Genomic DNA, 144,179 nt, shown 5'->3' on the forward strand with positions numbered 1-144,179 from the left:
CATTTCTTCAGCGGCATTCATTCGGGGGCTAAATTCCATATTACCTGAGTTCTTAAAACGTCACATCACTTTATATGTGGACGATATTCTAATAGCAGAAGCTTCATGGGAACAACATAACCGCATCCTCAACAGTTTGTTACGTATTTTTGCAGAATCTGGAATTACAGTTAACTTGGAAAAGTCTGAATTCGGTAGGTCAAAGGTGAAGTTTTTGGGACATATCATTTCTTCTGAAGGCATTCAGCCGGATCCTGAAAAGTTAGAAGCAATCAGAGCCATTCCTGTTCCATCCACAAAAAGACAAGTCCGCAGTTTTCTAGGTCTCCTAAATTTTTACCGTCGTTTTCTGAATATGCAAATTCTAGTTACACCAAAACTTTGTTCTCTCACTGGAAAAAATACTATTTGGAACTGGGACGAACAAGCACAGTTGGAATTCAATTCTTTGAAAGAAGCGTTACTTCACGCGCCAATACTAGCTCATCCAGATCTGTCACAAGATTTCTGCCTTAGCACGGATTCTTCTAAAGTCGGTCTTGGTGCCCACTTATTTCAAGAAGCCATAGAAAATGACACTACTGTTCAGAAAACCATTGCTTTTGCTAGCCGAGTGCTAACAAAATCTGAAAAAAATTATTCCGTTACTGAATTAGAAGCTTTAGCTATCGTTTGGGCATTCCGTTTCTTTCTTTCTGGTAAGCACGTAAAAGTATACAGTGATCATCGTGCATTACAATTTCTTATGTCTTCAAAATTAAATCATGATAGGTTAAAACGTTGGGCATTGTTTCTGCAAGAATTCCGCTTCACAATAGTCTACATTCCCGGCAAGGAGAACATTGTTGCGGACGCGCTGTCACGCGCACCGGCTGGGCTTGAGAAAAGTAACACAGAAGGCAACCTCGAGAAAAATTTCAGTATTCTTTACATTCAGAAAGTCGCCTTTGAAAACTTCATCACCACATCTTTAAAGGACATTGCTCATGAACAAGATAAAGATCCGATTTGGAAAGATATCAAAAGTAAATGGCATGAAAAGACACACACTCAGATTCGGCATTATTACCTGGCTAGAAACAACATACTCTTCAAACGCTGCACTGTTGATGACAAGCTATGGGTACTTTGCATTCCAGACGATTTTGTTAATAAGCTCATTTGGTACATTCATTTCAGCTACGCACATTTTGGCCCACGAAAATGTTATCATATTCTTCGAACGACTTGTTATTTTAACAATATGGAAAAGCGAATTCGAAGAGTCTTCTCTATTTGTAAACTTTGTCAAAAGGCGAAACCATCTACTATCTCACATCGTGCTTCGTTGTTTCCTATTATTCCTTCTAAATTAAAAGAATTTGCTGCTGTTGATCTCTTGGGACCCCTTGTCAGAACATCGAATGGATTTTCGTACGTTCTAGTCGCTGTTGAACTTACTTCAAAATTTGTTTCTTTCACTCCGTTACGTAAAGCCACTGGACGGTCTGTATCCAACGCCTTTGTTAAAAATTTCTTACGTGAAGTTGGACACGTTAGTAAAGTCATTTCAGATAACGGACCGCAATTCAGATCTGCTGTTTGGTCACGCATGCTTCGGAACCATAAAATCAAACCTGTTTTTATTTCATTGTATTCACCACATTGTAACCCGTCAGAACGGATTATGAAAGAAATCAATAAGCTTTGCAGACTTTATTGTCACAGAAAGCATCAGCATTGGGACAGATATTTACACTTATTTCAAAATGTGCTGAATGAAATGCCTCATGATTCCACTGCTTTACCACCTACTCTTGTACTGAAGAATGTAGAACCTCCGAACAGAATCAGAGAGCTTGTACCTTTCCCGAATACACGTAAACTTCGACACAAAGACATAATTGATTTGGCTCTTAAAAATATAAAATCTGCAGCAGACAAAAGGAGAAAACTACACGGTAAAGCAAATGCAAAGAAATTATATATTGGTCAGAAAGTTCTCATTAAAGCTCATTCATTGTCACATAAGAAGAAACACTTGAGTCACAAATTCTTTCTAGTTTACAATGGACCTTACAGAATCCGACGTATACCACATGATAATTGCGTTGAAGTTGAAACTCTGCGTACTAGAAAGAGTAAAGGTTTACACCACATTTCTCATGTAAAACCATTTATTGACAGATAATCTGCTTTTTAACTTAGTCTTTGCAATCTTCACTTCACGCTACTTGTACAATTTGTCACACTGAGAAACTGTTAACATGCAACTATGTTTTAAAGCTAACTAACCATCCAGTCAAGAACATAGGTAACTTAGACAAGTAATTGCGAATGCATTGTTATTGCGAACAGACGACACAGTGTTGTTATTTATACATTCCTCCTTGTTAGTTGCATGATTACATAACGAATATACGGCTTACATACTTAGAACATATACCAGCACTGCTAATGAAATTTTTATGCAACATTTTGGTTTGCTTGAGAGTGGATTCAGGATTTGAGGTGCTTTCTGTGAAATGCCAGATGACACAGTGGTTAGTCTATGTGACAGGTACACGATTTTATCACAACGCTGCTAATGCGTGACAATTTACAATATTGCTTTTGCGGTGTATCTGTTTTATATCTGCACAGTTTTTTTCTGAATTCTTCTGGAAAGTAAGACATGTTTTAGTGGTGACTTTTGTGCTATTGCTACAATGAGACAGCCTTTTCTGTAGCACAACAATACGTTACAGCACAGTACTTTCTTCATCACGGCAATAAGCGTAATAAGTATGATATCTATACGCAAAGCATTTCACTTTGTTTATCATGAGGTAAGTACATTGACTTCTGCAGAACTTAGCTTTCGGAGGACAATAACTACGACACTTCCCAGAGATTATCTTACAGCAAGACGCATATTTAGCGCTACAGGACACGTATTTGAGTGATTAATTTTGTACTTAAAACATTTATTTTTAAAGATTTTTGAATTACAAAGAAAATTTTTCGTGATACATTTCATTCCATTGCTGTAATCTGTAACACCTGAGGGTATAATTACAATAATCCTCAGGGGGGTACACGCCTACTTTGTGTATCATGTGTTTGGCAAGCACAAGGAGCCCTAGCTAATATGGTATTTGCTTATACAATTTAACACATCGGTACCATATTTCTCTAACACATAAATTACACAGCTATCTGCTCATTTAACAGAGAAACAAACATCTTTTTACTACGTCAGTGACAGATGTTTACGCGATTACAGAGTTGGATTACTTCACACTTAAGAAATTGTATTTTGTCTGTACTGTGTGAACTCTTCATATTTTTTCGGAACCATTGTGATACTATGAGAGCTTTGAATGATATATTTGGTAAGGGAGCATGATTTTAAAGTACGTTTGAGGCAGATGACACTTTTGACATGAGCAGAGAATTTTGTTAGGTTTTGAAATTATTGCAGAAAGCTACGACGATTTTGAGATTTGACTGAGGTGTTATGATGTTATTTTTACGACGACGACGTGTATTATGCTGCTGAGGTATGTTTATGATTAATAGGCTGATGCTATATGAGTTATTTGATTATGCTACTTATCTGTTATGATGCAATATTGAAGAAGTGTCGACGAATAAGGTAAGGAGTAATGAATAGTGGTTGGGCACGCTGGTTTGTGGAAAAGGATGTTGGAAACCGAGACTTGAAAACATATAATTACTCGCACTTTGTGCTAATTACTGAAATGCTTATGAATTGACAAGAAATATTTTTACATCTGCACACCTGATTATGACAAGTGTCTTTGTACAAGAGTTGAGAGCTACTGACTTATGAAATGTCACATGACTATTGAATGATATTTTTATGCTTTGCTTTTCATAGTTGCTTATTTCATTTAATATCTGGTTTCCAGCTGTGTTGCAGCATTAGTTTTATAAAATAAACTTAGATGCATTTGCTAATGTGAACACTTTCTGTCAACAGATCTATTAAATAATTATTTTATGATCCACATTCTTTAAAAAAGGAGCACTTGGAAAGGAAAGAACAATAAGAAGGAACTAGTAACAGTAAAACAAAATTTTCTTTTCAAGTACATGGTAATATTTTTTTTACAATAAGTTGTTATGGTGCACCACTTTAATTACATAGACATTAAGATGTGAATATGCATTTCCCTTGTCTGCATTGTTGTTTTTACTGTAATATTTTTTCTGCTTGAGCTATGTCATGTTTAGGTATAAGTTGCTGCTGTTTGCCAGGCATAGTGTTACTGAATTGGACTTTGTGTTACTCTTCTAAGCTAGTTTTTCTTGTTTCCTGCACAGTGCCTTATATTAGTTGTAATATTGCACTTGCTTTGCTAATTTATGCTGCTAGCTTTGCCAATTTGCATTTTTTGTCATTTCTGCTTGTGTTGATTTGTTGTGATGCTGCATTGCCTCGTCCCTTGGTATATATATCTGAGCTCAGTAGATTTAAGTTAGCTTAAGAGGGGGTAGCCTATAAGACAATGAGTTATGATGAATTGGAAGAAATATGAATAGAATACAGGAAGGAGGTATAGGTAGGATTTTCTTGGAAATAAATGATGAGGTAAGCAATGTGTGAACATATAAATACAGAAAGCATGCTTAGATAGAATTTTTTTGTGGAAACAAAGGATGAAATACGAGGAAAGATATATGAAATGAAGTTTTGGGGTGGACTGCAGTACCAAATGTTACACTGAAAACAAACCCTGTCCTTTCCTTTTGTGTTATTCCGCTATATGTTTGTGTACCCTTGTGTATTTGTGTTTTTCCTGTCTTTATGTGTTTAGCTGATGAGAGCTATGCTGTAGAATTTTTCTAATACTCTGTTATTTTGTTTGTAAAGATGCTTAGACATTATTTATTCTGTTTTGTTTTAATGCTCATGTGTGAAGTTGACGTTTCAAAAGTGATTCTGATTTTTTATTTTTGTACTCATGTCATCATTCCTGTAACACTGATGTATATGTTTATTTCTATTCTTTTGTAAAGCCCCTATTACTACAAATATTATCTGTATTGTTATGTTTTTAATGATGTATTTTGTATCTTTGTAATTGTATTCTTATGTTATATAATATTGTAATTGACGCCAGTTAATCAAATTAAGTAACTTGTAAGCATTCATTTCACTGCACACATTTCTGTTGGTCATAGTATATGGACAACATGTGAGAAGTAGGGACTGATAGTGTTTGCACGTGTGTTGATAATTCAGTAAGGGACTGGATAACAGCATTGCTGGTTCTAAGGACAATTCAAAAAAAAAAACTTTGTGAGTGCACAAGTGGTGGTTATGGACTTGCTATATTCTCCGCAAGACTCTTCGATGGTGATTGTGCACCTGCACAGTCACAGCAGATGGCTGCTGGCCGTCTCTACAAGGACTACAGTGGGTCTGCATCTCTGGTGGCCCACCAATACCACAATCTCTACCAGGACTACAGTGGGCCTGTCCACACTTTCTACAAGGACTGCAGTGGGTCTGCACCTCTGGTGGCCCACCAATACCACAATCTCTACCAGGACTACAGTAGGTCTACTCTGTGATGACCTATCTACCAATCTTCTTCAAAACGTCGAATGACTCTGCTGTGGGTTTGCTCTGTTGTGGCCCATTACCTGTCAGCATGTCAAGAGTCAGCACTGTCTTTCCGTTGGAAGGACAACACTACTTCTTCAAGACTGCATGGAAATCCACTACTTCTGTATGCAATTTTTTTTTACTAATGAGACTTTGTGAAAAAACAAAAACTGTAATTACTATTATGATGAATGATCAGGACTGTCTTTATGGACTGTGAGAAAATTTTAGCTTTTGACCAACATTGTATCAATAAGTGTGTGCATTTGATATCTTTGTTACTGTAATTGTGAAAAATTTTTTTCAAATCTGTATTGGCCAGTGCCCAACACCATTTGTAAAAATTTTTGTGGGGAGCATGGGGGCTATGTAAGTAGGCTGTTTATGTTTTCTTATTGGCAACGTTACGTAGCGCTCTCTATATGAAAATCACTGGCTGTGCTGTGTGCAGTCTGTGGCTAGTTTGCATTGTTGTCTGCCATTGTAGAGGGGCAGCTGGATGTGAACAGCACGTAGCGTTGCGCAGTTGGAGGTGAGCCGCCAGCAGTGGTGGATGTGGGGAGAGAGATGGCGGAGTTTTGTAATTTGTTATGAACTGATATATATATTATGACTCTTGATGATATTAAGGTAAATACAATGTTTGTTCACTATTAATATCTTTCATTTGCTAACTATCCCTATCAGTAGTTAGTACCTTCAGTAGTTTGAATCTTTTATTTAGCTGGCAGTAGTGGCGCTCGCTGTATTGCAGTAGTTCGAGTAATGAAGATTTTTGTGAGGTAAGTGATTTCTGAAAGGTATAGTTTAATGTTACTCAGGGCCATTCTTTTGCAGGGATCTTTGATAGTCAGATTGCGTTGCGCTAAAAAATATTGTGTGTCAGTTTAAGCACAGTCGTGTATAAATTGTTCTAAGGGGACGTTTCAGTAGCATGCCGCGACAGCGTGGACGTGAACCGTATGTGCAGTTGACGGACTTTGAGCGAGGGCGTATAGTGGGCATGCGGGAGGCCGGGTGGACGTACCGCCGAATTGCTCAACACGTGGGGCGTGAGGTCTCCACAGTACATCGATGTTGTCGCCAGTGGTCGGCGGAAGGTGCACGTGCCCGTCGACCTGGGACCGGACCGCAGCGACGCACGGATGCACGCCAAGACCGTAGGATCCTACACAGTGCCGTAGGGGACCGCACCGCCACTTCCCAGCAAATTAGGGACACTGTTGCTCCTGGGGTATCGGCGAGGACCATTCGCAACCGTCTCCATGAAGCTGGGCTACGGTCCCGCACCCCGATAGGCCGTCTTCCGCTCACGCCCCAACATCGTGCAGCCCGCCTCCAGTGGTGTCGCGACAGGCGTGAATGGAGGGACGAATGGAGACGTGTCGTCTTCAGCGATGAGAGTCGCTTCTGCCTTGGTGCCAATGATGGTCGTATGCGTGTTTGGCGCCGTGCAGGTGAGCGCCACAATCAGGACTGCATACGACCGAGGCACACAGGGCCAACACCCGGCATCATGGTGCGGGGAGCGATCTCCTACACTGGCCGTACACCACTGGTGATCGTCGAGGGGACACTGAATAGTGCACGGTACATCCAAACCGTCATCGAACCCATCGTTCTACCATTCCTAGACCGGCAAGGGAACTTGCTGTTCCAACAGGACAATGCACGTCCGCATGTATCCCGTGCCACCCAACGTGCTCTAGAAGGTGTAAGTCAACTACCCTGGCCAGCAAGATCTCCGGATCTGTCCCCCATTGAGCATGTTTTGGACTGGATGAAGCGTCGTCTCACGCGGTCTGCACGTCCAGCACGAACGCTGGTCCAACTGAGGCGCCAGGTGGAAATGGCATGGCAAGCCGTTCCACAGGACTACATCCAGCATCTCTACGATCGTCTCCATGGGAGAATAGCAGCCTGCATTGCTGCGAAAGGTGGATATACACTGTACTAGTGCCGATATTGTGCATGCTCTGTTGCCTGTGTCTATGTGCCTGTGGTTCTGTCAGTGTGATCATGTGATGTATCTGACCCCAGGAATGTGTCAATAAAGTTTCCCCTTCCTGGGACAATGAATTCACGGTGTTCTTATTTCAATTTCCAGGAGTGAATTTTGCTGATGGCCTGAAAACCTAAGAACTGAGGAGAAATGTAATTACGGTAATGGGTCGACCAAACGTTTAGCTTCCGAGAATGATCGATTATGGGAAATATTATCACTTATATCATTTTTCAATGACGAATACGACACTTACTTTCTGTAGGGATGTACGGTCACTTTGGAGATTCGCTTTCACGACCATAAATCGTTATCACTGCATGTGAAGAAACTGGTGGTCGACCGTCACATGACGTGTCTGAATGCAGACATGATAATTATGAAGCCAGAGGGTGATATTTTGTATATCTCTACCGTTACAATTATTGAACTATTTTCATATGCGGACAGAGGGCAGAAAGGAGCACATGCGAACATGACGCCAGCAGTGGTTAGTGGAAGTCAGTATCGTTTTCAGCGAAGAAAACGATACCTAATTTCGTTTGGGAAGAAAGATAACTTTTGCAAGTTTGTCTATGAAGGCATAACACTAAATGTGGGTTTATGTAGCCTAGTCCCAGTTATGTGCGCCCCATCGACGTAATTTATCATGTACAAGTTTACTCGCTTATTACTGTGCTAAATCCAAAGTCTGGCTGGTGGTTGTGCGTTTATTATCATTTCTTCGTGTTTCCATTTACGTCAGCAGACAGCCATTACTCGCGATAAACTGCCGACATGTTGGAGCGCTGGCACCAACAATGAATCGCTGTACGGACGGAGCTCCGTGGACTGCAGGAGGCGGAAAGATAAAGTCAGATTCTCCATTACTGCCATCTAAAAGGTCCGATTAAACGTTTCAGAATCCATACACCGTCAATATGCGAAACCGAAGATGGTTTTACTATTCCATGCTTGTGGCGGAACACTGGCCGACGACGCGTTTGGCAAGTCGTTAAGCGATGCATGTGTAACGTGTGTCAAAAATAGGAGTAACTTGAGCAGCGCAGATTGAGCAAGGTTTGCCATCGAGTACCGTTACACATGCCGGACACGGCGTCACAGGAGTACTAACCGCATTTTCAGCAGTTCAATACTTAGCATTTGACAAAATGGAATATGCTTCGAAACCGCGAAATGGTGGATTGCTCTGGTATCTACTTTCACTTTCAATATACGGTAGCAAAACCGGCATCTGAAACCGCATTGCGAGAATCGATACGAAAGTGTTCACATAACGAATCGGAAATGGTACTCGGAGACCGGTTAATGAAAACCACATTTGCTAACCATAGGTAGTACTTTTAAAGTACGTTTCATATTCTCGTTGGCGCAATTAAAGTGAATATCCACCTATCGTTCCTTTTCCAGAACGGAAAGACAGACAAAAAAAAATATTTTTACACTCCACATTCCTCCTCCTTTCTACAATTACAGCTGTATTTGAAATGGTATCATAAATCCTATTTCCTGTATTATACTCTATACATTGTCCTTCATGGTTGTGTGACAGAATGGCGCCCGACAGACGTATTAGCCTTTTTTGCACTGTTTATTTCTTTGTAATATCTTCTTATTTATATCACTGTTCAACACTGCAAGTCGCATATTGCCATCTGTCGGGCAGCGGCTACACTGCATCCTCCGCAACTGCTTTCTGCATCGCGGGGCGCCAACAGAATGTGTCCGTATCGGTGGTTCGGCGCAAATCACGTATTTTCGTGAAACAAAACAGAGTATCCGTACGTCGAAATCTGTTGCCTGTTAGCATGAAAGAAGGTAACGTGAAATAACTGTGAGCGGGCAAGACTGCCACGTCAGAGAGACAGCCGGCTGCGGTTTCAAATCCGCCTCCGCGCTGTGCCAGAGGGTACCGTACAGCGCAGAGGGGCGGCGCGGTGTGGACTACAGATTGCCTCCGTTCTCGAGCAAAGCCGTGGGAAGCGCTATGAAATAAGTATGTACTAAAACCATGAAATAAGTTTATGTTTTGTTTTGCTTTTTAAGAGAATCGAAATAAACAAACCCTTCTTTTCGTGTGATTTTCCAACACTACACAGAATATAATTGTTCAAAGAGGAAGGAAAAAAATTATCTGGTATCACGTTGACCGTACTCCCTACAAAGAGTAATTTTCAGCAACTTAAAATAATACGTTGTACTTCTTTTTTTTGTTGGGTACTTCTAAAAACATAGAACCATTCGTGGCATGGGGTAACAAGAAGCATAATCAGTTAGGTGTGACGCTGGAAGAGACGCTATCTTCAGAGAAGGGCGCCGTGAGTCACGTGTTGGGAGCGACCGGCTGTCTGGCGGATCTTGAAACGGAAAATCTGAACAGCAGCGTGAGGCAAAGGCCGGACAGTTTCTGTTACGCAGAAAGAGTATCGAGTAATGAGTGGGCGGCGGTACGGCACTCTCTGGACAGATTAAAATCGGCGTAACTGATCACTGATTGGGACACGGTACTGGGCAAGCACCTCGAAACTGGCAGGGTACGCTAAATTGAGCTGTGGGCAGAGTTTCAGACATCAGTTCGTTGCCCCAAGCAGGGAGAGACCCGAGTGTTTCACTTAAACAGAAACACGCATTGACCTTTGTCTTTTTCTTAGATAAGTTTTGCGTGTATATTACACATAAATTTTATGCACCAATTACTACTGGAGGTTTAGCCTGTAAAAGCTGGCCAAGTTTCAAATGTACACGTATTTTGCTCGAAGCTGAGTGTAGAGTGACGAAATGCGGTAACTAACGAGTAAGTACTTCGTAAAAAGTATAATGTAAGACTGTTAATAATCATAGCGGTTGTAGAGTATTATACAGCGCGTTCAATTTGATTCTGTTGAAGCCAAGAAAAGATACTGATGTTCCAAAGTGAAAAAATAGCGAAATCATCGATAAAGAGAAATCAGTATGTGTGGCGAAACACGTCACGCGTCGTCAACGGAGACAGGGGTTCCATGTGACGTCACACGTCGGTGTGTGCTGCTGCTGTTCGCTTCCTCTGTCTCTAAACGCGCCTCAGTCGCTGTGGTCGCCATTGAGATTTCACGAACGACTCAGCTGTCACTACAGCCCTACGATGGAACACATTTGTAGCTAAGGCTTTGTATTTTGTGGTTGTTTATCGTTTTTGCCGCCAAAATTGCAACATTCATTCACACTATGCAGTACGTAATTCGGTTCTCCCTTTTACTAAATATTCAGTTTATAATGTTACAGATGAATTCCTGGTACAGATAATTACAAAATCTTTTTGTGTCGCAATAGGAAATGCTCTGGCTTGAGGAACTGTTTCCTGGATGATTGCATGGTAGAAGAAAGACGGCTGTCTCGTGTCGGTATTTTGCTCGTACTTTACCTAAGAAAAATACGAGAGTAGTAGTAGTAATAGACAACTTCGTAATGAATTACAGGCTTAGTTAAGTGTAGCTCATAAGAAATAGCTGAGGACAGTTGCGTGCAACATGAGCTGTGGTAAGGACGTTAACTTTAGTGAGTTTGTCTGTGGAGGGCGTAGCTTTGAATGTCGATTTCTGTAATGGCTGTTAACTCATACCCCTACGTACTTTACCGTCTAAAATTGTCATCGCATTAAACTACCCGAAACGTGCAGTTTGACTGCTCCTTGCCGCGCTCGTTACTTCTTTCCGTTTTTATTAATTTCGTAGAATCCTTCGTACTTCGGAGAAAAACCGAATTTAACTGTCATCATTCCGTGGCGCCAACAGCAACAATCGACCGCTGATGCAGCGACGGAGCTGTGTGGTCTGAAGAAGACGGAGAATTAACGGAAAGATAAATTCAGATTCTACATTACTACGGTCTGCGTGTCTGATTTTGCTCACAATCAGTACAGTGTCACTATGCGGATCTGACGATGGTTACGTGATCTTGTGGATCGCGTGCTGGCTTTCCAGTGACGTGGCGGAATATAGGCGGACGACCGGGCTGGAAGTCATTCAGTCAGATATGTGTAACGTACGTAAAAAGGGAATAACATAAAAAGTACAGGTTAAGCGATACAGCACCGTTATACAAGCCGTGGAAAACATACACTCCTGGAAATGGAAAAAAGAACACATTGACACCGGTGTGTCGGACCCACCATACTTGCTCCGGACACTGCGAGAGGGCTGTACAAGCAATGATCACACGCACGGCACAGCGGACACACCAGGAACCGCGGTGTTGGCCGCCGAATGGCGCTAGCTGCGCAGCATTTGTGCACCGCCGCCGTCAGTGTCAGCCAGTTTGCCGTGGTATACGGAGCTCTATCGCAGTCTTTAACACTGGTAGCATGCCGCGACAGCGTGGACGTGAACCGTATGTGCAGTTGACGGACTTTGAGCGAGGGCGTATAGTGGGCATGCGGGAGGTCGGGTGGACGTACCGCCGAATTGCTCAACACGTGGGGCGTGAGGTCTCCACAGTACATCGATGTTGTCGCCAGTGGTCGGCGGAAGGTGCACGTGCCCGTCGACCTGGGACCGGACCGCAGCGACGCACGGATGGACGCCAAGACCGTAGGATCCTACGCAGTGCCGTAGGGGACCGCACCGCCACTTCCCAGCAAATTAGGGACACTGTTGCTCCTGGGGTATCGGCAGGGACCATTCGCAACCGTCTCCATGAAGCTGGGCTACGGTCCCGCACACCGTTAGGCCGTCTTCCGCTCACACCCCAACATCGTGCAGCCCGCCTCCAGTGGTGTCGCGACAGGCGTGAATGGAGGGACGAATGGAGACGTGTCGTCTTCAGTGATGAGAGTCGCTTCTGCCTTGGTGCCAATGATGGTCGTATGCGTGTTTGGCGCCGTGCAGGTGAGCGCCACAATCAGGACTGCATACGACCGAGGCACACAGGGACAACACCCGGGGTTTGTCCGCCGCTCGTGGTCTCGCGGTAGCGTTCTCGCTTCCCGAGCACGGGGTCCCGGGTTCGATTCCCGGCGGGGTCAGGGATTTTCACCTGCCTCGAGATGACTGGGTGTTTGTGTTGTCCTCATCATTTCATCATCATCCAGGACAGTGGCGAAATCGGACTGAGCAAAGATTGGGTAATTGTACGGGCGCTGATAACCACGCTGTTGAGCGCCCCACAAACCAAACATCCTCATCATCATCACAACACCCGGCATCATGGTGTGGGGAGCGATCTGCTACACTGGCCGTACACCACTGGTGATCGTCGAGGGGACACTGAATAGTGCACGGTACATCCAAACCGTCATCGAACCCATCGTTCTACCATTCCTAGACCGGCAAGGGAACTTGCTGTTCCAACAGGACAATGCACGTCCGCATGTATCCCGTGCCACCCAACGTGCTCTAGAAGGTGTAAGTCAACTACCCTGGCCAGCAAGATCTCCGGATCTGTCCCCCATTGAGCATGTTTGGGACTGGATGAAGCGTCGTCTCACGCGGTCTGCACGTCCAGCACGAACACTGGTCCAACTGAGGCGCCAGGTGGAAATGGCATGGCAAGCCGTTCCACAGGACTACATCCAGCATCTCTACGATCGTCTCCATGGGAGAATAGCAGCCTGCATTGCTGCGAAAGGTGGATATACACTGTACTAGTGCCGACATTGTGCATGCTCTGTTGCCTGTGTCTATGTGCCTGTGGTTCTGTCAGTGTGATCATGTGATGTATCTGCACCCAGGAATGTGTCAATAAAGTTTCCCCTTCCTGGGACAATGAATTCACGGTGTTATTATTTCAATTTCCAGGAGTGTATTTGACCAAAAGTGCAGGGGGGAGAGACAGCATGAAACACAGGAATTTGTGTACGGCAACTACGGGACGAAACAGCATATTTTCAGCGCTACAGGAACGTAATTTAAATCTGACATTCAGATGTGTTTACTCAAAGTGATGGGTAACTTGCAGAATATGTATACGTAAACAGAACCAATCGTCACGGTGAGAACTTGATGAATTGAAAGTATCATTTACACGCATATTGGACTTAGTTGACGTACCAGACTGTCCTTTTTCAGAAATGAAGATAATAACGTGTTCATGTTTCATTCTTCAATATTTCTTTAAAGGGCAAAAACGAATGGCAATTGAGCCACCAAATAATTAACAAAATTATTTGTAGTAAATGTTAAAAGTGACCACCATTTTCACCCTGGCGCAGCGCCTTAGATATTCATTTACACCCTCTAGCTTCTATACTCAGTTCCTTCATTCTTTGTGCCCTACACTTTTGGTCAAATTGTGTGTCCGCACCGTGTATATGCGACACGGACAGAATGTTGGTCGAATTCTCAGCGAGTCCAGTACACTTAATCTTTGGTAGAAATATCTAAAAACGGCAAAATGACCGAATGCGTTGGCAGTGATCTGTAACTTTAAAACTGAGTAGACGGTAACTACGCTACGTTTAAACCACGCTAAGAAAACAGATGTAAAATTCTTTTCTTGATTACAGAAAGTCCTCTAGTAATGTAGCAAATGCATAAGTATCGTGACAAGTGTCAGTCATGTTATTATTGGGCAAAACGTGAGACCCTACAGAAACGCTATTATTGAAAGCAAAGACTATGCACCGTTGGTCAATTGCCAAAGCATTAAAAACAAAACAAAATTTTTAACAGCGTTAGTCACATTGCTCCTTTTATATCGTCTCTGATTAGGTAGTAATGACTCAGAAACTGTTAAATACGGTGATATTAGCTTCTATTAGTTGCATGGGGGCTTAATTATAATAATACTGCAGATATTTTTTCAGTAGCTGTGTGTCCGATTACGCAAGTCTCGTAAACGGCTGGCCCTGACTAGTATTATTACGCAATCTGACTGCATGAAACAACAACAAAGAATGAAATGAAAATTTCAGTTAATACAATTAATTAATTAAGTCCCCAGCAACTATGAAACCTACGAAGCCAACAAAGCACAAGTGTAGCTGTTCTGTGTGTGGGAGTGTGACTCAATGCACATCTGGCACGGTTCTTCTTCAACAAGACAAGAATTTTTAAATACCAATTATACTGACGTGATAAAAGAAAATTAGAAATACTATAATTGTGCAAGAAAACCAAATTACACTCTAATACAAGAACACAAGCCAGATGCTTTGTTGACTGAACCTGTAATGACACATTATTCAGGACACTGAAAGAATAAAAGAACATAGTGTTGTATTACCTTCATATATATTGACGAAAAGCACTCAGATCATTACAATATCTCCATTGGAATAACATCTGCTATCTCTCCCATCAAATAACTGCATTAACATGGAACAACACTCTCCACTACCACATCTCACTCCAACTTCACGACAAGCAGTGTCCACCACAACTTCTCGGCAAGAACTGCCTGCCGCTACGTCTCAATAATCACTGCCAGTGGAGGCGGCGGAACAATACTCTCTGGCGCGATCTCTGGCGCTGTGGCTCAGTGTAGCCACCTTTCATATGCCCCTCCTCCACTAGCTAGAATTTGATGGTATTTTTGCCAGCATTGGTGGTGAAAATACCACCAAATTCGTCAAAAAAAAATACAGACAAAAATAAAAGATAATATTAATACGTAAATATCATATAACTAGATAAAATTTTGGCTTTGCACTGACCTTACAATAGCCTAATATATAAAATACAGTAAGGAATACAAATTTTTTCATACATATGACTTTACATAATAGTTTACACAAATATCATGTGGTTAAACAGTTCAATCAATAGCGTCAGCAATGACGAATATGTACAGGTAAGAGTCTCATAACTTTTCGCAAACAGTAATACACAAAAAATCAGTTTATACAAATATTCACATAAATCCTTTCCATAGTTCAAGAAACAAGTAGTTGACAGTTCCAGCAGTAGCACCCAGCAATGTTGAATAGGTGCTACAGCAACAAGTGACATCATCTCAGTAGAAGCAGTCCATCAGTGGCACCCAGCAATGTCGAGTAGGTGCAGACACCATCAGGTGACATCATTTCAGTAGAAGCAGTCCATCAGTGGCACCCAGCAATGTTGAGTAGGTGCAGACACCATCAGGTGACATCATTTCAGTAGAAGCAGTCCATCAGTGGCACCCAGCATTGTGGAACAGGTGCAGACAGCATCAGGTGACATCATTTCAGTAGAAGCAGTCCATCAGTGGCACCCAGCATTGTGGAACAGGTGCAGACAGCATCAGGTGACATCATTTCAGCAGAAGCAGTTCATCAGTGGCACCCAGCAATGTTGAGTAGGTGCAGACACCGACAAATGACATCATTTCCATAGAAGTAGCTCCATCTGTGCACCCAGTATTGTTGAGTAGGTGCAGAGAGCAACAAGTGACATCATTTCAATAAAAGCAGTTCCATCAGTTGCACCCAGCAATGATGAGCAGGTGCAGAGAGCAGTCCATCATATTCACTATCACTGATCACACTGTTCATCACAGTTTATAAGCAGAAATTAAACATGTCCTATTGGCACCAATCATGTAGAAAAAGTGCAAGTAACAATCCATAATATTCACTATCACTGATCACACTGTTCATCACAGTTTATAAGCAGAAAGTAAACATGTCCTATTGGCACCAATCATGTAGAAAAAGTACAAGTAACAGTCCATAATATTCACTATCACTGATCACACTGTTCATCAGCAGAAATTAAACATGTCCTAGTGGCACCAATCATGTAGAAAAGTGCAGGTAACAGTTCATAATATTCACCATCACTACTCAGACAGATCCAGCATGAACAATAGTTTGAATACACGTACAAATGCTTTTACATTAAACATACAAATCATAACAAACACACAAATGATGTCAGATAATTGTCATATTAACTATTACAAGTACACAAACATCAGTAAACCTATAATATTTATGGGTGTCAGTGCAAGCCACTACAAACAAATAAAATAATATTTAGGAGATAGGTGGGTAGGATTAGGAAAGGAAAACACACAAAACACACTCACTCATCTTTCATCCACATTAAGTACTACTGTGTAATTGAATAGTGTTAACTGTGTAATTGCAATTCTGTCAAAATTTGATGTTCATCATGTGTATCAAGTGGTAGTGGCAGCAATGTATAACAGTCAATAATAGTTAAGTCAACGTCATAGTCATCATGTCAAGACCAATGTTTGCCAAGCCAGATCAAAATGTACGGTTGCTGAACAACTGTCAGTGTGCCAAGATATGCAAATACTTCCTCTCTCCAAAAAAAAATATGTACTGCTTAGTGATTTAACAAAGTGTGTGTAGACAATCTTCCTTCCACTTCAGTGTTCTAGTCTGCTATCTTCATCCTCCTTGTTCCATATAGACCAACAAAAAAATATGCACCTCACTTACTTTACCTCCCACCAAAACTCCAACAATCATCAACTTCACACAATCTCAATACCTCAATAATATCTCTTCAATACGTCGATACATATAAACCTTATCGCCAATATCATCTCACTTCCATAACAACTCTTTCCTCTAGTCAGTCTCCTCGAACAAGTACGGATAAAATCCTAATGCAAACCTCAGCATCCCATACAATCCGAAGACACACTGTCAACACACAACCTCTGTGTAATCCATCTGAGCCAAAATCTTCTACTCATTATGAATTATAAACAAAGAAATGCATACATGACCTCTAACAGTCTTAGTTCGAATAACTCTCAGTAATTAAGTACGATTACGGAGTGTGAATGATCATAATATTTCACAGTGTGTGCACCACTTCAAGAATTACGGCAAACAGAAGCAAACATGTGGAGTATTTCTTGTGTCAAGTGTCACTTCCTATTTCAGTTGCTCACAAAAAATGCAGTGTAATAACTGTCAATGGTCTAAACCTAGTTTTGGTATGTCATGTCGTTAGCTTCCTTCCTATTAGCATAAATTTATACAGCTTCCATAAAACCTCCAGCTCATGTGACTTCTATGACGTTTCTTGTACTAAAGTCGCTCGTCGAATTACTGCAGTTCATTTTCTTATGTTAAAATATAAAGCACTGAGCGTAAGCAAAACAAGCAATAGCGAGTAAATATACCAGTAGTGAACAGAATGTCAACAAGTGGATGCAGCACAATTCTTACAACGATGCTCGCCAAGCGAACAATCTATAATTAATACAATAATGTGACCTAAACTCTATGTTCATACACAGTATATCAGCATTTCTATATACCAAATTAAGGTATAGTTATGACAACAGGCAGAAATGTGTAAATATGCAATCCATACGCATAGCAGTAAACATATATCTTACATAATAAACAGGTCATTAGCATCGTATCAGCGTAAGCAAATAAATGTTCATATGTAATCTTAGTAAGTAAACATGAGGGCGCAAGCAGATAAATCACAAAGTATAACTTACATACCTAACCACATCAGCACAATTAATCAGGTGACAATTATAATTTAAATAAATAGGCACAGCAGGCACATAATTAAAAAATATGACATCAGTGAAAAAGCACAGCAGCCAAGCGATGCATAATATACACAAGTTACAACTCATTTCATTAATAATCATTGTCAAAATCAGTTAATGTACGCAAGCACGTCGCTTCACAAGTAAATTCATAGAACATGAAATTAGCACAAAGTATGAATCACGTAATCGCGAGCAGCAAATTACGTCTAAAGTACGTACCTAAGTGGAAATATGTTACCTGAAAATGATCTCAATTAACAGTTACCTTTTTTTTTAGTTTATTAGTTTCTTCTTGGAAATTACATTCTTCCTGAAAATTTCTCGATAGCAAGTCGTCTTAACGTCGGACACGCACAGAATTTACCTGAAGTTCTTAAATACTTTATAGAACCGTATCCTGAAAAATACTGAATGTTAATAATTCATCACGTCACTTTAGTTTTATACTGATTTTATTCGGAGAAAGACTGTGTATTTGTTTACGGCTGTCAGTGCATTCGCACTGAGCGCTCGATCAGCTGTAGGCGCGTGACGTAGGAAGCATTTGTTTGCGGTCAACGACTGCCTTGTGCGGCGCGCAGACTTGACTGTTGCTTTGAGTATATGCCGCCGCCAAAATACAGCGCGGTATCCTTGTATTCTCTGCATGTTTACATCTAGCTGTTAGTTTTTCACAAGTATGTCATTCTACAAAAATTTTTCAAAAGTATATCATTCCACAAAAATGTTGACGTTAGATATATGATGTATTCCCTTAGAGCGTCGTGATTTAAGAGTTTCTACTTCAACAGTGTTATCATGAATAATTTTGCGAATTCTATATGGACCGTTATAAAGCAGAAAAAATTTGCGACACAATCCCTTTCCTTTGTGAGACAGACGGTGAGACTTAATTAACACCTTCTGACCAACTGACAAGATTTTTTAATGACCAGGACGCTTAGCTGATTTCTCTCTTCTAGCAGCCGCAGATGGAATATTTTGCAGAGCCAGGTTGACAATTTCAGAATGCCGCAGTTTCCGTGTAGGCGGAAAAGGAACGATTTCAGAAATGCGATTTGTCGGTGCTTTGTTTTTTAATATCAGTAAAGGCGGTAAAGAAGTTGAATCATTAGGGAGTTCATTCAGAATGTTTTGAAAAATATGAAGATACTGATCCCACGTTCTGTGATTCTGATGACAATAAAGACGACACAATTTATTGATTTCCTTCATCCATCTCTCTGAAGCGTTAGATTGGGGGTGAAAAAGTGAAATGAAAATTGGTTTAATTTTACGACGCCGTAGAGTACGAAGCAAAATTTTAGAGCGAAACTGTGATCCATTATCTGATATAACCTTATCAACATGACCCACTTCTTTAAGAAAATGTTTGATGAAAGCGTTAGATACTGAATGAGCTGTTGCTTTGTGTAAAGGTGTAAAACACACATATTTTGATGTCAATTCCACTGCTACGAAAATGCACGCAAAACCATTAGTAGATCGAACCACTGGGCCGAACAAATCAACTGCACCCATGTCCTTTAATTTCGCTGGAATTATAGGAAACAACGGTGCTCTGTGAGAAATTGTTGGCGGCTTAGCCTTTTGACATAATTTGCATTTGGCCAGAACAGATCTAATACGTTTTTCCATATTATTGAAGTAGCAATTTTCCCGTAATTTATGAAAGCATTTTCTGGGACCAAAGTGTGCATAACTGAAATGCGTATACCAAATCAGCTTATTAACCCACTCATCAGGAATACAAACTAACCAAACAGAGTTGTCGACCGATTTTCGTTTAAAAAGAATGTCATTGCGAACTAAATAATGCTGTCTAATCGCTACGCTTTCCTTTCTCCTCCACTTCTCCTTAATGTCCTTCCAGATTGGATCCTTATTTTGCTCCTTAGCGATGTACTGGAGCGAAGATGAAATAAAGTTATCAAACGCAACACCTTGAATATACATCAAACAATAATTGTTTTCTTTGCAGTCCTCTTCAGCACTTTGTTTCAAACCCATAGGTGCACGTGATAAAGCATCAGCAACAATATTTGAAGAACCCTGTATGTAAACAATACTAAAATCAAATTCCTGTAGGCACAACGCCCATCGTGACAATCTGCCATGAGTTAATTTTGTCGACATAAGAAATTCCAGAGCTCGATGATCGGTGTAAACCTTAGTATGTCTGCCAAACAAAAATGTCCGAAATTTTGTAAAAGCCCAAACAACAGCCAAAGCTTCAAGTTCCGTAATCGAATAATTCTTTTCTGATTTAGAAAGAACACGATTTCCAAATGCAATAGTCTTTTGTACTACAACGCCGTTTTCTTCTATCTCTTGAAATAAGTGTGCACCTAGGCCTTTGTATGATGAGTCCGTCGCCAAACAAAAATCTTTAGATAAATCCGGGTGTGAAAGAAGTGGAGCAGCAACTAAAGCATCACGGAGTTGTTCAAATTCTGACTGAGCTTCCTCATCCCAACACCAATTAGATTTCTTTCCGGATAGTTCACATAAACGAGGTGTGGCCAAATTGTCCAATCTAACAAAGCATCTAAGAAAATTACAGACACCAAGGAAACTACGAACATCACGTTTTGTGGTAGGAACAGCATAATTACGAATAGCGTCTAGTTTTTCTGGATCAGGAAGAATACCTTCTGTAGAAATAATGTGACCGAGAAATTTCACCTGTGAACGACCAAATTCAGATTTTTCTAAGTTCACCGTAATGCCAATTCTCGCAAAAATACGTAATAATGAATCCAACATTTTGTTGTGCTCACTCCAAGAATGTTTAGCAATAAGAATGTCGTCAACATATGAAGTAATATTGTCATGAAGATAAACAGGTAAAATTTCATTTAAGCTACGAATGAATGCTGCTGAAAATATAGTAAGTCCAAACGGTAATTTCCGAAACTGGTAACAGTTACCAAAGGCTAAAAAGGCAGTATATTTTCTACAATCAGGGTTGAGTTCTATTTGCCAAAAACTTGCGCGCATATCAATCGTGGATAAAACTTTAATTCCATGAAAATGTTGAAGAAGTTCATCTAAATTTTGTGGACGGTCAGTTTCAGGAATGATGATATTATTTATCTGTCTGGAATCCGGAACCAAACGAATTGACCCATCCTTTTTAAGAACAACGTGTAATGGGCTAGTATAAGGACTGACTGCAGGCTCAATAATGCCCTGATCTAACATGTACTGAAGTTCATTCTTAACCTTGTCTCTGTAAGCCAAAGGAATAGCGTACGTTTTCCCGCGAAATGGTGTGTGTTCTTTTACTTTAAATAAATATTGTAAGCCTTGTATAGTTCGTGTGTGATGTCTAAATACTGTAGCATGTGAAGTCAAAATGTGGTGCAGCTCTTCTCTTGCAATGTCATCTGGCACTTCAGCTTTCTTAACCTTTTCATTAATTAATTCTTCGCTATTAATTATATCATCCATCGCGTCACTGTATCTATTGTCATTGTCATGAATAAACACACTGTCGTCATAATGCTCAACGAAAACATCAGAAGTAAGAAACCTTAAACATTTTGTATCTGACTCAGATCTTGTTAAACACTCGAAAAATTTCAAACATTTCGGCATTCCGGCAACAGTCAAATTCACACTTCTTTCTTTAAAGTTCAAAATTGTCTTACGTGCGTTAAGAAACTCCATACCTAATATAATTTGTGTACTGAGTAATGGAACAATAATAAAATTAGCAGAAAATTCGTATCCTTGACAAATGAAATTTAAGTTGGTCTGTTGTCTGTTAAAGGACATGGCTGCAGTTGATTTGTTCGGTCCAGTGGTTCGTTCTACTAATGGTTTTGCGTACATTTTCGTAGCAGTGGAGTTGACATCAAAATATGTGTGTTTTACACCGTTACGCAAAGCAACAGCTCGTTCAGTATCTAATGCTTTCATTAACCATTTTCTTAAAGAAGTTGGTCATGTTGATAAGGTTATATCAGATAATGGATCACAGTTTCGTTCAAAAATTTGGCTTCGTACTCTACAGCGTCGTAAAATTAAACCAATTTTCATTTCACTTTTTCACCCTCAATCTTACGCTTCAGAGAGATGGATGAAGGAAATCAATAAATTGTGTCGTCTTTATTGTCATCAGAATCACAGAACGTGGGATCAGTATCTTCATATTTTTCAAAACATTCTGAATGAACTTCCTAATGACTCAACTTCTTTACCACCTATATTGATATTAAAAAGAAAGCACCGACAAATCGCATATCTGAAATCGTTCCTTTTCCGCCTACACGGAAACTGCGGCATTTTGAAGTTGTGAACATGGCTCTGGAAAATATTGCATCTGCAGCTGCTAGAAGAGAGAAATCAGCTAAGCGTCCTGGTCGTTTAAAAACCTTGTTAGTTGGTCAAAAGGTGTTAATTAAGTCTCATCATTTGTCTCACAAAGAAAAAGGCTTGTGTCGGAAATATTTTCTGCTTTATAACGGTCCATATAGAATTCGCAAAATTATTCATGATAACACTGTCGAAGTAGAAACTCTGAAATCACGACGCTCTGAGGGAATACATCATATATCTAACGTTAAAATTTTTGTGGAATAATATACTTTTGAAAAATTTTTGTAGAATGGCATACTTGTGACAAACTAACAGCTACACGTAAACACGCAGAGAATACAAGGGTACCGCGCTGTGTTTTGGCGGCGGCATATACTCAAAGCAACAGTCAAGTCTGCGCGCCGCACAAGGCAGTCGTTGACCGCAAACAATCACTTCCTACGTCGAGCGCTCAGTGCGAATGCACTGACAGCCGTAAACAAATACACAGTCTTTCTCCGAATAAAATCAGTATAAAGCTATAGTGACTTGATGAATTATGTTATTAACATTCAGTATTTTTCAGGATACGGGTCTATAAAATATTTAAGAACTTCAGGTAAATTCTGTGCGTGTCCGACGTTAAGACGACTTGCTATCGAGAAAATTTCAAGAAAAATGTCATTTCGAAGAAGAAAGTAATAAACTAAAAAGGTAATTATTAATTGAGTTTATTTTTCAGGTAACATATTTCCACTTAGGTACGTACGTTAGACGTAATTTGCTGCTCCCGATTATGTGATTCATACTTTGTGCTAAATTTCATGTTCTATGAAATTACTTGTGAAGCGACGTGCTTGCGTACGTTAACTGATTTTGACAATGATTATTAATGAACTGGGTTGTAACTTGTGTATATTATGCGTCGCGTGACTGCACTGCTTTTTCACTGATGTCATATTTTTTTATTATGTGCCTGCTGTGCTTATTTATTTAAATTATAATTGTCACCTGATTAATTGTGCTGATGTGGTTAGGTATGTAAGTTATACTTTGTGATTTATCTGCTTGCGCCTTCATGTTTACTTATTAGGATTACATATTAACATTTATTTGCTTATGCTGATATGATGCTAATGACCTGTTTATTACGTAAGATATATGTTTACTGCTATGCGTATGAATTGCATATTTATACATTTCTGTTTGTCATCACAATTACTCTTTAATTTGGTATATAGCAATGCTGATGTACAGTGTACGAACATGGAGTTTAGGTTACGCTGTGGTATGGGTTACGAATTGTTCGCTTGGCAGAGCCTCGGTGTAAGAATTGTGCTGCATCCACTTGTTGACATTCTGTTCTCTACTGGTATGTTTACTCGCTATTGCATGGTTTGCTTACGCTCAGTGCCATATATTTTTAAGATAGGATAATGAACTGCTATAATTCGACGAACAACATTAGTACAAGAAACTTCATAGAAGTCACATGAGCTGAGGTTTTATGGAATCTGTATAAATTTATGCTAATAGGAAGGAAGCTAACGACATGACATACCAAAACTAGGTTTAGACCATTGACAGTTATTACACTGCATTCTTCGTGAGCAATTGAAATAGGAAGTGACATTTGACACAAGAAATACTCCACATGTTTGCTTCTGTTTGCCATAATTCTTGAAGTGGTGTACACACTGTGAAATATTAGGATCATTCACACTCCGTAATCGTACTTAATTACTGAGAGTTATTTGAACTAAGTCTGTTAGAGGTCATGTATGCATTTCTTTTGTTTATAATTCATAATGAGTGGTAGATTTGAGTCAGATGGATTACACAGAGGTTGTGTGTTGACAGTGTGTCTTCGGATTGTATGGGATGTGGAGGTTTGCATTAGGATTTTATCTGTACTTGTTCGAGGAAACTGACTAGAGGAAAGAGTTGTTATGGAAGTGAAATGATATTGGTGCTAAGGTTTATATGTATCGACGTATTGAAGAGGTATTATTGAGGTATTATTGAGATTATATGAAGTTGATGATTATTGGAGTTTTTGGTGGACAAGAGGTAAGGTAAATGATATTGATGACAAGTTTTATATGTATCGACGTAAGAGGTATTATTGAAGTATTGAGATTATGTGATGCTGACGATTATTGGAGTTTTGGTGGATAAGAGGTGAAGTAAGTGAGGAGTATAGTTTTTTTTGTTGGTTTTTATGGAACAAGGAGGATGAAGATGGCAGACTAGAACACTCAAGTAGAAAGAAGATTGTCTACACACACACTTTGTTAAATCACTAAGCAGTATATATATATATATATATTTATTTTTTTTTTGGAGAGAGGAAGTATTTGCATATCTTGGCATACTGACAGTTGTTCAGCAACAGTACATTTTGATCTGGCTTGGCAAACATTGGTCTTGACATGATGACTATGACGTTGACTTAACTATTATTGACTGTTATACATTGCTGCCACTACCACTTGATACACATGATGAACATCAAATTTTGACAGAATTGCAATTACACAGTTAACACTATTCAATTACACAGTAGTACTTAATGTGGATGAAAGATAAGTGAGTGTGTTTTGTGTGTTTTCCTTTCCTAATCCTACCCACCTATCTCCTAAATATTATTTTATTTGTTTGTAGTGGCTTGCACTGACACCCATAAATATTATAGGTTTACTAATGTTTGTGTACTTGTAATAGTTAATATGACAATTATCTGACATCATTTGTGTGTTTGTTATGATTTGTATGTTTAGTGTAAAAGCATTTGTATGTGTATTCAAACTATTGTTCATGCTTGAACTGTCTGATCAGTGATAGTGAATATTATGGACTGTTACTTGCACTTTTTCTACATGATTGGTGCCACTAGGAAGTGATTAATTTCTGCTGATGAACTGTATGATTAGTGATAGTGAATATTATGGACTGTTACTTGTACCTTTTCTACATGATTGGTGCCAATAGGACTGGTTTACTTTCTGCTTATAAACTCTGATGAACAGTGTGATCAGTGATAGTAAATATTATGGACTGTTACTCGTACTTTTTCTACATGATTGGTGCCAATAGGACATGTTTACTTCCTGCTTATAAACTCTGATGAACAGTGTGATCAGTGATAGTGAATATTATTGACTGCTTTCTGCACCTGCTCAACACTACTGGGTGCCACTGATGAACTGCTTCTACTGAGAAATGTGACCAGTTGCTGTGTGTACCTCTTCAACATTGCTGGGTGCCACAGGTGGAAATGCTTCTACTGAAATGATGTCACCTGATGGTGTCTGCACCTACTCGACATTGCTGGGTGCCACTGATGGACTGCTTCTACTGAAATGATGTCACCTGTTGGTGTCTGCACCTGTTCCACAATGCTGGGTGCTACTGATGGACTGCTTCTACTGTGATGATGTCACTTGTTGCGGTAGCACCTGTTCCACAATGCTGGGTGCCACTGATGAACTGCTTCTGGTGAAATGATGTCACCTGATGCTGTTTGCACCTATTCCACAATGCTGGGTGCCACTGATGGACTGCTTCTACTGAGATGATGTCACTTGTTGCTGTAGCACCTATTCAACATTGCTGGGTGCTACTGCTGGAACTGTCAACTACTTGTTGTGAAAGTATTTTATGTGAATATTTATATAAACTGATTTTTTGTGTATTACTGTTTGTGAAAAGTTATGAGACTCTTACCTGCACATATTCGTCATTGCTGACGCTATCGATTGAATTGTTTAACCACATGATATTTGTGTGAACTATTATGTAAAGTCATATGTATGAAAGAATTTGTATTCCTTACTGTATTTTATATATTAGGCTATTGTAAGGTCAGTGCAAAGCCAAAATTTTATCTAGTTATATGATATTTACGTATTAATATTATCTTTTATTTTTGTCTGTATTTTTTTTTGACGAATTTGGTGGTATTTTCACCACCAATGCTGGCAAAAATACCATCAAATTCTAGCCCGTGGAGGAGGGGCATATGAAAGGTGGCTACACTGAGCCATAGCGCCAGAGATCGCGCCAGAGAGTATTGTTCCGCCGCCTCCACTGGCAGTGATTATTGAGAAGTAGCGGGAGGCAGTTCTTGCCGAGAAGTTGTGGTGGACACTGCTTGTCGTGAAGTCGGAGTGAGATAAGGTAGTGGAGAGTGTTGTTCCATGTTTTATGCAGTGGTTTGATGGGAGAGATAGCAGATGTTGTTCCAATGGAGATATTGTAATGATCTGAGTGCTTTTCGTCAATATATATGAAGGTAACAAAATCCCTGTTTTTTCTTTTTAATATTTCTGTATCTCAAATAATGCATCATTACAGGTTCAGTCAACAAAGCATCTGGCTTGTGTTCTTGTATTAGAGTGTAATTCTGCTTTCCTTACGCAATTATAGTATTTCTAATTTTCTTTTATCACGTCAGTATAATTGGTATTTAAAAATTCTTGTCTTGTTGAAGAAGAACCGTGCCAGATGTGCGTTGAGTCACACTCCCACACACAGAACAGCTACACTTGTGCTTTGTTGGCTTCGTAGATTTTATAGTTGCTGGGGACTTAATTAATTAACTGTGTTAACGAAAATTTTGTTTCATTGTTTGTTGTTATTCTATGCAGTCAGATTGCGTAATAATACTAGTCAGGGCCAGCCGTTTACGAGACATGCATAATCGGACTACAGCTACTAAAAATATTTGCATTTTTATTTAATTAAGCCCCCCATGCACAGTCCATCAGTGGCACCCAGCAATGTTGAGTAGGTGCAGACACCATCAGGTGACATCATTTCAGTAGAAGCAGTCCATCAATGGCACCCAGCATTGTGGAACAGGTGCAGACTCCAACAGGTGACTTCATTTCAGTAGAAGCAGTCCATCAGTGGCACCCAGCAATGTTGAGTAGGTGCAGACACCATCAGGTGACATCATTTCAGTAGAAGCAGCCCATCAATGGCACCCAGCAATGTTCAGTAGGTGCAGACAGCAGTCCATAATATTCACTATCACTGATCACACTGCTCATCAGAGTTTATAAGCAGAAGGTAAACATGTCCTATTGGCACCAATCATGTAGAAAAGGTACAAGTAACAGTCCATAATATTCACTATCAGCGGAAATTAAACATGTCCTAGTGGCACCAATCATGTAGAAAAAGTACAAGTAACAGTCCATAATATTCACTATCACTGATCACACTGTTCATCAGCGGAAATTAAACATTTCTAAGTGTCACACATCATGTTGAAAAGTGCAGGTAACAGTTCATAATATTCACCATCACTACTCAGACAGTTCAAGCATGAACAATAGTTTGAATACACATACAAATGCTTTTACACTAAACATACAAATCATAACAAACACACAAATGATGTCAGATAATTGTCATATTAACTATTACAAGTACACAAACATCAGTAAACCTATAATATTTATGGGTGTCAGTGCAAGCCACTACAAACAAATAAAATAATATTTAGGAGATAGGTGGGTAGGATTAGGAAAGGAAAACACACAAAACACACTCACTCATCTTTCATCCACATTAAGTACTACTGTGTAATTGAATAGTGTTAACTGTGTAATTGCAATTCTGTCAAAATTTGATGTTCATCATGTGTATCAAGTGGTAGTGGCAGCAGTGTATAACAGTCAATAATAGTTAAGTCAACATCATAGTCATCATGTCAAGACCAATGTTTGCTAAGCCAGACTAAAATGTACGGTTGCTGAACAACTGTCAGTGTGCCAAGATATGCAAATACTTCCTCTCTCCAAAAAAAAATATGTACTGCTTAGTGATTTAACAAAGTGTGTGTAGACAATCTTCCTTCCACTTTAGTGTTCTAGTCTGCTATCTTCATCCTCCTTGTTCCATATAGACCAACAAAAAAATATGCACCTCACTTACTTTACCTCTTATCCACCAAAACTCCAATAATCGTCAGCATCACATAATCTCAATACTTCAATAATACCTCTTACGTCGATACATATAAATCTTATCATCAATATCATTTACCTTACCTGTTGTCCACAAAAACTCCAATAATCATCAACTTCATACAATCTCAATACCTCAATAATACCTCTTCATTCATCAATACATATAAACCTTATTACCAATATCATTTCACTTCCATAACAACTCTTTCCTCTAGTCAGTCTCCTCGAACAAGTACAGATAAAATCCTATTGCAAACCTCATCATCCCATACAATCTGAAGACACAATGTCAACACACAACCTCTGTGTAATCCATCTGACCAAAATCTTCTACTCATTATGAATTATAAACAAAAGAAATGCATATATGACCTCTAACAGACTTAGTTCGAATAACTCTCAGTAATTAAGTACGATTACGGAGTGTAAATGATCCTAATTTTTCACAGTGTGTACACCACTTCAAGAATTATGGCAAACAGAAGCAAACATGTGGAGTATTTCTGTGTCAAGTGTCACTTCCTATTTCAATTGCTCACGAAAAATGCAGTGTAATAACTGTCAATGGTCTAAACCTAGTTTTGGTATGTCATGTCGTTAGCTTCCTTCCTATTAGCATAAATTTATACAGCTTCCATAAAACCTCCAGCTCATGTGACTTCCATGACGTTTCTTGTACTAAAGTCGCTCGCCGAATTACTGCAGTTCATTTTCTTATGTTAAAATATAAATCACTGAGCGTAAGCAAAACAAACAACAGCGAGTAAATATACCAGTAGTGAACAGAATGTCAACAAGTGGATGCAGCACAATTTCTACAACGAGGCTTCGCCAAGCGAACAATCCATAACCCATACCACTGCATAACCCAAACTCCATGTCCGTACACTGTACATCAGCATTGCTATATACCAAATTAAAGAGTAGTTGTGACGACAAACAGAAATGTAAAATATGCAATTCATACGCATAGCAGTAAACATATATCTTACGTAATAAACAGGTCATTAGCATCATATCAGCGTAAGCAAATAAATGTTCATATGTCATCTTAATAAGTAAACATGAAGGCGCAAGCAGATAAATCACAAAGTATAACTTACATACCTAACCATATGAGCACAATTAATCAGGTGACAATTATAATTTAAATAAATAAGCACAGCAGGCACATAATTAAAAAAATATGACATCAGTGAAAAAGCAGTGCAGCCAAGCGATGCATAATATACACAAGTTACAATCCAGTTCATTAATAATCATTGTCAAAATCAGTTAACGTACGCAAGCACGTCGCTTCACAAGTAATTTCATAGAACATGAAATTAGCACAAAGTATGAATCACGTAATCGCGAGCAGCAAATTACGTCTAAAGTACGTACCTAAGTGGAAATATATTACCTGAAAATGATCTCAATTAACAGTTACCTTTTTTTTAGTTTATTAGTTTCTTCTTGGAAATTACATTCTTCCTGAAAATTTCTCGATAGCAAGTCGTCTTAACGTCGGACATGCACAGAATTTACCTGAAGTTCTTAAATACTTTATAGAACCGTATCCTGAAAAATACTGAATGTTAATAATTCATAACGTCACTATAGCTTTATACTGATTTTATTCGGAGAAAGACTGTGTATTTGTTTACGGCTGTCAGTGCATTCGCACTGAGCGCTCGATCAGCTGTAGGCGCGTGACGTAGGAAGTGATTGTTTGCGGTCAACGACTGCCCTGTGCGGCGCGCAGACTTGACTGTTGCTTTGAGTATATGCCGCCGCCAAAACACAGGGCGGTATCCTTGTATTCTCTGCATGTTTACATGTAGCTGTTAGTTTCTCACAAGTATGTCATTCCACAAAAATTTTAACGTTTCATATATGATGTATTCCCTTAGAGCGTCGAGATTTAAGAGTTTCTACTTCAATAGTGTTATCATGAATAATTTTGCGAATTCTATATGGGCCGTTATAAAGCAGAAAAAATTTGCGACACAATCCCTTTCCTTTGTGAGACAAACGATGCGACTTAATTAACACCTTTTGACCAACTGACAAGATTTTTAAACGACCAGGATGCTTAGCTGATTTCTCTCTTTTAGCAGCCGCAGAGGCAATATTTTGTAGAGCCAGGTTGACAACTTCAGAATGCCGCAGTTTCCGTGTAGGCGGAAAAGGAACGATTTCAGAAATGTGATTTGTCGGTGCTTTGTTTTTTAATAGCAGCATAGGCGGTAAAGAAGTTGAATCATTAGGGAGTTCATTCAGAATGTTTTGAAAAATATGAAGATACTGATCCCAAGTTCTGTGATTCTGATGACAATAAAGACGACACAATTCATTGATTTCCTTCATCCATCTCTCTGAAGCGTTAGATTGAAGGTGAAAAAGTGAAATGAAGATTGGTTTAATTTTACGACGCCATAGAGTACGAAGCCAAATTTTAGAGCGAAACTGTGATCCATTATCTGATATAACCTTATCAACATGACCAACTTCTTTAAGAAAATGGTTAATGAAAGCATTAGATACTGAACGAGCTGTTGCTTTGCGTAACGGTGTAAAACACACATATTTTGATGTCAATTCCACTGCTACGAAAATGTACGCAAAACCATTAGTAGATCGAACCACTGGACCAAACAAATCAACTGCAGCCATGTCCTTTAATTTCGCTGGAATGATAGGAAACAACGGTGCTCTGTGAGAAATTGTTGGCGGCTTAGCCTTTTGACATAATTTGCATTTGGCCAGAACAGATCTAATACGTTTTTCCATATTACTGACGTAGCAATTTTCCCATAATTTATGAAAGCATTTTCTGGGACCAAAGTGTGCATAACTGAAATGCGTATACCAAATCAGCTTATTAACCCACTCATCAGGAATACAAACTAACCAAACAGAGTTGTCGACCGATTTTCGGTTGAAAAGAATGTCATTGCGAACTAAATAATGCTGTCTAATCGCTACGCTTTCCTTTCTCCTCCACTTCGCCTTAATGTCCTTCCAGATTGGATCCTTATTTTGCTCCTTAGCAATGTCCTGGAGCGAAGACGAAATAAAGTTCTCAAACGCAACACCTTGAATATACATCAAACAATAATTGTTTTCCTTGCAGTCCTCTTCAGCACTTTGTTTGAAACCCATAGGTGCACGTGATAAAGCATCAGCAACAATATTTGAAGAACCCTGTATGTAAACAATACTAAAATCAAATTCCTGTAGGTACAACGCCCATCGTGACAATCTGCCATGAGTTAATTTTGTCGACATAAGAAATTCCAGAGCTCGATGATCGGTATAAACCTTAGCATGTCTGCCAAACAAAAATGTGCGAAATTTTGTGAAAGCTCATACAACAGTTAAAGCTACAACGCCGTTTTCTTCTATCTCTTGAAATAAGTGTGCACCTAGGCCTTTGTATGATGAGTCCGTCGCCAAACAAAAATCTTTAGATAAATCCGGGTGTGAAAGAAGTGGGGCAGCAACTAAAGCATCATGAAGTTGTTCAAATTCTGACTGAGCTTCCTCATCCCAACACCAATTAGATTTCTTTCCGGATAGTTCACATAAACGAGGTGTGGCCAAATTGTCCAATCTAACAAAGCGTCTAAGAAAATTACAGACACCAAGGAAACTACGAACATCACGTTTTGTGGTAGGAACAGCATAATTACGAATAGCGTCTAATTTTTGTGGATCAGGAAGAATACCCTCTGTAGAAATAATGTGACCGAGAAATTTCACCTGAGAACGACCAAATTCAGATTTTCCTAAGTTCACTGTAATGCCAACTCTTGCAAAAATACGTAATAATGAATCCAAAATTTTGTTGTGCTCACTCCAAGAACGTTTAGCAATAAGAATGTCGTCAACATATGAAGTAATATTGTCACGAAGATAAACAGGTAAAATTTTGTTTAAACTACGAATGAATGCTGCTGAAAATATAGTAAGTCCAAACGGTAATTTCCGAAGTCACTTTTGGGTAAAATAGTCATATCCAGTTATTTTTTACACGTTCTCTAGATAGATTAATAGTCGAAGAGTTGTTTCGATGGATGCAAAGAATAGTAAAAGAGTAGGTAGCAGTGCAGAAAACTAAAAGGGAAATAGCACCACTACAGCTCGGGGCCCTATGCTCGCTACGGCACTTCTTCACTTAGAGTAGTGAATCCCCTGAGGACCTTAATAGCCGCACATAAATTCCAGTTTGTGACTTAGTGGCAAATTTGGTGGAACTGCGTATGTAAATTGATCTAACCACGAACATGGCTGTATGTTATTCTTAGAATTGCGGATGATATTAAATTTCCGAACAGTCAAAAAGTGTTTATAGTCGAAGTTTTCGCCTCGTGGCGACAAAGACCTAATGCGTCTGTCCCAGTCCCAATGTCGATTATTGTCAAGTTCGCGCACCTGGCGCTCTCTTGTTCCTTCTCGTAAATGAAATAAATTACTTTCTTCAAAACCCGCTGCTATCGGTGATTCCAAATTTCTTCTACCGTCCTTTCCTACGATTTTGCTTTCAATTTGTTTGACTTGCTTTCCTAATGCCTCGGACTCCCTTTTAACACGTTCATTAAATTTTCCCTGATTTTCAACATGTTTATTTATGCTCTGGTACTCTTCGGTTTCTGAAAATGGCAATGGAGCTGTATCATCTGAATCTCTGTCCCCATTTAAACTAAGACTTGTCAATTTGTCTGAAATCTCCTCAACTCTTTCCGATAAATCACCTATTCGTTCTTTCTGTTTATTTATGTCTTCCGTAAGTGTCGCGACTCGGGTTTCAGTATTAACACATTTAGTAGTTAACTGTTCATACTGTTGTGTTAGGTTATTTAATCTGTCATCTGGTACGGATTCCTCGATTCTCTCAAATATTTCTTCATTATCTTTTGCACATTGTAAATTTAACTCTGAAAATTTCTGTACTATCACGCAATCTCTTTCTTCCTGTTCTCTATCTTGTTCCCTTTGTCTAATCTCTACTGCAACTAATCTATTATTGTGAGCATTCAAAATCGGTTGTACTTCTTCTCTGATTTCTTTCTTTAATTCATCTTTCATATTTTTGAAACATGTCCCTATTCGTGAATCTAACGGTGTTTCCAAAGTTCCCATCTCTGTTTTAATTATTCCTATCTCTGTTTCTAAACGTGTTGCCACTCTTTTTAATTCAGATCCCAAATTTAATATTGCACCCATCAACTGCTCCGTATGAACTAGTTCAAAATTCCTTTCACCCCGAACATTTCCCGCAAAACCAGTTTCCTTCGTCATAGCTGTAAAGCTATCTGTGTTCGATACTATTCCAGAATCCTCTATCGTTAATTCTGTGAATTTTCTGATTGAGAAAAATTTTGAAATGGTTCCGGACTATTTTCCCGACTTATTACATTGTTTTCCACTTCATTATTCATCATACTGTTGTCCTGTGTTGGCGAGTTCGCCATGTCAACAATTTCGTCATTCTCACTATTCATCATTTTCGCCTTTTTCATCGATCGCGTAATCATTTACAAAACATAAAAAATTCGTCACTGTACGAAAATTACACACAATGACTCCTCATCTTCAACAATCCCATTCACACGAAATATTTCCCTCAAACACGATTAATCGAACAATTGAAATAATTGCACCAAATCGTCAAACACGTATACAAGGCAATAAAAATTAAATTTTGAAAAATACCATTAGAAGAATGCCAATTACCAAATCTACACATGCAAAATAGACTACAATTACTAAGCTACAAATTACTACTACAATACCACTGTCTACTATTTTTACAATCCGAAGAATTCCAAGGGACGATCCTGGCAGGGTCGCCACGTGCATGGGGGCTTAATTTAAATAAAAATGCAAATCTTTTTAGTGGCTGTGAGTCCGTTTACGCAAGTCTCGTAAACGGCTGGCCCTGACTAGTTTTTGTACGCAATCTGACTGCATGGAACAACAACAAAGAATGAAATGAAAATTTTCGTTAACACAGTTAATTAATTAAGTCCCCAGCAACTATAAAATCTACGAAGCCAACAAAGCACAAGTGTAGCTGTTTTGTGTGTGGTAGTGTGACTCAATGCACATCTGGCACGGTTCTTCTTCAACAAGACAAGAATTTTTAAATACCAATTATACTGACGTGATAAAAGAAAATTAGAAATACTATAATTGCGTAAGGAAAGCAGAATGACACTCTAATACAAGAACACAAGCCAGATGCTATGTTGACTGATCCTGTAATGGTGCATTATTTGAGATACAGAAATATTAAAAAGAAAAAACAGGGAATTTGTTACCTTCATATATATTGACGAAAAGCACTCAGATCATTACAATATCTCCATTGGAACAACATCTGCTATCTCTCCCATCAAACCACTGCATAAAACATGGAACAACACTCTCCACTACCACATCTCACTCCGACTTCACGACAAGCAGTGTCCACCACAACTTCTCGGCAAGAACTGCCTGCCGCTACTTCTCAATAATCACTGCCAGTGGAGGCGGCGGAACAATACTCTCTGGCGCGATCTCTGGCGCTGTGGCTCAGTGTAGCCACCTTTCAAGTATCCTCTGCGAATTATTTTGGGACTGTGTAGACCTTTTGCATTCACAATCACAGTGTCACAGTCGGAAAAGCTGACTGGGGCTGTGTCGTAATCCTGCACAGTTACTCACACCCCGCTGTGATGTGGAGTCTGTCTGGCCTCGAAGCTGACACTGGCGAGACGTGCGTGCAGTGAGTACGTGTAACGGCGCGCCGCTCAGCTACATCTTCCGTGTCCAGACCAGCAGTCAGATTTTGCAGGGCACCACAGAAGGGTGTCGCGCCTTCTGAGTCTATCGCCCTTAAAATACAATTAAAATGTCCTGCGCTGACGAAGCCGCCTTTTGCCTGTCTCAGAAAATACGGGACTCGATCGCTGAAAAACCTTTCCCCAGCAGTTTGACGCGGAGGGAGTGCAGAGGTTTAGAGAGGTGACCACATTCACAACGCCTGTCACAATACGTCGTCCTGGCTCTTTTTCTACATCCTTTAGTTACTGTGTTCGTGAAGAGTCTCTCTGAAAAAGGCGCAAAATCTGCATTACGAAACTCTGCACTTGGCCTGTGGCCACCCGAGCGAGAAGCAGAACGGGTACTTCTGTGCACGCGTGGGCGTATCGAATCCGTCTGCTGGTTCTGTGATGCTGGTACCCTTTCTGCCTCCAGACGGCTGTCGCGCTGGACCTGCACCGTACGTTTTTGACAGTTCCGTCACTATCTTAATAATAACTGGTTACAGAACAGAGGAGCGTTCCGTTCGGTCAGCTAGGCCAACAAATTTCATTACAATCAATGTTCGTGTCCACTGTAAGGTACAGTGACTGTCACAATGTATCTGTGAAAATATACACTCCTGGAAATGGAAAAAAGAACACATTGACACCGGTGTGTCAGACCCACCATACTTGCTCCGGACACTGCGAGAGGGCTGTACAAGCAATGATCACACGCACGGCACAGCGGACACACCAGGAACCGCGGTGTTGGCCGTCGAATGGCGCTAGCTGCGCAGCATTTGTACACCGCCGCCGTCAGTGTCAGCCAGTTTGCCGTGGCATACGGAGCTACATCGCAGTCTTTAACACTGGTAGCATGCCGCGACAGCGTGGACGTGAACCGTATGTGCAGTTGACGGACTTTGAGCGAGGGCGTATAGTGGGCATGCGGGAGGTCGGGTGGACGTACCGCCGAATTGCTCAACACGTGGGGCGTGAGGTCTCCACAGTATATCGATGTTGTCACCAGTGGTCGGCGGAAGGTGCACGTGCCCGTCGACCTGGGACCGGACCGCAGCGACGCACGGATGCACGCCAAGGCCGTAGGATCCTACGCAGTGCCGTAGGGGACCGCACTGCCACTTCCCAGCAAATTAGAGACACTGTTGATCCTGGGGTATCGGCGAGGACCATTCGGAACCGTCTCCATGAAGCTGGGCTACAGTCCCGCACACCGTTAGGCCGTCTTCCGCTCACGCCCCAACATCGTGCAGCCCGCCTCCAGTGGTGTCGCGACAGGCGTGAATGGAGGGACGAATGGAGACGTGTCGTCTTCAGCGATGAGAGTCGCTTCTGCCTTGGTGCCAATGATGGTCGTATGCGTGTTTGGCGCCGTGCAGGTGAGCGTCACAATCAGGACTGCATACGACCGAGGCACACAGGGCCAACACCCGGCATCATGGTGTGGGGAGCGATCTCCAACACTGGCCGTACACCACTGGTGATCGTCGAGGGGACACTGAATAGTGCACGGTACATCCAAACCGTCATCGAACCCATCGTTCTACCATTCCTAGACCGGCAAGGGAACTTGCTGTTCCAACAGGACAATGCACGTCCGCATGTATCCCGTGCCACCCAACGTGCTCTAGAAGGTGTAAGTCAACTACCCTGGCCAGCAAGATCTCCAGATCTGTCCCCCATTGAGCATGTTTGGTACTGGATGAAGCGTCGTCTCACGCGGTCTGCACGTCCAGCACGAACGCTGGTCCAACTGAGGCGCCAGGTGGAAATGGCATGGCAAGCCATTCCACAGGACTACATCCAGCATCTCTACGATCGTCTCCATGGGAGAATAGCAGCCTGCATTGCTGCGAAAGGTGGATATACACTGTACTAGTGCCGACATTGTGCATGCTCTGTTGCCTGTGTCTATGTGCCTGTGGTTCTGTCAGTGTGATCATGTGATGTATCTGACCCCAGGAATGTGTCAATAAAGTTTCCCCTTCCTGGGACAATGAATTCATGGTGTTCTTATTTCAATTTCGAGGAGTGTATCATTTCAGAGGTTCCAAATACGTAAATGAAATCTAAACATAAATATTAACAATATTCAGGGCCAACATTTTAATCAGCAATTTTGAGACAAATGACATATACAAATTACACTGAAATCGGCCAGCTCTCTCGCAGGCGAATTGTTCAATGTACTGACTAGCCTCTAATTCGCATCGTGTAGCGTGTGCTTCAAATGCACGTATTTGCCAAAAGACGTGGGGGATGCTGATCAAAAAATAGTCCGACCGTGCATGTGTAACGTCAGTCCCACATGGCGCGTAAATATTTAAGCGGAATGTCTCAGCGACAGAACATGCAATTGCACGTCTGCTGGGATAAAGTTGGACGTTTTGAAGTGTAAACCCACCCCTTGAAGGATCCGCCATTGCGCTGTTGATTTCTGGATCGATAGTAATGACAGCTTGAAAGCCAGCGGATGTTCCTATACCTGTCATTGAGACTTGCTGCAAAAATAATACATTACATGTATTAAATCATCCAGAGCACTAATTTTAACAGAGGTTGTTATCGAAATAATGTTTAGTGTTAGTACATAGTGGACTGCCATTAGACAGATGTAGCGTGCTGTGACGTAACTGCGAAATTGCTACGAGAGTGGGAGAAAATATCTTTGTAATACCGGGACATTAAATGGCAGCCGGACGCTGGTGTCTGCGATCATCACCGACTTTGAAACTGTTGATCACAACTGGAGCTCTAATCGCGAAACAGTATTACACATTTTATGTGGGAAGTGATTGTACCTTTTTAGTTTCGGCCCCCCTGTCGTGTGGCTGGTCTTTTCTCCGCCGCCGTGGTCGGACCGCCTGCTCCCGCCCCGCCGCTGCTTCTGCGCGGCCCTCTGCCGGATTCGCTGCCCGCATTCTGCGTCGCGCCCCCACCTGCGAGTTTCCCCTCGGCGACTGCGCCGGCCGTTTGCGCGGGCTGTCTGACGCCACCTGTTGCTGTTTGCATGGGAATAACAGTTTCTGCCTAAGAGACGAGACCGAATGTTTACACAGGCTTTCGTTACGTAGAGAGTAATGCAACATGTTACAATTATGTTGCTCTTCCCGGAAATAACTGTTACTTTGGCGTCATTTTTATCGATGAAATTCGGATCTCGGAAATTTCTTTGTTATCTCGTGATCTGGCGCGCGCAGACGCGCACGTAAATGAAAAAAAGTGCCGTAAACTCATCGCTGTGAAACTGGGCTTGAAACGCATTTGGTAGGTACACACCTGTCTGAAGCGTATTTCACAATGCTCTTCCACTCCTTCCACTGATACCCGCGCTGTTGGTGCTGCAGAGGAAAGGAAAGCTGAAGCCTGTTTCTCGTCGCTCTTGCTAAGCACAATAATATTCCCTACTTATTTTCTATTTCTCTTTACGGTCGTATTCAGTGACACTGTAACGCTCTTGTCATAGCTGATTCCCCGTTCTACCATAACAGATACGAAAAGTTCGGGTCTGTCACTTGCAAGCCTAAGATGCTGTCTTCATGACTCGTTCCTCAGATTAATGGCCCGAGGTAGTTTTTGAGTGAAGCACTTGGATCAGTTTCTCACGATTCCCTGGCCCTGCCAACAGGCTCAGCCACCTATGTCGCCCACTGAAGAGGTGGCAGGTTAAAGGTTCCACCTAAAACTGTAATATGGCGAGGAAATGCACGCCAGATGTTCTCCTGGTTTCTTACTTCCTATTCAGAGCTCTTCATAGACGATATTTCTCGCATCGTCAGTGAGGACTAACCTGAGACGGTCTTTTAGTTAATATTCTACAATCCTCCATTCCGAAATCACTGATATCTGGGAAGCATGTCAATTCGAATGGCAAAATTTCAGCTCGGTTCTTGATTGGTGGCTGAGTTACAGTAAGCCTAGTGTGCGAAAGGACCCTGTCTGCCACTGTTCTGAGGCAGCTCTTAGGAAAAGCAGGACAATGCAATTTCACAATCAGTGTTTGAAAGACGTACTCGGCCCTTCTGCTAGTCTTAACGGGAACCGATAAGTTGATCAAAGACAGATCAAAACTGTTTATTCTTGTCGACGTGAAATTTTTCAGTCGATTGCAAACATTTTTATGAGAGTACAACAGGGACATGAAGAAGACTTGAGCTCTATTTCAGTTTCTCTACACCTGACTCAACCGATATATTTCTACCTGCAACGCGCGTCTCGGTAGAAGGAGCGTGAAAGTAAAAATTAAGGAGGGAACGTGAAAGTAAAAATTAAGGAGAACGGAGGTCACACGGTGGCTTACGAGCAGTGTTCCACACCGCGACTGCAACAGGAAAAGGCCGAAACAGCTGTGCTACTCAAACTATCCTCCGCCACACACCAGAATGTATCTGTGAAATTATCATTTCAGACTTTCCAAATCGGGAAGTTATTTCAGAAAGGCGTTATCTTGTGAACTTTCAAGCAGTTTTGACACAAAGTGGGATGCGTTACATTTTATCTTTGTTTGGACTACAGATACGACAGCAGATCTGGTGTAGTTATTGTTTACAAGTCTGAAGATAAAGATTTACAGTATTCAGGACCAATATTTTAATTTCAGTTATCTGTTTTGCAGACAAATGATATGTATAAATTACATTGAAAACGACCTGCTCTCTCGCAGGCGAATTGTTTGATGTACTGGCTAGCCTGGATTTCGCATCGTGTAGCATGTGCGTCGCATACTTCCATTCAAAATTTAATTTTTACACAGTTCTGTCGCACTGGACTGAGATTTTCGTATTTCGATATCAAAATAAATTTTTGCAATTTCTCAGATACCAACCACACACTTACAAGCACTAGTTTAAATAAATGCGAACACGTTTCAAAATGTATGACGTCCGCTTCGACAGCGGATGTCTGCCATGAGTGCTATTGTGTTTGACGATGCGAGGAACGCAGATGGAGTTCTGGGCTGTTTTCCGTCTGCTGAAGCGTGCCATACCGTTCCAAAGTGCCGTAATAGAGTGCAACAGGTGAATGGCGTTAGGCGCGATCCGAATTTTGGGGAGTCGCCGTTTTTTTAGGACGCTCTAGCGCGGTCACCACTCGCCGTCAGAAAATCACTGCTGATTGCTGCATGTTGTAGAAGAGTTTGTCCAATTTAATTTTGTGTTGGATTTTCAACTTTGTGAAACACGTAGTCTTTGTGAAATAAATGAAAATCTGAGAAAAGTCGGAAAATTGTGAGGCTTTCGTTGTGAAGTCGACATACTACAGGGCAGGAAGCACGAAATTTGGATTTAGGAGCCCAAAACATGTGATTATGGAATCGCTGAGAAAAGATGTACTGCAGTTTGTTACCAATTGGTATTTTTGGTCATTGCACGTAGCGTGGCTCCTGATAGTTACTGCTAGATATTTTACGGTAGGTAACTTACTGTTTCCAGCAATTTGTGATCAGCAGTGTAATTGTACAGTAGTCGATTTCTTTTCCTGTGTATGCACAGTATATTACATTTATTTATGTTGAGGATCAACTGGCAGAGCCTGAAGTATTCATCAATGCCGTGCAGGTCACTCACCAAGTCAATACTGTCTCCTGGCGCCACTGCTTCCTCACAGAGAATGTTGAGGAGCTTCCGTGTGTAACGCCGCCACATGAGGGCCACAGAAGCTCTTGTTCAGAATGCAGTCTGCCACTTTGGTCACACGTGCACGCACGGGTATGCCAAGTCTAATTGTATCACAGCAGACAGGGGAATGAATGTTCGAAGTGTGGTCTGCTTCCAAAGCGTGTACAGAGACGCAAAAGTGTAATTTGGCGAAACTGCCGTATAATTCCAGTGATGGCTGCATGTCTCACGTGATTGAGTATAATTCCCTGAGAGATGGTAGTTTGTTCTGTAAGAGCAGCAAGCGAGATGTGTGGGAGTCTAATGATTTTAGGTGGTTTTTCAATTCTCTATTTGATGGTGAGCTGGCAAGAATCCTGCAGATGGTGTGAGCATGATGTGGTGTGAGCACTGCTACCAATGTGACACTGCACTTAAACACGAAAAGTACTTGTGCAGTGCACGCACAGAAGTGAATTCAGTGTGAGGTCGCAAGTGAAGGTACATTCTAACTGAACAGCTTATATGGCAGTAATATGAGAATGGTGCAGTTCGCAGTGATGTAATGTAGCAACACAGACACTGCTAGCAAATGGTTTGCAGTAATTAGGTAATGTAGCGGAGTGGTGGGAAGAAGTGACGTTATTGCGGCTGGGCGACGTGTTACACAATAACCGGTATTCTCGCATTTGTGGCTTGGAAGAGATTGGGTGTTTACGTTTCGAAATACAGGCAGTTGTGAGAGACGTCGGCTGTATTCTTGTAATCTGTTTGAATATTGTATGTGGGACGAGAAACACAAGACCGAGAGGGAGAGAGAAGTGGAGTTTATTAATCATTGAGTATTTGTCAATTGTTGCTGAACTTTTGCAGAAATTGCTTGTGAAATGTTTTACATAGTGAATTCTCAAAAGGAAGCTTTGTCACGTTGGTTTACAGGTATCTCCTGTTGTTGCAGTACTTGTGGTGTTACTCGCGTAATTGTGTGGACTGCAAAAGATAGAAATGAATATAGAAAGCGTTCTTTTTTTAAATTTTTTATTTTAATATCCTGTACAATGAAGTACATGATGACATTTCCTCTACTGGCACGTATTAACGCTCTGTTAGCATCTCGACGAGCTGCTGATGGTTGCACAGCCTGGCGATGTCCAGGGGGGTGTTCCCCTTATCAGTCCTCACCCCCCTGTCGGCTCCGGCCTGCAGCAACGCAGCCGCCGCTTCTGCGTGGCCATACTGTGCCGCCCAGTGCAGCGGCGTGTGCCCCCACAGAGTCCTGGCGTTGGGGTCGGACGCCGCAGAGAGCAGCAGCCGCACCACAGCCGCGTGGCCGTTCCATGCAGCGCAGTGCAGGGCGGTCCGCCCGCCCCCGCCCCTCGCCCCCACGTCCGCCCCAGCCGCCAGCAACGCCCGCACCACCTCCACCGCCCCCTCCTTAGCCGCCTTTCTCAGCCTCCTGCCTCGCTCCTCCTCAGAAAGGCTCCTGCACAAAACATCGACACACTCTATACTATTGAGACACACACACCAAATGAAAGAAACTGTCACAGCCGCAAAACTGCCAACAATTCGGAATACACTTCTTCTGAGCAACGAGTCACAAATCTAGAAATCTCGCTTCTGCGATATGGGTTAACTAGCGTATTACAGACAGATCCACAGCACTAGCCCATAATCAAAAACTTCAGCCATCTGCCAATAAAAATAGGTCCACTCCATCTCTTAACAAATTCATTTGGCACATTTCCTCATAATTCACTCGACAGATCCGCCTGCTTTCACCTCGGCATGCAGTTGCCGCCCAATCCTTCATCTACATTCAAACACACCCCTAAAACTACCTTCTCTGGGTACCAATTCCTTCTGTCACTTAGGAAGAAAACACTAGAAACTAAATGCATCTGTAAGTACTGAAATACAATTTCCTCACCAGACAGCTAAGTGATTCAGACCAGTAACATGGAAATTTTCTGACATACCGACGAAAAATATAAAAGTCACTGCTTCGTACACAATAAGTCGGTCGACATATTTGAAATACAACAAGGGCACCAGCTCGACTCTCCCTGACACACACACACACACACACACACACACACACACACACACACACACACACACACACAAACTAACCGCTGCATGATAATCGTCACATATGCTCATATAATCATGCATGCAACAAGAGATACATGAACTGGAACATTCATTTCCATCTACTTACAAACTTTGCAACCCACCATATGGTCTGTGGCAGACGGTATCCTGCACAACTACTGTACTCAGTCATGTTAACTTTGTGCCACCACTACAGAAAGCGTAAAACTTTACATTTATATTTAAAAAGGTCTTAGTAAACTCACAATGTACAACAACTACACTGCTTTCGAGTAAAATTTCTGTTTCAGTAGTAGTAGTACAAAGTTACACTGTCACTAACCGTAACAAAAGTGTACAATTTTTCTTATATCTGAAGCTGTGCATAAATTTAGATCATGCCAGAAGGGAATCAGGTGTTTGTAAGAAATAGAAACACACAGTGTTAATCGATTATTGCATATTCACTTACAAATATCAAAATACTTGTATAGATCTGGCATTGCTGAAGTTGAACCAATGTCGCGGGAACCTCTCCCCACAGTTGATGCAAGTTAAAGACTAATCCCAAGCGAGAGAGCCAGTAAGAAGCTCCAAAGACAAATGAAATACCAACTAGAAACTACAGAGGTAATATAACTGCTGCATTCAGTACAAAATAATCAATGTAGGTGGAGCAGCAACCATATGAAACAAAAGTAACAACTGGTACACATGAAAATTTCTCAACCGACTGCAGTCATCTGCTTTTTCCGTTCCGCTCCCAAATACAGCGAGGGAGAAACGACTGCCTGTGTGCCTCTGTACGAGCGACAATGGCTCTCACCCTATCTTCACACGCCTTGTCTCCAGTGTACATTGCGAGAACTAGAACTGTTCTGCAATCAGCCTCAAAAAACAGTTCTCTAAATTTTCTCAACAGAATTCCTCGAAAAGAACGTCGCCTCCCCTCCAGTGATTCCGATTCGAGTTCGTGAAGCTTCTGCACAGTACCTCTGCGCCACTCGAAACTACCGGTAGTAAATCTAGCAGCTCAGCTCTCAGTCCTACAGCTGTCGTCCTTTAATTCTACCTGTTGCCGATACCAAACACTCCAGCAGTACTCGAGAATAGGTCGCACCAGCGGCCTCCATGCAGCCTGATCTACAGGCCAACCACACTTTCCTAAAATTCTCCCAGCAAACTAAAGTCGACCTCCCGCCTTCCCTACCACAGTCCTCTCACGCTCGTTCCATTTCATTTCGTATCACTTTGCGAACTCTCGCTCAGACATTTAAGCGACGCCTCTGTGACTAGCGGAACACCTCTACTGCTGTACCTCAACATTACGTGTCTGTTTATCCTACTCACCTGCATCAACTTACGTTTCTCTACATTTAGAGATGGCTGCCATCCGTCGCACCAACTAGAAATTTTGTCCAACTCGCCTTGTGTCCTCCTACACTCACTCAACGACGACATCTTACTGTACACTAGGGGACAATCAGCAAACAGCTGCAGATACCTGTACACCAGACCATTTATGTATACAGACATTAACAGCGGTCCCACCACCCTTTTCTGGAGCACTCCTGCCTCTGGCGAACACTCGCCACTGAGGAAAACATACTGGGTTCTGTCACATAAGAGCTGAGGTCCACTCACATACATGTGAACCTATTCCATACGTTTCTATCTCCTTCAACAGTCGACAGTGATCCACCGTGTGAAATTCTCTGTGGACGTGTACATATATGTTATTCAGAGGTGATGGATAAGCGCACCACATCACAGGAAAATCTGCACAATGCAAAGAATTCCGATCTTTGGGGTAAAAATGGCTCAGTCACCTCTATTGCAATCACAGATTGTATTAAAGAGTCGGCACAAAGAACTGGGGCTAATGTTGCCCGTCTCAAAAAAAAAGGATTGTAGTTTACACACAAGTCAGCCTTGCCGCTATTGGACACATCAGAAAGGCGACTGAAAATAAATCACACAGTTTACCAGAACCGCCAAGAAAGTGCACTACAAAATTTGGGGAATAAATCCATCATTGCAGGCAGGTAATAGGTAATTTGATCAACCATAGTGACTTTTGTATGGCTAAAAAGTAGTGCTGACATTACACAAATTAGTTGTTGCCGTAAAAACAAAAAAAAATATTTTCCTTGCAAGAAAGCTGTTTAGCGTAAGACACTGCATGAAATGCGATTTACCTGGAACAGACCTCTAAGTCACGAGCAAGACTCGCTCTAACGGTGTCGTGGCACATTGCATTAACAGTGCTCGAACGACGACGGACACTACTTATGACGTGTTTCCCAAGGATGAGCACTTGCAACGTGAATGGATGGTTCGATGCAAACGCAAGGACAAAGTGAATGTGAAAACTGCACGTGTGTGGTCAGCTCCTTATCGGCCAGAAGATTGTGAACGGGATTTGAGAAATGAGCTTCTAGGGTTACCTTCGAGAAAGAAGTTGTCACCAGCAGCAATCCCCTGCATAAACATTCCGAACTGGCGTGGACAAGAAATTGTGGAAAGCGGTGATGCAAACGAAAGGGTAAGACGTCTGCACATACAAAACACCTTCAATAATTGCAACTGAAAAATTACCGTAATACAAACGACATCACATAAATGGAATGCTTTTTGACACATTACTATATTGCTTTACGGGAGTGAATGACTCGCTATATTGTACAGGCATTAAATAATGTTGCTCAAGTGTATTTGCTTTTCCTACTGGATATAATAGCTACATTTGTCTTAGAAATAGCCGTTTCTTTAAGTATTCTCGATATGTTGACTATTTTAAAGCTAGTATATAGTTGAAATGACAAAATCAGCGTATTTCGCGTAATTTGTTTACATTTACTTCTGAAGCAATAGCTGATGCTGACCAGTTGACTTCGCAGCGTAGTGGTGTGGTTTCTGACTCCCATGTTGGAGGTTATGGGTTCGTATACCTGTATTTCCTCTTACATTGTATTTTTACATTTTATCAAACTAGGCTATTGTAGCCGCTTGTGCCGGTGATATTTAACCGCTTTTGTAAATTTATCTGGTTTTTAGTGAGAAATTAATGCAGTTGCATAGTACTTGGTCAAAAATTTTAGGAGTAGTAGGCCTACTCGGTAAATAATTTCAGGAATAATAAAATTAAAATCAAATTCATTCCTTAGGGATCCGGAAGTCGTGCACAACGCTGTGGAGCAAGTAGTTTGCAAAAGCGAGCTTTGACGGCTTTAGAAACTGTCACCGAAAAAAAAAAAAAAAACAAAGTCGACCGAACCACATGTACAAATTGCGTTCATGAACCCACTGAAGTAGTGAATAAGGATTTGGAAATTAAGGAACTGAGGGCCGAGATTGAACTTTTAAAAAACTGAATGCACAGAAAGATGCGGCACTAAGAAAATGTGACGCATCCTTACGAAGTAAAACGAAAGATCTCCGACGTGTTCTTTCGCTGAAGCGGGTAGAAAAGTCGTCTGACGTGAAAGAAAAAGTAAAATTGCACAAAAGTGTAAATAGTGTATTGTCAAAGTGTTTTACACTGGCGCAAATAAGATGCCTATTAAACGAAAATAAAAGGGTAAAGTGGAATTCAGAGGACATTGCCCATGCATTTACTTTCAGAGCTCTGTCACCTAAAGCATACACGTATTTGCGAAAGCGAAAAATTCCTTTGCAGTGCAGGGCAACGCTTCAGAAATGGACAAAGGAATTTAAATGCAGACTTGGTATTCTTGAAGATATCCTGTGTTTATTGAAAGCCAAGTCACACACTTTTACTACTCGAGAGAGAGAGAGAGAGAGAGAGAGAGAGAGAGAGAGAGAGAGAGACTAGCTGTTCTGACATTTCACGGAATCAATGTTGATGGCCGCATATGTTACAATTCGTCTGAAGACGTAGTAGTCGGACCACATTCCAATGCACAAGTCTGCACGATACGTGGCTTGTGTAAGCAGTGGAAACCACCAGTTTACTATGACTTCGACACTGTGATGACCAGTAATTTGCTTCAGAGCATCATTAAGGCAGTTGAGGAATCAGGAATCGGTGTTGTTGCTGTGACGTGTGCATTGGGCGGAAAAAATATAAAAGTTTGGAAGGAACTGTGTCGATACACAGAACTTATTTCGTAAATCAAGCAGATGACACCACGAGTGTATAGGTTTTCTTCGATGTACCACACCTGATACAGTTACTACGGAACCGTTTCTTGGATACAGGCATTACGCTACCTGATGGGTCCAAAGTATCTCGGGCAGCTCTACAGGAACTTTTAAAGCACCAGAAGAGTGACTTAACGATAACACACCACATTACTGAAGCGCTCTTAAACATAGCTCGACAAGCAAGGCAGAATGTACAGACGGCAGCGCGACTATTTTCACGACAAACAGCTCAGGCTTTGAAGTATATTCTCCATAAAGACGTTGAAAGTAATTTTATTGAACTTGTTAACGACGTCTTTGATGTCTTGAACTCTTAGAGTTCCAAAATAGGAATGATCATCCCTGCGTAGTGGGTTTGGAATCAATCTCTCAATTTGAGAAAATACTTTGAACAGATTCTTAGATATCTGTCCAGCAATGCGTGTTGGTGACAAAGAAAGAATGTTGCCTTTCCAAAAAGGTTTTATAACTTTAATAAAATCTCTCTCTTTGGTCTTCTCGAAAGTATGAAAAGTGTGTAAGTTAGCTATATATTAACTTGTAGACTGAATCAAGATTGCCTGGAAAACTTTTTCTCTAGAACACAAGAATTAGATATATTTTTTAACAATCCTACAGCTATTTAAGTAAGGAACAGGGCAAGTCTCCTTATACTGACAGGTAATGCAAGTGATCTCTCTCTCTCTCTCTCTCTCTCTCTGGGAACACGCCAGTTACTAAAGAATTAAACACGGAGTCTTCCCAGTGTGACGTCTACCCGGATCCTGCATCCCCAAGTTTCATTACCAGTGAGCTCTGTGTGTATGTTGCTGACGAAGCGCCACTATGAGAAATCCCAGAAACTGTGAATGTGGAAGAAAATTTAGTGACATGTAGTAACAATGGGGGACGACTCTGTAACCTCAAATGTTCTTCCAGATGCGGTAAAATACATTGAAGGCTATATTGCATTTAAGTGCCACAACATTGATAAATCACTGGGCTTTCCAGGAGCAAAAAGTGAAGGAGATCATGCTGCAGACTGGATATCAATTACATCTAGTGGTGGTCTTTACACTCCAACGCCAGCATGGGAAAACAACAGTGTTGCTGTTTGAAGAAGAATTTGCTGCTTTTCACGGAAATGGACTGTGTAAACAAAAAATGTCGTAAAGTCTCTGTGGTCTATTACAAAACAAAAGTTTCCTGAGGTTCATGAAGCAGTTATTACTCTTTATGTAAAAACGAGAATATTTATAACGATTAGGCATCTCAATCAAGAAGCAAAGATGGAAGCAATGAAGAAATGTGTTGCGAAGAGGAAGCAGTTATGGATTGCATCGTCGTCTGGTAAACGGCAGTAGAAACAGACTACATTCATATCTGCTTCTTCATCAAACGAGCGAGTTATTTTTCAACTTAATTATCATTTATTTACTCTTAATGTGTACAAAACCTGTCGTGCCCCTTGTTTTGACTTGTACAGATGCGTATCGAATGAAAGCAAAAGTAAAATGAACGAGTAACATGGCACCGAGTCTGTGGTGCTGCGCACTTGCCGTGTAAGCACATGGCTGGGCCGCGCCAGGGTCCTCGTTGTGACGTCACGGCGCTCCACCCAATAGCAAGCGTTTTCGCCTGAGTGCCCCCCGCCCGTTTCGGAACATCCCGTAGAAGCACCTCGTGACGTGGCCGGGTAGGCAGGACGGGCACTCGCTAGCTCGCTCGCTCACGAGGTTCCAGACACACGGTACTCCGCTGTAAACAGAACACGGCCAGGCTAGGCTACGCCACTGTACCAGACCCCTCCACTGTTTACTTGTCTGCACTGCAGAACTACGAAGCGACTGTGTCGTCTATATGCAGGTCATTTCTGGTACAATTTACGTTGCATGCAGACGTGTACACTAATGAGGCGAATTTACACTGCTACTTTTATATGGCGAATGTCAAAGAAATTTTGTCGAAACAGGAATGTCTGTCTTTTCCGTCGTCGTTCATCGCGCCAGACCCTTGCACGCATTATTAGGTCAGTAGTGCGAAGACGCAGCTTCGACGTCACACAGAGGACGAGGGCGAAGGCTGCAGCCGACAGGGCACTGGAGGAAGCTGCTCTGGCTGCGACGCCTATCAGTTGGCACAGTGGCACCAGACGTACAGCCGAGGAATGAGGGGTCAGCAGACTAGAGTCACCCCCACCCCGCATTTACATTGATGCCACCCTTACCATCTGACACTCCACAGGGAACTCCTGAGGACGTGATTTTGAACGTGGCTTAAAATTTTGTCTTTCTGCGCTGCAGTGCATGGCAGACGATTCTGAAAATCGCTTCATCAGGTAGAATACTAACGGTCTTGAATTAACCAATGTATGATTTGGCACGATACTAAATTACATTGTGGGACCTCACTTCATCCACAGGGTGATTAAATGGAAATACGTATGCACATATTCTTACTAACATTCAGCCTGTTCTCGTAGAGGTAGTTCCGTGGACAAGCGACAGTGTATGTGGATCGAACACGGCCGCTGCCCAGACCCTCACCTGCTCCAAAGTGACCAATGAATGGAAAGTTTCCCGGCCGTTGTATGGGACGGAATGCTGCAGTACAAAGGCCAGCCAGGTACCCTGATCTGACTCAAATGGATTTCTTTCCACGGGGAGCACTGAAAGATAGAGTGACACGAACACCAGGTATGTCAGATGATGCGCGCCAGACCACACAACGACGTATCATCCAATGTAGCTTGTCCAGTTCATCTCTCTCTCTCTCTCTCCAACAGCCATTCGAAATGTGTCTAGCAGTTGATGGTGTGCAATTTCACCATATTGTTCATTAAAATGTGAAACCACACTTCACTAAGGAAAGTATTTAGTTTGTGGATGACAAGGCATCAGTTGTTTTGAATTAATGTTTAGCTTATTTAAAATCTATTCCGTCTATGTACAATTTCGAGCAGTTTCTAATTTCTAACTGACAGCAGGTCTTTTGCGCTGTAGAACCACCCGGGTGCTTCCAGGCAGAGACAGGCTGAGCTGACAGAAGGTCATGGGATAGCGATACAGATACAGATGGCAACAGTATCGCGTATGCAAGGTATAAAAGGGCAGCGTGTTGGCGGCGCTGTCACCTGTACTGAGGTGACTCCTGGGAAAGGGTTTCCATCTTGATAGCCGCACGACGGGAATTAACAGACTTCGATTGCGGGATTATAGAACTTGTTTATGACTGTTCATATTTTTAAAATGTAGATTCCGATGTATTGAAATTTAATAAAATGCCATTGTGGCCTTTTGTAAGTGCTCTGCAAACAGAGTGCAGTCTTTGTTTCGCCTTTGCCACAATATTATCTGTGTGGACATTCCAATTTAAGTTGCTCGTAATTGTAATTCCTAGGTATTTAGTCGAATTGACAGCCCTTAGATTTGTGCAATTCATTGTATGCCCAAAATGTATCGGATTTCTTTTAGTACCCATGTGGATGACCTTGCACTTTTCTTTGCTTAGTGCCAATTGCCACTCGTCGCACCACACAGAAGTCTCTAGATCATTTTGTAATTGGAATTGATCATCCGATGATTTTAGTAGACTGTAAATTACAGTGTCATCTGCAAACAATCTAAGAGGGCTGCTCAGATTATCTCATAGATCATTTATTTAAATCAGGAACAGTAGAGGGCCTTTGACACTACCTAGCGGAACGCCTGATATCACTTCAGTTCTACTCTGATGTTTTGCCGTCTATCTGAGCTGTGACCTCTGTGAGAGGAAATCACGAATCCAGTCACACAACTGAGGCGATACTTCACACGCACCCAATTTCATTAATGCAGGGTGTCTATGCACAGGAGGAAAAAAATTCCCGGGTTTTTCCCAGATCTTCCAATTAAAAATACACACTCCTCCGGGTGAAAAAGACTTTCTCCCATGTGAAAATACACTTTTTCCGTGTTAAGTGAGAGTATACTTTCCCTTGAAACTGTAAAATTTATCAATCATTTGAATGGTTATGGTTTTATACAGCGGATTAGAATTTCCCGGTTCTTCAGAAAAGGGAACACAGGGGGGAAAAAAACACGTTTTGGGAAGTTCTTTGATGATTTTAGTATTACAAAAGTACAAATTCGAATTTCACAAGACACTGCATGTTACGTTCCGAAGCATTGAAATGGACATTGTTATGCGCTTTTGTAAGCAGTCACAGCTCATGTCACGTGATCTCGCCAGCCGATGACAGCGGGTATTCAGAACATAGGACACGTGATATAGTCAGCGAATAGCAACATCACTCAATTAGGGCAAACACACAAACTGGACAAGTTAATGGTTTAAACTAATTACATAGTGTTGGTACAGGTAAAGCAAAGCTTTCATATATAATATTTCTCGCGAAGATTAATAAGCTACAAGAGAAGCTAAGCTTTCACATATAATGTCGATCTTTCTTGCGCGTTTGCACTTTAAGATACATCACACAATGTGCCAGTAAAATGTTTAACACCAACATAAATCTCTGATGTTCTGGGTTCGAAATTTTTCTAAATGGCTGATCATCAAAGAGTTGGTCTTTAAATTAGAGCCAAACGCTCTGCGATTTAAGAAATTCATCGTAAATTTTCGCACATAGTTCATCGTAGAGGGAGACCGAGAGATGAATACAGTAAGCAGATTCAGAAGGATGTAGGCTGCAGTAGGTACTGGGAGATGATGAAGCTTGCACAGGATAGAGTAGCATGGAGAGCTGTATCAAACCAGTCTCAGGACTGAAGACCACAACAACTGTTCATCTTGCGTAAAAGGAAATTTACTTTGAAGATAATGCTTTTCAAACCACAATTCGTAATATTTCCCCTCGATCTGTCAGAAATAAATTTGTTCCAGCAGCTGCCAGAGAGCTTCAGGTAAGAAGCGTCCCCGCGCTTGCGCAGCTATGACGACGTAGGAAGCCCGTATGTTCTTATGAGCAAAACATTAAAACATCTTACATTATGTCATAAAAGGAACAAGGGATCAGAGGATACTACAAGAGACCCGGAATTTCTTGAACCACACTGAAATGAATAATTTGCGTTGAAGTGCACATGCGTATGTCCAGATTCCCAACGAAGTAGGCTTCGATCTGATATTAAGCTTTTCAGTGTGCTTTTCGGGGTGTAAATTTTCTTGAAGTACCAGCACTGTATTGTCACATGTTTGGTTCTTTATTATGGCATAATGCCATACGCGCTAAAAAATGAAAACTTGCACTTGAAATGGAGCGAACAGTTGAATCTAGCCGATAGTGTGGAATTAAACACATTGTTTCAAACAAACTGGCTGACTCAGTGGAAAAGATAAATAGAAGCCGAATTTCTTTAGCAAAGTGACAAAAATAACTTCGTTGTTATGCAAGGCGATTAATGCTTGACTGTCAGAAAGGTGGATATTATATTAAAATCTGGAACTAGTAACATATTTTAGCCTTCCATAATTATGTGAATGTATTTTAATTCACTTGGTAGTTCCCAACGACAGAAATCATTTTTTTTCCATTCGCGTGAGAACAGTAAACGAAGAGGAAACAGCAAAATCACTAAATGTAAACACGCATCACGTGGAGCTCCCCCCCCCCCCCCCCCCCGCCAAACCACTGTAAGTCAAACAGCTCTGCGCATCAGCCCCGGATCTATGATATTTCGTACCAGGGCAATACTGGACGGTTAGATGGTGGCGCCACCCTAGCCGCTTTGTGAAACAAGGTTATTTTTCCTCAACAATACGAATTTCCCCCCCCCCCCTTCGCCACCGAAATTGCCGCCCGGTTCAGGTACTCCGGTTTGCTGCGTACACAACTAACAGCGACATTCCTGTTTCCAGAAGCGGGAGAAGGTACTACTCAGACGCGACTCAACTGTGCATGCGCGTGGTTCCGCTTGTAACTGCTTAAATGAATCTGATGTAAACAGTTGTGATGTCACGCTCATCGGAGGTAATTTGTTGTTACGAAGCATTGCATTGTCTTCCTACAGCCTTTCACACATTTTGCTGTTGGCAGATGCTTGTATGAGCACTGTAGAGGGAAACATTCCACGTGGGAAAAATATATTTAAAAAGAAAGATGATGAGACTTACCAAACAAAAGCACTGGCAGCGCTTTTGTTTGGTAAGTCTCATCATCTTTCTTTTTATTTATATAATATATATATATATATATATATATATATATATATATATATATATGACTCATTTCCTTTGCAATTTAAGTTTCATTCTCTCGTTCATATTTTGTAGATGCAGTATTATTCTGCAATAGCGGGATACAGTAATACCCTTTGTTAGAGTATCGGTTCTTAACAGTCAAAATGACAAAAAATTAACTGAAAACAAAAGCAATGAAAAACTCCCAGATTTCTAAAAAATTCCCAGGTTTTTCCCAGTTTTCTTCCGGATGAAAAAATTCCCGAGTCTTTCCCAGATGTCCCGGGACGTATACACCTTGTAACAGTTTCTTTTGATACCATTCCTCACAAGCCTTCTGGAAATTTAGGAATATGGAATCGGTCTGAGATCCCTTGTCGACAGCACTCATTATTTCATGGGAATAAAGAGCTAGCTGTGTTTCACAAGAACAATAGTTCCTGAATCTGTGTTGGTTATGTATCAAAAAGTCATTTTCTTCAAGATGACTCATAATGTTAGAGTACAGTATATTCTCCAAACTCCTACAGCAAATTGAGGTCAGTAATATGCATCTGTAATTCAATAGGTTACTCCTATTTCCTTTCTTGAGTATTGGTGTGACCTGTGCTACTTTCCATTCTTTAGGAGCAGACCTTTCGTCAAGTCAACGGTTGTATATGATTGCTAAGAAAGGCACTATTGTGTCTGCATACTCTGAAAGGAACCTGATTCGTATTCCATCTGGACCAGAAGACTTGCCTTTCTTAAGATATTTGAGTTGCTTCACAACACCTAAAATATGTACTTTTATGTCACTCATGCTAACAGCTGTTCAGGTTTCGAATTCTTTAATAGTTACTTTGCCTTTTTTCGTGAAGGAATTAAGGAAAACTGTATTTAGTAACTCCACTGCAGTGGCACCACCATCGGGAACATTTCCATTGCTGTCACACGGTGACAGTGTTGACTGTTTTGTCACTGGTGTACTTTACATACGACCAGAATGTCTTTGGGCTTTCTACCACATTTTGAGACAATGTTTCATTGTGGAAACTATTAAAAGGGAATAAGTCAAGTCCATTCAAAAGACTCCTGCCACATTATCCACATTAAATTACTTGTTTGGCTCCCACGTTTCCCTTTGTATAGGGAAGAAATTTCTGTATTATACAATAGCTTATTGCATTCTGCTCTGGTTAATTTCAATAGGCATGTCGAAGAGTCTCACTGCTGTTGGTCCCAGGTGTGTGTGTGTGTGTGTGTGTGTGTGTGTGTGTGTTTTACTGAAGCATAAATTGGTCCATACTTTATTTTGAAATCCACCAGCTATTGAGTCATCTTGCAAACATGTCAGTTCACTTTGAGATGGCAGTATATTTTCAGTAGGACCAACTATCTTTGCCCACGTCAGTTGCCCTTTTCTAAAAATAATAGTTAACTATACCATGGAATTATGCAAAACTTCTCCTCGGTGAATCAAATCCACTACTCATCACACCAGGTGACCTCCATTGAATACAGGAGTTTGTTTGCGAGTGACGAGCCATACAGTGCTGTACGCATCTCCACTCAGCCACACCCACTGCATTTCTCCCTTCTCGAGAGCCGATACCTCAACCATTAGACCAGCTGAGTGCGTTTGCTGGCGTAGATGGAATTACCATTGTGGATGATGTTTTTTACCCATGATTTGCTAACACTACCACCAGAGATTCTGATGTACATCCTCTGAAGTAAGATAACACATCCACCGATTCAATTTCCCTCTTGCTACTCTTCCTAAAAGTGGATAAACTCTAGTGCAAGTGTCGATGAGGTGTGCTCGGGCAGCCTACTGCTCAAGGAGACTGCCTGCAATAAGCAGCTAATCTGGGTTCCTGTTCCAGTGCGGCACAGATTTCCAATAGTCACTACAGATGTAACTGACCAGAGAACCATTTAAGGAATATTCGAATTACATTTTAAGACATACCCAAAACAAGCAGTATCCTCATTACTGTACTAAATATTAACTTTGTCATTCTTACTTGTATTTCTGTTTACCTTTCTTTCGCCATTTCTTCCCGAGTGTCTTCAATAACTTATATCTACAACCATTCACATAGGTTTTGTTGAGTGGAATTGTGTGAAAAATCCCGTTTCCACACCCATTTACTTCAGAATCAATTTGTCAGACACACAAACAATACTAAAAACAAAATCTAGATTAAACACATCAATACATAAAGAATTTGGAAATGGGTATGATTTGAATGGGACACTTCCTACGTAACTACAGTTGAGTGACTCTGAACTGAACGTAATTCTCACGGCAAATACAGAGAACGAGAAATCTTCTGCATATGTGCTCAGTCTTCAAAATATCATAGCCAAAAAAGTGAGAAAGGAGTAATGTTAAATGGCAACTGTAACCTCTATCCAAAAACTGAAGGAATCTATATTTTATTTTATTTACTATATCGGCTGGTTAATGCCAAAATAAGGAGTACTGTGAGGGTAAGACTTGGGCACGTGTGGCAACACAACTCACCGGAAGCGAGAGACGGCTGCAGCATCAGGTGGAGGGGTGTGTCGGGCAGACGTGGGAGGCGCAGCTGCAGCAGGAGTCCGGCTGTGGCCGCTGTGGGGTTGACGGTCAGAGTTGGGGGTGGACCCGCCCCCTGTGGCGGTCGGCGAGCTGCACAGAGAAACACTGTGTGGGTGGGCGTGTTCACACAGGGGCTCACTGCAGGCGGTCCAGCTGAGGGACTGTCCACCGGGGCAACAGAACACTCAGTGCCAACAACACCAACCTGTCACTTAACGTGACTGTACCACCAATTAACTGGTCTTTTTCTGCACTACTTCTGCTATATTCTCCACTGGCATAGCTTAAGATGCAAAACAACACATTGTTCACAATGAACCACAAACCAAATCCCAAACATAAGGACCAACAATTTTGCTGCCCTGACAGAACAACTATCAGACAGAATTTAGAAGCAGTTACAGTCAACTGGCAGCTACTTCTGGTTGTGAGGTAATTTGAAAACTGATGTATGCATGCTGAATTATATCACTGGAGGCAGGCAGAGAGGCAGAGGCAGAGGCAGAGGCAGAGGCAGAGAGAGACAGAGACAGAGACAGAGAGAGAGAGAGAGAGAGAGAGAGAGAGAGACAGAGAGATCCAGCGATAGAGAAACAAACTGGTAAGTTGGGGTATCAACTTACTGTTGAAACTATATGGTCATGGATATGCAAGGGCTGTTTGATGTGAAACCCAAGGGAATGAAGAAGATGAACAAGAATTACAAGACCTATGCTATAAAAGTTATCAAGAGTATATTCAAAATTTGCATTTGAGTAAAGCAAATAGAACTATATATATGCATGTAATGTCTCCACAATTCGATTCATTGAAAGGACAGCAGTGGTGATGTGTTTCTTAAACAACAATTTTCGTGTTGAGCAGTTTGCAGTACAGGCCACCATTAAAACAAAAAAATGGGTTACACAGTGTATGCAATTTTATCTGATGGACAACGTTTACAAGTTGTGAAGTAACCTTTTTTTTTGTGGTTTTAGGGCGCACAACTTCAATGGTCATTAGCGCCCTGACGACGTTAAGAATGCACCGCGAGGCACAAGTTTAAAACAACAACTAAAAGGGAAAACACGATAAAAGACAGACTGACAGGCATAGGATTAAAAAACAGCGTCATCAAATGTCCTTAGTGAGGTTTGTCAAATTGATAAAACGAAGAACACGAGCAGCTGCTCGTGGGTCATCCGCTAAAACGGCATCTAAAGTACATGGCAGGTTAAGATCGAGACGCAGTGCGTTAAAATCCGGACAGGACATTAAAATGTGGCGGACCGTCAGCAAGTGTCCACATGGGCAGAACGGCACCGGCGCAGCCGTCAGCAGATGGCGATGGCTGAACCGGCAGTGTCCAATTCTTAACCGGGCCAAAACTACCTCCTCCCACCGAGAAGGACGTGAGGACGACGTCCAAGCCACGGGAAGAGGTTTCAAGGCCCGAAGCTTGTTGGCTGTAAGGGCAGCCCAATCAGCATGCCACAGCGATAAAATGCGCCGACAAATAACCCTGCTAAAATCTGACGAAGGGACACAACAAGAAGCTGTCCGAGGCTGGAGGACCGCAGCCTTGGCCGCGGCATCTGCAGCTTCGTTCCCAGGGATACCGACATGGCCAGGGACCCACATAAAGCTAACCGGAGAACCGACGTCCACCAGCTGCCGAAGAGAGCGTTGGATCCGGTGCACGAAAGGGTGAACAGGATACGGATCACTGAGGCTCTGGATGGCGCTCAGGGAGTCGGAGCAGATGACATAAGCAGAATGTCGGTGGCGGCAGATGTAAAGAACAGCCTGGTAGAGGGCAAAGAGCTCAGCTGTGAAGACCGAACAATGGCCATGGAGCCGGTATTGGAAACTTTGTGCCCCGACAATAAAGCAACACCTGACCCCGTCATTGGTCTTAGAGCCATCTGTATAAATGAAAGTCATGTTGATGAACTTCGAACGAAGTTCCAAAAAACGGGAGTGGTAGACCGAACCGGGGGTAACCTCTTTTGGGAGCGAGCTGAGGTCAAGGTGAACGCGGACCTGAGCCTGGAGCCAAGGTGACGTGTGGCTCTCACCCACTCGAAAGGTTGCAGGGAGTGAAAAATTAAGGTGTTGAAGGAGGCGACGAAAGCGAACTCCAGGGGGTAGCAGGGCAGAGACAAACAACCCGTATTGACGGTCGAGAGAGTCGTCAAAAAAGGAACGATAAGACGGATGGTCGGGCATTGACAGTAGCCAACAGGCATACCGACAAAGCAGTATATCGCGCCGGTAGGTGAGTGGCAATTCGCTAGCGTCAGCATGAAGACTCTCTACGGAACTAGTATAAAATGCTCCGATCGCAAGTCGTAAACCCCGATGTTGTATGGAGTTGAGGCGGCGTAAGATGGATGGCCGTGCAGAGGAGTAGACGAAGCTCCCATAATCCAGCTTGGAGCGGACGATCGACCGATATAGACGAAGTAGGACGGTTCGATCCGCTCCCCACGACATACCACTGAGAACACGGAGGACATTTAAAGAACGGGTACAACGGGCGGCCAAATATGACACATGTGGAGACCAGCTAAGTTTCCTGTCAAATGTAAGGCCTAAAAATTTGGTTGTCTCCACGATTGGGAGAGCAACGGGACCGAGTCGTAAGGACGGTGGGAGAAACTCTTTGTAGCGCCAGAAGTTAATACAGACCGTCTTCTCGGCAGAAAAACGGAAGCCATTGGCGACACTCCAGGAGTAAAGACGGTCAAGAGAACGCTGAAGACAGTGCTCCTGGACACGTGTACACTGCGCGCTGCAATAGATGGTAAAATCGTCCACGAAAAGGGAGCCTGATACATCAGCTGGGAGGCAATCCATTATTGGATTGATCGCGATGGCGAAGAGAGCGACGCTCAAAACTGAGCCCTGTGGCACCCCATTCTCCTGGCGAAAGGTGTCGGACAGGACAGAACCCACACGTACCCTGAACTGTCGATCCATTAAAAAGGAACGAATAAAAAGAGGGAGGCGACCGCGAAGGCCCCATGTATGCATGGTGCGGAGAATGCCCGCCCTCCAACAGGTGTCGTAAGCCTTCTCCAAATCAAAGAACACAGCCGCGGTCGGGCGCTTTCGCAAGAAGTTATTCATAATGAAGGTCGACAAGGTAACCAGATGGTCAACAGCAGAGCGGCGCCTACGAAATCCACATTGTACATTGGTAAGTAGGCGTCGAGACTCGAGCAGCCAAACCAATCGAGAGTTAACCATTCGCTCCATCACTTTACAGACACAGCTGGTAAGCGAGATAGGTCGATAACTGGAAGGCAAGTGCTTGTCCTTCCCCGGCTTAGGAATCGGGACAACAATAGACTCGCGCCAGCATGCGGGAACATGTCCCTCAATCCAGATGCGATTATAAGTACGAAGAAGAAAACCTTAACCCGCAGGAGAAAGGTTCTTCAGCATCTGAATATGAATAGAATCAGGCCCTGGAGCGGAGGACCGTGATCAGCCAAGTGCGTTTTCGAGTTCCCGCATGGTGAATGGGGCATTATAACTTTCACAATTCGAGGAGCGGAAGTTAGGTGGCCTAGCCTCCTCTGCCTGTTTGCGGGGGAGGAAGGCAGGGTGGTAATGAGCGGAGCTCGAAACCTCTGCAAAAAAGCGACCGAAGGCATTGGAGACAGCCTCAGGGGCCACAAGGACGTCATTCGCGACCTTCAAGCCAGAAACTGGTGAGTGGACCATAGTGCCAGATAGCCGGCGCAGGCTACCCCAGACAACAGAAGGAGTAAAACTGTTGAAGGTGCTTGTGAAAGCAGCCCAGCTGGCTTTCTTGCTTTCTTTGATAATACGACGACACTGAGCACGTAATCGTTTATAATTGATACAATTCGCCACTGTAGGGTGGCGTTTAAATGTGCGTAAAGCACGTCGACGAGCACGTAAAGCGTCTCTACATGCTGCGGTCCACCAGGGGACCGGTACACGACGTGGAGAAGAAGTAGGGTGAGGGATGGAATATTCAGCAGCAGCGAGAATGACTTCCGTGAGGTGTGCGACCTGACGATCGCAGCTTGGGAAGATTTGATCCTGAAAGGTCGCCCTGGAAGAGAAGAGCCCCCAGTCTGCCTTGGAGATGGTCCAACTAGAGGAGCACGGAGAGGGGGTATGCTGCAGGAGATGGATAACACACGGGAAGTGGTCGCTCGAATATGTATCAGAAAGGGCATACCACTCAAACCGGCGTGCAAGTTGGGGAGTACATATAGAGAGGTCTCAATGGGAATAGGTGTGAGATGTGTCCGAAAGAAAAGTAGGGGCGCCAGTATTGAGGCAGACAAGATTGAGCTGGTTGAAAAGGTCTGCTAACAGGGAGCCCCTCGGGCAGGATGCTGGAGAGCCCCAAAGGGGATGGTGGGCATTGAAGTCTCCAGTTAACAAAAATGGTGCAGGTAGCTGAGCAATAAGTTGCATCATGTCTGCCCTGGTAACGGCAGATGACGGAGTGTAAACGGTACAAATGGAAAATGTAAAAGTGGGGAGAGTAATGCGGATGGCAACTGCCTGCAGGCCGGTGTGCAACGTGATGGGATCATAGTAAATATCATCCCGGACCAGCAACATAACCCCTCCATGAGCTGGGATACCTACCACAGGGGGTAGGTCAAAACGCACAGAGGTGTAGTGTGCCAAGGCAATCTGATCGCATGGGCGTAGCTTCGTTTCCTGGAGGGCTACAATGAGCGGACGGTGCAAGCGGAGCAGCAACTTCAAGTCCTCTCGGTTGGAGCGAATGCTGCGAATATTCCAGTGAATAAGTGCCATCGTAAGAAAAGGAAGATGAAAGAAGGGGTCACCTCGAAGGCCGCTGAGGGCCTGGCTTCGAGCGAGCACTGCCGCCGCTATCAGTAGGCGGACAGTCATCGTCCATTGGGTCTATAGGGTCATCGGCCATCTCGGGAGGATGGCCGGGAGGGGGAGCTTCCTCCGCCGGTGAACGGCCAGATGTTCGGCTACCAGCGGTGCGGCCAGGCGAAACGGATGACGGCCTGGGGCTCAACCGCTGAGTGGCGCAGGAGAAGAAATGCGCTGTGGCGGAGAAGGAGAACTGTGCTTCCTAGGAGCCTTCTTGGAAGGACGTTTGGTGGAAGTACCGGTCGAAGGCTGGGAGGTCGAGGTACGTAGGAAGTCTGCACGGGATGGTTCCTTCTTGAAGGCCCGTGCATCGGACTTCTGGGTCTTCGTCTTAGCAGAAGCTGATGAAGGGGCTGGTGTCTGTGGGGTGATGGGAGGAAGAGGAGACGTCGACCGCGCGATCTTAGCACTGGCCGAACGGGCGACTGTGGTGCTGAAGGTAAGATCGCATGTCTGGGTTGCCACCTCCCGGGTAGTCCGAGGAGAGGCGAGGACAGTACTGTATTTCCCCGCTGGGAGCAGCGTGGGCTTTCTACTAGCCAATAGCTTGCGAGCAGCTGAGGTGGACACTTTCTCTTTGACCCGAATTTCTTGGATACAGCGTTCTTCCTTATAGACAGGACAGTCGCGGGAGGATGCGGCATTGTCACCCTGACAGTTCACACAACGAGGAGACGGAGGTGGACAGTCACCCTCATGGGCATCCCTGCCACAAGTGACACATTTAGCCGCATTGGAACAAGACTGTCGAGTGTGATTGAAACGCTGACACTGGTAGCAGCGCGTAGGTGTCGGGACATAGGGGCGAACAGAAATAACCTCGTAGCCCGCCTTGATGCGCGATGGCAGCTTAAGACTATCGAAGGTCAAGAAAAGTGTCCGGGTCGGTACAAGGTCATTGTTGACCTTTTTCATGACCCTATGGACAGCCGTCACGCCCTGCTCAGCGAGGAAAGATTGAATCTCCTCGTCAGTCAATCCGTCGAGGGAGCTAGTATAGACTACACCACGAGACGAATTCAAAGTTCGGTGGGCCTCCACCCGGACAGGGAACGTGTACAGGAGTGTGGCCCGAAGCAGTTTTTGTGCCTGAAAGGCGCTCTCAGTTTCTAGTAATAAGGTACCGTTACGCAACCTGGTACAAGATTTGACAGATCCGGCTATGGCATCTATGCCCTTCTGGATAACGAAAGGGTTGACAGAGGAAAAATCCTTTCCGTCCTCAGATCGAGAAACGACGAGGAACTGTGGAGCAGGCGGTAGTACTTTTGTCACTGGTGGCTGGTCACGTTTCCGTTTTTGGGCAGAAGTCGAGAGAGATAGAGTGGAATCCATTGCGGAGGAATCCCCCATGATTGCCAGCGTCTCCGATGGCGCGCTCCTTCCTTGTGGGGACCCTCTCAGAGGGCACTCCCGCCTTAGGTGAATGTTTACACCTCAGGTCACACCTCCCGAGAAACAGACGGAGGGACCAATCGGCATGGTCAGAAGGTATCAGCTCAGGCAATCACCCCTCCCCGGGCCTGGCCTTTACCAGGGGGTACGCGCGTGCCTTACATGTCTACCCAGGGCGGGGACTTACGCGTTACCCCGTCACCGGCTACGCGTGCGAACGCGTGGGTCGGCCTTCAGGCATGCACAGGGAGGAAGGAAGAAGAGGAAAAAGAAGAGAGAGAGGGAGAAAGAGGACAGACTGTCTCAAACGCCGAGACGGAGATCAGAGAAGGCAAGGAGAAGAAGGCAATGAGAAGGCAAGGAGAAGAAGGCAATGAGAAGGCAAGGAGAAGAAGGCAATGAGAAGTCAAGGAAAAGAAGGCAATGAGAAGGCAAGGAGAAGTCAAGGAAAAGAGTAAGGAAGACAGTGAGGTGGAGAAGAACAAAGAAAGGAACCAACCAAAGGAAGGAAGAAAGAAACGAGAAGAGAAAAACCAAAAAGACCACAATTATAGGTCGTGGAACCGTCCGTCTCCGGACGCAGGCACTAACTACCCCCGTGAGGGGGATGGACACCTTTTAGTCGCCTCTTACGACAGGCAGGAATACCTCGGGCCTATTCTAATCCCCGGACACGCAGGGGGGGTGAAGTAACCTGTAGTCTATTGAATATGGATCTTTTTAAATTGAAAAGGAAACAAAATAGACTTTTATGGAGCATATGTATCCGAGAGACAGAGGCAACAAATGATAGCTGGATGAAAACGTCACATCAATACTGACGTCGTGGGAGGTTTGTCGTACACCTGTAGGTGGACAGCGAATATAATCTGCTGTATCCCAGTAGCAGGAAACCTGATAGGATTCCCTGGATGACCTCTGGTAACGCCACAGGGAACTCCAAACAAGACAGGGGGGGCAGAGATTTCCTGTCTGTTTGGTGAAAGGGAATGCACAGAACATACTCAGGGCGATAGCTGAACAGAGACGAGAAGGAAATGTGACTAAGGCACAGCATTGAGTGTGACAATGTTATTGTGCTGGCTGGAGTATTCTCTTCTTGTTTGCCCCCGGTGTGCATGACTAGCCCCAGCGCTCATAGCTCCTGCTTTACTGGATATCTCAGGGAGTCATACCCTGCTCTTTGGGGCCAGTCACCCAGGGGTAGCGTCTTTTTTAGTAATCAGGAAAGTCTTCAGTTCCAGGTTTGAACCTCACCATCACTTGAATTTTGAATATGAATAATCAGCATTGGTGTCTGAAGACTGCCAGCATCAGGTGTCACCCTCTTTCAGCGAACAGCCTTTCCAAAGAGGGCGGAGGGGCCGACCAACGTTCAGGGCACTCTTTCCCTTGAGGTCGGAAACTGGTCCTAAATGAGGAAGAATTGGCAATGATCAACAACGTGAGGATACAGAAGGCAATTTAAACCACTGCATCAAGATACGTAACGTGCATCAACATGACATGTGGCATGTGATTCAATACGAGCCATAACAGTCTCCATTAGCAGAAGACTAGTTCCCCATTCAAACCTCCAGGCGAGGAGGCCCAAGAGGGAGGTGACCACGAGAAAAAGGTTGAGTAACCAACGAAAGGATAACATTCTATGATTTGGGAGTTGAAAGTGAGGAGTTCGAATGTGGTTGGGAAGCCAGAAAATAAGAAACGGATTTCTGGTCACATGAGAATAGGGTAGTAGCAACAGCAGTAGGATTCAGTATCAATAGAAAGGCAGGACAGAAAGTGAGTATAGATATGTTCTCTTGAGACTCAAAAGCAAACCAACAACATGCATAGTTCAGGTATACATGATGACGTCGCAAGTTGAAGGTGAAGAGAGAGAAAAAGTGAGGATATTGAACAGGTAATTCAGTACTATGTAATAGTCATGGAGGGACTGAAATGCGATCGTAGGGGAAGGAGTAGAAGAAAGGGTTACACGAGAATATGTACTTGATAATAGGAATAGGAGAGAAGAAAGGCTAGTTAAGCTCTACAGTAAATTTATCCTAGTAATAGCTGGTATAGTATATTCAAGAATCACTAGACGAGGGGGTATACGTGGAAAATGACCGAAATATGGGAGATTTAAAGTCACACTATATTATTGTCAGGCAAACATTTTGAAATCAGATACTGGACTGTAAAGCATACCCATGAGTAGATATAGAGTCATAACAATTTAGCAGTGATGAAGAGTAGGCTGAATTTTATGAGACTCGTCAGCAGCCATCGATGTACAAAGAAGTGGAATACAGTAGTACTAAGGAAACAAGAGATGAGATTTATGTTCTCTGAGGCTACAGATACTGCAATAATAAGCAGCTCAATAGGTAGTTCAGTTGAAGAGGAATGGATATCTTTAACAACAACAGTAACAGAAGTTGGAAAGAAAAACGTAGGTACAAAGAAGCTAACTGCGAAGAAACAATGGAAATATAAGAAATCCTTCAGTTGATCAATCAAAGAAAGAAGTTCAAAAATATTCAGGAAAATTCAGTAATTGAGAAATATGTCACTTAAGGATGAAATGAATAGGAAGTGCAGAGAAGCTAAGGTGAATTGGCTGCACGAAAAATGTGAAAAATCAAAGAAGAAATGATTCTTGGGACGACTGACGCAGCATATAGAAAAGTCAAAGCAATCTTCCACGGAATTAAAACCAAGCGTGGTAACATTAAGAGCACAATGGGAATTCCAGTGTTAAATACAGAGGCGAGATCGGATAGTTGGAAAGAGTACACTGAAGGCCTCTCTTATTGGAACAACTTGTCCGATGGCGTGACAGAAGAACAAAGAGGTGTCGGTATGGAAAATATTGGTGATTAGAATCAGATTTTAAAAGCGCTTTGGAAAATTTAAAATCAAAGAAGGCATAAGGTATAGACAACATTCAATCAGAAGTTCTAAAATCACTGGGGGAGGTGGCAAAAGGTCTGTTCTCACTGGTGTATAGAATGTATGAGTCTGGCAATATACAATCTGACTGAGACAAATATAATCTGCACGATTCTGAAGACTGCAAGAGCAGAGAAGCGTGAGAATTATCGCACAGTCAGGTTAACAGCTGAAGCATCCACGTTTCTGACAAGGATAATACACAGGAGAATGGAAAAGAAAATTGAAGTTCCGTGACGTTCATAGGATTTGTGGTCCTGGAGAAAGTGTTCGGCAATATCAAGTGGCGCAAGATGTTAGAAATTCTGACAAAAATACATGTAAGCTATAGGAAAAGACGAGTAATTTGCAATACTTACAAGAGGCAAGAAGGTAAAATAAGAGTGGAAAACCAAGAATGGAGTATTCAGATTAAAAAGGGTGTCAGACAGGGATGTAATCCTTCACCCCTACTGTTCAATCTATACATCGAAGAAGCGATGACGGAAATAATGGAAAGATTGTAGAGTGGAATTAAAATTCAGGGTGAAATGACATAAGATTTGCTGATGACTGGTTCCCTCAGTGACAGTGAAGAAGAATTACAGGGTTTGCTGAATGGAATGAACAGTCTAATTAGTACAGAATATGGAATCAGAGTAAATCAGAAATAGGCGAAATTGATAAGAAGCAGAAGAAGTGAAAACAGCGAGAGACTTAGCATCGTGACCGACGATCAGTAAGTAGATGACATTAAGGTGTTACGCTATGTAGGCAGCGAACAAACCAAGGACGAACAAACCAAGGACGAACAAACCAAGGACGAACAAACCAAGGACGAACAAACCAAGGACGAACAAACCAAGGACGAACAAACCAAGGACGAACAAACCAAGGACGAACAAACCAAGGACGAACAAACCAAGGACGAACAAACCAAGGACGAACAAACCAAGGACGAACAAACCAAGGACGAACAAACCAAGGACGAACAAACCAAGGACGAACAAACCAAGGACGAACAAACCAAGGACGAACAAACCAAGGACGAACAAACCAAGGACGAACAAACCAAGGACGAACAAACCAAGGACGAACAAACCAAGGACGAACAAACCAAGGACGAACAAACCAAGGACGAACAAACCAAGGACGAACAAACCAAGGACGAACAAACCAAGGACGAACAAACCAAGGACGAACAAACCAAGGACGAACAAACCAAGGACGAACAAACCAAGGACGAACAAACCAAGGACGAACAAACCAAGGACGAACAAACCAAGGACGAACAAACCAAGGACGAACAAACCAAGGACGAACAAACCAAGGACGAACAAACCAAGGACGAACAAACCAAGGACGAACAAACCAAGGACGAACAAACCAAGGACGAACAAACCAAGGACGAACAAACCAAGGACGAACAAACCAAGGACGAACAAACCAAGGACGAACAAACCAAGGACGAACAAACCAAGGACGAACAAACCAAGGATGACGTCAAATTCACACTAGCACTGCCAAAAAGGGAATCGTGCTTACCTGGCTTCTGCTGGAGGCTCACCAAGCATACTGCTGACTTCAATGACTTCTTGCGGGTACTCGAGCACAGCGTCCGCCCAGCCCCGTGTGGCCATCACCTGCGGGTGGTCCTTTATGAAGGCGACGGCAGCCCTCGTGGCGTCCGGGCACGAGTGCCTCACTGCCCTGATGGCCGTCGCCGCTGCGGTCTCGACGGCCAACTGCGAGATCAGCTGCCGCTCGCAGGCAGCCTTCAGGGCCGACAAGCCGTATTTGTCGGCTGCCGAGAGCAGCTGGAGGGCCGTGTCGGGCAGCTGGGGGGCCTGCAGGGTATACGTGTAGGCCACCAGGAGCCTGAGCACTGGGCCCTCCACGTCGTCGATGCTCACCTGGCCGCAGCTAGCCTCCAGCATGTCGTGCGCGAACATCGCTTCGAACACGGGGCTCGCAGCTGCCAACACCGCCCTGTGAGCCGCCACCCTCGTCTCGCCCGCCACCAGCGTCACCAGGTCGTCTTCACCCCCATCTACCAGAGCGGCCAGGGCCTCGGTTGTGTTGTTCTGAACCTCCGTAACTGCCAACATGGTGGGTGGTCCTGAAACAAAGTACCACTGAGCAGCCCTCACACTGCACCCTCAACACTTGTACGAGGCGCATGCATACCTGTATGAAACAACAGCTGTTAAAGTGTTGTACACCCTAAATCAATTGCAACGTCACCAGTTTCCTTCAAATGACAAGGGTCCGTACTGCTTCGTGATCACCTAAGGTTTGTAACTACCAGTGTGGTGCTATGATAGACTGCTTTCACCTTCTAAAAATGTTATCGTTCTCAGTCAAAAGATGGTTTATTTATGTCTCAGCAAAAAAATTGGCAAAGCAACAAACTTCTTTCAGCCCTAAAGTTACACGACATATTTAAATCCAAGCTCGTGGCACCTCTGAGAAAAATTTTCTTCCTCCTTATCTCAGGTTCCTCAGATCCGTGACACCTCATCAGAAGCAATGTACATGTAATACAGAAATCAGTTTCCTCGGTGAATTTCTCAGGGTAGGCACGATTAAACTTGACCTGCCATGGAGGCTAAGCGGTTCTAGTCGCTTCAATCTGGAACCGCGTGCCTGATACGGTCGCAGGTTAGAATCCAGCCTCGGGCATCGATGTGTGTGATGTCCTTAGGTTAGTTAGGTTTAAGTAGTTCTATTGGACTGATGACCTCTGATGTTAGGTCCCATAGTGCTCAGAGCCATTTGAACCGTTTTGAACCACTGTAACTGTCTAAATTCATTGGTATGTTTAAATCTCCTTTGAACAGATTGATATCTGCGTCTTCTTTCTTAAGAAAAAGATGCAGCGCCCACCTCCGTGGTAAAGAATGCTGCATAATACAATCATAAATCATGTCGTCATTTTATCCGATTGTTGCGAGCTATGGTGTACCAAGGTATTTCCAGGTTGAGCAGTTTAGAAATGAAACTCGTTGCCTCCATTTCCAGAACGTGTGTTGTGGAACTTTTGCACAAATATATATTTGTATCTCCTTTTGGCGTGGACGTGTTTGTATAGCATCTTTGCCCCACAGAACGTTCGGATACTTATTAGATGACAGATACGTCATGGCTAAACCAAAGTAAGCTCTATCACAGCTCCGACATCACTCTTGATTCTCCTGGTTGTATGAGGGGGCAAACGACGGAGTCAGTGAAATAGTTCCACACCCTACAGTGTAAACTGGTTTCCGAAATTCAGACAAGTGGGTTTCACGAGCACGGCGTCCACTTTTTCCGAAACGTGCCGACTTAGCATCTCCATTACACCAGCGTAAGAGGTCTGCCGGATTGTTACGGTGCAAGCAGAGCGCCAAAGAATTCGTCCCAAGGCTTCTGTCACGCCAGCTCGACGTGGATGGAGACGCCGAGGCAGTGCTGCACAGAGCGTAGCGCCGGAAGTCAGCGCAGGGTCGCAGGCCAACACGTACACTGCAGGCTTCTGGAAGCCACCCGACCAACCCAAGTCTTCCTTCCCCATCCCTCATTAGTTAGTTGGACACTTGTTTCCGTTTTATATAGCTTTGTCTTTTATGCACTCAATGTTACAGGCTCAAAACTCTTGACACTGGCGCTGTAATCACATAATGAACGACTTTTCACTGTTGTTTACAGGTATTGTTACCGTATTTTCCTACATCCAAGTGCTGCTGCATGTCAATAAACGAAGTGGTAAAAGCTGTAAAGCCGTTTACATTTCCATACAGTCTTCGAGCATCGACATGTTCCTTGTCTAAGAAACAGACCTTCAGCATATTTTGGAGACACAATCTTCGTGCGTGTCGGCACCATGTAACCGACAGAAACGTGTGTGAAACTCAAGTAGTGGACTGGATATGCAGGGCGCGGCGGTGAGACACTCTGGACTCACATTTGGGAGGACAGTGGTTCGACCACACACTGTGCAGTGGTCTGCAGCAGGTCTGCAGACTAAGGGTGAATCATTGGATGTGGCTGCTTGTCATTTGTGTCTTCTGCACCGGTTTTCTGTTTGCTGTCCACCCACACAGGTTTTTCTTCATAGAGTCTCTCTCAATAGGAGTGCCGTGATGGTGCCCTAGAAGAGGCATGACCTTTAAGGTAGCCCTACCGGTCTTCATTACCGGATGTTCCACAAATTGCAACAGGTATTTAGCTGTCGGTGTGTCGTTTCCCAGGAAAACCGTGAGGAAGTGGTCTCATTTCGTCCATCATTAAAGTTGTTTACAAGCTTTCCAATGAATACGACGTGCATTAAACTACTTTTCAATATTTATATAACTTCCAATGGTGGTGATGTTTTCTTCTTCAGTGCAATTTCCGTGTGTGGGTCACACAAGTCAGAAACGATATCACGGTGCCATCAATTTGGAATCTTTACAGTCGCCTCATCAGTATGAATTGCAGACTTCTTTATTCTTTTTCCATCCGAATTAGAAATTAATCAGCCTTCTCGAAGGTTTTTTTTTATGAATAAACACTTGGCTGAGCTTTTGATATATTAATATCAATTTCTTCCACCCCTCAGAGGCGTTTTCGATGTGATGGGGCCTTCCACTGCAATTCCACATGTCTGATGGCATCTGGTCTTTATCAACCAACTGGTCCAGAAATAGTCCAATAATCGACTAAACTAGTTTTTCAGACAGTATTTTCTGAATAGACAGCCAACCATGGTCCAATATTTCTAAGACAATATATCGTACTCCGGATAGATTGTTAGGTAACAATGTCTTTCTTAGTTTTTCTTAAGAGGGGACTTCTTTCCACGTTGTTTAAAATGAAAATTGCAACTCGTAATCTCTGGTTCAGGAAATAAATTTCCAGCTGATTGGAATGGACATTAGCAACTTCCAGAGTCATTATGAGAGAAGAAGGTTCGATCCGAGCACATTATTTTCATTTGTTAAGTAATAGTAAATATTAGGACTATATAGTATGTCTCAAATAGTGAGGTGCATTCTGACTCTTGTCATGTACGCAATTGTCTTTCATGATTCAAACCAACTGTTAGCAGTGGTTAAATTGTGCTCTGTGCAAAATTCTGCCAGGCAGCTGCCCCTTTCATTCCCTTACTTCAGTTCTTTTCTCCTCCAACTTTTCTTCCACTTTGTATTCCGACTATATTTCGAGTGCCCCATCACAATCAAGTTTTGATCTCGCTTAACGATCTGACCAATTTCTTTTCTCTCAAAAAGCATTTTCTTAATCTCTTCGTCATTTTCGGTAGTTGACGTGCAAGCCAGTACTTCTGTAACTGGTTTGGCTGTGTGTCTGTCCTGGCTGTGGTAACGGCTTCACTGTGCAATTGATAGCAGCTCAGATATCAATAAGATGTTAGTGTTTTCGGCCGAGAACGATATTAAATTTCCACCGACCTCAGGGAGAAATCTAAGGAGGAGCTATTCTCAAAAACACGCATTTCTTGCTACCAAATTCTGAGACGAAGACAGGCATTGTGAAGAATCTAGCCACACCAAGATCAAGCAGCCTGACTAAAATACATAAGCATAATCATCCAACTGAGCTAATTATAAAACTCTGGGGGCGCGACACTACACTTTTTTGTCGGCCAATTTCTGTTGGAAAAATGCGAAATTTGTGAGACATCGTGGAATATTCCCACTTCAGCCCCTACAGCTTCATGGAATTCCATCAGCTGACAGCACCGTATGTAGCCTCCAAAATGGCGTCCGTAAAGGAGGTGCGACCCAAGCTGAGAGCTGTCACTGAGTTCCTTTCGGATGAAAACCAGAGCATCGGAGATCTTCATATCCGCTTGCAGAATGTCTGAGGAGATTTGGCAGTGAACAGAAGCACCGCGAGTCTTAGTGCGAGGTGTCTGTCAGCGTCAGAAGGGCTTACTGGTGATCAACGCCTGGCCTAGCAGCGTCATCGTCGCAGCAGGGTTGTGCATATCTGGCCGACCTCCACGTGTCGGTCAGCTGCAGACGGCTGTGACTCCTGCGATGTGGGAACGTGCTCTCATTCAAGGTGACCGGTGGATCACTCAGAGCTGAACAACCCGCATCTCGCACCTTCCGACTTCCGTCTGTTTGGTCCAACGAAGGATGCACTCCACGGCAAGCAGTACACGGATGACGGCAGGTCACTGATGCAGCAAGACGTGAGTGGCTGATCAACTGTTTACTCACTCCGTCAGTTTTATCAGTTGAACGAAACAACCAGATGAAACTGGCCATGTCAGCTATATGAACACTTTTTCAACCACTCTCTGGGTTTGCAATGTAGCTAATTATTCCGAATTGTCATCTTACATCGAAAGCGTAGCTTACCACGGAGCTGGGAGGAGAGCAGAATTTTGGTTCTCACGATGGCACAGCTGATTTCAAGTGAATAACTTCAGTACTTTCGGAGATAAAATTTTTACCTAAGGGACGACTGATGGATTCTTCTATAGCATCAATTGAAACTACAACCAGAAGTACAGGTCCATAGGATCTAATTGTCTGGAATTTTCTTTCGTTTCATTACCACAGATTTATGACTAAATAAAAAGTACTTTGGAAAATAATTATTTCATAGTGTTTTGGTTATTTAAGTGTTTTGCAGGGTCTGAGGACATACTTTGAAATTTTATGGAAATTAAGTAAATCTAAGTGTGAGAAAGTTTCTTGTACAATAGTGGAATTTGTGGCGTATGCCCGACTTAGGTGGATTTTGTAAAAGGCAGCCAGAAGGGGCGTTGAGTATTAAACTTTTAAGTAATTTATGTTGCGGAATGGAATCTAATTTTGTCTTCATTAAATTTTATTTACTTTCGGAATTACGTGATTTCTCGTCTAAATTACCTGCAGTTATCTGATTGGCTGACATTAAAAATACCTGAAGTATACAAGTGCTCGAAATGATTTGATTGGCTGTTTAACACATTAGCCAATAGGAATTAAGCATATCCCTTGCGTATCAGTATGGCTTTCTGCCTCCGATCTAGGAGCCGATGAAGTCGTTCGGGAGCCATCTTCCGGTAAACGCCTGTGTTAAATCGCGCTGATCAAATTTATTCCAAAATAAAGAAATTTGCGCGTTTTATTGTTTCTCTTGTCGTTGACAAAGAGCGACTACAGTACTGAATATTTTGTGAAAGCTTGAGATTTGAGAGTGATTTATTTTAGGAGATATTCGCATGTGAACATTTTATTTCGTACACAAACACTGCGCGGCATGTTTCGTGCAGATTACGAGACACTATATGCATTATAGGAATGTTTCTGTACTGAGTTTGGGTGAGTGATTTCACTGACTTTTGTTTTCAAGGTTTATTGGAATGCCGCAATTGTTAAATCAGCCCAGAATTTTGTCATTCTGCATGCTTTTCGAGGAGCTAAGGACTGCACTGAGTGCAGGTGATTTTTGGAGGAGACAATATTCCATAAAAGCACATTTAGAAAGTCTGTAGAACCAACGTCAAATCCTGACTCTGCGAATGCATCACAACTCCATTCGTATTGCTCTCGCACAGATCACGAAGACAAGTTTAGACTGATTACTGCACACACAGAGGCCCTTTAATTATTCTTCACACACCCGTGAACGTGAATGGACCATGAGAAACTCCTAGTAAGTGGTACGATGGATGTACCCACTGCCATGCACTTCACAGTCGTTACAAGGGTGTAGATAAATGAGACTCAGTTTGGGAGGAGGAAGAATCACACTATCTTTTAAGGGGCTGTAACTGATTGGTTTCTCCAGTAAATAGAAGGGCCTTGCTGCTCTCACACTAAACAACTCGGGTAATACATAACGAGTCCGTAATTATGAGCAATACATCATCCATCCGCGGTAACTATAGACTTTCCATTACTGTACTGAAACTTCCTAAAGAAACATTTAGAACTTTACGGTCGTTAAATACTGGAAGAAACCCATAGTGTGTGGCTTTTTCAGTCCTAATTACGACCATGTGCTCCCTCTGAACGTCATCACGTCTCCAGCGCACACAAATGCAACTGTGAGGCTACATAAATGGTCGGCTGTCTATTGTTTTTTTTTTTTCGCTGTATGCAGACATCGTGAAGTGATCAATGGGCAGAATTACTCACAACAGAGTCAGTGCCCATACTGACATACGATGAGTTTCATTATGCACTTAGTCGGGGAACTGTGATTGTGCAACACTAACGCATCGTAGGTAACATATGAGACACGTCGCCCAGCTAAAAACCAGGACGCCCTTCCTGCTGAAAAAGACGCACGCGAGATTCTCCTGTCCTCCGGCAAAGTGGCTCTGCTTCCCCACTCTAATCACCAACCTCCGAAAACCATGCAGTCCTTAAAGGACTGCTTAAAACCTGTTCGTGGCTCAAAGTCAGATCCCTTATCAGTGAAGAGCCGTCGAATGACTAATCAGTTGAGTGGAAAAAGCTGGTCGCAAGTCAAGACGTATAGATTACATTTACCAAATCACCCACCAAATGTCTGAAGTACGGCAAGCTGCAATCATTCTGGAGTGTTATACACGTGAGAAACAGATTTCCTCTGGAAAAAATTAACAGCAGCTACTGCACCTTACAAACACATTTTCTTTTGCGAACTTCCAGCATGCTGCAGTAGCTTAGGGCAAGAACTACTATTCATCAGTACATAAAAAAACAGCCCAAGTTGCAAATTTTTACTTTTATTCATTCGATGACCAGTTTCGAGCCGAGACCCATTTTTAAATCGTCATAATCGGAAATGTCATTTCCGAAAATACCAATATGCAACAAATATTTTTGACATGTTCGTAAATGATATTTTTGACTTACGATGATTTGAAAATGGGTCTCGGCCCGAAATTAGTGATCAAATAAAAAGTAAAAATTTGGTACTCTGACTGGTTTCCCATTCTACTGTTTTTTTGCCATAGAATTTTTGGTCGTAAGTTTCTCTGTATAATAAATGCCTCCGAAAAACCTACACGCGGCGAAATTCTAACTTCAATAAAAGTCAAAGGGAAGACTCGTTAATCTCACGAAATAATCTTTTTTCAACTGCCGATGTCAGTTATTTGAAGTACACACACACACACACACACACACACACACACACACACACACACCAAAAGTAGTCTTGCCTCACCTCGGTTCCCCGAGTTCCGTAACCTGTACAGAAAAATGGAGTAGACAGCAACATGAACATCATTTCCGCCCTTTTTATTGCTCATGAAAGCCACACATTGCATGATGTACCACCACACAGCGAGACCTTCAGAGGTGGTGGTCCAGATTGTAATACCTCTAATACCCAGTAGCACGTCCTCTTGCATTGATGCATGCCTGTATTCGTCATGGCATACTATCCACAAGTTCATCAAGGCACTGTTGGTCCAGCTTGTCCCACTCCTCTATGGCGATTCGGAGTAGATTCGTCACAGTGGTTGGTGGGTTACGTCGTCCATAAACAGCCCTTTTCAATCTGTCCCAGGCATGTTTGGTAGGGTTCATGTCTGGAGAACGTGCTCGCCACTAGTCGAGCGATGTCGTTATCCTGATGGAAGTCATTCACAATATCTGCACGATGGGGGCGCGAATTGTCGTGAATGCAGATTGCAGATTGTCGTCCATCAAGACGAATGCCTCGCCAATATGCTACCGATATGGTTGCACTATCGGTCGGAGGATGGCATTCACGTATCTCACACCAGTTACGGCGCCTTCCGTGACCACCAGCGGCGTACGTCGTTCAGACCGACCGGTTTGCCTCCAAACACGTCTCAGGCGACAGTCTGATTGAAGGCATATGCGACACTCATCGGTGAAGAGAACGTGATGCCAATCCTGAGTGGTCCATTTGGCATGTTGTCGGGCCCATCTGTTCCACGCTGCACGGTGTCGTGGTTGCCAAGATGGACGTCGCGACGGACGTCTGGAGTGAAGTTGCGCATCATGCAATCTATTGCGCACAGTGAGTCGTAACACGACGTCCTGTGGCTGCACGAAAAGCATTGCTCAATATGGTGGCGTTGCTGTCAAGAGTTATTGCGACGCATAATCCGTAGGCAGCGGTCACCCACTGCGGCCTGAGCGAGGCACGTCCGACAGTTCCTGTCTCTCTGTACCTCGTCTATGTCCGAACAACATCGCTTTGGTTCACTCCGAGATGCCTGGACACTTCCCCTGTTGAGAGCCCTTCCTGGCACAAAGGGACAATGCGGACGCGATCGAACCGCGGTATTTACCGTCTAGGCATTGCTGAACTACATAGAACACGAGCCGTGTACCTCCTTCCAGGTGGAATGGCTGGAACTGATTGGCTGTCGGACCCGCTGCGTCTAATAGGCGCTGCCCATGCATCGTTGTTTACATTTTTGGGTTGGTTTGGTGACGTCTCTGAACAGTCAAAGGGACTGTGTCTGTGATACGATATCCACAGTGAACGTCTATCCTTAGGAGTTCTGGGAACCAGGCTGATGCCAAACTTTTGGTGTGTGTGTGTGTGTGTGTGTGTGTGTGTGTGTGTGTGTGTGTGTGTGTGTGTGTGTGTCTCTGTCAGGGTTTTTGTAGTTACACTCACTGCACGAGAGGGCTCCCATGAAAAGTGAGTCATGGTAGGGCAATCAAACAATGTTGAAACATTGTGAAGTTGTGAGGACATGGGGAAGAGTAACAGTAAACAAACCATTAAAAATCGCATTTTAATTTCCACATGAGAGGGTAAACGTTAATTGCGTTCAGTGTTTACATTCCACGTTACGAACTTCCGTCAGTGTTAAGACCATCTGCATCCACGACAGCCTGGAAGCGCCCTAGAGGTACCATTCCACGGCCGTTCACGGCGCTTCGCGAACGGCGGGCCGTGGGATGTCCGGCTGCCGCGACACAGCTCGTGCACTGCGTGCGAGTCGCACATCGCGGCCAGCATTCTCAGCCACGGCAGCAGCAGCAAATTCTTCAAGAGTCTGGGGCGCAATCGGCTGTCGGCCTTTCTCAGGAGCAGTTCCCAAGTCGCCATTACTTGAACCACTTTGGCCAACCACGGTGCGGAGAGAAGACCTCTCTGTATTCCGTTAATGCTTCGATACTCGCGAAGAGGAGCACCACTTCTGCTGAATCATCGATAAAACATCTTTCCGTGCTCACCTTGTGCAGATCCATGTTTAATTTATAATGGGTAATGGATCGGGATAGAGATGAGATATAGCAAGGTGTTTTAGATGAAAGTTGTAGGTGCCAAAACGGGTCTACCATTGCTACTAATTGACAACCTTGAACGTGATTTTCAAGGTGATTTGGAGGTCAAAGTGATGTTTAGAATGGGAAACCAAGTTTTTCATTCAAAATTTAAAGGAGCAGCAAATTCCAGGAATAAAATGGCACATAATTCAAGGTCGTGGCTAGGTTCAATGAAGATAAAATCATGTTTTTCGTTCTACTATGGATTAATTCACAATACGGAAGATGCAGCAAAATTCAATGTTAGATACAAACTGGAAGGCGCATAAAGGATCATGTATCATTACCAATAATGAAGGTCTTACAGATAATTATAGGTCATTCTCAAGTTGTCTTTTGTTTCATGGAAATTCCAATTAGTGACGTTGGATATGGAAAATCGAGAAGAGATTTGGCCTTTATCTTTCAGTCAACATGTTTATTCGAAAAAATAAATGAATCATCAAGTATAAATGTGATTTGGACGTTTGGAAGACAGAACATGTATAAATAAACCTGAGGTCACTGGTTTGCAAGTCGCTGAGCGAGTCCCTCGCCTGTCTTCCCTCAGGATAGCTCTTCTGATTTGTATCTAACATTGTGTTCTGCTGTATCCCTCCTATATTCAGAGTTAATCCATGCTAGATCTGAAGACGTATTTGCTTGTTCGACCTGCACTGAACCTTGCCATGACCAATAATTTATCATTTTCCACGTGAAATGTTTCTAATCTTAACTCCAATATTAGGATTTCATTTTAAAAAATCACTTTAACCACCAAATGACGTTCACAGTTACGGCCATTAGTAGCAATGTGTGGCCCCCTTTGACACATATAACTTGTATCTAAAACACCTAGCTGTATCTCGTCCCTATCCCGAGCTCAGATGGAAAACCAGTTCTAAGCAAAGAAGGGAAAGCAGGAAGGTGGAAGGAGTATATAGAGGGTCTATACAGGGGCGATGTTCTGGAGAACAATATTATGGAAATGGAAGAGGATGTAGATGAAGATGAAATGGGAGATATGATACTGTGTGAAGAGTTTGACAGAGCACTGTAAGACGTAAGCCGAAACAAGGCCCTGGGAGTAGACAACATTCCATTAGAACTACTGACAGCCTTGGGAGAGCCATTCCTGACAAAACTCTACCATCTGGTGAGCAAGATGTATGAAACAGGCGAAATTCCCTCAGACTTCAAGAAGAATATAATAATTCCAATCTCAAAGAAAGCATGAGTCCACAGACGTAAAATTACCGAACTATCAGTTTAATAAGTCACAGCTGCAAAATACCAACGCGATTTCTTTACAGACGAATGGAAAAACTGGTAGAAGCCGACCTCGGGGAAGATCAGTTTGGATTCCGTAGAAATGCTGTAACAGGCAATACTGACCCTATGACTTTTCTTAGAAGCTAGATTAAGGAAAGGCAAACCTACGTTTCTAGCATTTGTAGACTTAGAGAAAGCTTTTGACAATGTTGAGTGGAATACTCTTTCAAATTCTTAAGGTGGCAGGAGTAAAATACAGGGAGCGAAAGGCTATTTACAATTTGTATAGAAAGCAGATGGCAGTTATAAGAGTCGAGGGACATGAAAGGGAAGCAGTGGTTGGGAAGGGGGTGAGACAGGGTTGTAGTCTCTTCCCGATGTTATTCAATCTGTATATTGAGCAAGCAGTGAACGAAACAAAAAAGAAGTTCGGAGTAGGTATTAAAATACATGGAGAAGAAATAAAGACTTTGAGATTCGCCGATGACACTGTAATTCTGTCAGTGGCAGCAAAGTACTTGCAAGAGCAGTTGAACGGAATTGACAGTGTCTTAAAATGAGGATATACGATGAACATCAACAAAAGCAAAACGAGGATAATGGAATGTAGTCAAATTAAGTCGGGTGATGCTGAGGGAATCAGATTAGGAAATGAGACACTGAAAGTAGTAAAGGAGTTTTGCTATTTGGGGAGCAAAATAACTGATGATGGTCGAAGTATAGAGGATATAAAATGTAGACTGGCAATAGCAAGGAAAGCATTTCTGAAAAAGAGAAATTTGTTAACATCGAGTATAGATTTAAGTGTCAGGAAGTCGTTTCTGAAAGTAGTTGTATGGAGTGTGGCCATGTATGGAAGTGAAACATGGACGATAAATAGTTTGGACAAGAAGAGAATAGAAGCTTTCGAAATGTGGTGCTACAGAAGAATGCTGAAGATTAGATGGGTGTATCACATAACTAATGAGGAGGTATTGAATCGAATAGGGGAGAAGAAGAGTTTGTGGCACAACTTGACAAGAAGAAGGGATCGGTTGGTATGACATGTTCTAAGGCATCAAGGGATCACCAATTTAGTACTGGAGGGCAGTGGAGGGTAAAAATGGTAGAGGGAGACCATGAGATGAATACAATAAGCAGATTCAGAAGGATGTAGGCTGCAGTACGTGCTGGGAGATGAAGCAGCTTGCGCAGGATAGAGTAGCATGGAGAGCTGCATCAAACCAGTCTCAGGACTGAAAACCACAACAACAACAATCTGACTCCCTTCGGGGCTGCATTTTCAGCAAAACAGAAATACGTATTTTTTAAAATTATTTTCTGACTGAGAAAGCAGATTCCAGTTTTCAGAACATCCTTCATTCCCCTTTTCACCCCCTTGCGGGTTGAAATTTGGGGCAATACCTTCCTAGACGACTCGTACAGTGTAAGGTCCGCACCCCCTGGAGACTTCGAGTTCCTCACCTTATCTGACCTGACCCCGTCTAGCAGGGAAGAGGCGAGGAGCGTCCCACACAGCACATCCTACAGCGGGTCATGTTCACTGTCGGTGCAGCAGTGTCCGCAGTCTGTGGTTAGCGTCCCAGGTTCGATTCCCGACAGAGTCGCTAGTTTCCTTCTCTCGGGTTCTGGGTGTTTGCGCCGCCCCCATAACTTCAACTCATCTCCACCGCCGAGCAGATCGGCCGAGTCGCGTGAAACGGGACGGCTTTCTCCTACCGGCCGAGCAACCACGGGTGCAAATCTCCCGGCCAACACCGCCACCTCAGTCTGTTTCCATGGTTCCGCAGCTCAGTCGGTAAAAACTAAACCCTTGTAGGACCACTCTAATGTGTGTGTGTGTGTGTGTGTGTGTGTGTGTGTGTGTGTGTGTGTGTGTCCGCGCCAGTCCACAGACAACATTCACTGTATCTATACCGGAACGAAAAATTTATACAATTACTGTTGTGAAATTATGCCAACATGTACACTTCTGTATGATTTATACAAGCTGAAGGAAACGTTCTTCTGCCTGAAAACTTCATGTGGCGTACACATTTTTTACGCGCCAGTCTATTCCGACTCAGCGTGAAACATCGCTTTCAAACGATATGAAGCACACGAAATGCACCGTCATGAATGTACCTGTTTACCCTCATGTGCATAACCGTAATACGTTATAGTGCTCTTTTCCAACACACTTCTCGTGTATCAATCAAATGTAAACATAAAGCACCACAAAATTAGTATCGTGATAGGGCATGTAGTGATACTAAGTAGCCACCAACAGATCTAAACCTGAGACGACTTTGCGGAATGTGGAGGTGGGTACTTTGTTCCCCGAAGCCGTTCTTCGCTGCGCCGTGACGTCAATCACGCTGCTCTCCCCCCCCCCCCCCCGGCCTAGACGCCGGTGCTCGCAGCAGCCGGTTTCCGCCACCCTCGCCGCGTGACGTCACCCGCTGACCCTGGACTGGCGACCCGCAGTTACCTGCACTGCGCGGACGCCCGCTCCCTGCCCACAAGCCGCTGTTCCGCAGCGCCAGCGCGTCTCCTCGAAGCTTCCAGGCTTGCAGCGAAATCACGACGACGAGAAAAATCGAGAAACTGCGGCCAATAAAGACGCCTTACCGAGGATCACCCTGCCCACGCGCCATTCGCGAGCGCAACAGGAGTGAACAGATAATATCAAGAGAAATCTTGTCGAGAACAGTATTTTAGTTGGCACTAATGCCCGCTGTGATACTATCCGAAACCGACAGGGTCCCCCCTCCGTTGGTAATTATTGCAGTATTACATCGGCTGCATTCTAGCGAAATACGAGGGTATTTTACTCAGTCAGCACGTACTCCAAACTATGTTACCTACTTCATCGTCAACACTGTCATAGTTCGACTTCTTAACGTACAATAACATCTGTTTCGTAAAAAACCATTTCTGAGGGAACCCGTAATTCTCTCTCGTTTCTGTTCTGCCACTTAATAGCAAGCTGAATCTATCCTACCTACATGACCTGTATAAAGGTCAAAGCTGCATGTCGCTGCCTTGTGGTATCACCAAAACGAGAAAAATCGTTCGTTCTGAGATTAAACTGAGCACATAGAACAGTCGCCCAGAACAAGGTTGCAACCCTCATTTTTACAGAAGTTGGGTTTTGCATGGAAAAAGGTTGCTAACAGTAATTGGCGCAAGGTAGTGATACTGGAACTGTCTACCAATTCTTTTGTTGGCGTCAGATTGCCAAGTTTGCGTTGCACAGAACGAGGGTTTATCAATACGCAAGATGGCGGACACAACAAGTACCGGTACACTTATTACAGTCAGTGCTCAAAAACCGGCCACCTCTATACAACATGACTGTAGAGGTCTGGTCTCTTCAGTATGGAACTGTAGCGTGTCTGCCGATTCATGTGCTTTGCATCGTCCGTCATGTTTTAGTTTGGCAAACATATTTCCACCGGTCCGTACGTGATAAAGAATTGCAGACCCATTTCTTGTTTTGAACTTGATGTCAACATGTGATGTAATAGCCTGATGTGGGAGCGGACTCCGGAAGTATTTTCTTTTCGTGTTCTACTGACATTTCCTAGCAGCCATGTTGCAGTTTGGCAAGAAACGAAATACGAGCACCTACGGCTGGCACGACCTGACAGCTGAAGTTCAACATGGAGGAAGTACAGAGATCACTGTCAGCAACACACGAACAGAGGCAAACAGAGTAAACAACGTGTGAGTGGGTGGCGTTACGTGAAGCGTAAACGACTCACGGCTCCTGGAAAACAATACACTACTGGCCATTAAAATTGCTACACAAAGAAGAAATGCAGATGATGAACGGGTATTGATTGGACAAATATATTATACTAGAACTGATATGTGCTTATGTTTTCACGCAATTTGAGTGCATAGATCCTGAGGAATCCGTACCCAGAACAACCGCCTGTGGCCGTAATAAGGGCCTTGATACGCCTGGGCATTGAGTCAAACAGAGCTCGGATGGCGTGTACAGGTACAGCTGCCCATGCAGCTTCAACACAATACCACAGTTCATCGAGGGTAGTGACTGGCGTATTGTAACAGTCCAGTTGCTCGGCCTCCAATGACCAGACGTTTTCAATTGGTGACAGATCTGGAGAATGTGCTGGCCAGGGCAGCAGTGAACATTTTATGTATCCAGAAAGGCCCGTATAGGACCTGCAACATGTGGTCGTGCAGTATCCTGCTGAAATGGAGGGTTTCACATGGATCGAATGAAGGGAAGAGCCACGGGTCATAACACATCTGAAATGTAACGTCCACTGTTGAAAGTGCCGTCAATGCGAACATGAGGTGACCGAGACGTGTAACAAATGGCACCCCATACCATCACGCCGGGTGATACGACAGTACGGCGATGACCAATACAAGCCTCCAATGTGCGTTCACCGCCATGTCGCCAAACACGGATGCGACCATCACGATGCTTTAAACAGAACCTGGATTCATCCGAAAAAAATGACGTTTTGCCATTCGTGCACCCAGGTTCGTCGTTGAGTACACCATCGCAGGGTCTCCTGTCTGTGACGCAGCGTCAAGGGTAACCGCAGCCACGGTCTCCGATCTGATAGGCCATGCTGCTGCAAACGTCATCGAACTATTCGTGCATAGGGTGGTTGTTTTGCAGACGTCCCCATCTGTTCACTCCGGGATCGAGACGTGGCTGCACGATCCGTTACAGCTATGCCGATAGGATGCCTGTCATCTCGACTGCTAGTGATACGAGGCCGTTGAGATCCAGCACGGCGTTCCGTATTACCCTCCTGAACCCACCGATTCCATATTCTGCTAACAGTCATTGGATCTCGACGAAAGCGAGCAGCAATGTCGCGATATGATTAACCGCAATCGCGATAGGCTACAATCCAACCTTTATCAAAGTCGGAAACGTGATGGTACGCATTTCTCCTCCTTACATGAGGCATCACAACAACGTTTCACCAGGCAACGCCCGTCAACTGCTGTTTGTGTATGAGAAATCGGTTGGAAACTTTCCTCATGTCAGCACGTTGTAGGTGTCGCCACCGGCGCCAACCTCGTGTGAATGCTCTGGAAAGCTTATCACTTGCATATTACAGCATCTTCTTCCTGTCTGTTAAATTTCGCGTCTGTAGAACGTCAACTTCGTGGTGTAGCAATTTTAATGGCCAGTAGTGTACAGAAGTATCAAACAAGGGGTGTTAATAGTTGCAAAATCACCAGATGAGGTATGTAGAGCAAGATTATTTTTCAAGTACTTGTTTTTTAATCTACATGTGACCCTTACAAGTGCTTGTTTTTCAAATAACGAGGTCAGTACACTTGTTTCATTGTAACTTTGTCTTTCGCGGTATAAACCTGTGTGCAACAGAATGTTTCCTTCTTCCTGAAAAAGGAAATCTGTTTTGTCTGTTACAACCTTTTTCTGGGCGTCTATTTAATTGTAATACTAGTCTCTACTTTGCCGCTTTTTATACTGAATTCAAGGTATTACTACCGGCAACAACTGCAAAATAAAGCTTACTCACTTCACAGAACAGTACGTATGTCACTGGATACGCGATGTTCTGTGGCTGCAGGTCCGAGCGCATTTAGACGAGCCTCGAAATAAAACGCGACGCTGTCTTCAGCTTTAAAAATGACTTCGACATCTCTGCGACATTACACAGCTGAGTGTACCTGGCGTGAACATGACAGCGACTACATTCTTAGACCCAAATCCTACGCATTAGATCGCATGCATTACGACAATTCCAAGCGTAACAACTACGAAAAAACAATTAAAAGATAATTATCATCAAACAGGAAAGTGGGACTATGACATAGGACATATTTCTTTTAACGATAGCTTACTCATGACCATTTAAGCTTCTGCAATCGCAATCTCTCTCTCTCTCTCTCTCTCTCTCTCTCTCTCTCTCTCTCTCAGCATTAATAAACTAATTATACAACAGTCTACACAAATGAAGTAGTGGTCGGTATTATTTCGAAAGTACGAGTATCGTCAAAGTCTGTGGTGATTTGATGTATTTAACTTGTTGAACTGTATTGCCAATGAAGGCAGATCTAATTAGATGGCGATGTCTTTCGAACGACGTGATCTCTTCCTCTGACAAAGCACACACGGCCAGCTGCCGTATTCCTGGCGCGCATCATTCTCAGCTCACTGACCACTGTGTTGTGTCACCTATCAACTGTTTACTTTTCTCAGTAACAACCGTTTTATTCGCGAATCAAATTTTGTCAGTTTGCAAGCCGTAAGTCAGTAACCAGTATATGGCGTGTGCGTCTCGTATTGCCCGACGTCTATGCTCGTCATTATTTTAATACTCCTCAGATGAAGAAAAGGAATAAAATCCTTTGGTAAGTTTCCATTCCAGTCGCTCAGTGTTAAAAATACGATGGGTTATGGGATTCAATCACAATTCCAACAGCATTGGCGGTTTATTTTTGTGTGAATTGTTAACCTTTTCTCATTCGATAAAGCATCACTGTTTGTGAGTAACGGCCACATTTCACTTGTTGACCGGTTTAATTGTACTTCTTGCCAAAACACACTATAATTTTAACATTCATTTTTGGAACAGCTACTGTGACAGAATTCTGAAACAGAGTGTCTCATTAAACAAGTAATTGGCGACCGGAGAGCTCAATAGCTTACGAAGAACCTCATTGTGTCTACTTGTGGTATAGTTCAGTTCTTTTATCTTGGCGGCTCGCGCACGCCTGCCCAGACGCGGCAGAGTGCTGCGTTGCCAGTTGCACGCACCAAGAGAAGCCGCGCCATAGTATAGTATAGTTCGCAAACTTACGTTTAGGGGGCAGCGCGCAGTTTAAGAAGTAAAGCCACCAAGGCTGCTACAGAGACGTGCTCCCCGCATTCCGTGCTGTGCGCGATTTTGTCATTACTGCACTGCTCGCCTGTGCAGATACGTGTTGTTCCGACTGCTTTGACGCACTTATTCGATTTCACAAACTATCTGGCCCAAAAATTTGATTTTAACACATATTCACTGATACTTTCCCCCCATAAATGACTTAATTTTGTTTCGATGTTCAACGCAGTTATTGTACAGCATTAAGTGTAGTAAACCATTGCACGAAATTTTGAAGAGTTTGCAGAGATAAAAGTCCATAGCGTATACTTTCCATATGGTCGATTTTAGTTGCCACTAGAAATTTCAGATAATTACATTCAAACGAATGAAATTCATGAAGACACTTCGATATTGTTTTTAAATAAAGAAAACATTAAACACCGCACAAGGTTTGAACTCAGAACCTGTTACTTAGCAGCCAAGCACCTTCACCATTACGCTAACGCAGCTCGTCATTCAACATAATTCCTGGAGGACTTTAAAGTATCACGCAAAATACCGACAAACACTGTTGGTATGACTATGAATTATTCACGTTTCGTCGAAGTACAATAGGAAATAGCCGGCCGATGTGGCCGAGCGGTTATAGGCGCTACAGCCTGGAACCGCGTGACCGCTACGGTCGCTGGTTCGAATCCTGCCTCAGGCATGGATGTGTGTGATGTCCTTAGGTTAGTTAGGTTTAAGTAGTTCTAAGTTCTAGGGGACTTATGACCACAGCAGTTGGGTCCCATAGTGCTCAGAGCCATTTGAACCATTTTTGTAATTACTGAAAAAAATGTGAAGTCACTTTAAAGCAAAGTCAACGGTTAGCAAGCTACTACAGCTACCGCAAGATTTAATTGAAACAATAATAGCTCTTTTAAGCAATGACACAGCTATATCTAAATTTCACTATCGTTTATGACGAACATGCTTCGTCGATGAACTTTGATTCTGATACGACATTCTACATCTAGCAGTACAAAATGAGTCCTGAGCTGGAGTGCGATCCAAAAATAAAAAGAACAGCTACTTCCGGCCACTTTACGGAGTGTGGCGGAGGGTACTTGGGGCAGGAAGGCCATTCTGGGCTCCGTCGCCGCGTCAGCCTCGCTGCCGCACACTCCTCTCCCCCACAGCAACAGGTACTTTTTTCCCGCGGGTGTGGCCGCACTGCGCCAGCTGCCCGGGGAAGTCCCGGCCTCTGTGGAGCCTGGGCTGGCCGCGGCGGGCGGCCGCTCCCCGGTGGCAGACCGCTCTCTCTCTCTCTCTCTCTCTCTCTCTCTCTCTCTCGCAGTGGCTGTGTGTCTCCTCAGTGTTTCAGCCTCGCAGGCAGAGTATTTGCCTCCGCGCCTATCGGCGAAGCGTCAACCACACCCGCGTATTCTGGCTGTTGAGACGTTTACGCCCCACATGAGGTTGCCAACGTGGAAGCTTCACTATTGCCAGCTGAGGCATCCGCCCACGCCTTACGGCACAAATTTCAACATGTGTAGATACGCAAGCTTCATCCATCGTGCTTCACAAAACTAAAGTATCTGCAAGTTTTACAACAGTACAAGCAACCAGGCAGTGGTAACGATTCACTTTAGGTTATCTCCTTTATACAGAACATGTGCAACCGTAACATCTGACACAGTAATGAAAAACTTACGAAATCGCCATTTATTCTGTTTTTTTTCCGATATACAAGTTAGGGCTTGACAAACATACCCTATATATAACGGTAGGTTCGTGTAGATGGGAAACAGTTTTACATTTATTGGGTACTGTATTCGAATTTCGCGAAGCCGGACACACGGCCGCTGTTTGCGAAACATGAAAATTTGGGCCGGATCTGAACTCTAACCCGAATGCCGCACAAACTGCCACAGCTCACGTCAATCCGGGTTCGTAAAACGCGAAACTATTTGGTAATGTTTACCTCAGCTGCAATCGTGAGAAGAGAGTGTCTGCATCTCTCAAGGGCCCTGAAGTGTGATCCGGAGATGGTATTAACACGTACACTGCAAACATGGAGATGAATTTATTTCAGAACTACGTATCACTGTATTTCGATTTAGAATCTCGTTGAGTACACTGGAATATGCAACTGGAATTATCGTGCATTGACGGAGACTAATGGGTTACGATTTCCCACAATACTGTTGTCACGGCGTAAATACGAGACTGGATCTATGGCTTGGCCCACTTTAAAAGTATGCTCTCTTCTTCATCAGCGGTAGGGTTAGCTTCCGTTTTGTTTTGCAAAGACGCAGTTGTATTTCTTGCACGAAAGGACGTTTCTAAGGGAACCTGCAGTTTTCTTTCATTTCTATTCCGAGCTCAGCAGCAAACTGCAATAGCGAGTGACGTCGGCACGAGTTTCCTGCAGCACATTCCTGTCTTCTGGTATCACGAGGTCTCAAAACGACGTCGTCCTACGTAAAACACAGCCGATATCGGTAATTTCGAAATTTGTCTGTGTCCGTACCTCTTCAAACTGATGTCCGCATATAAGTACCAAAACCATGTATCACGTTTTTGTGAAAAAAGCTAACGCACTCCAGAGAACAAGACGGGCTGCATGTCTTGCAGACAAATATGGCCGCCGATATGCGGCAGTCTTGTGTCGGCAGCCTTTAGTGCGCACCGCGAATACGGCACGGCGCTGCTCTCAGCTGCAGGGACGATCTGTGTGCGCCTCACGCCGCCCTGCACGGCGCGTGGAGCAGCCACCGACGACGCTCCGAAACCCCAACTCCAGAAAATAAGCTGCTTATGTGTGAGCAGTAATGAAGAGGAGACGAGGTTATTGCAACATTTTCAACATTTCGCGGCCCTGTCAGCAACTGCATAAATATTAATTTGAAATTAACAACAGCCTCAGTTGCAATGTTTACCTAGGTTTCAGTTGGGACAACCCAACCTTCTTCAGAATAAAAGGAACTACGATTTGTCCATACTGGGCAGCGTCAGAAACTAAAAACTATAATACAGAAATACGTCGCCACGTTGTAATAACTTATCCGGGAAACAGCCACGGCCCCACTCCGCGACTGCTGTACGGCAGCAACGGACGTTGTGCTGGTACTGTCCACAGCCTCGAGAGCGCATGCGCGACACTCTGTTAACACTCGTACCAACGTGTACTCCTAAACTTAAAATTTTATGAACAACCAGGTGCGGCTAACGAAATTGACGTACACGTTGTCCAGTAAGGAGCACAGACAAAGCGACTGTCTTAACATTTGTAATAATTTGTTGGACGTCAAAAGTGAAGGGACCAATGCGTTTACTATTTTAAGCCAACCTAGCATATTTGAGCTAAACATCGAACTTGACCGCTTGGGGATAACTACGCGTTTGAAATACCGGATGATCCCAGCTATTCGGCAAAACGGGAGTGCTAAAACATGTTGATTACTCCCTACCATTATGGCGGATGCAATAACGGTTGAACACCTTCAAAAAAGTTTTTGCTTCGCAGCTGCAGCTGGTCGTTAACAAGGTTATTTTTTGTAGTGTAGTACGTGAACTTCGCAATGCAAGAGCTGAGTATTATTCGGAGGGTTGACTGCGTGAGCGGTTTGCACCAAGTGTTCAGCGAATGTCGAACCACGCTTGCCATCCGCAACTTTAGTAGGGATAGGCTCCTTGTATCTCGTTAGTAAGGCTCTTCCTGTTTGGCCGATGTAAAATTTCGAACAATTGCCACATGCAATCTTGTAAACTCCAGATAATGACAATTTAGGCTTTTTTAAAGTGTGAATCAGGTTCTTCTGCAGCCTACTATTAGCAGGCAAAATTGTCTGGAACCCCGGGTTCTTTAGAAGACGCCCTATTTAATATGAAACTTTACCTATGAATGCACTAACTTCCAGCACGATAACCTAACGTGGAACTTTTACTTTTATTATTATTTACTTTCCTGTCATAGAGCCGTCTCTTCATTTCAAGCTCGTAACCGTTATTTCGGGCTGTTGTTTCAAGGGTTGCCAGTTCGTGTTCCAAGGCTTCTGCGGATAGGGGAATGGATATCGCTCTATGCATACTAGAATGAAAAAGTGCCATTTTATGTGCCAGCGGGTGTGCAGAATCGGCAGATATGCCATTTTTCAACCTATGCTTCCTGGAGATTATGTATTCAATGTGATCATCTACTATAGATAACGTAAGATATAAGTAGTTCAACGTCCTACTGGGTGACTTGTTTTCAAGACTAAAAATAATTTTCTCGTGGAGATCGTTAAACAGTACAAGTATCTGATCTAAGTCTTCTTGGGACGAGTCAGTCACCAAGAGAATATCATCCACGTATCTCGGCATACAACTTTATTTTCTCCGCCATCTCTATATTATTAACAAAAAATTGAGATTGTATCGTATCCATGAATATATCGGAAAGAATCCCAGCTAGAGGGCTACCCAATGCTAACCCGTACGCTTGTGAGTATATTTTGTCATTAAAAGAAAAGTAATTTCAAAACAATGCGCAGGAGATTCATGAGCTCATCAATTTCAATATCTGATAATTTCTTATGGAAGCGTAACTCCCATCTACAGGTACGTTGGTACGGAGGCATCAAACGAAGCCAGCTTGGATGTGGCATGGCAGATTACATTATTCAGTTTATTTACCATCCGACAGTTTCTGAAACTAATTTTTCTGGAAAGCGAAGTTGTCCTTAATTTTGTAATGTAAACACACTGGCCAGCTTATGGTATGTACTACACTCCTGGAAATGGAAAAAAGAACACATTGACACCGGTGTGTCAGACCCACCATACTTGCTCCGGACACTGCGAGAGGGCTGTACAAGCAATGATCACACGCACGGCACAGCGGACATCCCAGGAACCGCGGTGTTGGCCGTCGAATGGCGCTAGCTGCGCAGCATTTGTGCACCGCCGCCGTCAGTGTCAGCCAGTTTGCCGTGGCATACGGAGCTCCATCGCAGTCTTTAACACTGGTAGCATGCCGCGACAGCGTGGACGTGAACCGTATGTGCAGTTGACGGACTTTGAGCGAGGGCGTATAGTGGGCATGCGGGAGGCCGGGTGGACGTACCGCCGAATTGCTCAACACGTGGGGCGTGAGGTCTCCACAGTACATCGATGTTGTCGCCAGTGGTCGGCGGAAGGTGCACGTGCCCGTCGACCTGGGACCGGACCGCAGCGACGCACGGATGCACGCCAAGACCGTAGGATCCTACGCAGTGCCGTAGGGGACCGCACCGCCACTTCCCAGCAAATTAGGGACACTGTTGCTCCTGGGGTATCGGCGAGGACCATTCGCAACCGTCTCCATGAAGCTGGGCTACGGTCCCGCACACCGTTAGGCCGTCTTCCGCTCACGCCCCAACACCGTGCAGCCCGCCTCCAGTGGTGTCGCGACAGGCGTGAATGGAGGGACGAATGGAGACGTGTCGTCTTCAGCGATGAGAGTCGCTTCTGCCTTGGTGCCAATGACGGTCGTATGCGTGTTTGGCGCCGTGCAGGTGAGCGCCACAATCAGAACTGCATACGACCGAGGCACACAGGGCCAACACCTGGCATCATGGTGTGGGGAGCGATCTCCTACACTGGCCGTACACCACTTGTGATCATCGAGGGGACACTGAATAGTGCACGGTACATCCAAACCGTCATCGAACCCATTCTTCTACCATTCCTAGACCGGCAAGGGAACTTGCTGTTCCAACAGGACAATGCACGTCCGCATGTATCCCGTGCCACCCAACGTGCTCTAGAAGGTGTAAGTCAACTACCCTGGCCAGCAAGATCTCCGGATCTGTCCCCCATTGAGCATGTTTGGGACTGGATGAAGCGTCGTCTCACGCGGTCTGCACGTCCAGCACGAACGCTGGTCCAACTGAGGCGCCAGGTGGAAATGGCATGGCAAGCCGTTCCACAGGACTACATCCAGCATCTCTACGATCGTCTCCATGGGAGAATAGCAGCCTGCATTGCTGCGAAAGGTGGATATACACTGTACTAGTGCCGACATTGTGCATGCTCTGTTGCCTGTGTCTATGTGCCTGTGGTTCTGTCAGTGTGATCATGTGATGTATCTGACCCCAGGAATGTGTCAAAGTTTCCCCTTCCTGGGACAATGAATTCACGGTGTTCTTATTTCAATTTCCGGGAGTGTATTTGTACTGTCCACGATAGGACATATCGGATGGAAGTTTTTGTGAACTTTGAATTGACTCTTTAGTCTGGGAGGCTTCGCGTTCATATTCAGGAGTAATTTCTCTAGAAACACTCCTATTAATTTATTAGTGTTCTGCAAACCTGTTCTTATCTCTTTATGTAACGCTTGAGTAGCATCTGATTCGATGGAAGTAATGCCATTTTGATGGAAAAATGGCTGTTTTCTCTATGTATTCCGCTTTGGAAGCTATAATTAACGAGTTCCCGTTATCGGCTTTCGTAATTAGGGCGCCATTATTCTCCAGTTTAAGATTAATACTTTTCACCGGTCTACAACGTAATGCTTTGATTGAGCGACAGATCATTTTCAAACCCCGTTTGGACATTCTTTGGCGTTTTGGTACACTCCAAACCTAATTTAAGGCCTACTATGAAATTGTCTACCACGTGTGGTTCTTTACTCGCAGGTGCGATATTGGATTTCAGCGCTTTGGACAGTAACTGGGTTTTAGCTGTTGAAAACATTATAGAAGTTTTATTAATAACACGTTCACAGGACGTGGGTGTGAAACCTGTATTATTGGAACATCCTTGTTGGTTACCTCTGGCAACACCCTTGGACAAATTTGACAGTTTTTTCGCATGCCTTGTAGCGTGTTTCTTCTTTCTGTTTGGCAATGACATCAGTGGCCTGTGCCCAAAAATCATCTATCTGATAATCGGAAGACTTCGAATAGTGCATCAATATTTCAAGATACAACAAATAAGCTTTCTCGTTTAATTAATCTTTCTTTGTATGCAATTCCACAACCACAATTCTGTTATTGAGGATCTGAGTTATGAATTTCTTTTTGAAAGTAGGCGATTTGTAATATAATTTTCCTACATAATTGCGAGTACTAGCATGGCCATTTCATTTATTAACAAGTGTAAACAGAATAACGTGACCCTGAAGTTTGTCAGCGGATATTCCATGCCGCAAAACACAATCTTTCTTTCCGTTGAACGGACAGCACGGCTCTTATCAGAGACCCATCTGAGAAGAAATCCGCATGTTCTAGGTCAAAATGCGAGTAGATATTTGTTTTGTAGAACATCTTCACATCCCCCCCTTGGCGCCCCCGCCCCCCCCCCCCTCCACAGAGATAAAACGCGACGTTGTTAAGGCGGTAATGAACGGAAGAATTTCGAAACACTGACTACTTCTAGCAGGGAGGAGAGGTGGTGAGCCCCACACAGCGTATCCCAGACCCACTCGTGTTCACGGTCCGTGCAGCAGTGTCCGCAGTCCGTGGTTAGCGTCCCAGGTTCGATTCCCGGCCGAGTCGCTAATTTCCTTCTCTCGGGGTCTGGGTGTTTGCGCCGCCCCCGTAACTTCGGGTCATCTCCACCGCCGAGCAGATCGGCCAAGCTGAAGGAAACGTTCTTCTGCCTGAAAACTTCCTGTGGCGTACACATTTTTTACGCGCCAATGTTTTCCGGCTCAGCGTGAAACATCGCTTTCAAACGATATGAAGTACACAAAATGCACCGTCATGAATGTACCTGTATACCGTCATGTGCATAATCGTAATACGTTACGGTGCTCTTTTCCAACACACTTCTCGTGTATCAATCAAATCTAAACCTAAAGCACCACAAAATTAATATCGTGATGGGGCATGTAGTGAAACTAAGTAACCACCTACAGATCCAAACCTGAGACGACTTTGCGGAATGGTGGTGGGTACTTTGTTCACCGAAGCCGTTCTTCGCTGCGTCGTGACGTCAGTGTTGCTGCTGCCGCCGTCGCCCCCCCCCCCCCCCCCCCCAACAGTGTGCTCGCAGCAGCCGGTTTCCATCAGCCTCGCCGCGTTGACGTCACCCGCTGACCCTGGACTGGCGACTCGCAGTTGTCTGCACTGCGCGGACGCCCGCTTCCCGCCCACAAACCGCTGCTCCGCAGCGCCAGCGCGTCTCCTCGCAGCTTCCAGGCTTGCAGCGAAATGACGACGACGACGACGAGAAAAATCGAGAAACTGCGGCCAATAAAGACGCCTTACCGAGGATCACCCTAGCCACGCGCCATTCTAGGGCGGAAGAGGAACCTAAATATTTCCCGTCTGTCCCTTGTGTTGCGCCGAGTACGATGGTCAGAACTTATTTTATGGCGGCTGTTTTTTGCAGTAACCCTTATATATTTGGGCTGGTCACTTTCAACAGTTCCCAGTAAGTGGCTGTTGTCTGCGCTCTGATTCGTTGATGCAGAAGAGACTGACCGGTCGCCGTATTCGGTTTTATACTACCGGAGCACTGGTGCCACATTTAGTGGCTTTGTATTGAACCAAGAGCAAGGAAAAAAATCCCTCAATCTCGTAGTTACAGGTACGAATTCTTACAGTATAACCGCGCAGAATATCGCTGTATGACGTCATCCCCGCAAGCTGTACTTACTTTAGGTTCAAACACCAAGTTTAATTTCTGACGCTTCAAACTAAGCACAGTAAGAAACTAACTACAGTAAGGTCCGCACTGTGGATCACCACACAAAAACTGTCTCAGAGTTGACGCCATCGTTGTTTTGTTTAGTCCTGTCTCAAATATTTCGGTCGAGAAAACTCACGCTAATAAATCTTTTCGTGAGTTTATAAAAAACTGCACCGTTCATCATGTAATGAATATATTTTTAAAGCACCTACATCAAAGAGGCTACAAAGATGGTAGTAATTCTCTTTCAGCCAATTTAGAGACTAACCGTCCATAGATATAATTTTCATGTTTTACGTCCATCTAGGTGGTAACGATTATTTGCATATTTTTTTGTAAATAACTACAGAGGAAATAATTTGTACACGCGGTAAGTATAAAGAAATACGCAATACTAATTTCTGTAAGAGAAAAAGAAAGACAAACAGCTCTTTGAAACTGACAGATAAGGGGACTGAAATCCCTGATTTGCCGGTCGTCTTGTTTCCTTGGAGTTGGCAAAATTTACACGACAGAAGAAAGAAGGCATGAAGGTCGGGGGCATATTTTGATAAACAGTAAGGAGAACGATATTTGGTATCAGCAGATCTGCCCAAGTATTACCCATTTTAATCGTCAATAAACGAGAGACGGAATTATTCGTGAGTGGTAACGAAAATTCATTGCATCAGCTGTGCAACTCAGAGATAAGCAAAGGTCCTGCAGTGCTTTAGAGAACGTTACTTCACTTACTGTGGCATTTCGTAACTTGTAATCGCAATTGTATGTACGGAAAGGAACAGCGCTTCAATGATACTATAAATGAACTAAGGGTAGGTAGGGCGTGAATTACAAGTTAATGAACAGCAACACTGATAGCTCACCATACACTAGGTATTTACGCGTTAGAAAGCACTTGTGTAAAAATTTCTCAGCATTATTTTGAAAGAAGAATAAAGCCATTGATGCAGTGGTTTTCCGTAGTTGGCTCTCCACACAACGAACTTCTACATCCAATTTTAGAATTCAAACACTTACACTCGACCTATTAACGATACCTGCGTCTTTGTATACGTCAGTTACACGCGGAACTGCATCGGTTACATGTACGTACATAATTAAATTGTGTACCACAGAGGAGTAATATGAGTGCAATAGAAGTAGGCATATACTCATCATTTACGTACATTATCTTTCATTGCTTACGGAAAGATTCCCGACACTAAGGTACACAGTGTATGTACTAGGATTAAAGTCAGCACGTGAAGTGTAACCAAGCCCGTTCAGAAAGTACCAGATTCTGTGAATTAAATATTAGGCGCAGAAGTGATTAATTGTAAGGGCACAGAAGTACTTTGATGGTTAACATTCCCCACGTGTTCTTGGAGGCACATTACGTGTACAGATATTATGTACGTTATTGAAATAATCCGTAAATGCAATGTTGTCAACCAGACTGACTAAGAATTTAAAGACTTCTTGGCCTTGTGTAAAATGAGCAAGGGGATCGAGATCATGAGTTGGGCTGCTCAGCACCGTACTGGTGCAGAAACTAAAGACGACGGGTAAAAGGCGATTCACTCGTTTCCAGAATTCGAATTTTTCCGCAGTATTAGATGTACGAATATGATTGCATCCCATTACGAATTCAGCGCGTTGCCAAAATGCCGACAAGGCAAGACTTTTCATGTGTTGGAACATGCGAGGTATTTGACCAAATGTGGCAGCTGCAAAAAACCGTGTAAGGGGTGGGGGTGGGGGGGCTGAACGAGATTTTTGTACGCAGTCCACACAAGTCAACAGCACGCAGAAGCCACGAACTCTGAACACGGCAGCAAAGTGTGTGGAAGACAGTGCGTCGGCGGTCACACTCCAAACCGTACCGTCTGGATCCGTTACAACAATTAAAAGCGGACTGTTACGGCCGGCGCCTTCAGATTTGCGCCACATTGCAGGGATCAATTGAGGATGGACATTTCGCCGCCACGCTGATATTCAGCGACAAAGCAATTAACACTTTTCTGAAAAAGTATCTCCGCAATGTGAGAGAGTGCCGTACTGAAAAACCTCACGTAATTTCGACGCATGAAGGAGATTCGCCGAGGGTTAATGTATCCTGTGCAGTGTGACAGGCGAAGCTGAATGGGCCGTTTTGATACTGTGAGACAACTGTGGCGGGTACATCTTACCTCGATACGTTGCAGTTGTGGTTGTTTCGACTACTCATTCCTTCAGGGACCATCGATGTTTGTTGCTACCTAAACGACGAAATTTGGCATCGCTGGTTTGGCCGTAGGCGGTTAACGCAAGTACTGATCAGCTTGCAAAAGCACTTAACAATGGATGTTTGAAAATCTGAAACTGGTCACGGGTTTGTGTAATTTAACTGTGTGTGTCGTAATTGCGGTTGTCTCCTATATTTAAGTCATAATGTTTATAATTCTACTACAGCCCTGTTTCTCTTAATATTTATTTTCGAAAATCTAGCGATTAAAATAGGGTTTCATTGCACTGTGGCTGACTCAAATGAACTTTAAATATTAGCAGAAGGCCACTCGATCACTGACTACACAAAGTAGAGGCCATAATGGATGTTACCGAGAACTCGCGCCACAGGTATGTATGCACGATGATCTTCACAGCCATTTTGTTTCTGTTTAGACCACTCGGCCAATGGGCTTGCGAAAATTTGAAAGGGCGCGAAACACAGGAACGTAACACTGAGACGCAGTACAAAAAACAGACAAGAAAACCGCGGACGGGAGAGCGCGGTCTGTACTCGTCCGGAGAGTGGGGGCTGCCGCTGTCTGCCGTGCTCACGTGTCGGCTGGCCGGCCGGCTGCACAGGTGTGGACCTGACCTGCCCCCACACCAGGGGCAAGCGGCGCCCAGCACTGAACCTGCCGATTCCAACTGTGCGTCACCAAAACGGACATACAACACTCTTCGAAAGCTAACATGCGTGAAATACGTGCCACACAAAAATTGTTACTGTAACATTCCATTTCTTTGGCTCCGCTGAGTGACAACCATACTGTAACCTGACAACCTGTACCAGAACTCTGGCCAAGCAACGGATCACTTTTCCACCACAACACTCTTTACAGAAAATAATATAGCAGCCACGCGTTCTGTTGTATCCGTGAGTGTGTGTGACGTCACGCAGCGCACCATTACGCCACGGGTCAATGTCGACGGCCGCTATCAGCAGCTGCGAGCTGCTCCAGTTTAGGCAGCCGCCTGTACTGGAAATACGGGTACTTGCAGAGCCTTGATGCTTTGAGAAAAGTGAAACACACGACGGAAGTCTGAGAAAACTGCAGATTTTTTTAACTGATTGAACTACTAAATGGTTTATGACCACATGGGCCACCAAGGCGACAGCGAAATATTCACGAACAGGTTCTTCTCCGTCCGAGACATTCAAGTACCGGGTGCTTGTAAGTAAAATGCAGCTACTGACCCAAGTCCACTGTGGTCTGAGTATGGTAAGGCAGCGAAACACTGTAGACATGCTAACGCGAAACCAGTTGGCGCCGGAGGAAATCAATTCCAATGTTGGTTACCAGGTGCGAATCTGTCACTGTGCAACACCTCGCGGAAGTCTCCGGTGCTCACAATGAACAAGTTCTGCAAGTGGCGGTTAATAATATCGACATTCTGCCTTTCTCACTTGTTTGTCCCTTCCTGTCCACATTCCGTCCCCAATGCATTAGATATGGGAACATTTCTTTCCAGTGTAAATCGGTTCCGCAAGGGCGCATTAGCATACCAAGTTTCGCCGCCATACAGCAGTCACAGCCCACGATGGAGCTCTGCGAGTGGCTCAACTTGAGACTGCAAGCACCCAGTGGTACAGCACGGTTACTCCTGCACGCAGGTTACCCTCAGCCACGTGTCAGGGCGACACCTCGCCACCGTCTCCACGTTGCGTCACGTTTACTGCCAGCCCAAGTATCATGTGAGACACCACAGTATGAAATTTTATGCAGCTATCACATTTTACTGGTGGACAGAACACCCAATGAATTGAAAGCACCCGGAAACACTGTACACACTCCCAAGTCACGAGTGACCTTACTCCCTTATTATTGGATATCTATGTGTGAGCTGAAGAGCTGATTCCACACAATCGCGATTAAATGGAGGCCTTTTCAGGAAACTGTTTTGGCTGCCACTACTGTTCATCCGTGAACGCCACACTTTTCTACAATTCAGCAAATCTTATCTCGCTACACACGACACGTTTTGAACAGGTCTTTAATACGGCATGCATCAATTGCGTTGTATATTTTGTGATAGGCGAGTATAAATACGAAAACCACCACACATAGTTCCACGTCACGAAAGTGAAGGGCATTTAGAGCACCGATTCCGGGTTACTTATTATACATAAAATTCGCGCAACTTTTATCAAATCATCGTGTCCCTCACGTGTGACGACAGTCACTTTTCCGTGACGTCACGCGTTCTTTGCTGGCAGTGGATGAGGGGAGCACACTGAACAGTCGTCGTGTTTATCTACCTGTTTGCGAAGTTAAAATTGTCAATTTCATAGTTTTGATAGTGCAATTTGCGTTTTACGACGATGTGCAGTCTAACTGACACACGACATTTCTGAACTTTTCAAGACAGGTCATATTCAGTACTTTGTCACGCCCAAGTGTCGGTAAATGTGACGTCAGTGGCCACCGACAATTCCGAAACTGTGACTTACCATCAATAACGGGTAAGGCTTCTGTAACAGTATCTGGCTAAACGAAATAATGTTTACTGTATGTTTCTGTCAAACAATTAGCAAATGCCCCCACACATGTTATAATTTTGACGTGATTCAGCCCTCTGACGGAACAACAAATCTACCTCGATTCTCGCAATTGTTGCACTGGATATGGCACAAATTAAATCTAGGTTCTGCCGCCGTTACAGTCTGCACATAGAAATCTACACTGCACTTTAATCGTGTCATTTCAACGTCAAATAAAGAAGTTGGTAAGTGACGGCGTCAGAATCACCGACATTCATTCCTCCCTCATATAATACACGACTGAAGCGCAGGCCGCACAGAACACGGCGCGCCTCACAGATGGCTGAGGCGTTGCTTTGTCGACACACCGGGCTCTCTCATCATAATCAGACAAATAGTAGCACGAGAACAGCCAAACAAAGCGATGCAGCGTTGTAGAGTGTAAAAAAAAAATTCATCAGCAAATCACAAACGAGGAGACGTGACAGAGCGATAAAAAATACGAAATGTTTATTTCGTGAAGCACAAACATTACGATAAATTCTCAGGAATTTGCCAACTACTACGCAAATGGTCGCCTCTGTGTAATGAGGGTGTTGGGGAAAGCTACAGATTGCTCGTTGACCATAACCTTAATTCCAGAAAATTGTGAAAATACTGAAATGAACGCGAGTGCTGCGTCTCATCGCCACAAGCGTGTCGGCGTGACGCCACGAGTTGTGATTCGCGAATGGATTTCAGGATCCGCAACGCCCACGCAGGAAACAGCTTCCTACGTCTCATTACTTTGCAGACGAGTTTAAGCGTGTAGCATCTGACGTTAAGCATGTAAGCGTGATAAAGTTTACAAACGGTTTGAAATTGTTCTTCACGTGTGTTCGAAAGCAAGTGCTCATTCCGAAATACTGGGTAAACACAGTCTGCTTAATTTGCGCTGCTTTTTAAAGAAAAGCCCGTTTATCGCGCGTCTAAATTTTTGACACGTGATGTCTACTGAAGTGTGGGCCGTACGACGATGTAATTTTTGCAGATACCCTACTGGGTGTGGCGATACTGTCTGTAAACTGCGTCGCGAATAGGTAGGTACTGATAAACTACAACGATACGTCTGATGCCCAAGTTGACTCCATGAACAGCGACAACGTGGCCGGAGTAGGGGGGTAGCGGAAAAATCTCTTCAGTTCTCGTAGTCTCGCGTGCAGTTTCTTGGAAGTCGGTAACTGCCCTCATTCTGAAATACTGTCTGACTAACGTCCGCGTATTTCAGCGCCCTTAGTCACGTTACCCCGCGACGCGCAATGTTTCCAACTGCGGTACTTCTCTTACTGTGTGACAACCGCAATTTAAGATTATACCTCTGAATGAGTACATCTTGACAACATTTTAGATGTCTGAATTCGGCCACATTACGCGAAACATTAAAAAATAAATTTCTGCCACGCCTGCAAGCCGCTACACGCCTTGTCGCACTAAAACTCGCTTACTACGAAGTTCTGCGTTTGATGGTTTTCGTAAACTTGCGTCCTACGAACATAATCAACAACGCGAGGTTTTCATTTTAAATGCCTGTTGTACGTGAATTCCGTGGAAATCTACACTGGCTCATCGAAACACTAGCCGACTGAATGTGGCGTTATTTTCCATTCGTTCCACGTTATTCTCGCTCAAGTTTTCATGGACTGGAGCAAGGCCATAAGTAACGACCAATAAATCACTGAACACTCAAAACGGTAATTTAACACACTGTTAGCCACCCCCTTTGTTCGTAACGGTCGTAATTTTTCGAAGTAAGACAAAGTATTAGACAAGAGCAGTGAGTTACGCTACAAAAATCACACAAAAGCGTGCAGAACATCCGCCGCTCCCATACATTCCTGCCTTACCTTCCTGTGGTATTCCCGTGCAGACACAAGATACACAAGCTCTGTCTGGGCAGGCAGGACAACGTGGCACGCCGCTTCCCTCCAGGCTGCTGCGTCACAACTGGGCCGCACAGACAGCCGGCTGCCCCACCCAGCGCTGACGTCACGGGGCTGCGTTGCCAGCTCGCGCGGCAGGCGAGGGAACGGGTGCAGCAGGGCGTCTACGTCTGTGTCGGCACTGCCGGGCCGCCTGCGTCCCACCCACGCCACAGTCAGTTACCTCGAACCGCGCTATACAGCTGGCAACACACACCCCCTTCGCCTGGCGCCCCAAAAACCGGATTTCGTCAACCGATTTCCCGGTACCGCTTTGGGTCAACGCAAAGATGGAACAAAGACGCTGTATTTTGGTCACGGGATGAGGAGAGGTGTGAACACAACATCTTCCGTCATCGTGCTGAGTGCCAGTGACTTACGCGCGAGCTTCGCAATTCGTATCGATCATTAGCTTCTCCAGAAACGACGGACGAATGTGACAAGTTTTCGTTAAAGAACGTTACAGGGATATCAATGCTGAGGTCATCGGTGCCTGGGCTCACGTACTACTTACTCTAAGTTACACTGAGCACGACACACATTTACCCTCAACGTGTGCACCAACTGAAATCATTCTGTGATTTCGTTGATACTGGATACGGGAAAGTTCTGGGTAGTATTGAAACTAGATGGTTCTCATTGTTGCCAGGAGTTACAAAAGTTATTGAACCTTTGAAATCTTGTTTTCTATCTCAGAATAGGTGTCCCACGTTGCTGAAACAAATTTTCGAGAATCCACAGTCACTTCTTTGGCTTCATTTCACACAATGCCCATCGAAAATGTTTCTAAATCGAATCCCAAAGTTGGAAATAACCACGGTTTCAGCTTGCTTCAAGAAATAATCAATACCATTTTAATTAACTTGGAAAAGGAAGGTACTTTCACTCGGTCAAAATACGAGCCTTTTACCAATTCTAAGACACTTCAACACTTTTGCGACTTGTTTGGAAAAGTAGAGTTCTCCACTTCAACCTCTGATGTCATTTCATTGGAGAACACCAAAAAAAAATACTGTTTCTTGGGCTGAACTTTTAAATTTTCTGATAATTCTTAAGGCAGTAGACTCATGTGCAACATTTCAGACGAGATAGGATGCGTGAACAACATTGTATCCCAGAAACTTGAGGAATTGGAAAAAGCTAATTTGGAAACAGTTAAGAGACTGTGTGATATATTCCACACACTTAAAAGTACAGGTACTTCATGTAAAAATATAGACACGCTTGTGAGTTTTGCTCCTGCTGTACTATACACAAATATTGTTGTGGAAAGAATATTTTCAACTGTGAAGTCCCTTTGGAGGGTGGAATGTGTAGTGCTAGAACCAGTTCATTCCCCACAGGTGTTGTGTGTCTCATATTAGAGGCCAAAAACGAACATAAAATTCTTTGTCACGTACAGAGTAGAGGTGCTCTTATTCGGTAACTGTACTGTCTAATTATTGGATTTATAGTGAATTCTTGCAACGGGCCTTTGTCCTCAGAAGGTGACTGTCTAAAGTAGTTGCTCTCCGTGCCAGTGTACTTAAAAGCAGAATAAGCAAGCATTCATCAAAACTATATAATGTATGGATATGGTCAGTGTCTGCATCAAGTAAATCCTACCCCATATTTGGCAGATTGGGTTCCACATTTGGAGGCTGCATTCGAGAGACACGTACCATATGTCGAAGTTTAAGCACCATTTAATATTTTCGTGTGTTTTAATTCAGACGTAAACGTCGAGTGGCTCCCATCTCACAGCACCACTCTGCTTCCTAGTCAAGATCCCTAAAATCATTCAGTTCTTATCCTCCCGTAATAGCGATCAATAAAATTGTAATATGTTGTCTTGTGTATCCGATACGAGGATGTTTCATTCCTTAGCTCATAAAACAGCCTGACAGGTGGTGGTTTTCTCGCCTATTTTCCAGTACATGAACGAATTTCAGCCACAATCTAAGTTTGTGTGTCTGGTGCGTACTCAATGAAACGATAATAACCTCTGTTTGCCTGGTGGCTGTTGATATTTGAAGTCATGAACAGGTTTCATTCGGAACACCGACTTGGCCATTAAATCTGAATTTTACGGACAACAGGTAGCCTTCATAATGGCGAGACCCTTTTGCACAGGATTTCGGTCACCCCAGGGATCTTATGTTGATGCTGTGACATTGTTAGGGTGTACTAACATGTAAATTTTATTTTCTACAGATCTCACAGAATTTCTTCATTGTGGTTGATCAGCGTTGTTGCTTGCTTTATGAAACGGTGTCGTCTTTGTTGTCTGTTTTGAATTTTGTGTGAAGTGTGTTTATGGTACTTTGGGAGCTTTTCGTTGTAATCCTTTTGATTGGGGAGTTTAAATGTAATTAATCCTCGGTGTGACAATGATTTTGCGCTGGGAATTGCGTGTGAAGCTCATTTTCATTCTACTAGGTTGCTTGTGATGAATACTCTTGTTTAGCCAGTGTGATGAACTTGGTAAAAATTTAGCATGTTATTTAAGTGAATCTGTTTCAGATAGTGTTTTTTCTGTTAAGATTTTCATTTGCGTTATTCGAAAATAATTACGTGTAGTCGCTCCAAAAGCAGTACGAGGAGAAAAGAAAAAAGGTGGTGAGGAGTCAGTAGACGAAATGCCCAGAAAAGAGACTTCGACGGTACAGAGACGTGTGGGAGATGGATTCTCCCCACTTTTAACCACGAAAATGTGCAAAATGAAACAGTAGGTTCCTCCGATGCGAGGCAAATGAGTGAGCCAGACTTCAGGGGTGCAGCGGAGATGTTTAGATTTAGGACGTGCACAGCCTGTTCCACTCACAGCTAGCAGTGTTTCGGGTCGAGTGCACAATTTACTAAGTGTGAGTGCGGGCGAGGCTGAAGCAACGATAAGTGAACAGAGGGAGCAGAGCATGTAGCTCTGAGCAGAACATGACTGGCCAATTCGGCCACGCTGATAAAAAGAATAAGCACACAGCGAAGAGTTAAAGGCAGACTGCAGACTTGCTGGCGTCACAGGAGGAGCTGAACAGAGATTTAGTTGCCGAATATGGCACCCTAACGACTACAGTAGAATCACTGAGCTCAGAAATTGATGATATGGAAGAAACGTTCAGAACTTAAAATCAAGGACGACACTGCGCAATTTGAAGAAGCTAAGGTCATCGGTCTCTAGACTTACACACTACTTAAACTAATGTAAACTAATTTATGCAAAGAACAACACACCCAAGCCCGTAGGGGGACTCGAACCTCCGGCGGGTGGGGCCGCGCAATCCGTGACACGGCGCCTCAAACCTCGCGGCACTTTGAGAGGCAGGAAACAGATTAAGTGGGATAGAAGGAGAACAGGAAGAAGTGAGCGGGAAAGGCTGGTTGCCAGGAGGCTAGAACAGGAGCATGGGGGATGTGACTGATGGTGATCATAGGGAATTCTTTAATCTACTAAAACAAATGCCCATGTTCACTGGCAACATACAGGGTGGCGCACGAAATGGGTTACCATTTTGTTTTTGAATATGAACTTTACTGTCAATACGATCTGACAGGAACATATACTACAATGAAGAGCCACCATGGAGATTTGTTGTAACTCAACGCATACTCAAAATGGCCACCATTTCGTTTCCAACCTTCCTTCAAACGAATACTGAAGTTAGTTATTACCCTACGGCACATGTCGTCCGTAATTTCACTGCAAGCTTGAGGAATAAGTCTTCTGAACTCCATTAAATCTTGTGGACGTTTCGGGGAAATTTTTTCCTTTAGGAACACCCAAAGAAAAGAGTCACATGGATTGAGGTCTGGACTATTGGAGTTTTTACACGAGCATTTCGACGTGCAGATCATTTCACTCAGGCTTCCAGGTCGCTTCAATGACGGACAAAATTGTCTTCCCAATGGCGGACATATTGAGCATGTGCTCAGTTAGAACAAATATTTATGGACGGCTCCTCATTGTAGTATATGTTCCTTTCAGATTGTATTGACAAAGTTTATATTCAAAAACAAAATTGTAACACATTTCGTGCGCCACCCTGTATGTACGCCAAGTACGGACATTATCGAGACACTAGGGAGCGAATAAACAGCAGGAGTTTTGGAACTGGAAAGTACAGTTAAGGAAACGCTCGCTGTTGCAGATACAGTACATGCACAGAAGCCTTAGGCAAATCATAACAAATACCTACAGGCAGTCCACTTAAACTGGAATCTTTAACATTTTATAGGAATCCACAGTACTTGCGAGCTGAAATGAGAAAAAACATTAGGTAATTTTGGAACAGGAAATCGGAGCTCAACTTGGAATCGACCGAAGTACAAGTGGGAACAACTGTGGATGAATAGGCCAGCTCGAGAAAGTGCAGAAGAAATCTACAGCAGAATTGCTGCGTCTGTGATGAAACGAAAATTAAGATGCACTGCGATGAAAAAAGAAAAAATGAGAACGAGAATTGCCCGAAACTACGGAAGACGCTGTGATAATACGATGTTAAACAGCATCTTCTAGATTTGCATCTACATCTACATCTACTTGCTCTGCAAACGACCGTGGCAGAGAGTGCGTCCCACAGTACCAGTTGTCAGGGTTTGTTCCTGTTACATTCACGTATGGAGCGCGGGAAGAATGACTTAATGCCTCTGTACGCTTAGTAGTTATTCTAATATTATCCTCACGTTCCCTATGTGAGCGGTACGTAGAGGGTTGGAAGTATATTCCTAGCATCACCATCTAAAGGCGGTTCTTGAAACTTTGTTAATACACTTTCTCGGGATAGTTTGCGTCTGTCTGAGTCTGGAAGTTCAGTTACTTGCGTACTTCCGTTACACTCCCACGGGTCAAACAAATCCATGACAATTCGTGCTGCCCTTCTCTGTATACGTTCAGTATCCCTTGTTAGTCGTATTTGGTACTGGTCCCGCACACTTGAGCAATATTCTACAACCGGTGGTACGAGTGATTTGTAAGCAAAGTCCTCTGTAGGCTGACCGCTCTCCACCAGAATTCTACCAGTAAACGGAAGTCAGTCACCAGCTATACCCACAACTAAGAGTATGTCGTCATTCCATTTCATATCAGGTACTTTTTATGTGTCGGCCGATTCCAACAGTGACTCGTTGATATTATAGTCATAGAACACCATTTTTTTCGTTTTGTGAAGGCACAATCTTACATTTATGAACATTTAAATCAAGTTGCCGTTTTTCCACCGCTTTGAATTCTTATCAAGATCTGACTGAATATTTATGCAGCTTCTTGCAGACAATACATTACAGATAACTGGATCATCTGAAAAACTCTGAGGTTACTATTATTAATACACTACTGGCCATTAAAATTGCTACACCATGAAGATGACGTGCTACAGATGCGAAATTTAACCAACAGGAAGATGCTGTGATATGCAAACAATTAGCTTTTCAGAGCTTTCACACAAGGTTGACGCCGGTGGCGACACCTGCAACGTGCTTACATGAGGAAAGTTTCCAACCGATTTCTCATACACAAACAGCAGTTGACCGGCGTTGCCTGGTGAAGCGTTGTGATTCCTCGTGTAAGGAGAAATTCGTACCATCACGTTTCCGACTTTCGTAAAGTTCGGATTGTAGCTTATCGCAATTGCTGTTTATCGTATCATGACATTGCTGCTCAAGTTGGTCGAGATCCAATGACTGTTAGCAGAAAATGGAATCGGTGGGTTCTGGAGGGTAATACGAAACGGCATGCTGGATCCCAACGGCCTCTGATCACTAGCAGTCGAGACAACAGGCATCTCATCTGCATGGCTGTAACGGATCGTGCAGCCGCGTCTCGATCCCTGAGTCAACAGATGGGACGTTTCCAAGACAACCATCTGCATGAACAGTTCGACGACATTTGCAGCAGCATGGACTATCAGCTCGGAGACCATGGCTGCAGTTACCCTTGACGCTGCATCACAGGCAGGAGCGCCTGCGATGGTGTACTCAACGACGAACCTGGGTGCACGAATGGCAAAACGTCATTTTTTCGGATGAATCCAGGTTCTGTTTACAGCATCATGATGGTCGCATCCGTGTTTGGCGACATCGCAGTGAACGCACATTGGAAGCGTCTATTTGTCATCGCCATACTGGCGTATCACATGGCGTGATGGTATGGGGCGCCATCGGTTACACGTCTCGGTCACCTCGTGTTCGCATTGACGGCACTTTGAACAGTGGACGTGACATTTCAGATGTGTTATGACCCGTAGCTGTACCCTTCATTCGATCCCTGTAAAACCCTACATTTCAGCAGGATACTGCACGACCCCATGTTGCAGATCCTATACGGGCCTTTCTGGATACAGAAAATGTTCGACTGCTGCCCTGGCCAGCACATTCTCCAGATCTGTCACCAATTGAAAACGTCTGGTCAATGGTGGCCGAGCAACTGGCTCGTCACAATACGCCAGTCACTACTCTTTATGAACTTTGGTATCGTGTTGAAGCTGCACGGGCACCTGTACCTGTACACACCATCCAAGCTCTGTTCGATTCAATGCCCAACCGTATCAAGGCCGTTATTACGACCAGAGGTGGTGGTTCTGGGTACTGATTTCTCAGAATCTATGCACCCAAATTGCTTGAAAATGTAAGCACACATCAGTTCTAGTATAATATTTCTCCAATGAATACCCTTTTATCATCTGCATTTCTTCTTGGTGTAGAAATTTTAATGACCAGTAGTGTATTTCGTCTTCCGTAGAGTTAGCGCTGCGGTGTGATCTTGCAGCTGTGTTAAGGGCAACCTACAGTTCACAGGAGTTTCTGCAAACGTGACGTTATTTTGACGTCATAAGTTTTGCATTCATGTGGACCGGGCTGTGGATAAGGGAGAGATTACAATGTTGGCAAGAATTAGCTCCGAAACTTACTGAAACAGTTGTGCCAACTGCTTTTGCTAATATGCCTTCATCAACACCAAAAGTGAGACCAATAACTGATTTACAAGCAAAAAGAATCTTAAGCCAGCCTGCACAGATTCCAATATCCTGCTCATTCAAGTTTTTCAAGAAAATAAACTTATTTTTAAAACACCTGAAAACTGATGTGGAGTTAGTCCGTAGTCAGAAAAAAAAGGGGGAGCAGCTATTCTAACAAGTGAGGTAAACCATCAGCTCACTTACCTTGTGTCCAGTAAGTAAAGCCGTTTCGAAACAACACAGCTAGCATCTCTCGAAAACACGTCACTATCTGTAACATTTGGTGTAATAAAAATCAAGAAAAGCGTAATGTAAGTGGTTGAAGAGGTACTTTAATGGGAGATTTTTGTCTGGGAAAGAAGTGGCCTAGAAAAACTAGCCCGTAAATTGTATTTTGTACACTTCACATATGGCTACATTTTATGTATAGCTGAGACTACGCCACCTTTTTATTCGCTTGCAAATGCGTCAGTCAGTTCTATGCTTTTTATTTTGAATGGTAATTAGCTTTGCCAGATGATCAACGTGTGAATATTTATTCGCATTTGCAAGCTTCACACTTAATATGTAGATTTGTAAATTATTGACAATGACAACGCAGACCTGATACGCACACGCCCGGAGAGAGAGAGAGAGAGAGAGAGAGAGAGAGGGAAATGATTCAAATGGCTCCGAGCACTATGGGACTTAACATCTCAGGTCGTCAGTCCCCTAGAACTTAGAACTACTTAAACCTAACTAACCTGAGGACATCACACATATCCATGCCCGAGGCAGGATTCGAACCTGCGACCGTAGCGGTCGCGCGGTTCCAGGCAGTAGCGCCTAGAACCGCTCGGCCACCAGCGACCGGCCGTTCATCACATTAAACTTCATGTAAACATTACACTATGTACTCTTCCGCGTTTGCTGGAAACTCATTGGATTTGGTTTCAGGTGGAGCGGAAACCAAAATGTCTGAGGTGCAATCAAGTACGATAAAGAGGGTTCGTTTCATGCTGTGCGTATCGACTTGTGCTGTAATACGGGAGAACAGCTTTACCGGCGCGTTTAGCTTTGACAGCGCTGCCCGGGCAAGTGGTCCAGCTAACGTGCTCTGGTGTGAGCAGTGGCAGTTCAGACGTAAACAGAGACGAGCAGAGGACAACACAGATGTGGATGTGAATTTTTAAACAGAAGGAAATAATATATGGTAAAACTCAGGTGATTTTCTCCTTAGGTGACCGGACGGAAAATGTAACATGTCATCGATATTAGCGAACATAGTATTGTATTTAAAAGCAGGAGTGATGAAAATTCGTAACAAACTAGGGTTATTTTTCAACATTAGCTATGTGTGGCGTATAAGCGCACTGTAGTACCGCAATGCAGTAAAATACTTAAGCCACTGAAGGTATTGGAGTCAGCTGTCTGGTAATCTCTGAACTCCAACACACTCGTTACTCGTCCATTTTTTACCGAGTCCCGTAAGAGTTCAGGGAATATGTGTGCATCCGCACAGAAGGTCATGGCCGGTACTATTTCGCGTTCACGTTCATTCTCTTATCCGTCTCTGAACCATACCATCTTTCTCCAAACCAACCTAGACCGCTTGCTTTGCTACAGAGAACTTAAAGCTTGTTCCCAACAAATAAGTAGGATTCTTAGCCACATATGTAGTAGCTCAATGCAACAGGGAATTTTTCCAGATGGACAAATCCGCTATTGAAAAGGAGATAGGTCTGATGCTAACAACTACCACCCAATTTCACTTCTGACAGCTTTATCCAAAATTGTTGAAAAGTAATGTATTCATGAGTAGCATCACGTATTTCTACAAATGAAGTACTAACATAATGTCAATTTGGTTTTCAGAAAGGCTTTTCAAAAGAAGATGCAATGGGCCTATATATGCTTTCAGTGATCAAATATTAAAGGCATTGAATAACCAAACATCACCCATTGGGATATTTTTTCACCTGTCGAAGGCTTCTGATGGTGTGAATCATGAAATTCTTCCAGATAAGCTGAGGGGGACGGTGCACAAATGGTTTAACTCATATTTAACTGGAAGAATGCAGTAGATTCATATTAAAGCTACAGATAGTCTGCAAAAATCAGCAGTGTCCATTAATTGGGGAGGCGTCAAGAATGGCGTCCCACAGAGTTCAGTCTTGGGTCCCTTATTGTTCTTAATATATATTAAGGACTTGCCACTCTATGTTCATGAAGATGCAAAGCTAGTTCTTTTTCCTGATGATACAAGTAATCACACCTGACAAGCAAGAATCAGCTGCAGAAATTGTAAATAGGCTAATGTCTTTCAGAAAATTATTAAGTGGTTCTCTGCAAATGGTCTCACTAAATTTTGAGAACAAACAGTTTACACAATTCTGTACAGTAAATGGCATAACACCATTGATAAATATAGATGAGCAAAAGTCTGTTGCTAAGGCACAATACTCAATTACTGGTTGTCTGCATTGACGAGAACTTGAATTGGAAGAAACACATACATAATCTGCTGAAATGGTTAGGTTCAGCTACTTATGCTATTATGGTTATTGATAATTTTGGTGACAAACATATTGGTAAACTAGCCTACTATGCCTCTTTTCATTCACTTCTTACATGTGGCATCATATTTTGGAGAATTCGTCGTTAAGAGAGAAAGTATTCATTGCACCAAAGCGTGTAATTAGAATCACTGATGGAGCCCACCGAAGATCACCTTGCGGACATTTATTTAAGGAACTCGGGATATTCACAGTACATATATTCACTTACGAAATTTGTCATTAATGACCCATGTCAATTAAAAAATAACAGTGAAGTGCATAGCTACAACACTAGAAGAAACGATGACCTTCACTAGTCTGGATCGAATCTCACTTTGGCACAGAAAGAGGTGAATTATGCTGCCACAAAAATCTTTGGGTATTTGCCAAATAGCATTAAAAGTCTGACTGATAACCAAACATCATGTAAAGGCAAATCAACAAAATTTCTGAATGACAACTCCTACTCAATAGATGAATTTTTAGATATGAAGTATTAACTATAAAAATAATTATTTTGTGTAAAGTAAACTTAAAGTGACATTCTATGTCGTTACGAAATGTCGTATTCATGGCCTATGGAATAAGGATTAATGTATGTACGTATACTGACCATTTTGTCTGCACAACCAGTATTTTACAGAGGTGGGGAAGAAGCTATCTTATCAGCCCCTCTTCCTGGAAGTTTGTCTACAACCATCTGCATTGCTATTTTTCATTTACTTCCACAAAAGTCGATGAAATTACTCTTAACGTATTAATGTCAAGAGATCCGCTTGCTGTGATATAAACTATGTATAGCTTTCTCTACGTAACAGCAACACACTTTATACTGTAGGTCACTACAGCTGCAACAATGCGTTCTTCTTAAAACCGCAACAGTTGAATAATTATTTATCCTAATAAAGTATTACTGAACAGCTCCCGTTTGGTTTAGCAAGCCTATATGTGTGAATCTTCAGTTGCTCCCAACGTATTTGTTGATGAAACAGTCCACAGGTGAACTGCCTGTTCGTAGTGTCCAATGGACACACTATGAACCGGAAGTACACCTATGGACTGTTCGATCTGAGTTCTGCACTACGATTTGTAACTGATACACTGTATTTTGATATCGTTCTGAGCAACGACAAAGACTTATCAGAAAAGGTTCTGAGGATGGATGGATTTACTGTAAAAGTGTTTCAATACTGGTCCTTTACGTGGGGTACTCTTCATACTCCCTTATTAGGAAAACAACTACTTTTTTGGTATTTCTAGCCAGTCAGTGTCTGGAGCAAGAGGATCAATTTTGGGTCAACGAAAGAATTCATTAATTTCTGCACTTACACAGTAAAGACGAAATGGAGGATATTCTTATCTATCTTACTGACTACACAACAAACAGACTTTCACCAAAAACATTACTCTAGAAAAGTGACAAATATCGAAATTAAATGGAAAAGCGTTCTGTACTACAACACATTTGCGTGACGTAACGTGCTGATGTTTGCTAATACGGGACTGGCAGGAAGAAGCTAGCAGATTAGTTTTACTAAATTCGGCTGACTGCTTCGAATATACCTGATTCAATGCACCACTACGGAACTGTCAAAACGCATCTCGCTTGATTTGATTTCGGGCCATAAAACAACTGGAGCAGACTGCCCCAGGTTTACGCAGTATCCTGGCGAAAAGTAATTGCTTAATACATGAGTGGTCCAAGTTCTGTCATTGAACAGTATGTACTTGCAGAAGCAATGTTCCACCATTCCGTTCTGTTATTCCTAACAAGCAGAATAGCCCTTTTATGCATCAAATGTGTACGAATACAATACTATATTTCAACAAAACAAAAATTCAACAAAATGGCGCGAATAAGAGAAGAAATCTCGTCCAAGCTTATGCTTTTCACTCATGCCTGAAGTCTGTAAAACAGCGGAATTAATAGGAACGTCGGTAGGACTTTAAAATACCAGGATTTGTAATACGAAATTCGCTAGTATTCTGAGAGTGTAATAACCGAAAGTGGTTTGCTTTATACGCGATAGTCTCCATAGTGACCCTAAATGAGACCTTACAACTACCGTGGCTTTACAAAAACAAACCAAAAGAAAACAAAGAAAATAATTCAACAATGCGGGAATGCATGAAAACAGTCGTCCTTACCTTATTAAGGGTGTGGGTGTAGCAGAAGAAATTCTCGGCGCAGCAGCACGAAATCCCAACGCAGAACGTCACACCAGACACGACTCGCTACAAATGCGACAGACGCCTGGGCTGTGGCACGCAGTCAGTGCTGCCAACAGCTGCGAGGCCGGCAGGTACCAACTGCAGTCTGCTACGGGGGCCTCACACAGCGGGCAGCGCTTCCAGGGACCCCGCGCACAACATGCGAACGTAATACGAAGACTGTCGTCCTAATTTTGTTATTGCGGACAAGCTGAAAAAAAATAAAGTAACACGTTTGTGAAAGTACTTTTCACGTAATGTAATTCAATTCTACGCTCACTGTGACACTGCTGTGGCCACTGGAGTACCTCTCAGAAAATTGTGCCCGCACCGGAGTCGAGGGAACCAGCGGCTGTGAGACGGAAGCGCCGCAGCAGTATCTGTTGCCAACACACGGCCGCTGCCCATGCATCGATTCGATTCATTGCTGCTCGCTGCCTCTCCGCACCATTTCTAGTCATTGCTGTGGATAACAATCGAGCATTACACTCCACCCGTCAGCAGGTTGTTTGCCACAGAATGATTGTTTTATTGTCGTCAGTTGAAACATATGCCTGCCATACTTTCCCACTTCACGTGTTGTGGGTGCACTGTGTGTGAAGATACAGTGTTTTTTCCTGTCCTGTGGAGTTCAAAGTGCCAACAGGGAAACCTTTCCTGAAAGGGACAGATTTAAAAAATACGATTCATGTATTCAAAAGATCAAGAAAAAGCTACAACTGAACAGTTTTTGAACTCACAAAAAGGCGCTCCCGGAAAATTTCTCCGACCAACAACGTCAGACAGTGAGACTTAAGCGTGCTTAAAAGGCCATGTCGTTAACAGCAGCCTCTCATCGTGTGGTGCTTCAGATGCAAGTGAACACAAGCACTGGAATACGGAGCTCTCTCTGTCCCACATTCGGGTAGGCCTACTACTAGCAGTTGTGAAGTAATGACGAATTTGGACCCAGGCACTTGGCCTAATACGTTAACATCCTCAATGATAAATGAAATTTTACATAAAGGCCCTACTAAAATTGTAACTTTTGAGTATCTTTTAAGCAAGAATGGAAGAAAATTTTCAACTCATTTTTAACATAAGAAGTTTGCCAAATTGAGAAAAACAATGATCGTAAATGGCTTAAGTATTCGAAACCTACCAACAACGTTCTTTGTTTTTATTGTAAACATATTCGATCTCCTTCAAACAAGATATCAGGCGATGGACTCTGTGGCTGGGTTCATTTAGGAAATCGGATTCAAGAGCGTGAACAATAATTTAACAACATAAACAATACAAGAAAGTGGATAGAATGCGAGGTAATTTGAAACAACAAAGTGGTATTGATCATACTGACCTTGAACTACTGGAAAAAGAGAAAGAACGTTAGCGACAGGTTCTAATATGAATTATACTCTCCATCAGGTACCTAGTTCAAAGTAATATTGCCTTAAAGGGAGGCAGCGACAAGCTCTATCAAGGAAATAATGGTAGTTTTCTTGGTTTGATCGAAAGACAGCAGAATTTGACCCTGATTTGCAGGAAAATTAGAGGTGGGTAACGGCTCAAGTAAGTCATGACCATTTTCTTGGAAAAAAAACATTCAAAATGAACTCATAAATTTGCTTGCCAACAAAGTAAAAAACAGCACTGTTAATTCTGTAATCGAAAGTAAATATTTTTCTGACGTGCTTGATTGCACTCCTGATACATGCCACAAGGACAAATGACACTGATTGTTAGGTCTGTAAGTTTATCAGAAGACGCAGCGACTGCAGAAGAACACTTCCTCGACTTCCTGAACGTCACTTCAACAACAGGAGAAAGTTTGACTGAAACCGTTTTGTCGAAATTAGATGAACTAGGGATCGATATTGATGATTGCAGAAGCCAACGTTATCGATTATAAAAGGTTATCGAACTGGTGTTCAAGCCAGAATATTAAGGTGCAAACCAAGAGCATTTTATATGCTATGTGACAGCCACAGTCTTGTGTTATCAGATGCGGCGAAATCTACTGCAAAAGCAGTCACATTTTCAGGTGTAATTTATAGAACATACATTATTTTCAGTGCATCCACTCAGAGATGGGAAATCTTACTGTGCGGGGCGCCAACTTGAACAGCGATGAATCTTTCAGATTCAAAGTATGGTGTAGAGTGTCAAAGCTGTTAAAGCGCCAGACGAGAGAAGTCAGAGGCTGAGGTGAGCAACAGCGCTGTTGAATCGAAAACAAAGAGTGGAGCTCACTCGCTTGCTGTGAACGATTTGAAAAGCTTCGAGTTTACTGTAGGCGTTGTCGTATAGTATGGTCTTCTCTTTGCCATTAGCGCAACAATTAAGGCAGTTCAAGCAGCAAACGTTGACGTGAAAGTAGCAACTAAATCTCTCGAAAGTCTAATTACGTTTATTGGGAATTTCCGTGAAGGAGGTTTCGTTAATGTGCAGTTAACAGCGAAAGAGATAACTGAAACTTCGCAGACTTGACCACAATTTGGAGAAAGGAGAACTGGCAAGAAGGCGAAGCAATTTGATTATGAAGGTGACGACATGGTTCGCAGAGCTCAAACGTCAGAGGAGACATATAGGATCGATTTTTTCTACCCTGTCGTTGAGACAGTGTTAAAAAGTTTGAAAGAGAGGTTTCGCCAAGTGGCTAAGTATTCCGGAGTACTCGTCTTTTTGTTTTCTCTAGACAGTTTAAAATACATACAGGACGAAGAATTGAAAATGCTGTCTACAAACCTTGAGAAACAGCTAAGTGTAAACATAAATTGTGAATGTTCGAAAGACATTGTTGCTTCAGCTCTCTTGACAGAAATTAATGTGCTCAGAGAAATGGCGCCCGATGACGTGAAAACTCCTACATTAATACTGAAATACTCGAATGACGCTGCAAACCTGATTCACGGGATTTACATCGCCCACAGTATTTTGCCAGCCGTGCCAGGAACTGTCACCTCCGCTGAAACAAGCTTTCCACGTTCAGAGCTCGTCAAGAATTATTTCCGAAGCGGCATGTCGGCCATGTTGTCAATAGAACACGGCGTGGTTCCAGAATTGAGTTCTGAAGATACTATTCATGAATTTGCTCTTCAAATAGCGAGGAAAACATGTTTTGTGTATACCCTTTGTGTTTATAACCTACAACTCAGTTAATTTCTTGTGAACACACAGCACAGTCGAGTGATGAAAACATTGAAGCGTATATCCTGAACAAAATTTGTGAACCTTACCTGATTTTGAATTTCATTGAATTGGAAGGATTCCCGTAGCAGTCTTATTATTAACATTTTTTTAATAACCATAACTATTAAGATTTCTTCTCCAACTAACTATTTTCCAACAACGACAGTAGGTCCCCTGCGGTAACAGTTTACTGATGCACTGGTACTGCGTTAATGACGGAAGTTAGAATTCTTTTGGACGTCAAGGAGATATGTGAGCTGTGTTGGGGGAGTGACTGGGAGTTTTGGGGGGGGGGGGTGTGGGAGAGCCCCTCGCAGAACTTGGGCACACGCCCCCACGCCGGCTGAGCCCTGCTCACCCACTGCTGGCTCTGGAATTTCCTGTAAGCAGGCTTTCACGCCAACACTACTTTGTCTATTCGCACTACCCTTCTCTGTACGCGTTCAATATTCCCTGTTAGTTCTCTTTGTAATGGATCCCACACACCCGAGTGGTAGTCTAGGATGGACCACACGAGTGTTCCGTAAGCTGCCTCCCTTGTAGACTCACCGCATTCATCCAGTGTCTCGCCCACTCTGCCATCTAGTTTACCTACAACTGAGACTATGTGATACTTCCATTTTATATCACCTCAGTGTGCCACACCCAGGTCTTTTTATGAGTTGACTGATTCCAAAAGTGACTCATTAATATTACAACAACCTTAGAATACGACGTTTTTGCGTGTTTTTAAGAGCACAATTTTGTACTAACTTCTCTGCAAAACAGACTGAAGTGGATGGCAGAGTGTTCGTCGAACCACTTTCACACGATTTTACATTTCTTCCGGCTTAAAAAGCAATTTGTCAAATCCTGCTTTACTTTGAAATCATGTGAAAATATGAATAAATATTTGTACAGCTTCTTTGAGACACTCCTTCATTATAGATAATGTATCATCTGCACGAACTGTGGCCTGACTCTTAACATTGCCTCCAAGGTCATTAGCATACGACGTGGACAGCAGTGCATCTCTGAGGCGAGTCTCAAGCTACTCCCACACCTGTTGGTAAGTCTGCTTCCGAGATACCATGCTGCGTCCTCCAGATACCTAGACAGATGGACAGGCAGATAGACAGAGACGGGGAAAGTGTGGGGAGGGTGGGAGGGAGACAGAGCTGGAGACAGAAGCGCCTCATTCGCGTGCAGGGGGCGGCCCCCGCCTCTCCCTCCTCGTGGTGAATGTCGCTGCAGTCCGACACACACACTGCCGACACTCCTTCCCGCTCTCTATACACCCCTGACAGCAGCGCTCCAAGCGGACACTAAGCTATAGTTCTGAATGCGATATACGAGGAATGCGAATATCACCATTTATATTCATTTGTAACACAGTTTTTCAGCAGGGAACGTCTCTAAGGCTGTAAAAATCTGCAGCAACTAAAATATTACACCTCACTTTACTTTCTCGAATTTCTCAAGGACAGTGGTCCATTTCGCGACGTTTTACCTACGATTCTCTAGTAAGTAACAGATATTTAATGAAGGACTTGACCTTCACCAGAAAGACGTATATTCATTCGGCAACGAGACGTTCTGTTCACAACACTTCCAGTAGGATGAATGAACGTGTTGTTGTTGTTGTTGTGGTCTTCAGTCCTGAGACTGGTTTGATGCAGATCTCCATGCTACTCTGTCCTGTGCAAGCTGCTTCATCTCCCAGCACGTACTGCAGCCTACATCCTTCTGAATCTGCTTAGTGTATTCATCCCTTGGTCTCCCTCTACGATTTTTACCCTCCACGCTGCCCTCCAGTACTAAATTGGTGATCCCTTGATGCCTCAAAACATGTCCTACCAACCGATCCCTTCCTCTAGTCAAGTTGTGCCACAAACTCCTCTTCCCCCCAATTCTATTCAGTACCTCCTCATTAGTTATGTGTTCTATCCATCTAATTTTCAGCATTCTACTGTAGCACCACATTTCAAAAGCTTCTATTCTCTTCTTGTCCAAACTAGTTATCATCCGTGTTTCACTTCCATACATGGCTACACTCCATACAAATACTTTCAGAAACGACTTCCTGACACTTAAAACTACACTCGATGTTAACAAATTCCTCTTCTTCAGAAACGCTTTCCTTGCCACTGCAAGTCCACATTTTATATCCTCTCTACTTCGACCATCAACAGTTATTTTGCTCCCCAAATAGCAAAACTCCTTTACTACTTTAAGTGTCTCATTTTCTAATCTAATTCCCTCAGCATCACCTGACTTAAATCGACTACATTCCATTATTCTCGTTTTGCTTTTGTTGATGTTCATCTTATATCCTCCTTTCAAGACACTATCCATTCCGTTCAACTGCTCTTCCAAGTCCTCAGCTGTCTCTGACAGAATCACAATGTCATCAGCTAACTGCAAAGTTTTTATTTCTTCTCCATGGATTTTAATACCTACCCCGAATTTTTCTTTTGTGTCCTTTACTGCTTGCTCAATATACAGGTTGAATAACATCAGGGAGAGGCTACAACCCTGTCTCACTCCCTTCCCAACCACTGCTTCCCTTTCATGTCCCTCGAGTCTTACAACTGCCATTTCGTTTCTGTACAAATTGTAAATAGCCTTTCGCTCCCTGTATTTTACCCCTGCCACATTTAGAATTTGAAAGAGAGTATTCCAGTCAACATTGTCAAAAGCTTTCTGTAAGTCTACAATTGCAAGAAACGTAGGTTTGCCTTTTCTTAATCTAGCTTCTAAGATAAGCCATAGGGTCAGTATTGCCTCTCGTGTTCCAAAATTTCTACGGAATCCAAACTGAGCTTCCCCGAGGTCGGCTTTTACCAGTTTTTCCATTCGTCTGTAAAGAATTCGAATTAGTATGTCGCAGCCGTGTCTTATTAAACTGATAGTTTGGTAATTTTCACATCAGTCAACAACTGCTTTCTTTGGGATTGGAATTATTATATTCTTCTTGACGTCTGTGGGTATTTCGCCTGTCTCATACATCTTGCTCACCAGATGGTAGAGTTTTGTCAGGACTGGCTCCCAAGGCCGTCAGTATTTCTAATGGACTGTTGTCTACTCCGGGGGCCTTGTTTCGACTTAGGTCTTTCAGTGCTCTGTCAAACTCTTCTGACTGTATCATATCTCCCATTTCATCTTCATCTACATCCCCTTCCATTTCCATAATATTGCCCTCAAGTACATTGCCCTTGTATAGACCCTCTATATACTCCTTCCACCTTTCTGTTTTCCCTTCTTTGCTTAGAATTGGGTTTGCATCTGAGCTCTTGATTTTCATACAAGTGGTTCTCTTTTCTCCAAAGGTCTGTTTAATTTTCCTGTTGGCAGTATCTATCTTACCCCTAGTGAGATAAGCCTCTACATCCTCACATCTGTCCTCTAGGCATCCCTGCTTAGTCATTTTGCACTTCCTGTCGATCTCATTTTTGAGACGTTTGTATTCCTTTTTGCCTGCTTCATTTACTGCATTTTTATATTTTCTCCTTTCATCAATTAAATTCAGTAATTCTTTTGTTACCCACAGATTTCTACTAGCCCTCGTCTTTTTACCTACTTGACCCTCTGCTGCCTTCATTACTTCATCCCTCAAAGCTACCCGTTCTTCTTCAACTGTATTTCTTGAACTTGTGTGGAATGCAATATTTGCATTACGTAAGGTATCAAATAAGACACCACAACTGTAGATGAAATGAAATACATACAAATGTGATAATAAGACATCAAAAAGTATAAAACTTTTTCCAACATGGTTCACATCAATTCCCCAACTGTTGTTACATCTCTGCCAAAAACGGCAAGAATCTTACAACACATTTGCTCTTGAAGCAAAAACAATTACATTGAAAGAAATATTCGTGTATTAGAAAATCAACTGCGGTGTAAGAGTCTGTGAATCGTTAGACTCCATATAAAGTTGTTACGTCTCAAAGAGACTGTCCATCAAAACAAGAGCAGAGAGCAAGAGAGATATCTGTTTCAAACGTGTTTTCGTTGTCTTCCTTTAAGAGGAGTAAGCTGCAGCTATACAAATTATTGATTCACGAGTAAATTGTAGCTTACGTCACAGCATCAATGACATTCGGCTGTTTTGACATTTATTTCACCATCATTCACGTACCTGGCTAATTTACTAATGCTTGGATGCAACAATAGAGTAAGAATTTCGATAATTAAGTAGAAAAATAATTAAAAACTAACGTTAATCTCACGGCTGGCTTTTTTCGCTGCTAGGTGCGCTAGTCTCGATCCACTGTGTGTGTGTGTGTGTGCGTGTGTGTGTGTGTGTGTGTGTGTGTGTGGTGTTGATTTTTGTTTGTCACTTATTTTTATCGGTCATTGGTGACTATCAACCATCCACCTCTGCTGCGATTGACTGGTGAAAAGCAGACCGTGACTTCATAGTTGTGATGCTAATGTGCCATATTTCACTTGTGTGTTTTAACCCACGTGGGACAAATTTTCTAGCGGCCACTGAACGTTATTAAGTAACATTAGTTTCTTGTAGGTATTTATAAACTAAAATGGAGGAAATGGTGCCGGCCGGAGTGGCCAAGCGGCTCTAGGCGCTACAGTCTGGAAGCGCGCGACCACTACGGTCGCAGGTTCGTATCCTGCCTCGGGCATGGATGTGTGTCATGTTCTTAGGTTAGTTAGGTTTAAGTAGTTCTAAGTTCTAGGGGACTGATGACCTCAGCAGTTAAGTCCCATAGTGCTCAGAGCCATTTGAACCATTTTTGCTTCCAACTCTAACGCCGTCACATGAGGGCCACGGAAGTTCTTGTTCAGAATGTAGTCTGGCACTGCAGCCACACATCCACGCACGGGGATGCGAAGTCTCATTCTGTCACGGCACAGAGGGAAAGAATGTTCAAAATGTGGTCTGCTTCCAAAACGCCTACGGAGACGTAAAGGTGTTCTTTGGAAAGTGCAGTATATTTCCACTGATGGCTGCATGTCTCGCGCGATTACACGAGGGTAAGTCAATTATTCGTAAAGTACTTATAAAGTTTCATTGTACTCAAATACGAAACTTACAAGAACATCATTTTTCGAAATAGTCTCCTTCTGTTTCAACGCGCTTGGTCCATCGTTGCACCAGCTTCCTGATGCCCCCATAAAAGAAGGTTCTCGATTGAGCTGCGAGCCAGGAATGCGTCGCTTCTTTCACTGCTTCTTCTGAGGCAAATCGAGGGCCCCTTAATGCCTGTTTGAGTGGACCAAACAAGTGCTAGTCAGAAGGGGCAAGATCTGGACTATATGGAGGATGATCAATTACCTCAAATTTGAGTTTCTGGAGCGTTTCAGCAGTGTGCGCAGCAGCATGTGGACGGTCATTGTCGTGCAACAACACCACACCTTTTGACAGCAATCCTTGGCGTTTTCTTCGAATTGCAGGCTTTAGCCTGGCAGTAAGTATCTCACTGTAACGTACACTGTTTATTGTTGTGTCCCTTTCCCCCATAATGTTCCAGTACTGGACCTTGTGCGTCCCAAAAAACCATAAGCAGCAGTTTTCCTCTGGACGGTTGGGTCTTGAACTTTTTCTTGCACGGCGAATTTGGATGTTTCCGTTCCATACTCTGCTGTTTACTCTCCGGCTCGTAAATGATGTCTGAGAAGTTGTCCGTTTCGTTACCATAGCGATCCAAATGTTTTTTGCAGATGTCCAAGCGCGTTTGTTTACGCAACTATGTGAGTTGTTTTGGGAGCCATCTTGTACACACTTTATGAAACCCAAGTCCGTTGTGGATGATTTCATAGGCAGAACCGTGACTAATTTGCAGACGATGTGCCACTTCGTCAATAGTTAATTGTCTGTCTAAGAGAATCATTTCACGTGAACGCTCAATGGTTTCTTCATTTATGGCGGTGAACGGGCGTCTGGCTCCTTCGTCGTGCGTAACACTTGTGCGCCCATTTCGGAATTTTTCGATCCATTGGTAGACACTCCGTTGTAGCAAATACTGTTCCCGTACTGTACCGAAAATCTTCGATGAATTTCGGCCCCTGATATACCTTCCGACCACAGAAAATGGATCACTGAACGTTGCTCTTCTTTGGTGCAAATAGACAGCGGAGCAGCCATGATTAACAGCACTGCAACGATAACGAAACTAAGCCAGCAGCTTGAAAATTGCAAAGATATAACAACAAATAAACAAACCATGCGTCATCAACGTAAAACGACAGTACTACCAAAATAAACAAAATTATAACTAAATTGCGGATAATAATTGATTTACTCTCTTGCACAGTTGTGTATAATCCCCTGAGAGATGGTAATTTGTTTTGTACGACTACCATGACAGGTGTGTGGGAAAGGAATGACTTTAGGTTTTCTTTAATTCCCTTCATTTAAACATAAACTAGTAAGATGACTGCAGATGATGTGGGCATGATGTGGTGTAAGTACTGTTACCAACGTGACGTTGTAAATGAGCTCAAAAAGTATTTGTGTGTCCGAGATACAGAAGTAAATTCAGTGTGAGATCGCAACTGAAGATACATTCTAACTGCACAGCTTGTATGGCAGTAATTTGATCATGGTGCAGTTTACACCAATCTAAGATAGGACCATACACGCTGCCTTCAAATAGTTTTCAGTAATTAGGTAATTTAGGGGACTGATTCAAACAACAAACTGTAATGGAGTTGGGTAATGTGCTAGACAGCCACCGATATTCCGGCATTTGTGCCTTCAAAGAGATTGGGCGTTTACGTTTTGAAATACACGAAATTGTGAAAGATGTCGGCTGCATTCTTGTAAGTTGTATGAATACTTAATATTCCATGAGAAACACAAGGCCGGGAGAGAGAAGTTGTGTTTCTTAGCAGTGAACTATTTCTCAGTAGTTGCAATGCTTTCTGCAAAGATTTCTGTCACAGTGTTGACAGTTCGTAGTAGCTGACAGAAAGTCATCGAGTGAAACAGAAGTCATTTCCAGCGTTTCCCAAGGTATTGCTGTTCCTTATCTATATAAACGATTTAGGAGACAATCTGAGCACCTGTCTTAGGTTGGTTGCAGGCGATGGTGTCATTTACCATTCAGTAAGGTCATCCGAAGATTAAAAAAAAATTGCGAAACGATTTATAAAAGATATCTGTATGGTGCGAAAGTTGGCGGTTGATCCTAAATATTGAAAAGTGTGAGCTCATCCACATGAGTGCTAAAAGGAATCTGTTAAACTTTAGTTAGACGATAAAACATTCATATCTAAAGGCCGTAAATTGAACTAAATACCAAGGAATCACAATTACGAAAAACATAAAATGGAAAGCACATATAGGAAATGTTGCAGGGGAAGGTGAACGAAAGACAGCATTTTACTGACTGAACACTTATAAAATGCAACAGATCTACTAGAGAGACTGCCTACACTACGCTTGTTCGTCCTCTTTTGGAGAATTTCTGCGCGGTGTAGGATCCCTACCAAGTAGAATTAACAGAGTTCATCGAGAATGTTCAAAGAAGGGCAGCACATTTTGTATTATCGAGAAATAGGGGAGAGAGTATCTCTGACTTGATACAGAATTTAGGGCGGACATCATTAAAACGAAGGCGTTTTTCTTTGCGCCAGAAACTCCTTACGAAATCTCGTCACCAACTTTTTCATCCGAATGCGAAAATATTTTGTTGGCGCCGACCTCCATAGTGAGAAACGATAATCATAATAAAATAAGGAAATAAGAGCTCACTCGGAAAGATATAGCTGTTCGTTTTTCTCGCGCGGTGTTTGAGATCGGAATAATAGAGGATTATTGTGAAGGTGGTTCGATAAACCCTTTGCCAAGCACGTAACTGTGATTTGTAAAGTATCCGTGAAGATCTTGATGAAGATTACAACTTTACTCGAACGATATTGTAGTGGACTTTAAAGGCTTCTTTCACTTGCTCGCATAAACTGTGGTAATAATTCATTTAATGCATGTATGTTTTTTTTATCTTGTTACTTTCTTTTCTGTTATCCCAATTTCTTTGCGACATAATTTGTGGCTATGTAAATAATCACGTGAGCTGCAATGGAATTTTATTGTACGTATGTGTATTACCTTTGTTTTCTGTGATACATTCTTTGGTTTAGGAATAAACCCCAATGCCTTCAGATGTCGCCTCTAAGTAGCGTCTGTGACTCAGATATGACGTCGGTCAAAGCCATAGAGGAGAAGAATCTCTGGAGTGAGGACTGCGTGCTGTGCGTGTTGTCAGCATTAAACTGAAATTGTCACGTGATCTCGTGATGACTCTTTTTAAGACCAGTTCACCCTGGCCAAGTCCCGTTATGTCAAGTCAAAACGTTCCACAATTCATTTCAAATGGCGGCATTCAGACAAGTCGTCAACAGACCATCACGTCACGTCACGTCACGGCAGATCAAGGTTTTCCTGGAAGGAAGTGTCGACAGTATCATCGTCTGATATCATCGTAAGTTAACCTATTTTGCCGCGCTCGCTCCTGTTAAAGTAGTAGATATTGTGCGTTTCTATCTTCTTAATTTTTATTTCATTATTTTGCTTTTTCTTTCGTGACAAATTGTGAATGTTCCATGACGTCTGGTGACCATCGCAACTGCCTACGCTCTCCTACTGACTGGTGAATTATTCTTACCTTTGGGCTCAGAAAACTTCCTTGTCCACACCGAGAACTGAAATTCAAATCTCGTGTTACTGATCTCTTTAAAAGAAAACTAGTAACTTAGAATTCTCTTCTTCTACAGATATCGATAACGAAACAAAAATGACAAGTGCTGAAAAGGAGCAGTTAGATTTACTATGTGTTACCTTTTTTCCTAGATGCAGTAAAGCGAACACATTGTGTTCATACAATACATTTTTTTATTATAATGCGAGTAATAACATTATTACACACATTATAATAAAAAAATGTATTGTATGAACACAATGATGGATGATTTCTTATGAATTGGACTATTCCAAGAAATGGGTTTTCGATAAATTTTTAATGGTCTAGATGTTTTACCTGCAGAAGACGAACGCAAAAAAACTCCGCCCGAACACGCCCTGAAAGCCCAACAGTTCCGACCGGTCACCGTGGCATGTTCAGCTCACAGGCATTGCTGGGTGCAGGTACTGGTGGGCATGTAGTGAGCACACTACCCTCCAAACTGTTGTCAGCTGTGGTGACTGGAGACGCTACTTCTCAGTCAAGCGGCTCCTCAGTTGTCCTCACAGGGGCCGAGTGCAGCCCACTGGCCAGCAGAACTCGGCAGACCGTGACAGTGGCCCATCCGAGTGCTAGCCAAGCCCGACAGCGCTTAACTCAGGTGATCTGGTGGGACCTGGTATTACCACTGCTGCAAAGCCATTTGCCAGGAGATCAGAAGCCATTAAAACTCCTACGACACACCTGACGTGTGTTTGTCTACATCGCGTCACAGTGGCTGAGAGACGGTGTGCAGTCTGAGCACAGTCTAGGCTGACAGGCGCGCTCACCACCTGCCTGCTGCTCCTTTTGTGACTTCCTCACTGTGAGGAGGTTCGTGTGGAAGTTTGTGGCCTGTTGGCCTTTACTCCCCTGGGAATCTTGTAGAGTCTTCTGTCTGTACTGTTGGTTGGATCTATTCTGGCAAGGAGTGCCGATGTCCTATTTCTTGACTTTGTCGATATGACGATTTTTCTTCTACTTCTTACTTGGTGCTGAGGGCTCTCCCTCGGTTGGGATAGTGGATATAGTGTATCCTGCTTTCTCATACTCTCCGTGGACCAGAGCGAAGATGACGTAGCGCATTTGCCACTCTGTGAAGATAGGGAAGGAATTGATCAGATCGTCATCCTCCCTAGAAAGACCAACAAGGCCTTCTGGATACTCAACTGGTTGGTGTGGGGATGAAGGTTTAGAAAGGTTAGGTGGAACGAAAGGATAAGGGTTGTCGTGGTGGGGGTATGTACCATCGCGAAGCGAGTCAGCGATCTTCTTCGTCACAGCGCTTGCGCTGTACATGTCTGGAAGCGGCAGGAATGGGACTTCTTCCCACTCCTCTTCTTGCGCTACTGCTTCCGTGTCCTCCTCGTGCTGTGTCGCCTCCCCTTCGGCAGGCTCGTCTGTCTGCGTGGCCACCGTCGCGAACTCCTTCTCACGCGGAGGAGTCGTCTGGGTGGCGGTGTCCTCTGTTGTGGCGGAGACTTCTTTGACTGGGCGAAGCTCCTGCGTCAGCACAGCAATCTGACGCCGAGCCTCGCCCAGTTCCGCCAGCATGGCCGCCCTCTCTTCCGCCATCGCGGATTTGAAGGCGGACACGGCTTCTTGTACGGCGTCGTTAAGGCGCCTGGTGACGACGTCTTCTGTGCAAGTGACCACCTCTTCGAGTGTGGTGGTCACTTGCCTCTGCGTCTTCTTCTCCGGCCCGCGCCAGTTTCTTCTGTAGGCGCAGGAACGGGCGCTGGCCGCGTGTGCGCCACCGCAGTTGGCGCAGGTGCAGGGGGCGTCCTTCTGCGCTCACCACGCTGTTGCCCGTTTTTCTAATGCACTGCGACGGCAGCGCTCCAAGCGGACAATAACCAGCACTTATTAATACGATAGGGGATGACTGCGGGTAGTATCACATATGTTGTCTTATAACATAGTCTTCACAAGTGGGACCGCATGTAGTGCAGTAAAATTCGGCATTAACTAAAAAATTACATCGCATTTGTCTGTCTTTAGTTTACGAAGGATCTCGAAAGGTATAGAATGGTACATTAAGGATACAGCTTACTTATAAATAGTAGGAAAGTCGAAATTTTTTATGAATTTATTAAATTATATAGTCTTCCCTGATAACATGGATATGTACATTATAGGGTTTCAAATGAAAAATGAACTATATATACCAAATTTTAAAGTTATGGTCATGTATTCCACCACACCCCCTTTATTTCTGTTACAGAAACCAGTATTATTTCGAAAAGAACTGTGAACTTTCTGTTTCGAGCGATTATACGTATGATATATTGTATTTGTTGGTAACAGTGCAGCTCTCTAGTGTCTTTAAATGATTATCTTTGCTAGTATTTACTTTTGTTTCGGTGAAGCAGTTTGATCACTTGTTACTGAATGTTTGTTGCCCAAGTGCTACATATATTTGTGGAAGTTCCTTTAGTGAGCATTAAATACGAACTATGCCACGCATCAAGAAATTCAATAAATGGAAATTCCGTGGTAACCAGTTCACAAACAAAGCAAGCCACACTGTTGAAAGTAACCTATGTATCAGTTCTTCAGGGAAGAAACTCCATATAGTACGCCTCCTGGTGATTCAGATCTTTGTTTGTAGTGTATTTGTTACTGTTGGTGCGGGCATCTTATCTTCTTTGATAAAGGAAGTGGCGAAATGTAAACAATGTGATGGTGTAGGGTGTCTGGATGTAGCTGAGCAGCAAAGTAGCAGGAAGGGTTTAGCGTCAAAATTATTTGTTCTGTGTAGATCCTGCAATAAATCTATCTTGAAAATGACTTCGAACATTGTGCGTAATTCATATGATGTGAATTTTAAGTTAGTGTACTCGTATGTAATGCGTGAAATAGGAAAAGAAAAAAGGCTGCTCAAACGTTTTGTGGTTTGATAGACCTTCCTCCTCACCCCAGTAGGTTCAGCAAGTACGTAAAAATACTTTTAGGTGCCTTGACGGTTGTGTCTAAAGCATCTATGAAATGTGCAGTAGAAGAAACTTTAAATATTAGTGGAAGCAGGGACATTGCTGATGCACTTGATGGGACATGGCAACATCGAGAGCATCGTTCCTTGATTGGTGTTGTAAGTGCTACTTCTCTGGAGAATGGAAAAGTTGTCGATGTTGAGTGCTTATCTAAGTACTGCCACACCTGCCTTGGTAACGCTGAAGGACATATTGAACATCAGTGTTCTAAGAATTAAGGTGCTTACAGTGGAGGTATGGAGTGTGATGGAGCTCTAAAATTATTTCAGAGGTCTGTACCTGTTTATAAGGTTAGATATACGAAGTACCTAGGCGATGGGGATCCTAAAGCTTTTAATAAAATTAAAGAGCTCAGTGTTTATGGTGATACCTTGGTAACTAAACTGGAGTGTTGTGGACGTGTCCAAAAGAGGATGGGTCCTAGGTTGAGGAAGCTACAAAGAGAAATGAATAGAAAGTTGCTGTCTGATGGAAAATCCCTGTCTCGCCGAGGTAGAAACTGAAATAGACCTGCTTCAGAGTTATTATGGCCATTAGACGAACTCCATCTCTGAATGATGTTGCAGCAATGAGAAAAACTGTATGGGCCACCTGCTTCCATAAGTTGTCCACACACGACCACCCTGTTCACAGACATCGCCCTACAGGAGCAGATTCTTGATGTGGTTACCAAAAAGCAAAAGAAAGTGGTCAAACATACCATCATAAGCATTCTCTTCCTGAACTGTTATAAATGAAATAAAACCAATTTTTAGAGACCTGAGTGACCCTGTTTTGCTTAGTAAATATCATCTTGGGGGCACTCAGAATACAAATGAAAGTTTCACCCATTGTATGTGGGAAAGATTACCCAAGAATGTTTTTGTATCACTAAATACATTAAAAGTTGGTGTACGAGATGCAGTGATATGTTTCAATGATGCAGTGATAGGAAGGTTGGAAGTCCTGAGAAATTTAGGCATAAAATGTGGCTCCAATATGGAAGATCAATTGCTTGCATGTGACAGACAACGGGCGCCTGAGAAGCTGAAAGATTCGCTCTTCAAGTTACCAAAGAAGCAAGAAGTGCTACAAGGAATGCCAAGAGGGAAGCTTGAAGATGAAGAAATACTGCAGGATGAAGACTATGCTTCAGGAATTGCTGAGGCACAGTTTAATTAGACTCAGATCTCAATTCTATAAGGGGGTTGTTTGTGTTGTTGCCCCCACATGATAATTACACGAAATATTTGTCAGGATTTATAAGCAGTGGGTCCTTGACGTACGGCAATACGCGAACACCGAGAAATAAGTTTAAACAGTTTATTAGCAGAAGGCTTATTACAAGAGACGCACACTACGTGCACCCGCCATCACTGTGTCTGACATCCTAACACCGGCTCATTACGGTCGTGTCGAAAGGCTCCATGGTGAGCTAAGAAAACAGACATGTTCGCGCCTGAAGCCGTGCTAGTTATACTGCGCGCTGCCGACGGCGGCCATTGGCTTACTCTGCTGTGACGCACTGCGGCCGGACGCACGTGTACTGACCAGGCAAATTGTCAGCATTCCTAGATGGGTCGGCTGGCGAGCGCGTGTTACGTACCGTACTGCTGCGTGCAGACCCGTAGACCCTTACATCGCTCTCCCCGGAGAAAAAGAGCAACCGTAGGTGGCTGGAAACGACCTCCTGGGCGTTATGAATCAATTTCGCGATTTATGGCATCAGAAGGCATTGCAACATGTATTTCATTTGCAGATACAGTAACGTTTGGTACCGAGAAGTGAGCTTTCAGGAAGACAATTTCATATACTGTATGACAAACGCTGTTAACAAAAGATAAATTAATAAAAGCATTAAAAACACAATACTGACAGTTAAGTATGCATTAACATTACTGGATGAATCTAAGGACTTCAGTCTATTTGCTCCTTCCATGAAGTTTAACTCATTACTGGAAGAAATTAAATTTTCGTGGATATCCTTAATTAAATTATTGTCCTCAGAAAAACTTGATAAGGAATGCTTTCCATATGTTAATATGTATGAATCATTGTAATAAACAGATAACATTCTCGTTAATGGCACATGTCAAGTTACATGAAATGTAGTCGGCAATACACTAGGCATGTCAAATAGTTCACATGATAAATCACAATGTGTGGCATTCAAGATTAATCAATCCACTATTATCCAATTTCAGTGTAAAGGGTAGCTACATCTACATCTACATCTACATCTACATGGATACTCTGCAAATCACATTCAAGTGCCTGTCAGAGGGTTCATCGAACCATCTTCACAATTCTCTATTATTCCAATCTCGTATAGCGCGTGGAAAGAATGAATACCTATATCTTTCCGTACTAGCTCTGATTTCCCTCATTTTATCGTGGTGATCGTTCCTCCCTGCGTAGGTCGGTGTCAACAAAATACACTCCTGGAAATGGAAAAAAGAACACATTGACACCGGTGTGTCAGGCCCACCATACTTGCTCCGGACACTGCGAGAGGGCTGTACAAGCAATGATCACACGCACGGCACAGCGGACACACCAGGAACCGCGGTGTTGGCCGTCGAATGGCGCTAGCTGCGCAGCATTTGTGCACCGCCGCCGTCAGTGTCAGCCAGTTTGCCGTGGCATACGGAGCTCCATCGCAGTCTTTAACACTGGTAGCATGCCGCGACAGAGTGGACGAGAACCGTATGTGCAGTTGACGGACTTTGAGCGAGGGCGTATAGTGGGCATGCGGGAGGCCGGGTGGACGTACCGCCGAATTGCTCAACACTTGGGGCGTGAGGTCTCCACAGTACATCGATGTTGTCGCCAGTGGTCGGCGGAAGGTGCACGTGCCCGTAGACCTGGGACCGGACCGCAGCGACGCACGGATGCACGCCAAGACCGTAGGATCCTACGCAGTGCCGTAGGGGACCGCACCGCCACTTCCCAGCAAATTAGGGACACTGTTGCTCCTGGGGTATCGGCGAGGACCATTCGTAACCGTCTCCATGAAGCTGGGCTACGGTCCCGCACACCGTTAGGCCGTCTTCCGCTCACGCCCCAACATCGTGCAGCCCGCCTCCAGTGGTGTCGCGACAGGCGTGAATGGAGGGACGAATGGAGACGTGTCGTCTTCAGCGATGAGAGTCGCTTCTGCCTTGGTGCCAATGATGGTCGTATGCGTGTTTGGCGCCGTGCAGGTGAGCGCCACAATCAGGACTGCATACGACCGAGGCACACAGGGCCAACACCCGGCATCATGGTGTGGGGAGCGATCTCCTACACTGGCCGTACACCACTGGTGATCGTCGAGGGGACACTGAATAGTACACGGTACATCCAAACCGTCATCGAACCCATCGTTCTACCATTCCTAGACCGGCAAGGGGACTTGCTGTTCCAACAGGACAATGCACGTCCGCATGTATCCCGTGCCACCCAACGTGCTCTAGAAGGTGTAGGTCAACTACCCTGGCCAGCAAGATCTCCGGATCTGTCCCCCATTGAGCATGTTTGGGACTGGATGAAGCGTCGTCTCACGCGGTCTGCACGTCCAGCACGAACGCTGGTCCAACTGAGGCGCCAGGTGGAAATGGCATGGCAAGCCGTTCCACAGGACTACATCCAGCATCTCTACGATCGTCTCCATGGGAGAATAGCAGCCTGCATTGCTGCGAAAGGTGGATATACACTGTACTAGTGCCGACATTGTGCATGTTCTGTTGCCTGTGTCTATGTGCCTGTGGTTCTGTCAGTGTGATCATGTGATGTATTTGACCCCAGGAATGTGTCAATAAAGTTTCCCCTTCCTGGGACAATGAATTCACGGTGTTCTTATTTCAATTTCCAGGAGTGTGTTTTCACATTCGGAGGAGAAAGTTGATGATTGGAATTTCGTGAGAAGATTCCGTCGCAACGAAAAACGCCTTTCCCATATTTCGCGATAATACAAAACGTGCTGCCTTTCTTTGAACTTTTTCGATGTACTCCATCAGTCCTATATGGTAAGGATCCCACACTGCGCAGCAGTATTCTAAAAGAGGACGGACAAGCCTATTGTAGGCAGTCTTCTTAGTAGGTCTGTTACATTTTCTAAGTGTCCTGCCAATAAAACGCAGCCTCTGGTTAGCCTCCCCCACAACATTTTCTGTGTTCCTTCTAATTTAAGTTGTTCGAAATTGTAATACCTAGGTATTTATTTGAATTTACAGCTTTTAGTTTAGACTGATTTATCGTGTAACTGAAGTTTAACTAGTTCGTTTTAGCACTCATGTGGATGACCTCACACGTTTCGTTATTCAGGGTCAACTGCCACTTTTCGCACCATTCAGATATCTTTTCTAAATCGTTTTGCAGTTTTTTGTGATCTTCTGATGACTTTATTAGTCGATAAACGACAGCGTCATCTACAAAGAACCGAAGACAGATGCTCAGATTGTCTCCAAAATCGTTTATATAGATAAGGAACATCAAAGGGCCGATAACACTACCTTGCGGAACGCCAGAAATCACTATTGTTGTACTCGATGACTTTCCGTCAGTTATTACGAACTGTGACCTCTCTGACAGGAAATCACAAATCCAGTCACATAACTGAGACGATATTCCATAAGCACGCAATTTCACTATGAGCCGCTTGTGTGGTACAGTGTCAAAAGTCTTCTGGAAATCCAGAAATACGGAATCGATCTGAAATCCCTTGTCAATAGCACTAAACACTTCATGTGAATAAGGAGCTAGTTGTGTTTCACAGGAACGATGTTTTCTAAACCCATGTTGACTGTGTCAGTAGACCGTTTTCTTGGAGGTAATTCACAATGTTCGAACACGATATATGTTGTAAAATACTACTGCAGACAGCCAGAGCGAGAGCACCAGCAGCAGCGAGTACTGTTTGTATAAAGCGTTTATTTTGCATTTTGTTTACGACCTTCCACCAAGGAAGGGATTCTATTTGTGTTTATCTGCTCTGCATAGTAACTATCAGTTCTTGATAAAACTTTACGTAGTTTTCGTGTTAGATTTCTTAGTGTTTTCTTGATCGTTTAGAACAGAAAGCGCCCTAAAACCGTCTTTGTTTGTTTCGCGGCCGTTAGCCACTAGTCACTTGAATCAGCAGTTGTCTTGTGACAGCCAGAGCGAGAGCACCAGCAGCAGCGAGTACTGTTTGTATAAAGCGTTTTTGTACTTATTTGCTGCGCTTAGCTTTTAAATAGTTTTTCTGGGAAAACCTAGCGTAGTTTTCGCGTCTCGTATTTCAGTGAGTGTTTCTTGATTATCAGAGTAGCTCATCAGAAGATTATCTTGGGAATTTGTCACCGTATAGGGTAGGGTAAACATAGTCATGTGTAGGGACTGTGGTTGTTGTGAGCGGACGCAAGGAGAATTGGCCACTCTTCGGGGGCAGGTGGAGGCTTTGTCTGTTAGACTCATCGAGCTCGAGGGGCAGGCGTCGGCTCGTAGTGGCGTTGGGGCAACTGTGGTGAGACCTATGCCTACTTCGGTGGCCTTGGAATCACATGGAACCCCTGATGTCGCTGCGTCTTCCGGCAGTGAGCATCTTACCGGTCAGCCATCACTCCAGGGTGAATGGCGGACAGTGGTGGGCTCGCGCGTGCCTGGCCGAAAGGCGAAGGTGGGATCTGGCCGCGTGGCAGCTGCCTTACCCCTTTCCAACAGGTACGGGGTGCTTCCTAGTGGTGATGACATCGTTTCCGAGCCACCACAGGATGCCTCGCCTGTTGGGCCAGTGGCCGATTCTCCGGCAAGGTCCCGACAGTCACAGAGGGCGGGCCTATTAGTTATAGGGAGCTCCAACGTTAGGCGGGTTATGGAGCCCCTCAGGAAAATAGCGGGTAGGTCGGGGAAGAATGCCAGTGTGCACTCGGTGTGCTTGCCGGGGGGTCTCGTCCGTAATGTGGAGGAGGCCCTTCCGGCAGCTATTGAACGCACTGGGTGTGACCGGCTGCAGATAGTAGCACATGTCGGAACGAATGACGCCTGCCGCTTGGGTTCTGAGGCCATCCTTGGTTCCTTCCGGCGGCTGGCTGATTTGGTGAAGACAACCAGCATCGCACGCGGAGTGCAAGCTGAGCTTAATATCTGCAGCATAGTGCCCAGAGTCGATCGCGGTCCTCTGGTTTGGAGCCGTGTGGAGGGTCTAAACCAGAGGCTCAGACGACTCTGCGACTATAATGGTTGCAAATTCATCGACCTCCGTTATTGGGTGGCGAACTGTAGGGCCCCCCTAGACAGGTCAGGCGTGCACTACACACCGGAAGCAGCTACTAGGGTAGCAGAGTACGTGTGGCGTGCACACGGGGGTTTTTTAGGGTAGAGGGACCCCCCCTTGGGCGAAACGATAAAATACCTGACGGCTTACCAGAGAGGACATTATCATCGTTGATAAAGAACGTCCGTCCTCAGAGACCAAAAACAGGAAAAGTTAACGTAATATTGGTAAACTGCAGGAGTATCCAGGGCAAGGTTCCTGAATTAGTATCTATTATTGAAGGAAATAGTGCGCATATAGTATTAGGAACGGAAAGTTGGTTAAAACCGGAAGTGAACAGTAACGAAATCCTAGACACAGAATGGAATATATACCGCAAGGATAGGATAAACGCCAATGGTGGAGGAGTATTTATAGCAGTAAAGAATTCAATAATATCCAGTGAAGTTATTAGCGAATGCGAATGTGAAATAATCTGGGTTAAGCTAAGTATCAAAGGTGGGTCAGATATGATAGTCGGATGCTTCTATAGACCACCTGCATCAGCAACCGTAGTAGTTGAGCGCCTCAGAGAGAACCTGCAGAACGTCGTGAAGAAGTTTCGTGATCATACTATTGTAATAGGGGGAGACTTCAATCTACCAGGTATAGAATGGGATAGTCACACAATCAGAACTGGAGCCAGGGACAGAAACTCTTGTGACATTATCCTGACTGCCTTGTCCGAGAATTACTTCGAGCAGATAGTTAGAGAACCAACTCGTGAAGCTAACGTTTTAGACCTCATAGCAACAAATAGACCGGAACTTTTCGACTCCGTGAATGTAGAAGAGGGTATCAGTGATCATAAGTCAGTGGTTGCATCAGTGACTACAAGTGTAATAAGAAATGCCAAGAAAGGAAGGAAAATATATTTGCTTAACAAGAGTGATAGGGCACAAATCGCAGAATATCTGAGTGACCACCATCAAACGTTCATTTCTGAGGAAGAGGATGTGGAACAAAAATGGAAAAAATTCAGAAACATCGTCCAGTACGCCTTAGATAAGTTCGTACCGACTAAGGTCCAAAGCGAGGGGAAAGATCCACCGTGGTATAACAATCATGTACGAAAGGTACTACAGAAACAAAGAAAGCTTCATCATAGGTTTAAGAGTAGTCGAATCATAGCTGATAAGGAAAAGCTGAACGAAGCGAAAAAGAGCGTAAAGAGAGCAATGAGAGAAGCATTCAACGAATTCGAACATTAAACATTGGCAAACAATCTAAACAAGAACCCTAAAAAGTTTTGGTCATATGTAAAATCGGTAAGCGGATCTAAATCCCCTATTCAGTCAATCGTTGACCACGATGGCACCGAAACAGAGGACGACCGAAGAAAGGCAGAAATACTGAATTCTGTGTTCCGAAACTGTTTCACTGCGGAAAATCGTAACACGGTCCCTGACTTCAGCCGTCGCACGGACGCCAAAATGGAAAATATTGAAATAAACGATATCGGAATTGAAAAACAACTGCTATCACTTAGTAGCGGAAAAGCATCCGGACCAGACGAGATACCCTTAAGATTCTACAGTGATTATGCTAAAGAACTTGCCCCCTTTCTATCAGCAATTTATCGTAGATCGCTGGAAGAACGTAAAGTACCTAGCGACTGGAAGAAAGCGCAGGTCGTTCCCATTTTCAAGAAGGGTCATAAATCAGATGCGAATAATTATAGGCCTATTTCGCTTACGTCAATCTGTTGTAGAATAATGGAACATGTTTTGTGTTCTCGTATTATGACGTTCTTAGATAATACAAATCTCCTTCATCATAACCAACATGGATTCCGCAAACAGAGATCATGTGAAACTCAGCTCGCCCTATTTGCCCAAGAAATTCACAGTGCCGTAGACACTGGCGAGCAGATTGATGCCGTATTCCTGGACTTCAGGAAGGCATTTGATACGGTTCCGCACTTACGTTTAGTGAAAAAAATACGAGCTTACGGAATATCGGACCAGGTTTGTGATTGGATTCAGGATTTCCTAGAAGAAAGAACACAACATGTCATTCTTAACGGTTCAAAATCTGCAGATGTAGAGGTAATTTCGGGAGTACCGCAAGGAAGCGTGATAGGACCTTTATTGTTTACAATATACATAAATGACTTAGTTGACAACATCGGTAGCTCCGTGAGGCTATTTGCAGATGACACGGTTGTCTACAAGAAAGTAGCAACATCAGAAGACTCGTACGTACTCCAGGAAGACCTGCAGAGGATTAATGCATGGTGCGACAGCTGGCAGCTTTCCCTAAACGTAGATAAATGTAATATAATGCGCATACATAGGGGCAGAAATCCATTCCAGTACGATTATGCCATAGGTGGTAAATCATTGGAAGCGGTAACGACCGTAAAATACTTAGGAGTTACTATCCGGAGCGATCTGAAGTGGAATGATCACATAAAACAAATAGTGGGAAAAGCAGGCGCCAGGTTGAGATTCATAGGAAGAATTCTAAGAAAATGTGACTCATCGACGAAAGAAGTAGCTTACAAAACGCTTGTTCGTCCGATTCTTGAGTATTGCTCATCAGTATGGGACACTTACCAGGTTGGATTAATAGAAGAGATAGACATGATCCAGCGAAAAGCAGCGCGATTCGTCATGGGGACATTTAGTCAGCGCGAGAGCGTTACGAAGATGCTGAACAAGCTCCAGTGGCGGACACTTCAAGAAAGGCGTTACGCAATACGGAGAGGTTTATTATCGAAATTCCGAGAGAGAACATTCCGGGAAGAGAAGGGCAACATATTACTACCGCCCACATATATCTCGCGTAATGATCACAACGAAAAGATCCGAGAAATTAGAGCAAATACGGAAACATACAAGCAGTCGTTCTTCCCACGCACAATTCGTGAATGGAACAGGGAAGGGGGGATCAGATAGTGGTACAATAAGTACCCTCCGCCACACACAGTAAGGTGGCTCGCGGAGTATAGATGTAGATGTAGATGTATTAGATTCCGATGGACCTTTGCAGGCTTACTGTATCACTTGGACCTTCAAATCAACGAAGAAACACAGAAATTGCATCGATATTGAATACGAAAGGCAAAATGTCGACTTATTTACAAGAGGAGTAACTCTTCTAATAGTTCGTGCTTTGAGCCTTTCCTCGGACAGCAATATTAGATTCCGATGCACCATTGCAGGTTTACTGTATCTCTTGGACCTTCAAATCAACGATGAAACACAGAAATTGTATCGATATTGAATACAAGAGGCAAAATGTCGACTTATTTACAAGAGGAGTAACTCTTCTAATAGTTCGTGATTTGAGCCTTTCCTGGGACAGCAGTATTAGATTCCGATGCACCATTGCATGTTTACTGTATCCCTTGGACCTTCAAATCAATGATGAACCCCAGAAATTGTATCGATATTGAATACAAAAGGCAAAATGTCGACTTATTTACAAGAGGAGTAACTCTTCTAATAGTTCGTGCTTTGAGCCTTTCCTCGGACAGCAATATTAGATTCCGATGCACCATTGCAGGTTTACTGTATCTCTTGGACCTTCAAATCAACGATGAAACACAGAAATTGTATCGATATTGAATACAAGAGGCAAAATGTCGACTTATTTACAAGAGGAGTAACTCTTCTAATAGTTCGTGCTTTGAGCCTTTCCTGGGACAGCAGTATTAGATTCCGATGCACCATTGCAGGTTTACTGTATCCCTTGGACCTTCAAATTTACGATGAAACACAGAAATTACATCGATATTGAATACAAAAGGCAAAATGTCGACTTGTGTACATGAGGAGTAACTCTTCTAATAGTTCGTGCTTTTAGCCTTTCCTGGGACAGCAGCATTAGATTCCGATCCACCATTGCAGGTTTACTGTATCCCTTGGACCTTCAAATCAACCATGAAACACAGAAATTGCATCGATATTGAATACAAAAGGCATAACGTCGGTATACTTATAAGAGGAGTAACTCTTCTAATAGTTCGTGTTTTGAGCCTTTCCCGGGACAGCAGTATTAGATTCCGATGCACCACTGCAGGTTTCCTGTATCCCTTGGACCCTCAAATCAACGATGAAACACAGAAATTGCATCGATATTGAATACAAAAGGCAAAATGTCGACTTATTTACAAGAGGAGTAACTCTTCTAATAGTTCGTGCTTTGAGCCCTTCCTGGGACAGCAGTATTAGATTCCGATGCACCATTGCAGGTTTACTGTATCCCTTGGACCTTCAACTCATAGATGAAACACAGAAATTGCATCGATATTGAACACAAAAGGCAAAATGTCGACTTATATATAAGAGGAGTAACTCTTCTAATAGTTCGTGCTTTTAGCCTTTCCTGGGACAGCAAAAATTAGATTCCGATGCACCATTGCAGGTTTACTGTATCCCTTCGACTTTCAAATCAACGGTGAAACACAGAAATTGCATCGATATTGAATACAAAAAGCAAAATGTCGACTTACTTACAAGAGGAGTAACTCTTCTAATAGTTCATGCTTTGAGCCTTTCCTGGGACAGCAGTATTAGATTCCGATGCACCATTGAATGTTTACTGTATCCCTTGGACCTTCAAATCAATGATGAAACACAGAAATTGTATCGATATTGAATACAAAAGGCAAAATGTCGGCTTATTTACAAGAGGAGTAACTCTTCTAATAATTCGTGCTTTGAGCCTTTCCTGGGATAGCAGTATTAGATTCCGATCCACCATTGCAGGTTTACTGTATCCCTTGGACCATCAAATCAACGATGAAACACAGAAAATGCATCGATATTGAATACAAAAGGCAAAATGTCGACTTATTTATAAGAGAAGTAACTCTTCTAATAGTTCGTGCTTTGAGCCTTTCCTGGGACAGCAGTATTAGATTCCGATAAACCATTGCAGGTTTACTGTATCCCTTGGACCTTCAAATCAACGATGAAACACAGAAATTGCATCGATATTGAATACAAAAGGCAAAATGTCAACTTATGTACATGAGGAGTAACTCTACTAATAGTTCGAGCTTTTAGCCTTTCCTGGGACAGCAGTATTAGATTCCGATGCACCATTGCAGGTTTACTGTATCCCTTCGACCTTCAAATCAACCATGAAACACAGAAATTGCATCGATATTGAATACGAAAAGAAAAATGTCGACTTATTTACAAGAGGAGTAACTCTTCTAATGGTTCGTGCTTTGAGCCTTTCCTGGGACAGCAGTATTAGATTCCGATGCACCATTGCAGGTTTACTGTATCCCTTGGACCTTCAAATCAACGATGAAACACATATATTGCATCGATTTTGAATACAAAAGGCAAAACGTCGACTTATTTATAAGAGGAGTAACTCTTCTAATAGTTCGTGCTTTTAGCCTTTCCTGGGACAGCAGTATTAGATTCCGATAAACCATTGCAGGTTTACTGTATCCCTTGGACCTTCAAATTAACCATGAAACACAGAAATTGCATCGATATTGAATACAAAAGGCAAAATGTCGACTTATTTACAAGAGGAGTAACTCTTCTAATTGTTCATGCTTTGAGCCTTTCCTGGGACAGCAATATTAGATTCCGATGCACCATTGCAGGTTTACTGTATCCCTTGGACCTTCAAATCAACGATGAAACACAGAAATTGCATCGATATTGAATACAAAAGGCAAAATGTCGACTTATTTATAAGAGGGGTAACTCATCTAATGGTTCGTGCTTTGAGCCTTTCCTTGGACAGCAGTATTAGATTCCGATGCACGATATCAGGTTTACTGTATCCCTTGGACCTTCCAATCAACGATGAAACACAGAAATTGCATCGATTTTGAATACAAAAGGCAAATGTCGACTTATTTACAAGAGGAGTAACGCTTCTAATAGTTCGTGCTTTTAGCCTTTCCTGGGACAGCAGTATTAGATTCCGATGCACCATTGCAGGTTTACTGTATCCCTTCGTCTTTCAAATCAACGGTGAAACACAGAAATTGCATTGGTATTGAATACAAAAAGCAAAATGTCGACTTACTTACAAGAGGAGTAACTCTTCTAATAGTTCATGCTTTGAGCCTTTCCTGGGACAGCAGTATTAGATTCCGATGCACCATTGCATGTTTACTGTATCCCTTGGACCTTCAAATCAATGATGAACCCCAGAAATTGTATCGATATTGAATACAAAAGGCAAAATGTCGACTTATTTACAAGAGGAGTAACTCTTCTAATAGTTCGTGCTTTGAGCCTTTCCTGGGATAGCAGTATTAGATTCCGATGCACCATTGCAGGTTTACCGTATCCCTTGGACCTTCAAATCAACGATGAAACACAGAAAATGCATCGATATTGAATACAAAAGGCAAAATGTCGACTTATTTATAAGAGAAGTAACTCTTGTTATAGTTCGTGCTTTGAGCCTTTCCTGGGACAGCAGTATTAGATTCCGATGCACCATTGCAGGTTTACTGCATCCCTTCGACCTTCAAATCAACGATGAAACACATATATTGCATCGATTTTGAATACAAAAGGCAAAACGTCGACTTATTTATAAGAGGAGTAACTCTTCTAATAGTTCGTGTTTTAGCCTTTCCTGGGACAGCAGTATTAGATTCCGATAAACCATTGCAGGTTTACTGTATCCCTTGGACCTTCAAATTAACCATGAAACACAGAAATTGCATCGATATTGAAACCAAAAGGCAAAATGTCGACTTAATTACAAGAGGAGTAACTCTTCTAATTGTTCATGCTTTGAGCCTGTCCTGGGACAGCAATATCAGATTCCGATGCACCATTGAAGGTTTACTGTATCCCTTGGACCTTCAAATCAACGATGAAACACAGAAATTGCATCGATATTGAATACAAAAGGCAAAATGTCGAATTATTTATAAGAGGAGTAACTCTTCTAATAGTTCGTGTCTTGAGCCTTTCCTGGGACAGCAGTATTAGATTCCGATGCACCACTGCAGGTTTACTGTATCCCTTGGACCTTCAAATCAACGATGAAACACAGAAATTGCATCGATATTGAATACAAAAGGCAAAATGTCGACTTATTAACAAGAGGAGTAACTCTTCTAATAGTTCGTGTTTTGAGCCTTTCCTGGGACAGCAGTATTAGATTCCGATGCACCATTGCAGGTTTACTGTGTCCCTTGGACCTTCAAATCAACGATGAAACACAGAAATTGCATCGATATTGAATACAAAAGACAAAATGTCAACCTATTTATAAGAGGAGTAACTCATCTAATAGTTCGTGATTTGAGCCTTTCCTGGGACAGCAGTAATAGATTCCGATGCACCATTGCAGGTTTACTGTATCCCTTGTACCTTCAAATCAACGATGAAACGCAGATATTGCATCGATTTTGAATACAAAATGCCAAATATCGACTTATTTGTAAGAGGAGTAACTCTTCTAATAGTGCGTGCTTTTAGCCTTTCCTGGGACAGCAGTATTAGATTCCGATGCACCATTGCAGGTTTACTGTATCCCTTCGACCTTCAAATCAACGATGAAGCACAGAAATTGCATCGATATTGAATACGAAAGGCAAAATTTCGACTTATCTACAAGAGGAATAACTCTTCTAATTGTTCATGCTTTGAGCCTTTCCTGGGACAGCAGTATTAGATTCCGATGCACCATTGTAGGTTTACTGTATCCCTTGGAACTTCAAATCAACGATGAAACACAGAAATTGCATCGATATTGAATACAAAAGGCAAAATGTCGACTCATTTATGAGAGGAGTAACTCTTCTAATAGTTCGTGGTTTTAGCCTTTCCTGGGACAGCAGTATTAGATTCCGATGCACCGTTGCAGGTATACTGAATCCCTTGGACTTTCAAATCAACGATGAAACACAGAAATTGCATCGATATTGAATACAAAAGGCAAAATGTCAACTTATTTATAAGAGGAGTAACTCATCTAATGGTTCATGTTTGAGCCCTTCCTGGGACAGCAGTATTAGATTCCGATGCACCATTGCAGGTTTACTGTATCCCTTGGACCTTCCAATCAACGATGAAACACGGAAATTGCATCGATTTTGAATACAAAAGGCAAAATGTCGACTTACTTACAAGAGGAGTAACTCTTCTAATGGTTCGTGCTTTGAGCCAATCCTGGGACACCAGTATTAGATACCGATGCACCATTGCAGCTTTAGTGTATCCCTTGGACCATCAAATCAATGATGAAACACAGAAATTTCATCGATATTGAATACAAGAGGCAAAATGTCGACTTATTTACAAGAGGAGTAACTCTTCTAATAGTTCGTGCTCTGAGCATTTCCTGGGACAGCAGTATTAGATTCCGATGCACCATTGCAGGTTTACTGTATCTCTTGGACCTTCAAATCGACGATGTAACACAGAAATTGTATCGATATTGAATACAAAATTCAAAATGTCGACTTATTTATAAGATGAGTAACTCTTCTAATAGTTCGTGCTTTGAGCCTTTCCTGGGACAGCAGTATTAGATTCCGATGGACCATTGCAGGTTTACTGTATCCCTTGGCCTTCAAATCAACGATGAAACACAGAAATTGCATCGATATTGAATACAAAAGGCAAAATGTCGACTTATTAATAAGAGAAGTAACTCTTCTAATAGTTCGTGCTTTGAGACTTTCCTGGGACAGAAGTATTAGATTCCGATGCACCATTGCAGGTTTACTGTGTCCCTTGGACCTTCAAATCAACGATGAAACACAGAAATTGCATCGATATTCAAAACAAAAGACAATATATCAACCTATTTATAAGAGGAGTAACTCTTCTAATAGTTCGTGTCTTGAGCCTTTCCTGGGACAGTAGTATTAGATTCCGATGCACCACTGCAGGTTTACTGTATCCCTTCGACCTTCAAATCAACGATGAAGCACAGAAATTGCATCGATATTGAATACGAAAGGCAAAATTTCGACTTATTTAGAAGAGGAGTAACTCTTCTAATTGGTCATGCTTTGAGCCTTTCCTGGGACAGCAGTATTAGATTCCGATGCACCATTTTAGGTTTACTGTATCCCTTGGACCTTCAAATCAACGATGAAACACAGAAATTGCATCGATATTGAATACAAAAGGCAAAATGTCGACTCATTTATGAGAGGAGTAACTCTTCTAATAGTTCGTGCTTTTAGCCTTTCCTGGGACAGCAGTATTAGATTCCGATGCACCGTTGCAGGTATACTGAATCCCTTGGACCTACAAATCAACGATGAAACACAGAAATTGCATCGATATTGAATACAAAAGGCAAAATGTCAACTTATTTATAAGAGGAGTAACTCATCTAATGGTTCGTGCTTTGAGCCTTTCCTGGGACAGCAGTATTAGATTCCGATGCACCATTGCAGGTTTACTGTATCCCTTGGACCTTCAAATCAATGATGAAACACAGAAATTTCATCGATATTGAATACAAGAGGCAAAATGTCGACTTATTTACAAGAGGAGTAACTGTTCTAATAGTTCGTGCTTTGAGCCTTTCCTGGGACAGCAGTATTAGATTCCGATGCACCATTGCAGGTTTACTGTATCTCTTGGACCTTCAAATAAACGATGTAACACAGAAATTGTATCGATATTGAATACAAAATTCAAAATGTCGACTTATTTATAAGATGAGTAACTCTTCTAATAGTTCGTGCTTTGAGCCTTTCCTGGGACAGCAGTATTAGATTCCGATGGACCATTGCAGGTTTACTGTATCCCTTGGCCTTCAAATCAACGATGAAACACAGAAATTGCATCGATATTGAATACAAAAGGCAAAATGTCGACTTATTAATAAGAGAAATAACTCTTCTAATAGTTCGTGCTTTGAGCCTTTCCTGGGACAGCAGTATTAGATTCCGATGCACCATTGCAGGTTTACTGTAACCCTTGGACCTTCAAATCAACGATGAAACACAGAAATTGCATCGATACTGAATACAAAAGGCAAAATGTCGACTTATTTATAAGAGGAGTAACTCTTCTAATAGTTCGTGATTTTAGCCTTTCCTGGGACAGCAGTATTAGATTCCGATGCACCATTGCAGGTTTACTGTATACCTTGGACCTTAAAATCAACGATGAAACACAGAAATTGCATCGATATTGAATACAAAAGGCAAAATGTCGATTTATTTATAAGAGGAGTAACTCTTCTAATGGTTCGTGCTTTGGGCCTCTCCTGGGACAGCAGTATTAGATTCCGATGCACCATTGCAGTTTTACTGTATCCCTTGGACCTTCAAATAACGATGAAACACAGATATTGCATCGATTTTGAATACAAAATGCCAAATGTCGACTTATTTGTAAAAGGAGTAACTCTTCTAATAGTTCGGGATTTTAGCCTTTCCTGGGAGAACAGTATTAGATTCCGATGCACCATTGCAGGTTTACTGTATCCCTTGGACCTTCAAATCAACGATGAAACACAGAAATTGCATCGATATTGAATACAAAAGGCAAAATGTCGACTTATTTATAAGAGGAGTAACTCATCTAATGGTTCGTGCTTTGAGCCTTTCCTTGGACAGCAGTATTAGATTCCGATGCACCATATCAGGTCTACTGTATCCCTTGGACCTTCAAATTAACCATGAAAGACAGAAATTGCATCGATATTGAAACCAAAAGGCAAAATGTCGACTTAATTACAAGAGGAGTAACTCTTCTAATAGTTCGTGCTTTGAGCATTTCCTGGGACAGCAGTATTAGATTCCGATGCACCATTGCAGGTTTACTGTATCTCTTCGACCTTCAAAACAACGATGTAACACAGAAATTGTATCGATATTGAATACAAAATTCAAAATGTCGACTTATTTATAAGGTGAGTAACTCTTCTAATAATTCGTGCTTTGAGCCTTTCCTGGGACAGCAGAATTAGATTCCGATGCACCATTGCAGGTTTACTGTATCCCTTGGACCTTCAAATCAACGATGAAACACAGAAATTGCATCGATATTGAATACAAAAGGCAACATGTCGACTTATTCATAAGAGGAGTAACTCTTCTAATAGTTCGTGTTTTGAGCCTTTCCTGGGACAGCAGTATTAGATTCCGATGCCCCATTGCAGGTTTACTGTGTCCCTTGGACCTTCAAATCAACGATGAAACACAGAAATTGCATCGATATTGAATACAAAAGGCAAAATGTCGACTCATTTATGAGAGGAGTAACTCTTCTAATAGTTCGTGCTTTTAGCCTTTCCTGGGACAGCAGTATTAGATTCCGATGCACCGTTGCAGGTATACTGAATCCCTTGGACCTTCAAATCAACGATGAAACACAGAAATTGCATCGATATTGAATACAAAAGGCAAAATGTCAACTTATTTATAAGAGGAGTAACTCATCTAATGGTTCGTGCTTTGAGCCTTTCCTGGGACAGCAGTATTAGATTCCGATGCACCATTGGAGGTTTACTGTATCTCTTCGACCTTCAAATCAACGATGAAACACAGAAATTGCATCGATATTGAATACGAAAGGCAAAATTTCGACTTATTTACAAGAGGAGTAACTCTTCTAATTGTTCATGCTTTGAGCCTTTCCTGGGACAGAAGTATTACATTCCGATGCACCATTGCAGGTTTACTGTATCCCTTGGACCATCAAATCAACGATGAAACACAGAAATTGCATCGATATTGAATACAAAAGGCAAAATGTCGACTTACTTACAAGAGGAGTAACTCTTCTAATAGTTCGTGCTTTGAGCCAATCCTGGGAAAGCAGTATTAGATTCCGATGCACCATTGCAGGTTTACTGTGTCCCTTGGACCTTCAAATCAACGATGAAACACAGAAATTGCATCGATATTCAAAACAAAAGACAATATATCAACCTATTTATAAGAGGAGTAACTCTTCTAATAGTTCGTGTCTTGAGCCTTTCCTGG

General features: G+C 43.1%; 1 protein-coding gene across 1 annotated transcript; it reads right to left on the reverse strand.

Annotated features, from left to right (window-relative positions):
* Window positions 1-41,813: 41,813 nt before the first annotated feature.
* LOC126159857 (ankyrin-1-like) lies at window positions 41,814-99,558 on the reverse strand. The gene is made up of 4 exons (XM_049916667.1): window positions 99,446-99,558; window positions 66,448-67,021; window positions 55,651-55,797; window positions 41,814-42,201 (listed from the first exon to the last, which is right to left on the reverse strand). The coding sequence occupies exons 2-4, from the start codon at window positions 67,008-67,010 to the stop codon at window positions 41,814-41,816; spliced, it is 1,098 nt and encodes a 365-aa protein (XP_049772624.1). The 5' UTR covers window positions 67,011-67,021; window positions 99,446-99,558.
* Window positions 99,559-144,179: the final 44,621 nt, after the last annotated feature.

This window comes from Schistocerca cancellata, unplaced genomic scaffold (assembly GCF_023864275.1).
Source record: "Schistocerca cancellata isolate TAMUIC-IGC-003103 unplaced genomic scaffold, iqSchCanc2.1 HiC_scaffold_1148, whole genome shotgun sequence".
NCBI classification, from domain to species: domain Eukaryota; kingdom Metazoa; phylum Arthropoda; class Insecta; order Orthoptera; family Acrididae; genus Schistocerca; species Schistocerca cancellata.

Bases quoted from the DNA above. Each gene is read 5' to 3' on its own strand.
- LOC126159857 (XM_049916667.1), bottom strand. From the start codon at position 67,010: ATGTTGGCAGTTACGGAGGTTCAGAACAACACAACCGAGGCCCTGGCC. The intron at 55,798-66,447 runs GTAAGCACGATT...TTCTCTGTGCAG, and splicing joins GAGCCTCCAGCAGAAGCCAG to CTCGCCGACCGCCACAGGGG. The intron at 42,202-55,650 runs GTGAGTTGTGTT...TGTTTTGTGCAG, and splicing joins GCAGCCGTCTCTCGCTTCCG to GAGCCTTTCTGAGGAGGAGC.